The sequence below is a fragment of the Girardinichthys multiradiatus genome, chromosome 11, assembly GCF_021462225.1.
Source record: "Girardinichthys multiradiatus isolate DD_20200921_A chromosome 11, DD_fGirMul_XY1, whole genome shotgun sequence".
Taxonomy (NCBI): domain Eukaryota; kingdom Metazoa; phylum Chordata; class Actinopteri; order Cyprinodontiformes; family Goodeidae; genus Girardinichthys; species Girardinichthys multiradiatus.
Genome location: NC_061804.1, coordinates 9,558,654 through 9,670,192, shown reverse-complemented (window position 1 = coordinate 9,670,192; position 111,539 = coordinate 9,558,654). Strand labels below are relative to the sequence as shown.

At 40.9% G+C, this 111,539-nt stretch overlaps 1 protein-coding gene and 1 pseudogene across 1 annotated transcript; one reads left to right on the top strand and one right to left on the bottom strand.

Annotated features, from left to right (window-relative positions):
* Positions 1-2,579: 2,579 nt before the first annotated feature.
* Positions 2,580-78,317, top strand: LOC124876627 (unconventional myosin-VIIa-like). The gene is made up of 49 exons (XM_047379556.1): positions 2,580-2,790; positions 5,064-5,162; positions 13,876-13,946; positions 21,391-21,504; positions 21,849-22,001; positions 22,330-22,514; positions 23,313-23,434; positions 23,674-23,816; positions 24,909-25,022; positions 25,238-25,391; positions 25,463-25,539; positions 27,524-27,643; positions 30,571-30,713; positions 30,799-31,009; positions 31,136-31,271; positions 33,053-33,159; positions 35,310-35,447; positions 37,163-37,321; positions 37,671-37,763; positions 38,590-38,684; positions 38,956-39,040; positions 39,291-39,509; positions 42,876-43,193; positions 47,723-47,932; positions 49,611-49,787; positions 49,880-49,969; positions 50,277-50,407; positions 52,254-52,380; positions 56,210-56,329; positions 56,920-57,093; positions 57,170-57,397; positions 57,739-57,909; positions 57,978-58,095; positions 58,181-58,307; positions 58,415-58,584; positions 58,667-58,857; positions 59,787-59,908; positions 59,998-60,155; positions 61,571-61,724; positions 61,800-61,955; positions 62,032-62,137; positions 63,445-63,558; positions 64,077-64,155; positions 64,240-64,355; positions 66,330-66,515; positions 69,336-69,452; positions 69,548-69,631; positions 74,443-74,562; positions 76,740-78,317. Exons 3-49 carry the CDS (start codon positions 13,929-13,931, stop codon positions 76,830-76,832), a joined length of 6,543 nt encoding a protein of 2,180 aa, XP_047235512.1. The 5' UTR covers positions 2,580-2,790; positions 5,064-5,162; positions 13,876-13,928; the 3' UTR covers positions 76,833-78,317.
* A 5,972-nt stretch (positions 78,318-84,289) lies between these two features.
* Positions 84,290-111,063, bottom strand: LOC124876453 (annotated as a pseudogene).
* Between the last annotated feature and the right edge of the window lie 476 nt (positions 111,064-111,539).

Sequence of the window (111,539 nt, the reverse complement as noted above, 5' to 3'; positions counted from 1 at the left end):
GATCAAAGTCCCAGAGAGAAACTTGGTTTCTCAACTGGCGGCATCATATGGACTGCATCCAAATCAAATAAACTGAGATTTTTATTTCAAAAACTGATGTTGAGCCTTGTCCACTCAAGGAACGAGCTTGTGATTTATCTTGTATTTTTCTGACAATGTTAACTGACTGGAGGCTGGAATACCTACTGCATGGTGACTCTTCTAGGAGATGCTACCGTCTTTGTAATGAGTATCTTTTATCAGTATTTTATAAGCTTGTTGATTTTATACATCCACTTTAACTTGCGTTCCCAACTGATATGTTTACGGATATATATATCAGAGAGCTGTGCTGTATGTTCTGTACCGTGTACTTGTTAGTGCGTTATTTTCAGTGTGAGCTTTACTTTTAATTTTCTATTGCGTGTTAGTTGAATTGGTTCTCGGTTACACTGTGGTTATTTTATAGCTACAATCTGAAATATTTTTTTTTCTTTTGTATTTAATGTCAACTTGTGGCATGACTTTGAAATAAAACTGAACAATTTATACAGGAATTGTCATTTTTGTATGAGACAGAGCTGCTGAAAGCCCATTGGCTCATCTAAGGAAAGTCCAAAATTCAGTCTAACAAAATTAGACCATTATATAGACTCAGTAAAATAAAACGTTCATTTTAATAAATAAATGTTATGTTTTGACATGCTATACATTGCATTATAACGGAGAAGTCTGCTGACTTGACAGTTGTCCAGCGGACAGTCCCTGCACCCTCCACAAGAAGACTAAGTAAGCCACAAAAGGTAATTGCTAAAGAGGCTCCGGTCATGCTGTGTCGAAGCAAATTAATGGAAAGTTGAATGGACTCGTATCTGGGATATATTTGGTCAGGGCTCCAAATGGTCAGCGCTTTGTCAATGTCCTCCAAACACCTGATATAGCTTTGCTTCAAAATCCCCTTGTCCTGCTTCCTTGTGCACGTTTTTCACCCAGTTTTTTTCTTCCACTCAATTTTTCTTCAATATGCTTGCAATTTCAATCCAGGATGGTTGTAATCCAGTTCTTAAGTTGTTTCCAATGCAGTCTGATTTGGCACAATCCAGTTCTGTCCAATTATGGGACCTTTCAATTAACCCAATTTAATCTAACAATAATCCATTTGAACCCAGTTCATTCCAGAATAGTAAAATTTACCCCCAATTTAATCCAACTGGTAAAAAATTCAAATTAAAATCTAATTCAGTCAGCTTTACACTGGTTTAAATAGAAACAAACAATGTTGAAGTTCAGTCTGATTACTTTTAATTCAGTTAAATGGGTTCTTGCTACTAGTACCTCCATAAAGCCCTGATCTATGGAACGCAACAAATAATAGTTGTCCTGTTAGATTCTCCCACCTGATCTCTGGAGCTCTGCAGCTCCTCCAGAGATGCCCTGGACCTATTGGCCGCTCTTTGATTGTTTGCTTTCTCTGCCCAGCCTGTTGGCTTACGTGGACGTCCATGTCTTGGTAGGTTTGCTCCTGGTCCATCCATTCTCCATGTTCAGAGGATGGATTGAACAGAGCTCTGGGAGATGTTCAAAGCTTGGGATATTGTTTTAGAACCTAGCCCTCCTTTAAACTTCTCCACAGCTTTCACCTTCACCTGTCTGCTGAAGAAAAACACTATAAAATAATTGTATGCACACTATCAGTCATAGACAGAACTTAGCAGCATTAATGTGTTTGTTGGTCTTCATGATGATGTTTGTTTTCTAATGTTCTCCAACAAACCTTGGAAGACTTCACAGGACAGCTGCAATTGTACTGAAATTAAATTACACGCAGGTGGATTACACACTGGATTTTATTTAAAGGTACAAGAGTAAAGTGGAATGAATGCAAATGCACGCCACATTTTTGTTTGAAACCGTTGTATTATTTCCTTCCATTATAAGTTTGCGTCTGTAACGTAAGAAAATGTTGGAAAGTTCAAGGGGGACGTTGTGGATAAACGTAGCATTCTTTGACATATAAATGCTGTGAAAAGCTTTTATTTTAACCAAAACCTTAACTAACCTTTACTAAGATTTTCCTTAAACCTATAAAGAAATTGAATAAAATAACTACTTGCATCACCTGTTTGCAGCACTCAAGGTTATAATTAAGTACTATAAATCCTTATCAACTTTTCACAAATTCTCTTCACTGGTTGATCTGACCATCTCAATGTGGTGAGGGCAGACATATCTAAGGTATAACCTTGGGAATGTCTTAACATGTTATATTACTTTATGATTTATGCATCTTTTGATCACTTACTACTGAATGCCTTAAATCTAGTTGTATGGAATGAAGGTGTCCTCATTGCACTATTTTGAAAATTAAGCATTTTGTTACACAACTAAGAAATCATAACCTCAGCCGCCTCCCTCCGCACTGCCTGGCTGGTCTCTTTTTGTGCCACCGGCAGGCTCCACCTCCAAGCTAATCAGGATCAGCGGCCATGAATGAGACCCAGCAAAGAGACTCCTAAGATCTCCGTCACTGACCCAGACATCAAACTGTAATTGGGCAACAAATGCTGAACCGCCCCCAGGAGCCTGGAACCACAGTAACCTTCTAAAGAGAAGGCTGTTAGGAAGATTTTTAAAAACAGAAGAGGACTGACGCGCAAGAGACTGGAGAAAAACACGTCAAGCTTGTTGTTTTTGTTTTTTGTTAAATCATCCTATGAACTCTTGAGCATTTACCGGAAGATAACACACAGCTGAAAATACAGGACAGATACCTGGAGGAAGGGGCAGAGTCCTTACATAGATTGCTGTGAGGTAAGTGTGGCAGGTGAATGTGGGTTAAGAATTAGTCTGTAGCCAGGCCACAGTGCGGCTGCTCTCCTGTAGATTTAGACTAAAGCTGCTTATTGCTCACTTTGTCCTTGGCCAGCATTTAACCAGCTGCTATGTACCCTTAAAGTAACACTCTGTGAAGTGTACCTGCTGTAGGTTCTAGCAAACAATTGAATTTATTTACGACTGTTTTAAATAAATAATGCTTTGGGCAAGTTTATTTAATTGTCAGTCCAAGGATTCATTCTGTGAACCAATAAGAAGCAGGTTAAACTGCTTTCAACTAAAATAATTCTTTGAATCCAAATAAATTTTGAATAATTGCTGAAAATATCTTATCCAGTTACGTTTTTGGGTTGTCTGAGTACTCACTAAGTAAAGATACTTCTGTTATAACCCTGTTCACTTTAACACATTTGAAACTGTAACATACACAATTTGATCACCAAGTGAGCCAGGCTGCCACAGATTTTTGGATATTAAGTAATCCTGCGATCTGACTGTCAGAATGCTGAGGCACTATTTATACAGCACATATTCATCACTGCCACAGAAATTGGCGCAAGTGCTACTTAAATATCACACTAATGACATAGTCATAACATAACTTGATCTCATACTACACTATGCACTTGCTCTGTTGGTGCTGACAAAGATTTACTGACTTCTGGATTCCAATTTATTGGGCTGACTAGAACATCTTGACTTAGTATCTTATTAACTCAGCTAAAACTTATTTGACCACATGGGGGCAATGACCTTTCAGCCCGAGCTGAACAAGCAGTCATGAAGTGTAGAAATAAATAAATACAAAAGATGGTGACATCCTGGCAAAAGTAACCTACCCCATCCTGATACAGCAGAACACTGGGTTCTACACCCTTCATCTCGATACACATGCACTATTCAGAATGGGAGTGCATATAAAATGATACACATACCTCCAAGACGTGACAGGACTTGATGTTCCTAAAATAGCTCTTCATATTTAAACTACTTCAACATCAGTTTTGATTAAAGGGCCGTTGGTAAACACAATTTTATAGATGAAATTATTGCAGCTTTTTTAGAAGCTACCTGAGTTTTAAGCTTGGAAACTGTTGTAGCCTTCGTTATAATCATAATTAGGCAAATTTATAAATAAGTGCTTTCCCTAAACGTCACACTTAAAACAGAATAGTAATTGATCTTATGTCATCTTTCACATCATGCACTTAAAATTAACTCAGTGGTTTTATAAGCTCAAAATGTTACTGTATAATGAAAACATTAAATTCAGTAGGCTGGCTTTTCTGCCATTAAAAGCAGTCAGTCCTTCCTTTACCACTTGAACCTGTTCAAAGGGTGCTGGTGATCATATCCAGTGATCTATGGGGTGTTGTACAACCTGATTTTTAAAATATGTCCCTGCTCAAGCACAGCTGATTCAAAAGGTAAACTTTCTCAGTATGTTACCAAATTCTGCAGAGGCCTGATACAGAGCCATTTATCCAAATCAGCTGTTTTGAATGAAGAGAAACTTCAAACTAGGAGTGTCAAACTCCAGTCCTCGATAGCTGGTGTCCTGCAAACCTTTAGATTTGCCCCTGGTCCAGAGCACCTTCGTCAAATGATCGACTCCTTACCAGGCTGCTGCAGAGCTTAATGACCTGCTGATGAGGCAATTCGATTAGGTGTGTTGGAGCCGGGTTGCATCTAAAAGTTGCAGGATAGTAGCTCCTAAAGACTGGAGAGCACCCCTACCTTATTCGAACAGTTAAATAGCATCTTCAGTGTGTAGTCAATTTGTTTAGAGTCCGGCTAATTAACCAATTATTTGATTATTTGGTGTGTTAAAGCAGAGAAACATCTAAAAGTTGTAGTAGACACAAGTCCTCAAGAATTGGTGTTTGACAGTTGTGCTCTAAACCATGCAGGATATCAGCCCTGGAAGTCTTAGTCTTGATGAGATGTTTTTTAGAAATGTAACTGTGAATAAGAGCACCTGTTAAACACAGCTTACATCATCATGGAAAGTAGAGGTGTAGATGTACAGTATGTAAGCCTCCTCCGAGGTCATGTAAAGCTCTTTAACCCTAAGAGCTGCAGCTGTTCAAAGAGTAGTTAAGGGGAACTGCTTTGTTTAATGTTGGATAATTTTCCTCTTCACCGTCTCCTGTTTGCAGTTTGTAAAATTTAGATTTGTTTTTTGTGCACCAGAGAAAGAAGAACCTAAAATGCTGGGTGCTTTTTTCCAACTTGTCCCGTTTTTTCAGACAGTGAACCTCTGCCGTCTTCATGGAGGCGAGTATCCTAGAGGTTCTTGGCCGATGATGACAGTGTCACACCCAACAGTGCCTCTGAATCCCTGCCATGTGAGTGATACATGTGAAGTGCACATACTTGTTAGAATAACAATGCAGACCACACGCAGCTTAGCAGCCAGGAGATTTAACAAGCCGCCTGGCCTCTGTGTGAAAATTTTCCAACAGGTTAACTTTGGGTCTTGTGAGCTGTGATGATTAAGTGATTTGTAGGTTGTTTCAAAAGCCTTAAAATTCATGTTTGCATGTAACGGTAACAATCAGATGCATCCTCTGACCAAATATTAATTGATTATTGAAACAATATGTTAAAAGCAATAGCTGAATCATAGAATGCATCTCTGCAACAACATCAAGGAAGATGATAAAAAGCTTGTTGAAAAATGTGGAGAGAAAATCTTCAGAGACGTTGAACCAGGTTAAGGTGTAAATATGACGAGATTCATGAAATTTTAGAACTAGTGAACACAAATATAATACAACATCCAATGTGAATGAACGTTGGCAGAGATATTGTGCAGGAAAACACAGAGGCTACGACGTCCTGCAAAATAACATTGATCGGATTTGTGTCATTTAGAAAAAAAAGTTGATAAAATGGTTTTAAAAAATAGTCTTTATGACATTTCTCTAACATTAAAATAAATTTTAGAATGATTTTTTAATAAGTGGATTTTATGGTTTGTTGGATTATTGTCAAAGACTATGAATATTCCTAATGTGCCGGTGTAGTGCACACGAAAGCCCAGAACTGACCTGACCTCCCCTACAAGAGGTTTGCTTTTCCTCCCTGTACTCCCAGTAAAAATAACCTCTTATTCCTCAGAGGGACCAACCTGAGATCTCCAAAAGATGAGACGCATATGACCTTGTTAGCTGGTAACTATTCATTGCAGGTTTTGACATGTGATCACCAGTATAATTCAGATCTGTTATGTTATCAAACATAAACAACATAGAAGCAGAACAGATTAATTGTATCTCTTTTTTTTCTGAATTTAATTTTAGCATTTTGTCCACAGCTGTCTTTTAAAAGCTGTTCTGTACAGAGCAAAACCTCCTTACCATGAGGTTTATTTTTGTAGCTTTGATAAAAATATCTTCACAACATTGGGCCTAAGTGTCAGTGAATTGCTCCCTTCATTCTGGACTAAGCTCACAATACAGGGTCAAAAATCCACCAGATCTCAGAAGAGTCTTCTGGGGGCATTTTAAGAGTGTAGTACACCCACGACTGTTCTCAATAACACATGAAGGTTCCACAAAACGGGTTCCTTACCATGTTGGCAGGCAGCATATCTGGGTGCTGGGTGTGGCATAAAAGAGCCTGCTAATAGATGTTACAAATCAAAGATGTCTGTGATGTCTAGTGGTGGGAAAATTCAGTTTGTTTGGGGGAACTCATTGGTTTTGCCTGTCAATTGCATGGAGGTAGACTAAAACCTCTTTTTGCATCCCATTCTGCTTTGCTGCTTGCAGGTTTATTTCATTCTCTACCTTTTCAGTTTGCTCTACTTTGACTTTTTTTTTGCTTTGACTTCTAAGAATTTTCCTGCACTGTTATGTTTGTGTGTTATGTGAAGAAAAACTTTCTATTAAGCTAAGGACATGTAGGAGTAATGAAGTTCTCCCACTTCAGGATCTCACCAAGGAGTAAGAATGAATATTACGTGTTCTACACTACAATACAATTATCCCTTTTTAGTTAGCCCCTATGAACATAGATATCTGTATATGCTGGGTTCCCTGTGGAATAGTGGTCCCAGCTGAAGTGAAGCACACACACCTCCAAATTGCACCCAAACTTATCGGTGTTGATTGATGGGAGACTGAAAGAAGTTCAGCAACGAAGAGTAAGAAGAAGAAAAAGCAGCTCACAGGGATTTTATCCTACTGACATCACCTCTCAATGGATGTTTTCACACCTGAGTTGTTTAGTCCGTTAAAAACAAACACTGGTTTGTTTCCCTGATTTTTGTGATTTGTTTGTGTGATGTGAACACAGCAATCGCACAAGCGTGCAGACCAAAACAATTCCTAACAAACTCTAAAGCGATTCATTTATGGTGTGCACGTGATCTGACCTCGATCCGGCACAGCTACCAGGTGTTTCCTGCAAGCTTGATGCAGCCTTCCTGTAGCGAGGTTTGCGTTGCATTGTTGGATGCGATTGAGTAAACAAACGAAGAAAGAAGGCACTGTGTCTTTTTTGTAAAGAATAAAGCCCCATGCAATCATTCTTCTCAGATACTTCACAGATAATTTTGCCTGAAATAGTACCCAGAGACACACTAATGAGAGGTTTACATTCTTCATGTTTTTTATTAACTCAGAGCACAACATCTGTTTCCTGTATTTATATTTGGTTCTCCCGCACTGGGCACATCTGACCACATTCTTGTGCGGTTTGCAGTGAAAGGTTCTGGATCACTTGGAGTTATCTCTGTGTGAAAAGAAACCGAACCTTCCAAAAGCGTTACCAGTTAACAAACTCATCAACTGATTCAGGCCAAAAGAAATGAACTACAGGTGTATTAAAAACGTCAGGTTTAAGAGTCCTCCTCCACAACAATGCTGAAACCGGTGGTGGAGGTACAGTCACCTCCCTTATGTAGATGTATACAAATTTGTCAGATTGAGACACTGTCAATATCACAGAGCAGACGTGCTACCCGTGGCAGTAGCTGTCTGGTAGGATGACGGGGGAAAACCTAACTGATGAGTACTAAGAGCTGAGCAGTAGAGGTTGTGGATGTCTTGAAGGGGGCCTTCGATGTTCATGCATCTCCTGACAATTTCTAAATCGAGTTTCCTTATTTTACCTGAACTTAATCAGAATATGTTTTAGTTCACAACCTCTTCAGCAAGGAAACCTGGTCATATTAATCTGCATAAGTATATTTCCAGGCTGTACAGAAAGTTAAAAAATTTTTATGGAAACTGAAAAACTAGAGGACCAGAGAGGAAATGCAAACCTAAAGAAATGCTGGATGAGGCATGAGACTTTAATATCAAAGAATCTATCAATATGTTTTGAATGTGTATGAAGTAATAACTAAATGATGAGAAATTGTTGACATCGTTCTTTAATTGCATCAAACTGTTGTTGAATAACTACTTTATAGAGGTGGGTTTATGAATTTAAAAGCATCAACAAATATAGAAACAAAAGCATTTTATGAACAGTAGAGATGTGCATGTTTGCCTAAAATAACTTCCCTGAGGACATAATAAGGCTTTACAAAGAAACGAAAACCCTGATGCAGTTTCTTTTCTACAGACTGCAGAACAAAATTAGAGAAAGTCATACAGGAAGCAACGGGGGAAAATGTGAACGTTACCTTCAGAAAAATCAGTATAAAGATTTTGAAAACCATTTAACATTTACTTCCACTTTGCTGTAATGTGTCAACCGCATACATTCTCAATGAAAAACATTGAAGTTTGTAGTTATTATGTAACAGGATGTGGAAGACTCCCAAGGATATCAAAAATATGGCTAAATCTCAATTTTTAAGTCTTTGGATGAAAAACTTTCCAAATGTAATTTTTTCTCGGTTGATTTGAGAAAAGCTCTCAGTTTGACCTGGCTGCGCTACGCTGAGGCATTATAGGTTAATCTAGAAGATGCTTTGCTGTTGGGTTGTAATGGTTCTAATTTGAGGTTTGATAGTAAATCAGATCCACACGTCTGTGCTGGAGATTTAGGCTAATTTGGCTCCCTGCAGCTCGGGATAAGAGGCTCTGCCTTAACGTCCACAAAATCTTCATTATGGGTAAGCAGAAGGAGCCAAGGTCAACTTTAAAACTTGCATCTCTGTACTTCTGATTAAAAAAAAAAAAACTTTAAAAATGCCCAATCCAAACTGTTTGCATTTTGTCATAACTAATTAAGACTTAGTCTACCTACTACACATTAAAGCCTAATTAATACATGTAGTCCCTCCCTCAACATGAGCTGTATCCTCAACACTTAATATTTAATGAAAATGTATTTATCAGATTAATTTCACCATTTATTCCACATACATTTTGATTTCAGAGATTCTTAAAATTATTAGAGTTTATTTTATTCCAGCTCTAAACTTGAATTTACAGTACTTAGCCTGCAGACTAGTGTCAGAAACACAGAAACAGAAACACAAAATGTTTTAAAGTCCATACCATGCAGAATGTGACAGGATAAATCCCTAAAATGCTTCTATCAATCTGGTTATTAAGGTTTGCTGTGGGGCCTTTTGGCTGCATACCACTTCAGGGTCATTGCAAAGGAAACAGAGGAAGGAAGACTCAGCGGGGCATTAAGTGATTCAGCAGTCATAACTGCAACAACTGTGGCTGGTACTTAAATCATAGGATTAGCCCCAGGAATCTGAATAAGCCTTTAACAGCCTCAACCAGCAGAAACCCCCCCATCTCCCATACTGGTTTGCCACTTCCAGTTGACTCCTGCAGCTGGTAGTGACCATGTGGACATCTACAGCAATATTTCTGCTAGTAAAAAACATTTTCTGAATAACTAGCTGCTTTTTACTCCTTTTCAGGTTGATCCATTTTCAGAGGAATGTTTTATTGTTTAGCCATTTCAATCTGACCTATTATTCACCCAGGCATTAAAAGGCTCCAAAACCTAAAGCCCTAATCTCACCACTATGCAAGTCTGTTCAATATATTCTGCATATTAGGCTATTGAATGTGATTCTGACAGTTGTTAAGTTAGTGCTGTGCTTTCTTGAAAATAAATGTAAAACACTGATGTGGAGATTGTGAAAGAGACACTTCAGTTGTTGAAGGTTCATTAGGTGACAAGGTGAGGAGCAGAGTATGGAAGTGATGAGGTGTTTAAAATTACTTTTATTCCCACTGAAATGTATAAATAAGGTTAAAAATGAGAATATAAAGCATTGCAAAACTTGCACAACTAGTCCACTTAAAAATTCAACTGAAATGTTACAACATAAAGTAAAATATCTAATAAGCCAGAAGTGGGAAAATATAATTAAAATAATAATTACTAAAGAATTTGACACCTAGAGCTTCTCAACAAGATACAGCTGACACCTCGCAGTTTAAATACACAAAGTTACTCATACCTCTAGGAGATTTAGGTTAAATGCAGTCCTTTAATTTGACCAAACATGTTACTTCTGGCTGGAAGTAATAATATGTTTTGGACTGGCCCAGTCTGTCCTAGTTTGAATCTAATAGATAACCTGTGGAGGGTGAAAAGATTAGGGTGATGGCAGCACTGAGATACCATTAAGAATATGAAATCTTTTTATGCACAGATGATGTGTTTTAGAAAAGCAATTTAAAAAGCAACTCATCCTCTAGTAAAGGTTTTATACCTTTTGTCATGGTATGACATCCTTGGACTTGGTTTGTGTTTTTGTATTAACTGTTCTTAGGTCTATGTTTTCCTTTATTGTTAATTAGTTCAACCTGTCCCTTATGTCTCCATGTCTCCTTGCCACACCTGTTCTTAGTTCCTGTGATTACCTGCCTTTGTTTTCTCCCTGTATATTAGTTGGTCTGTGTTCTTTGTTCCCCGCTGGTTCCTCCGTCACTATTCCTCCTTCACTACCCTTGTTTATGCTCAGTTTTGTTACGTTACAGAACTATGTACACATGTAAGTTTTTGGCTCGACTCATGTTTGTACTTGTTGGATTATGTTACGTTTCGGAGACCTTTAATTAAAGAAAAGTCTTCCTCTCATCATGCGGCTGCCAGGCTCTTATCTGCACTTTGGTCCGATCCAAACCAAGAACGTGATACCTTTACTAGAGGATGAGAATCGGAGAGTCATGAGTTTAAGAAAAGATTAGGGTGATGGGAAAGAGGCTTTCCACACTCAAAGACTCATCACCAAATTGTTGAAATACCAGAAGTACCGCCGCAGCGCATGCTGTAGTTCTTGGCTAGAGGGGGCCAGCAGGACCACGTCATCTGCAAACAAAAGAGACGAAATCCACTGGTCCCCAAACCAGACCCCCTCCGGCCCTTGGCTGCACCTACAAATCCTGTCCATAAAAGTTATGAACAGGACCGGTGACAAAGGGCAGCCCTGCCGGAGTCCAACATGCACCGGGAACAGGTCCGACTTAGTGCCGGCAATGCGGACCAAACTCCTGCTCCGCTCGTACGGAGACTGGATGGCCCCTAATAAATGGCTCCCAATTCCATACTTCTGGAGCACCCCCCACAGGGCACCACGTTGGACACAGTCGAATCCCTTTTCCAGGTCCACAAAACACATGTGGACCGGATGGGCAAACCCCCATGAACTCTAGAGTATCCTGTAGAGGGTATAGAGCTGGTCCAGTGTTCCACGGCCGGGACAAAAACCCCACTGCTCCTCCTGAAGCCAAGGTTTGACTATCGGCCGGACTCTTCTCTCCAATACCCTGGCGTAGGCCTTACCAGGGAGGCTGAGGAGTGTGATCCCTCTGTAGGAACACACCCTCCGGTCACCCTTCTGATGAAGGGGGACCACCACCCCAGTCTGTGACTTCAGCCTGGGTGATGAAAGAGTCTAACCCCGAGTCCCCAGCCTCTACTTCCACCAAGGAATGCGTGATGGCAGGATCGAGGAGATCCTCGAAGTACTCCTTCCACCGCCCAATAATGTCCCCAGTCGAGTCCAACCCCTCTCAAGGAGATGGGTTCCAGAGCTCACTCTGTGGGTGGAGGTTAGCCCAACTGTTTCTTGTCGATATCTCTTAACCTCCCACACAAGCTTAGGCTCCTTCCTCCGCAGCAAGGTGACATTCCACCTCCCTAGAGCCAGCCTAAGCATCTGGGCATCGGGCCGCCGAGGTCTCCACCTTTGTCTGCCAAGCGAGATCTGGTGACTGTGGAGGACATGTGAGGACAGTGAACTCAATGTCATGTTCAAGAAGCCAGTCTGAGATGATTCGTGCTTTATGACATGGTGCGTTATCCTGCTGGAAGTAACCATGAGAAGCCAGAGTACACTCTGGTCATAAAGGGATGGACATGGTCAGCAACAATACTCAGGTAGGCTGTGGCATTGACACGATGCTCAATTGGTACTAAGGGGCCCAAAGTGTGCCAAGAAAATATCCCCCACAGCATTACACCACCACCATCAGCCTGAACCGTTGATACAAGGCAGGATGGATCCATGCTTTCATGTTGTTGACGCCAAATTTTGACCCTACCATCCGAATGTTGCAGCAGAAATCGAGACTCATCAGACCAGACGTTTTTCAAATCTTCTATTGTCCAATTTTGGTGAGCCTAGATTATCTGCAGCTCTAATCAGCATGGAACCTGTTGCATTTACATTGACTCGCTGACGTTAGATTTATGACTTGAAGCCCCGCCTCCAGACGTCAGTGTCTTCTTCCTCCTGCAGACGCTGGTTCGCTTACAGACCGTCAGTAAATTTTTGATCCAAACACGCTGTTTCAAGGTGGTATTGTTTGTGTGTTTTGGGGGAAATGATCAGCTGATTTTATGTGTAATTAGTTGGTTTAGGATGTTATTAAATACAGCGCTCCACCTTCAGTTCAGAAAGCAGATGTGTCCTTTTTCCTTCAGCCTTCAGGGATGGTTTATGATTTGTAAATAGAAAACTTATATTTTGGTTTGACCTGCTCCTGCCATTGTAATATTATTGTAGTCATTCCAGAGTTTTATTAACTTTTCCCTGCAACATCTCTTGGAAAACCTTCTCATTTCTCCTGGTTCCATGACCAATCAGTGGACAGCAGTCTGTTCACGTCACATGTAGTTCCGTCTCAGCCCCGATCAGACCTGCTCAGGAGCAGGGACCAATAAACTAGGTACGGGTACAGGAAAAACAGTAATGGAAACGCTCGCAATGGGAGCCGAGTGGAGCCAAGTAGGGCCAAATCGAGCCAGTGGAAAAGGGGCATTAGACTCCATAGAAATGGGGCATATTTGTTCCTCTTTCTTTGGTTAAATCTATGAAAATACCAAAAGAAAACCAGAGTTTGGCGTAAACAAAAATTTTAGCACCGGCCAAGTGATTCCTGAAGAGCTGAAAACTCAACATATTGTAGTTTTCTGTTTTCTTTCCTGTTTTCTTAAACTTATGACTTTCAGATCCTCATCCTCTAGATGAGGTATAAAAAGTTACTTTTTATATTGCTTTTCTAAAACACATCTGTGCATTAAAAGCTTCATATTTTTGATGGGATCTCAGTGCTGTTCACTTGTTTCTAAAGCTTTTATGAGTTTTGGTTATTTTTTCAGGTTTTCTGAACTTACTTCAAATTGTTTTAGGCTTTGGGTACCTTTTCAGTCATTATTAGCTGAGAACTTGGCATAAAGTAGATTATGAATTGAAGGATCATTCATCACTGTTCCTGTTGTACTTTTATATCCTGCTTCTAAAAGAAAACATTTTCAGATTATGTCTGTTTGCTGCAGATTGTTGCTCTGATCCTTCTTCCTTAGCCCTCTGTGTGTCCATTTTCCTCAGTTCTAAAGCCCACACGGCCCAACACATTGTTCTGTCATGTTGAGGTACAAGGACTGGACTGAAACTGAGAGAAAAATAAGACAAAGCCCACAGAAAAGGTTTCTGAGATCCTGAATAACTCTGAAGACTTGTTAACCAAGACCTTTTTAAAGGATTATAGGAAAGTTAGTCAACTTGTTGGGGGATATATGGAAGCAGTCCAAGCAGTGTAGTAATGGTGTTTTTATGATGCCAGTATTTGTTTAAATATATTGCCTCACTTATCTGATATCTTTCATTGCTCGTCTTTGCAGGTGTCCTTCACACGGTGACCTCTGATGTCCTCGGTTAAACTCAGAACTGAACCATGGTCATTCTGCAGCAGGTAGGTGCTGTTTGGCAGGCGATGCTTCACCTGTTTCACAGTTGCATGTTTTTTTTCTTCGCTCTGTTGTTCTATTCCTTTGTTTGTAGTTGTTTTGATGTTTTCTCTGTTCAGTTAAACAAACTTTTCAATCATTTTCCACATTTAATAGATTAAAATTAGAGTAAGTCACTTTTAGAGATCATATTATGGAAGGAACTGTTACTCTGAGTTACGTATACATGGTTTCTGCTGTTTATAAGAGTTTGTCACTAGCCAGTGACACAGTCCTTAACGAGGCCTGTTTAAACCTCAGATTACCAGAAAGTAATCAGACCATCAGTTAACGATTAGATAGGAAAAAGAGATGGTGCCAGCGGCTAAATTAACTTTAAAATGCTTTGACTAGGGTAAGGGTTTTATCCCCCCATCACAGAGAAATATTCTGCTTGTTTTTACTTCATGCAAATCCAGTGAACTATTCTGGTGCATGAGGAAAATAAGTTTGGTAGGATTCAGTGGGTTAAATTGAAACTGAATGCAGTAAACTGAAACAAGAGTGCAAAAAAATGACATAAATGCAACTGGGTGAAAAAGAAAAGGTACTTTTCCTTACTGTGTTGCCAAGTCTCAGAACGGCTGATGCAGCAGCTGGATTTTATGTATTACTGAGAATCTGGCCATCAGTTTTCTTTATAACGAGGATTTGTGCAGCTCTAATGGTGATAACTAACCCTTTATTTCTATAAAATAAAGTATTTTACCTTTAGATTATAGAAAATTGTGTGGCCTATCTTCATGCATAGCTCCAACATTGAATCTTAAGTAATTCTTAGACTACTTCTGAAATTAATGACTTGTTGCACTTTGTAACATTGATTTAAATACCCTTTAAAAATCCCACAATCCCTCCTTGACTAGTTGTTAGGGAGATATCATGACTGTGGGCTGGAGAACCTGGTTTCCTCCCTTTGTTGTCATGGAAATATTCAGATTTTTGCTAATTGAACGTTGACTATTAAAGCACAGGTAATAATACCCCGATAACACTATAAGGAATGAACTGTAATCTGCTTAAACTAATCAGGCAGAACTTATATTGGACTCAAACACCTTTCTAAGTCGACTTTAACAGACCCAGCCAACATTACAGACTTGAGTTATTCCATAGTTAATATTTGTGCAGGTTTGACTCCTGCTCAACATAATTGCCACTCATATTGACTCTATATGATTCCATATATGTTAATTTAGGAAAATGTAATAATACAAAATTATCCCCTATAAATCCTGGAATATTTCTGTCGTGCTGGATATTAACTTCTGGGCCAAATGCTGGTTGGCATGATAAAGGTTAAAGGTCATGGCATGACAATTAAAAATGTTCTGAACAAGTGTGGTTTTTTTGGAGGGGTTGAAGGAGAGAGAACAAGGACCAGAGCAGAGATGTTTTGTATGATTCTCAGCACCTTGTTTGGATTAAAACCAACCACAGCATTTGAGCACAAACCCCTCATATCAACTTTCAGCTACGGGGTGAAGGAACAAGGATTTGGGCTTGTTTTGTTTACACGGGACCTTGGCATCTTGCAGTCATTGAGTCGAACATAAACTCTTTTGTTTTGCCAATGTATTCTAGACATAAACGTGAGTTGTTTGTGTTTGTTGGTGTTCTTGAGCAGAACTGGGATGAGAAGCGAGCCCATAAAGGGACTAAATCAGGATGCTTCACTATCAGAATCAGCTTTACTGCCAAGTTTGTACAGGCAAACAAGGAATTTGACTCCGATACACTTTGCTCTCAGTAAGGAAATTGTTTTATTTTTTATTTTTATTTTATTTGTATATATAATAGTGGAAATTAAGAATATCTTTTCAAATGGACATATTTACACAATTGACTTTACAATAGAATATAATGTGGGATCAGTCCCAGTATGCATTGTGTTTTTCTGGAACTCTGTCTGTCAAGGGTTCATCAGAGAAACAGCCTGGGGCAAGAAACTGTCTCTGTGGCAGCTGGTTTTAGCAGACGGTACTTTGTAGCGCCACCTGAAGGTAAAAGCCTAAACAGTTTGTGTTCAGGGTGTGTGGGGTCTGCAGAGATTTTAGCTGCCCTTTTCCTGAACCTAAACCTGTACAAGTCCTGGATAGTGGAAAGGTCAGCCCTGATGATCCTCTCTACAAACCTATTGGAACCACACAAGGCTCATGATAGCTCACACGTTTTCTTTTTCAATCAACTGATTTCACAGACATCTCAAATAATTGGAGGGATTCATCATAGGAAAAGACTCTTCCCCAGTCTTCTATTGTCAATCCTTGTGTTTCCTGCTGACTTTCAGTCTGCACTTGGTGTTTTCCTTGGACAGAAGTGTTTTTTATTTGGGGCCTTAATTTGTCTTCCCCTCACTGTGGTGCAGGTGCACTAGCACACACCTGCTGCCAATGTTGAGCAAGCACTGGTGTTAACATGGTTCTGTAGCATCCTTCTCAGGAGGAGACATCCTGAAGCTTTCTGGACCCTATTGAACATACTGCATTCTTCCTCACTGCAGCTGAATCTCTTAGCTTGATGTGATCAATGATCCAGAAACTGTTTCAGCTGTAATATACACAGCAGCATGTGAGGCCGTTTTAATGTAAAGTGATGTGTGGACGGTTTTATCTTAACTAGCAGTAACAAAAGAAGTGTAGCTGGTTTTGTATCTTAGATCCTGTTTCCATCCTAATGAAAGTAAGATTAAAAAGGGAAAACATGTTAACAAGCTCTGGCTGTTTCAACAATGTCAAAATATCCCAATGTTTGGCTGTGAAGCCCTAAAATCTGTGTAAACTTCACAATCTGCAGCTGATTCACAAGTTTTCCTTCTACTTTAAAGCCACTCTTAGGTAAAAGTTGTGGTATTTGATTTAAATAAATTAAATATGTGCTGAAGAGCCACAAACTTTGGTTTCACCCTCTGCATTAATTTTAATTAATTACTTTAATACCATAAAACTGTATTTTCTGTTTTAGCCGTACTAACAAATGTGCATCAAATACAATAATAGGATTTCTTCTTTTAAAACGTACCCAGGTTCTGAAGGATACTGTGACCTAATTAGGCTTAATTACCTGCAGAACGGAGCAGATGGCTTTTTCTTTCTGCATTTCATTAGAATTTGATTAAATCCACCGTGTTTGTTCTAAAATTAAACTTTACTCTGTGTTACATGCCTTCCTAATGTTACATCATGGTCCATTTGGCTTGATGTTGTCCAGTTTTAAGCCTTTTTCAGACTAAATCCTCCAATTCAGTCAGCTGGCTGCTGAAAAAGTAGGTAACTCTGATACTTTCTGGTTATTCAACATTCAGATCCAGACAGACGTGGGCACAAAACAACAAGATCAGGTTACATGACAACAAATTCACACCAGGCTGTTTTTAAGTGTGCTTTTTATTGGCTTCAGCTCCATCTTTATGCTTTCAGTTTGCCAGGTTCAGACATTAGATGTCCACAGTGATCCTCTTCGGGCTTTAGATTGAACTTTTAAAGTTGTTGGGTTCTAGATGGTGTTCATGCAGTCATTGAGTGAGTGATGGGATCCTACCAGGACAGGTCACCAGTCCATCACATCCTCAATAAGAACTTATGATTCTATTATTAGATGCAGGTAACTGATTATCTGGATTTTTTTCTGTCACTGTTAGACTGTTGCATTAATATGATTGACAACAGTATTTTATTAACATTAAAATTGTTCTTTAATAAAGATGTTTTATTTGATCAAATCCAAAGTCACCACAGCTACCTCCCAGGATATTTAGAGCACTTATTGCTTAAAATCTGCTTGTTTTGCTTTTTTTGTTGTAAATCACTATTGAATAAAGATCAGATCTACCACTCACTAAACAAGCTTCAGCAGGCTCATGTCTCTGATAACATCATAAAAAGCATGAGGCAACTGATCAGATTTCTTTTAAGGTTTGTATTTTCTTCCTGTTTTATTTGTAGGTTTTTAGTAAAGTTCCTCCTTCAAAGATGTTTATCTGTGTTCTATACATCTGTAGAGAAACCTTTGACCTGTGTGAGAGAACTCTGCAGGGATTCTGGGAAACTGGTCAACAGTCAAACTCCTGGAGGCAGGTTGTGAGGAAGACCGGGCAGAGTGGAGCGGCCTGATTTTGATATCAAAGATCTTCAGGGATCATTTTGAGCCATGTTATTATAAAGACTACGTCGCCTGGTCGGTGCAGTCTTTATCAGGTCCCAAAGATGTTTCCTGCAGAACTGCTGCATCACCTGCATCCAGGGCACCAGACCTATAATGAGCCCAATCCTGCCAGTTAGGCCCACCATGCCTCCATCTGCAGTACAGACTACACCATCACCATGATTACTATCAGATTCAGAGGGAAGGCGTAAGAAAAAATTCCCGTCCTTCATCAGTCAGCAGAGGAGTGTTGTGGTAAACTAAGCTAGCATGAGTTCAGACTGTGTGCCGTTCCACCGTAGTTGTAAAGCATGTCACCGGCCACTTTATTAGGTACAACTTGCTAGTACCGGGTTGGACCCCCTTTTGCCTTCAGAACTGTCTTAATCCTTGGTGGCATAGATTCAACAAGGTACTGGAAACATTCCTCAGAGAGTTTGGTCCATATTGACATGATAGCATCACACAGATGCTGCAGATTTATCGGCTGCATCCATGATGCGAATCTCCCGTTCCACCACATCCCAAAGATGCTCTATTGGATTGAGATCTGGTGACTTTGGAGACCATATGAGTCCAGTGAACTCATTGTCATGTTCAAGAAACCAGTCTGAGATGATTCGTGCTTTATGACATGGTGCGTTATCCTGCTGGAAGTAACCATCAGAAGATGGGTACAGTGTGGTCATAAAGTGATGGACATGGTCAGCAACAATACTCAGGTAGGCTGTGGCGTTGACACCATGCTCAATTGGTACTAAGGGGCCCAAAGTGTGCCAAGAAAATATCCCCCACACCATTACACCACCACCACCAGCCTGAACCATTGATACAAGGCAGGATGGATCCATGCTTTCATGTTGTTGACGTCAAATTCTGACCCTACCACCTGAATGTTGCAGCAGAAATCGAGACTCATCAGACCAGGCAACGTTTTTCAAATCATCTGTTGTCCAATTTTGGTGAGCCTGTGTGAATTGTAGCCTCAGTTTCCTGTTCTTAGCTGACAGCTGGCACCAGGTGTGGTCTTCTGCTGCTGCAGCCCATCTGCCTCAAGGTTCGACGTGTTGTGTGTTCAGAGATGCTTTTCTGCATGCCTTGGTTGTAACGAGTGGTTATTTGACTTACTGTTGCCTTTCTATCAGCTCAAACCAGTCTGGCCATTTTCCTCTGACCTCTAACATCAACAAGGCATTTGCGCCCACAGAACCGCCGCTCACTGGATATTTTCTCTTTTTCCGACCATTCTTTGTAAACCCTAGAGATGGTAGTGCGTGAAAATCCCAGTAGATCAGCAGTTTCTGAAATATTCAGACCAGCCCGTCTGGCACCAACAACCATGCCACGTTCAAAGTCACTTAAATCACTTTTCTTCCCCATTCTGATGCTCGGTTTGAACTGCAGCAGATCGTCTTGACCATGTCTACACGCCTACATGCATTGAGTTGCTGCCATGTGATTGGCTGATTAGAAATTTGCGTTAATGAGCAGTTGGACATGTGTACCTAATAAAGTTGTCGGTGAGTGTATATAAGGTGGTACAAGGAGAATGCTGCAATTACTCATTTAGCGAGGGACAAATGCGCACAGCATCCAGTCAGACGGAAAATGTATGCCAGAACATAAACGGATTTCTACCAGTAACATCTCTGAAGATGAACGTGGTCATTGTTATTGTTTACTCCGTCCACAGGAATGTTTTTGGGTCACTAGATTCAGACTCGGGCTCAAACACGTGAAGTTGAAGCCCTGTGCTACTCAAGTTCATCAGAATCTGTGGAAATCTGTCAAAACTCCGTCATCCACAATAATGTTTACCACTTCCAGCTGATCAACTCCGTTGTTTTGCCTCTTGTGATGTCATCAACCCAAATATACACAAAGCAGTTTGGTGGTTTTTGTCTTCAGTGAACTTATTTAAATGTTAGTATTTTTTTAAATCCTCCAGTGAAAATCTGCTGTCAGTGTAAATGTGTTACTTAAAGAAATACACTTCTGGATTCTGTCCAGTGCCTATTTTTTATATTTTTTCTGATGCAGCATTGAGGTTAATTCAAATGTTTCTAAATAAAAATATATGTATGTAAAATGTGATATAACATAGAATTAGTGTTTATCTATTTATAGACCTGTTCTTATAGACTCATCTGTTTAAAACTTGAACTCCTTGAAATGCCACCTTTGCTTTGTTTGAGGGTTTTGTATTTAATGCAGCTGATTGATTCTGTGCTAGTTTTTCTATTCTTTTGTTCAGCATCTTGTTTTTATCTCTGTCAAAGCCTGAAATTTAATTTAACTCAACAAATTAAAGCTCCTCTAATATTCCTGCATATTAACTGGATGTGTTTTGTTTATTTTTTATTGAAATCATGCAAATATTAAATAATTTCATTATTAAAGTCAACCGTTTTTTAGTTGTATGACCTCCAATTTAAAAACAGACTATTAACTCTGAAAACTGGTGTTAGCGGCAACAAAAAAAATGTTTTGGGTTACAGTCGCGTTTTTTTTTATTGTAAAAGAAAGTAACTTTACCAAAACATGAAGTTAAAACAGTTTTATGAATTTTATCTGCATTAATTCTTTACAGAATCATCCAGCTTGGCAGCGTTTGGCTCCAACTGGAAGAAATCTAACTTTCTTAAATGTAAATGTGAATTTCTATCATGTAACAGGTCATATAGGTATACGTTTATAAAGTAACTACACTATATTGCCAGACGTATTGGTTCCCACCACTGTATCAATGAATTCTGGTGTTCCAGTCACTTCCATGGCTGCAGGTGTGGAGAAACTTGACTGACCTGCGCAGAGTCCGGACCTCAACTTTCTTGAACACCTTTGGGATGAATTAGTGGAAGCTGCTGTTCTGGTTTTCTCATCTAACTATGAACACACTCCTAAACCTTGTGGAAGATGTTTACAGAATACTTAAAGTTGCTGTTGCTGGCAACGGTGGGTCCATCAACAAATTGGACCTCATAGATTAAGGACAGGATGTCAATATAGTGTATTTTTGCATATATACTGCCCCCTTCTGCTTTTTTTTATTATTTCTGCAGATCTTCTGGTGTGGGTGGGGTATTGTGGCTCTTGGACAGTTCGACAAAAACAATGCCAGTTTTTATTATAATTGAATTTTCAAATAAGATAATTCCTGATAATTAAAGTTTTGTTTAGTTTTAGTAATAGTGATTCTTTTTGTTGTGTTATTAGTTTTTTTTCTCCTGAACCTTAAAATCTAAACATACTTTTTTTCCGCTGCAGGGGGACTATGTGTGGTTGGACCTTAAGACAGGTCGGGAGTTTGACGTCCCAGTCGGAGCTGTGGTGAAACTGTGCGACTCTGGACAGATCCAGGTTCTGGATGACGAAGGCCAGGTAAGTCCTCGACCCAGCAGGAGCAAAAATCTGTGAGGCCTACTCAGCTTAGTCTTCTAGTTCACGAAAACAGCACAGATGAAAACAGTTAATTCAGGGTTGAACCTGATGTAAAACTGAAGAAATAAAAGGCAGTCAGGTGTAATGTAGATAAATTAAGACTTCAAAACTGAGAAATACTTTTTAACAAAAAAATTAATAGAAATACTTATAAAAAATAATCAATAATAATTCAAACTATGAATACAAATAACATAAACAAAAAGTACAGTCAGTATAACCTGTAATCTAATTCCAATTGTTCTTCTCTACTAATTTTTCCCTCTTTTCCTTTACCTGCACAGGAACACTGGATTTTTCCTCAGAATGCCACCAACATCAAGCCTATGCACCCGACCTCCGTCCATGGCGTGGAGGACATGATCCGACTGGGCGACCTCAATGAAGCTGGCATCCTCCGCAACCTTCTCATCCGCTACAACGAACACGTCATCTATGTTAGTTAGACATGAAACTTCAAATTCCCTGCTAAAACATTTAGTGTCCTGCAGTTTAGTAGCTTTCTGCAACATCGAGGGTTTTTTAAATGTTTCTTTGTCATCTTTTTGATGTGGGAATTATTTGTCAGTGTAAACTAAGATCCTGACGTCAGAGTGTCAGGATCTTAAAAAGGAATAAAAAGATGTTAAGGCAGGATAAAATAAATAATAATGAAAACAGAGTTAATTAGAATTAGTCTCCAATTATATTTTTCTGCAGATATTAATTTTGTGACAAAGTATTTTTATTTTTAGCTTTTTCTTTCTGCACCCCCACCCCTTGCAGACGTACACGGGATCTATCCTGGTCGCGGTAAATCCTTATCAGCTGCTTCCCATTTACACTCCGGACCAGATCCGTCTCTACACCAACAGGAAGATCGGAGAGATGCCACCGCACATATTCGCCATTGCAGACAACTGCTACTTCAACATGCAAAGGAACAACAAGGATCAGTGCTGCATCATAAGGTGTGCTTTTGTTGCTTCCTGCAGTACTGTGCAGAAGTTTTAGACCACCTCCCATTTCTTTGCATTTTGACTTTATTGAGCTGCGTTTTTTTATATTCGTTTAATCTTTGCGGTTCATTAGCCCTTCTAAAGGACAAATTAAGTGTTTCTTGTGATGTTCTTTAAAAATAGCAAACTAATTCAGTCTCCTGAATGTATCTGCTCTCTTTTGCACCCCATGTTTCTTTAAAAGGGAAGAGTTTTTTGTTTCTAGTTGTCCGTTAACTGCTCTTGGGAGCAATCATCTCTTATTGAAGTTTATGGAGTAACTTAAACCTCAGCCTTATTGAAAATGCATGACAGCCATTCTAAACGGGCTCAAGTAATTCTTACCCTAAAAGTAATCAAATATCGAGCCAGAATTATTCCAGAAGCTTCTCGAGGGCTAATATAAGATTGTGGCTGAGGCGCAACTTGCTAAGAGATATTTCTCCTAATATTAGCTGGTGTGTATGTATATATTTGAGGCTGTATGTGAACTTTCAGACCCTGTGTGGATTAAATTAAAAAATTAAAATCGACATGTGGACCCAATTCTTGTTTTAAAAATCCTTAAAGTTATATGCAGTGTAATCATTTAACCCTAGAAAAAGTAACTGTTAAACAAATCGTTTAAAGTCCAAAATTAATATAAAATTCCAGCCCATGATGAGCGAAGTGTAACGTCTGACTAGACTGTGTCAGGATAAGTTTCTGAAGCTCAGATTAATCCTGTCTGTGTAAAACAATGTGACAGTTCTCAGTTTGTGTGTTTGATAGTGGCGAATCTGGAGCCGGGAAAACCGAGAGCACGAAGCTGATTCTCCAGTTCCTGGCGGCCATCAGCGGTCAGCATTCCTGGATAGAGCAACAGGTCCTGGAGGCCACGCCCATCCTCGAAGGTCAGGATTAATCTGCTCGGTTTTCTGTTTCCAGTACACTTTGTCTAAATATCAAAATTCCTGACAATCACATTTTAGATCTCAAAGTTTATGTTTGACCACTTTATAGACTTTCTTATTAACAGGTCGCTTTAAGAGCAAGAAAAGATTAAATACACACTTTCCTCGCTATTTTGAGTTTAAAGTCAGACTTTGTGCTTTCTTCATCATCACTCTGTGTGATTTGTTTAATCCTTTAGCTTTCGGTAACGCCAAGACAATCCGTAACGACAACTCCAGTCGCTTTGGGAAGTACATAGATATACACTTCAACAAACGAGGAGCCATCGAAGGGGCCAAAATAGAGCAGTACCTGCTGGAGAAGTCTCGTGTCTGTCGACAGGTGAGAAGTCAGATGTTCGCCCTGTTCTGTTCAAATTTACACAACATTGTTTTACTTGAAAAGAACTCGTATTCTGCTCTGATATGTGTTTCTGTGCTGCTGTACTGTTCAATCAAAAATAGAAAATATTTCCATAAAAGTATATTTTTATACATTATCTGATGGTAAAGTTTTTAAATTTAAGTCTAACATGAACAGCACAGAAAGCTCAATACATTTTAATTAGTTTTTAGCTTTTTATTATGTTGCAAACATATTTTGTAACCTTAAGGAAAAAAGCATCCTTAAAAAAAAAAAAAAATGTTGCTTCAGTAATTAGCAAATGTAGTCAAAAAGTATTAAAAGTTAGTTTTATCATATAAATTAAGGATGAGCATAAAAGAGCATATTTCAGGATTTCTACAAGGTTTCCATGATGTTCGGGCTTGTATTAATTTCCTTGTACAAAGTGTGAAAATATGTTTTTTTTAAAAGTGTTTCCAGCAGAAAAACAGTTTTTAGTGGGTGAGAATAAAAAGCAACTCTAATTTTCACCTGTTTCTGAATCTCATCCATGTCTGTGGAGAAAGTAAGAGTGCTCACTCCGCTCTTTTTTCTGTTGCCAATATGTAGCGACCCCTCCATAAAACCCATCCGGTCGTGATGATTCCTCTTTACATAAAACCTCCAAAGGCTCTTAGTCTGAAAAACTGTTTGAAATGAATGAAAATGAATAAGCTCTGAAAAACTGTGGAAAGGCAGATTGTATTATGACAAAATACAGTCTGAAAAATGCTTTGAGAGGCAAGTCTTGGTTTCTCCATCGACAAATAAGCTACAATCATAAATTTTCATAACTTTGTCATTGAATTAAATAAGAGTCAAATAACATTGTTTATATAACTGTCTCAATGATGGAAGCTCAGCTGCTTCAGGCTGAATTAAAGATTTTTGAGTATCAATGTTAAAAAAGGTAATTTTAGTGTAAACGTTTATGTCTGCTTGGATACAAAATGCACTGAGAATACTATTTCCAACAGAACAGAGAGAGCACACAAATCATGCTGATTTCATCATGAACATTTAGTGTTGATTTGTTTCTGTCTCCTAAAGGCTCTGGATGAGAGGAACTACCACATTTTTTACTGCATGTTGAAGGGCATGGCTCCGGAGATGAAGGCTAAACTGGGTCTGGGCCTGGCCAGAGACTACGCCTACCTCACCACGGTCAGACCAACTATAGCCCTGAGCTCAACAGACACAGTTCAAACCAGATATTTACATGCGCTGTATAAAGCAACATATAATAATTTTATTTACATTGTCTGATATTAAACTAGACTAAACTTTTCCGTATTCGGGTTTCTCCATAATTTAACTTATAATGCTGGTCTGAGCAAGAACTCTAAAAGCCTTAAGTTCTCCGTCTTCCCTGTTTGCAGGGTAACTGTACTGAATGTGACGGCCGTGACGACCTTGCTGATTATTCCAGCATCCTTTCAGCCATGAAGGTCCTCATGTTTAGCGAGACGGAGAACTTGGAGATTTCGAAGCTGCTGGCTGCCATCCTGCATATGGGCAACCTGCGATTTGAGGGTATGTAAACACTCAGAGTCATTACTTGTAGAGGCGTGGAGGTTTTTAAACCACATTCTCCTTTCTTGCAGCTCGTACATATGACAACCTGGACGCCTGTGTGGTTGTGAGATCTCCTGACCTGGTGACTGCTGCTTCACTCATGGAGGTGTGTACCACTCTAGGAATACTGCCTATATAAAAGATCTGTACTTGGACACACGTCACACTTCTGTTCGACATCAAAAGGAACAAGTTTCTCTTGTGTTAAAAATGCTCTCAAATACAGACTATGAGGAGTAGGTTAACAGAGAGGTTTTGTACAGCAAGGTAAAATATGTCTCTAGATAATTTTATTCTATTTAACCTAAACCGTGCCCCATCAGAAAAGATTAATGAACTGAAAGGTATCTCTTATGTTAAAAAACGTCATGCAAAATGTAAAGGAATACAGAAACAAACTTTATTCCTTAAGAATAAAATGTAAACGCCTTTTATTCACCTGCAGGGGGGGCTTCATTAGGTGCCTGCTGACATTTGTTTACTTTCTGTTGGGAAATATTTAATGTATCAGTAGACTATCAAGCTTTTTTAAAGCCAAGAATACGTCACACAATGGCTTGCCTTATGTCAGCCACTCACTGCATTGCATTGAGAGCTACGATTTAAAATAAGTCACTTTGTAAAGCTGGTTTTAACAACAAAAGCAATAACAGCTGCTTATGATAGAATCCACAAGGTTAAAGACACACCAGCTTATTGAGGGTTTTCACTGACGTCATTCAAGAAGTCCTGGAAGCACGGCCATATTGACGTTCCTCTCTGTGATCAGTAAAGCCATTTTTGGCTAACTGCTCTTTCACCGAAAACTGAAAAGGTTTTTGATGGCCAAAAAACAACAAATTTGAGAAAAACACCGGATCTACCACAGCGCATTGAGACACCTAGGGGAAACGGAGAAGATGAGTGGTTTGTGAGAAATCTGGGGCTTGAGGATCAGGTTTGGAGACATTGGTGCTACAGTACAGATAGCAGTGCATGCAGACCAACCAACTCTTTTCTGACAGCTTGTGTCACTCTTCAGCTTCCTTTTTTGATCTCAAACATTAAAATGTTTTTCACTGTCAGGGTGATGTGAAGCACAGCAGTAATGAAGCATTTTCTCTGTATTTGTTGAGCTTTGGATTAAAGAATTTAGTAAACAACTTAAATGCTTGTTTAGTGGCTTTTGATGCGCTGACTCCAGCCTCAGTCCACTCCTTGTGAATCTCCCCCAAACTCTCGGAACAGATTTTGCTTGACAATCATCTCATGGCTGCGGTTACCTCTGTTGCAGGAGTACATTTTCCTACCACACTTTTTCCTTCCACTCAACTTTCTATGATTATGCTTGGATACATCACTCTGTGAACAATAAGCTTCTTGAGCAATGACCTTTTGTGGTTTACTGTCCATGTGGCGGGTGTCCTTGACTGTCTTCTGGACATCTGTCCAGTCAGCAGTCTTCTCAACAATTGTTTCTCCTACTGACCCAGACTGAGAGACCATTTAGAGGCTCAGGAAACCTTTGCAGGTGTTTTAAGTTAATTAGCTGATTAGGGTGTGGCACCAGGAGTTTTCAATATTGACCTTTTTCACAATATTCTATTTTTCTGAGAAATTTGGGATTTTCATTCTCTGTAATCCAAAAAATCATCATCAAATCAAAATTACAAATACAAGGCTTGATAATAAAGGCTTGAAATATTTCACTCTTTGTGTAAAGAATCAAACTTTTGAGATGTGCCTGTAGTGTTCTTCACATAATAATGAGATCCTTTCAACTGTTGAAACATTTTGTTTGGGTTTTAACCTGCAGGGCACTGTTTAGTTCAAACTGGATAGAAATTAATACAAATAGAACCGAACAGAATACAATACAAAACAATAGAAATATCCTTTATTCACCCACAGTGGGGAAATTCAGGTGTACCAGCAGCAAAGTGAAAGGCAACTGGAAGCATGCAGACACACACAATGTATACTGGATTGTGTGATCTGACAACAAAAGTTTCCTTATCTGACATTGTGCAACTGAATCTTAGGAAAGACTAAGAGTTTTCATACAATATAAAGTAAATAAAGAACCTATCCGTTATCATTTTGTACTGTAGGTGGAGCCAAAGGACGTGATGGTGTGTTTGACCACTCGAACCCTCATCACTCGGGGTGAAAGTGTCACCACGCCCCTAAGTGTGGAACAAGGCCTGGATGTCAGAGATGCCTTCGTCAAGGTATTTATTATTTACTGCTTTAAAGAGCAGCCTAACAAATCCAAATGTAGAGTTGTGCTGCTGTGAGCCCCTTTCTTGAGGTTACAGTTAAAGGTTTATTCTGAGGTTGACTGCATTCAACCCTCACAGTGCTTTCTGATTACCTGACCCAATGGTAGGGGTGTAATGGTACACAAAAATCACAGGTCAGTATGTATTTGGGTTTTAAAGTCAGGCTTCAGTACACTTTCAGCACTCTTTAGTCAATAAAAATAAATAAAAATGTGGCTTTTTTTACTTCAATCAGAAGTAAACAAAGAAAATTTTTCAATTTCTAAAATTTGATTTTATAATGTTCTAAAACTTAAACTAGAAAGTTTTAAACTGAATTGAGGTTTAGTTGGATTTTTTTCAATAAAGTAGTTTAAGCGGGCATAACCAAGGTCTGCTTAAACTAGACATAAGCTAGACATTGTCTAAACATCAACACTGATTGTTTTCAAGTGATTATATTGTATAATTTATCTATCAGAATCAGAATCAGAATCAGAATCAGAAAAGCTTTATTGCCAAGTACGTTTTTGGACATACAAGGAATATCTATCTATATGTGTCCATATTTAAGAATAAAACATGTTCGAATCACTTTGGAGTAGTTTTAATATTTAGACAGCGTAATGTCCTAGCTGTACCTGAATGCAGCATGGCAGCTGTTTTGAAAATCTCCTCTTCTCAACGGAGGTGATGGGGATGCGCAGAGTTTGGGCTGATTGGATGCTACAGGTAAATATTTGGACATCAGCTGATTTTTCTCTAGTATCAGTGATGTTTACCTTCAGTTTGACATTATTTCAGGTGAGGCATTCAGTTTAGTGCAGTTTGAGCTATTTACCGTATTGCTGTTGAAAAATGCTGAGATAAAGTTCTGGTTCGGTCCGCCTTTCTTTCTCCACTGTAGCTGCATGAGACACCCTAATGTTCCCACATAGCAGAGTTCGGTGATAGGTGGGAGTCCTCTGTTGGTTGTGGTGGTTTTTTAAAGCTGCCCTTCAGAACGATGCTTTGCTCACTTAACTCTGCACATAAACTTTCTGCATGTGTTCAGGTATAACAAAGGCTGTACTATTGTTGTTTTGTACATGTGGTACCGAACCGACAGGGCTGTACCGGATTTTTTCAGTACAAATACTCATACTGTTACACCCCTACCCCATGTTATATATTCCTGTTGTGTCCCCTTCAGCCTGGTATTAGCAAAGCATTTTGCTAATACCAGCTTGAATACCACAGCTTTAAACTCGGGCATTCACTCTTGGAAACCTGCTTTAAATGCAAATAGAAAACACGGGCTTTCTGCTGAACAGTGCTTTTAAAAAATCACAATGGATCCAGTGTGTAATTCAATTTTAGTATAAATGTAGCTGTTTAGTGAAGGCCTCAGAGGTTTCATTGGGGTGTTTTTACACCTGAGGTGTTTAGTTTATTTAAAACAGACTGTGGTTCGTTGCCCCCATCCCCCATTAGTGCGGTTTTTGCCGAAACCATTGGGAGGAGGTGGTGTCAGTATGGTTCTAAACGAATTAGAGGGGTTTATTTATGGTGTGAAGGTGTTGATTTTTTGGTTTTGTCATGTACCACTATATGGTTCTCTCTGTTTTGAGTCTTCTGTTTTTACTTGTGCTCTGTTGTTCATGTATTGGTTTAGATTCTTATTTTAGTGGTTATTGCTTTTCATCAAATAGACCGTTTTGTGTTCTGTTTAGACCTTTTTTTGAATCCACTATACCTTGCTGTTTTTCCATAAGATCTGATGGGGATACAGCAAACATGCTGAAGAAGATGAGAACTAGTTGGCCTACATGAAAAACACTAAAACTAACACTGCACACCATCCTCTGTTTGAAACATGGTGGTGGCAGCATCATGCTGTGGGGGAGGGTTTTTTGCACCAATGACAGGGAAGCTGGTCAGAGTTGTTGGGAAGTTGGATGAAGCTAAATCCAGCAGAGTCTTGGAAGATAACCCGTTAGAGGCTGCAGAAGACTTGAGAATGGGGCAGAGGTTCACCTTCCAAGTATGTCCATGTGTTAGAATGGCCTAGTCAAAGTCGAGACCTAAATCAACAATCAGGAATCTGTGACTTGGAAACTATTGGTCACAGACTCTCCAAGTCCAACCTGGCTGAGCTTTAGCTATTTTTCAGGGAATGGGTAAAGATGTTCAAAGGTAGTGGAGAACCACCCCACATGTTCTTAGATTTCTATCTGTGAAAACCTTTATAACACATGTAGTTGTCCTTCCGCTTCACAATTAAACAGTGTTGTGATACAAAATGCCAATAAATGACAGAATGTGAAACGTGGGTAAACATTTTACACACAGCTGTACAACCTGCATTTGTTCTTCGGTGAGACCCACAACAGTAGCTCATCAAGCATAATGATAATAAATTGATACATTTTATTAGAAGACACTAATCTTGAGTCCTACAAAGAGGTCCCCTCAAAGGATTTTAAATATGACAGCTGGGGCTGATTTTAACAAAACTGTTTGCAGGATGAGTATTTGTTTAATTGAGAAATGTCCAAATAGTGACACTGATGATGGAGGGGAGTCCCCTCCGGTAATTGGGTGGTCCTTCAGTCTTTCTTTAGACAGGTGGTGTTCACACTGCTAAACTAATGCAGATAAAAGTGTCCATTTGGACTGCGTTTCCCCAATTATTCAGCTCTGTCCAAGTTTATCAGAGGAAGGTTGGTAGCGCCAGATCTGATGGGTCTTCGGAGCATTAAAAGGCATCCTCTGAATTACAAGTACCTTGTACAAATGTAGAGGCAGTTTCCTGTTCTTAAAATTATAATAATATTTAGTCAGTTTAAGGAAATATTGTAATTAAATTGTGAATACGTTATTTTGTATGTTTGCTGACATTGTGCTTTATCATCCAGGGGATCTACGGCAGGCTGTTTGTCTGGATTGTAGATAAAATTAACGCAGCCATTTACCGACCTCCTTCCTGCGAGAGCAGTGTTATAAGAAGGTCAATCGGACTGCTGGACATCTTTGGCTTTGAGAACTTCGTTGTCAACAGGTGATTAATCCATTTTTCTGGGTTGAAACTCTTTGTGAGGTAGTTTCTCTTGAAGTCTCAGTGGAACATCTTGTCTGCTTCTTAGCTTTGAGCAGCTGTGCATCAACTTCGCCAACGAGAACCTGCAGCAGTTCTTCGTTCGCCACGTCTTCAAGCTGGAGCAGGAGGAGTACAACCTGGAGGACATCAACTGGCAGCATATTGAGTTCACAGATAACCAGGATGCTCTGGACATGATCGCCAACAAACCCATGAACATCATCTCCCTCATTGATGAAGAGAGCAAGTTCCCAAAGGTATGACACAAAGAACAGTTTTTTTTTGTATAAAAATATCTAATACAGTTTTATTCAGTAAAGAAATCCAGGAATGTCTGGCATTAAGACCCTGAAAACCACTTGTTATCCTTCATCCTTTGTCAGGGGACCGATGCGACGATGTTGTATAAACTCAACTCACAGCACAAGCTCAATCACAACTACATCCCTCCTAAAAACAGCTACGGAACCCAGTTTGGCATCCAACACTTTGCTGGAGTGGTGCATTACGAGTCCAGAGGTACTGTCTCACCTATCAGGGATTAATGCTTCATTTTATGCTCTTTAACTGGTTTAAGATCAATGCATTATGGTCTCTTGTGTTTGTAAACCAATAAGTGTCACAATCCATCAAAAAATCATCATGACTGTTCAAACCGTTTCCTTCCTGATGAACACTCTCCGTATTGAAAGAAGAATCAGAAGATCGTTTTATATTTCTCAAGATTTAAAATATGTATTTAGAATCAATCAAAGATCATTTATACTTTAACTGAAGATTACAGGAATCAAGAAGAACTAATCATCACTGTAATCAAGAATTAATTTAGCAGCTCATATCTGTTCAATTTAGAGTAACTGAAGCAAAACAGACCTCAATCATTCTGATCTGCTTGTACAGATAAAAAAAAAATTCATAACACTGGGAACAAAGTCTAACCCGAATGAAAACCTAGCAATAAATGATACAAAGCCTAAAATGTACCAAGAGTTTGTCATTCTCTCAGAAGTCTACAGCAAGACGTTTTGAGGCCCGTTTCTTAGTTCTATCAGCATCTAATTCAGTGCAAAGAGCCATTTCCAGCCTCGCTTCTAGCAAATAATTTATCTAGAGCCGTAAAAGCCTTCAGAAAATGATCAATCTTAATATACAATTGATATATAAAATGTTTGCTTTTTACAGTTAAAGCAAAGAACAGAGTTGTATTTGATTTTAAGGGTTAATATCAGTGAAAATTTATTAAATTGTATTTACATTCACTTAAATCCAAGATCCAAGTGAAACATCAAAATCTCAATCAACTGATTTGATTGAAACAAAATAAATCCATGCATTTTACTGAATGGTATTTTCCATGTTTATGGAAAATGAAGAAAAACATGTATTTTGCAGCCTAATGAAAATAAAATATTGTCCGATTTTCTTATTTTGATCTGGACTTTCTATGCATATATTCTATGCAGAACCGAGCTACATAGTAAAACTGCTACAAGTCTGTTTTTATTCAAATTTATATTTAAAAACCCTCCTCGGTTCAACATAATCTTTAATCAAAATTATTATAAGCCACTGTAGGGGGCCCAAAGAGCCACATGCAGCTCTGGAGCCGCAGGCTGCAGACCCCTGGGCTGGACCTACTGTGCAGTGAGAAAAATATTTGTCCTCTTAGAGATTCTTTCTGTATGGGACAAATAAGATGTTTGCATTTCTAATCATTAAAGGTTTAAATAGCTTCCTGGAGAAGATGAAATAACTCAGATAAACAGGTTTATATAGACTTGATTATTTATGACTGGAGGAAAATGGTTCTTTGTGTTCAGTGAATGACTTCAGTTGATGTTTTTGGTAAAAAGGCAACCAGTCAGCTGGACTGAGATCCAAAATGGTTAGCTTTAGTTGGTGATGGGCAGGTAAAACATCTGATCAAAACGAGTTTCTATAAATGCATCACAAATCACTTTAATGCATTTTTCTGAATTCAATACAAGTCAAATGGAGGTTTGAGACATGAGCTTCAATGCAAAATGAAGATAATCATGTAATTACTTGGATTATAACCTGTGACCTCCATCTATGAACCTGCTTAGAATAAAACTGAATGATTGACTGAATTGGTCAATATTGGAATCAGCAAATCAAACCTCAGAGGAAACCGGGAATCTTTCAGAGCAGATTTACCAGAAAATCTGCACAAAGTTTAATCTCAATCTTTGTCCAGATTGTCCTTGTGTGAAGCTTCTGTCCGGTCCAAATGAGTCAACCGGACCCTCACAGGATTTCCCCTTTGATTCATCTCTCAGGATTTCTGGAGAAAAACCGCGACAGCCTTCACACCGACATCATCCAGCTCGTCCACTCGTCCAAGAACAAGTTTATCAAGCAGATCTTCCAGGCTGATGTTGCTATGGTGAGGCCAACAAACACAGAAACACATTTCTATGTTTCTTCTCTGTTGTTGTGCAGTTTAAGGTGATGACGGGTGGCTTCACCACCTCAGAACCTCCACTCACTCTTGTGTTTCCTCTGTGTTTTTACTTTAAACATCAGTTTCTCTGTGGCTATCAGCAGCCCAGCACCCCCACTCCCAAGGTAAAACAGAAAAACGTTGGTGTCTGTGTTTGCTTAACTGTAGCCAAAGTTTGCCAACGTGACTAGCAGCCTCCCCATCCATTCGTCAGCCTTTTTTCTCCACAGGAGAACAGTTTATTGTTGCAGGAAACAGCCAGCATGTAGAGAAGTGAGAAAAACCTCAAACATGGTGGATCGCTAAACTGTAGCAATTGTTGACTTATCTAAATTCTCTTTTTAAGGAAAAACTTAATGAAAAGGAAAGGAGAGGATTATGTTAGATAAATATGTTTATACTCATATTACCAAGTTATTTAGAAATTGAATCTTGTTATTAGAAGAATTAATTTTTATTTTATGAATATTCACACTGATATATCTCAAAAATGTATTACACGAAATAAGAAACATGAACATAAACAAATATAAATTGAACTAGTTAAAGAGGAATTATGAATGAAATATTAATGATTATTCAGAATATCATTAGCTGAATAAAGATTTAACTTTATCAAAAGTCTCTCTGTTTTTACACATAATTTGGATTCTAAGTACCTGAATTAAATCTGAGAGAATTCGAAGGAGGAAGGAATACGAGGTCCGGCAAGTTCTGACGCCAGAAAACAGAATACCTACAGCTGGGTAAGACAGCAACCTGTTTTCTCAGAACCAATATGGCTTTCTGACCCGGCCTCCATCTGGTCTGGGCCCTCTCTCACTCAGCCGGAGGGAATGCCAGCCCAAGTCTGTGGGTTCTGGGATACAGTCTGGATGTCTTGGTGGTTCCTCTCTCTGGGATTCGTACACAAATTATGACCCCTTCAAAAATATTAACTTGGTAGATTGTCTCTATGCCAGGTGCATGAAGATAAAACAAAAACAAAGCTGGCTGAAGGTTTGGACTCTAACTATTATTGTCCCTGTCGGCGCACAATGCCAAACCAGTCATGTCTGTAAATGGACATCTGCAAAGACTCCTAGGGGACCTTGGTGGGCGAGTATCAGAGAAAAGCACATCCAGATGAGATTCAGAGTTTTCCACTTAGCCTTGGATAGTTTCATAGACATTGCATTTTGACCATTGCAGGTGGAATAAAAGATAATTTCAGCTCAGTGTAAGACATGATGAATGCCTTTTGTACAGTTTTGGTCATTTGTGTGAGCTGTATATGCATTACTATGCAAACTAACACATTTCTGAGCATCTACAATTCTACACTGATAAATGGAAATGTAACTGGGGCAGCATAGGAACACCTGTAGGGTTTGAAGAAATCGTAGCTTTAAAAAAAGTACCAGATGTGTTGTGAATTTTTCTTGTCTCCTGATTTTCTTTGTGTCACAGTAACGTGTGCACCCTGCCTTGTGTAGTGTATTGTACACAATGTGTGTTAAAGTAGTGAATCACCTGAGAAATGTGTGAAAACTAATAATTTCATGCAAAAAATTGTTAAAACAGTAGCAGAAACATGGTTTCAGTTAAGTGTTATGTTGGTAAGCTGAATCATTTACAGCATCCTCACACTCATTGGCTTGCCACTCTTTAAAAGGTGTAAAAGATCTGGTTGATATAAGGGGACGTTTTCACTGCACTGAATGTTTTATTGAGAAGGGTATAAGGGCAAAGAGTGATAAACTTTCTCCATGAATGTATTCAGTGTTTCTAAGCCCTGGCAGTGATAACAACTATGTGTATTTTTATTTTTTGTTGTACACTGCCTGAACATCCAAGCTTCTCAGCTTCTTTTTCACTTTGACCCAATTAAATTGGCTTTACATTATGACAAATCCTTCTACATTTTTTGTCAGATTCAGTCTTTTTAGATAGATATAAATCAGTTTCATTTTGGTATTTTATTTTGATTTTCTTTAAAACATAAAACTTTTATGTTCTTTCTTGCATTAATCTACAGTGTATTTTGTAATAAAGTAGTATGAAATATTTATTTAAAATGGTCTTTATAGCAATTTGTTTGACTGTATTTTTAGGGTGTGGAAACAAGAAAGCGTTCTCCAACTCTGAGCAGCCAGTTCAAACGTTCCCTGGAGATGCTGATGAGGACGCTCAGCGTGTGCCAGCCGTTCTTCGTTCGCTGCATAAAACCCAACAAGTCCAAGAAACCCATGGTGAGAGTCTTTTGAGTGTCCAACTGGTGACTAGTGGCCATGCTGATGGCGTTTTTGATTAAATGCAGGCTCATTATATCTATTCTGTATGATTGATGAGTTAATTTCCTATCTAAAGTGCTGATTGACTCAAAATGTAAAATTCTGACATACAGAAGTATAATCACTGAAAGATATAATCGCATATTACATGAACTTAGAATGAAATAGCATTTGACCTTGAATAAACTGCCAGTTTGAGCAAACATGGTAAAACAGTGACCACAGAGGCAGGTACTACAGACAGAGAGGTCTCTGATATTAGGCTAAACTAAGTAAGGATCAAACTCTCAGTATAGTAGCCCCTTAAATGTCATTGGTTATCTGTTTCGAGACTTCTAAGTGTAAAAAGGCAAATGTATCTTGAAAGGAAAATTTAGATTATCATAGTTGTTAGGAATTTGCAAATAAATGATGCCTGTATCAGATTAAAACTCAGTTTTATCCTACAAAAAGCAATTGCTCTGTCATTTGCATGCTGGTGTAATAAACATCCTATCTGAACCAAATTCTGCTTTAACATCTGATTTCTTTTTTTCTTCCCCTGCAAGTGGAACATTTTTCTTAGACTTGTGCCTCCAAGGATGTTTTACCACTTCACTGTCTGTTATTTTACAATATTTCCAATAACAATTAATCTGAACTGTCGCTATGTAACGCTCTCTAGCTCCTTCTAAATTTTTTATGTTAATTAATTTTTAGGAGTTCACAAAGTACATCCATTTTCATTCTTTCCAAAAGTTTTTGGCTCAATTAATAAATCTAGGTTTAATCTTTTAAAATGCTGCTTGTTAGCCTAGCTTAGATCTAACGGCTAGCCTCGCTCTAACAAAATTAATCTGAAAACATTAAAAATAACTTAATTAAAACTATAGCCTGAAAATTTGAAGCTCTGATGTTACACGTCTTTCTGTTCAAAACATTGGCACAATAAATATTCAAATCTTGTTTTATATAAATGCAATGTTTGAAAATTCAGCTTTTTAGCCTAGCGTAGCTCTAATGGTGGGCCTCACTCTATCAGTTCTTAAACAGAATTTATCTGAAAGTTTTAAAGATAACAGAACTAAAACAACTAAATAATAATTTTAAAATGTTGTGTTACACTTATTTTCATAACTTTGGCACATTAAATTAAAATCTTGTTTTTACAAATGCTATGTTTGAAAATGCAACTTGTTAGCTAAGCTTTACTTTAACTGCTAACCTCGCGCAATCAGTTCCTAAACAAAATCTATCTATAAGCTTTAAAGGTGGCTGAATCAAAGCAATAGACTGAAAATTGTACGCTGTGATGTTATAAACAAAAATAACAAAAAGCTGCCGGTAAAACTGTTTATGGCTAATCCCATCATTATTTTCATCTGCCTAAAAAGATCTCATGTATTCATCATACAACTGTTATTATTAGTTGAACTGTAGAAAATGTGTTAATTTATTTATTGTTGCAGAGAATCAGGGAAAATATCAATCTTTGCATTTTCCAGGGGTTGTAGTATTTTTGTGCTGCATTTTGAGTCTTCATATTTGCCGTAATGCAAACAAATATTTCCAGGAATAAATCATTAATGAAAAAATAAACAATAAAAATCAGACATGGCAACATTCGTAGTTTAGTATTAGTAATTATTTAGTTGCTAATGATGAGTCATTTGTTTCTGTGTTATTTTTCTTAGTTATTTGACAGAGAGCTGTGTATCCGCCAGCTGCGCTACTCCGGGATGATGGAGACCATCCGGATTAGGAGAGCAGGTTATCCCATCAGATACACCTTTGGCGAATTCGTGGATCGATATCGAGTCCTGATGCCTGGAATCAAACCTGCTCACCTACAGGTAAACAGTATAATCTTTTTTGTTTCTTTTCTTTTTTTATCATTTCTTTGTGCACACTGTTGAATGGATACATCAGTGTTCGCCGGACCTAAAAATATTCCTGATAGATTTTATTTTGATATTGACCTTTAGATTCAATGTTGGGATGAAATGTTTTGGTTTTGGTTTTTTTTTTTTCAGTGAAACAGAACCAGGGTTTTACTAGTTTTACTAACCTGTGACATATTCTGATTTTATTAAAACATTTTCCTAATGCAGACTTTATTAAATTTTCCCGACCTTGATTACTTTATTTATCTTCTAGTCCTTACTTTCACCGACTATTTAATTATTATTTTTTCCCATTCAGGAGGACCTGAAGGGAACCTGTCAGCAGATAGTCTCAGTCCGGCTGGGAAAACAGGAAGACTGGCAGATTGGAAAAACAAAGATTTTCTTAAAGGTTTGTTTTCCCATGTTAACAGTTTTAATTAAAGAAATAAGATGTTAGGTACAAACAGTTCAGCAAGTTACAGCATTGAAAATGTTAATAAAGATTAATGTGATTTGCAATGTCTCTTTCTCAGGAAATGTTGTACTTGGTCCATCATAAATTCATCTATATTGTTTCATTAGTTGCTTAACTGTAAACAAAAGAAAAATTACCTTGTGTTGATTATCTTGATTTGTTTTTGATGGTTTTAGAACCCTGAATTTTTGGGAACATAAAACCTTCCTGAAATGCTGATTATAAGTTTGTTTAACAGGAGAGAAGTTTGAATGAAATTTGACTTTAATAGTTTATCTATTTGGAGTTTCGCACGTGACTTTGTGCCCTGAAAATGGTTTTTATAGGGGAGAAACCTTATTTCAACAAAACAAACACTTCATACACATTGGATGTTACATAATTTCTAATCTGAATTCTGTTCTGTGGGCCTTTATTTTGTAACATTTTCTTATTCATTTTGCAGTTTACACAGAAAATGGGAAAATATTTATTCTAAAGTCATCTTAAACGGATATTAGTTGAAAATCTGTAGTAGTTTTTTTCTCAGCAGGTTAGGTACATTTTACCTAAAAGGTACAGATTTGTTTGTTCCCACATTTGGAGAAAAAATGATGGATTCAGAATAACTTCCCAGATCCTTTAGACAGTCAGTAAACATTAATAAACACATCCTATTATCTTCATTATATTATTTTAATTGTACTTTTTATTATACTTTTTCTGTGAAGTCCTGGTAATGTTTTGTTCTTCCTCACTTCCCACTCTGTTTTCCCATCAGGACCACCATGACATGCAGCTGGAGATTGAGAGAGATAAAGCCATCACTGATAAAGTTATCCTCATCCAGAAATCTGTGCGTGGACTGAAAGCGAGGTATGTAAATGAATCATGGAAGCTGTGTGTTCTAACACATGTTTTTAATTTCTCTTCACAACATTTCAAGATTTGGGGCATAAGACATATGTTCAAAAAACAGATATCTGAGTTTATCCTTTATTATTAAAACATTTACCTGGAACTCTGCCAAAAGTCTGATTTAAAAAAAAGTTTGATACAAGTTATTAAAAGTCCTCCTTCAGCTTTAAAGAAGTGTTTTTAGATTCTGGAGTTGTGGTTTAATGTGTGGATTCTGTTTCTTTCACAGGACAAACTTTATCCGACTCAGGAGCGCTGTGGTTTTTATTCAGAAGGTTTGGAGGGGTTATATGAGCAGGAAGAATTACCATATTGTGAGTGATTTTAATTCTTGGACAGTTACTTTTGTTTGTCTGGATTGAAATGTTCTCAAATTCAGTCAGACTAAGCATGATTTATTTTAAAAGTTTGGAGAACAATGAGAATAAAGTGGCAATTCCTAAATTATCACGTGTTGAATCTGAAAACTTTCATCAGTCCATATGAAATAATCAGCTATAAACCTGATTAATTAAATAAACAAGGTTCAACAACTGAGTTTTGGAATAAATTTTTCTCCTTCAGATGAAGTCGGGCTTCATTCGCCTTCAGGCGGTCTGCAGGTCCAGGAAGTACTACCGAAGTTACCGGATCACTCGCCGCCGCATCACTCTCATCCAAGCCCGCTGCAGAGGCTTCCTGATCCGGCTGGCCTTCTGGAGACGTCTCCAAGCCGTGTTGACCATCCAGGCCTACACCAGAGGCATGATAGCCAGACGCCTCTGCCAGAGGCTCAGGGCCGAGGTAAATGGTTACTATGTTTACTACTGCTACCTGCATCTCATTGACGTGCCAGAAAGAGAGAGAGACTGGTTGTGAGGGCAAACTGGGAGGCACAGATATGAAAGATGGTGGTGTGAGGGAGTGCCTGTTAAGAGTGTATTTATGCTGGGCCATTATTAGATGCAACTTTGATTCAGGTTATATTTATATACATTTATCCCAGCATTAAAGCAGAAATATTCAGAGGCCTATGTGAACGCTACCCTTGCCTAAACATATCAGCCATTTTGTTTGGATTTAACCTTCCTTGTTTCCTGGAGTTTTTTCATTTTGGACCAATGCTGCTGCTGTTGCTGCCAACACACCAGGCTTTCTGCAGCAAGAAAGTCCAGAACAGGTGCTTCAATAGAGCCATTCATGCTGTGTTTATATATATTTGCCAAATATTTTATTTCAGTTTTAACTGCTGAAGCTATGTCTTGATAAATTGAATAAAAGATCACCTAATCCCTGTAAGACTTACAGGTTTTATTTCTATAGTAACTACTGCTTCATATGTAATGTTATTAAAGTGAGATTAATTCATATCTGGAGAAACATAAAAAAAACAGTTATTAAAAAGACAAAAGTTTCTTTGATTGTTTGTTTGGTCCAATTTACTTAATAATCGCTCTTTCTGGTTAACTCTGACTGTGTCCACTAAGTGCATTAATCATGTTTTATTCACCTACTAATTCATTAACATGTTGTTTAGATGGACCAAGTAGTAGAAATTATTCAAGATCAAGTGCCACTAAGGAGAAAAGAGTATTATGCATGTGCAGAGCATGTCTAAATCCCTGCTTAAAACTGTCTTTCCAGCTACAACTGATGTTTTGTATGAGGGGTCAAGGTTACAAAAATTAACTTAAAATGAATTGAAGGTGTGAAATACTGAACAAGGTAAAAGTGAGTGCTGTAAAAACCAACATGTGATTAATTTCACCTCTGTGAAAATTAGAATCTTTGAATTTGGAGGTTATTAAAATGATAACATGGTAAATATTAATGTTATAAATATTAAGGTTATCAAATATAGCGTTGCCTGTTTTCATTCACAGCCTTGATTTTAGCCCCTCCATTTTTACCACTTCAGTTTTATCGTTCACAGTGTAATTTTTGTTACTTCCGGTAGATCTGAATACGGCAGCAGCCCCGGCGCGACACTTTTACCATATTCAGTATTTCACACCTTCAATTCATTTCAAGTTTATTTTTGTTACTTTGACCCCTCATAGTTTTGAAGGGAAAAGGTTGGAGCTACATATTGTTTCATTTTTAGTGTTCACATTTGTTTTATGTTTTTTTTGTATTTACGTTGATTCATTTTGTTTTATTCTTATTTGCTTCCTCATCCTCATGTGTTGCCCTTGGAAACGTGATGTCAGAAAGCAGACCTAATATCACTTACGGGCCTTAAATGATTCTGCTCTGTTCTGTTTGTGAAACAAATAAAAGTTTTTTTTGAAAAAGAAAAGGTAAACAATTTACCACATTGGTGTTTATTTACTGTTAATCTAGAATAAGATTCAACTGCTGAGGTTTGTAGGCAGAATAGGTTAATATCAGAGTTGATTCCCTCCAGATTATAACAAAATAAAAGCCATGAGTTGAATCAGCTACACTGGGACTTCACAAGGTTGAATTAACTCCATTGATTCTGCTGCAAAACTCAAGAGTGGCTCCTAATAAACTTATAAAGAGGTCAGAAATTATTCCTACATCGTTTTCTTCTAGGAAAAATAGGAAAATGTCTTCTCTTGTTTAATCTTTTACTATAAATATTGTAGATGTGTAGTTTTTGTTTATTTGAACTTCATAATTAAAACAAATTTTTTAATAATTAAAAGTAAAACTAGGCTAAAAATCTTCCAAAAATTGCATTGAATATTTTGTTGGAAATATTTCAAAACAATTTGATATTATTATACATAAAATAAGCAACAAGCTTTGAATAAATCATGAAACACCTGAATTATTTTTTATCATAATTGTAGAAGTTTAGCTCTGCTCTGCAGTTGAATTCTTCCTAAACCTCAGCAACAGTTGTACTGACTCTCTCCTCATACAACAGTATTATTTTCTTGATCTTTAGCTGTAAAGTTTCCTCTTATCTGCACAGCTGTAGTTTTAAGCAGAATGTCCATCTTCTTCCCTCCCTGTTGGTTGGAGTAAGGGGGAGTCAGGTTTAGCCTAAACCGGCTCAGTTATGGTTGAGGTGCAAACACACCCTCCATTTCTGCTACCTGTATGACCCCTTCTCTTTTCCAATGGTTATAATCAGTTTGACAGAGGGAGGTATTCCAATCATTGTGGTTTTTAGTATAACAAAGACCATCAGTGGGACCCTTTGTGGGGTTCCTTGAGACGACATTGTTGTAAATAAGCGCTGTTTAACTAAATAATCTGAACTGAAACTATCTGTGTAGTTATGCTGCTATAGGCTTAGGCTGCTGGAGGACATAACGACCACTTTCACCCTCTTCGCTACATTCTCACACTACTCTCCAATTTTGCATTGTTTGCTGTTATTTCAGCTTTTAACCTTGTTCTCTCTTTTCTCTTCCTAGAAGCTACACCTGGCCTGGCTCTGTGTCTACCTGTGACACCTTTCTGGAGAGGGGAATCGTCCGAGCTTCTGCTGGCAACAACTTAATGCTCACCTTCTACCACATAGCCCTGTCTTTTAGTGTTTAACCCTTTCTCTCTCCTAGACATGGAAATTGACTGAGCTTTTACTGTGACTAACTCTATGTGCTCCCTTTCAGACTCTAACCTTGAAAACTGGCTCAGAGTTTATCTGTTCTTTCTTTCTAGGTGAAACGACTAAAGGAGCTACATCCATTAACATTTACTTTTCCTTCCCATAGAAAGTACTCCTGGATCAGTGCTTCTTTGTTCTCTTTGTGTCTCTGTTCTGTTCTCTCAAACCCCCAGTCAGTCGTGGCAGATGGCCGCTCACACTGACACTGGTTCTGCTGGAGGTTTCTTCCTGTTAAAATGGAGTTTTTTCTCTCCACTGTCGCTACATGCATGCTCAGTATGAGGGATTGCTGCAAAGTCAACACCAGTGACTGTCCACTGTCTCTACATGCTCATCCAGGAGGAGTGAATGCTGCAAGTCACTGACTGGATGCAATCTGCTGGGTTTCCTTAGATAGAAAAACTTTTTATCCAATTTGAATAAATAACTGAATCTGACTGAACTGTTCAATGATTAGGATTAATTGGAATGCATGAACCTGACTGTTGTGAAGTGCCTTGAGACAACATGTGTTGTGAATTGGCTCTATATAAATAAACTGAATTGAACTGAATTGAATTGAATTCTGTTTTCCCACCTTAAAGCGGCAGCGGCGCCTAGAAGCCGAACGGCAACGCCTTGCCGAGGAGGAGCAGCTGCGGAACCAGATGACGGTTCGGCGGGCCAAGGTCGAGGCCGAGAGGAAACATCAGGAGCGTCTCTTCCAGCTGGTCCAGCAGCAGGAGGAGCAGGAGAGGGAGGAGAAGGAGGAGGCGAGGAGGAAGAAGGAGCTGCTGGAGCAGATGGAACGGGAGAAGGAGCAGCCCGTCGACCACTCCGACATGGTGGACCGAATGTTTGGTTTCCTCGGGGACTCGGGATCTTTACCAAACCAGGATGGGCAGGCACCAGCTGGGTTTGAAGTATGTGTTTATGGTTTTTTATAAAGTAACTGAATTTGAAGAAAGTAACAGCCAAATTAAAACATTGAAATACAAAGAAATGTAACATCACAGCTTCTTCTTAAGCAGGAGAGAGAAGGTTTCTTCCTTTAATTCACATGTGATGCCGCCTCCATAAAACATCGTAAACATACATAAAGCAAACACAAAACTTTGCTTTATGTTTCCTTGAACTTGCTGACCCTGGCAAAAAACACAGTCTGATGCATTGTACCAGATTATAGCGTTTTGCTAGTTCACATCTGCGGTCTCTTGGCAGGTCAAGATGAGAAAAGAAAGCTGGAAAACAGTAAAGAATAAAGATAAGTTTTGTTTTTTTTTAATTACAGAAGAACCATAATCCAGCAAGAGCATTACATTCATGTATTGTCCTACCAAACTGTGAGACCCACAACACCAAACATGGTCAGTGCTTTATAAACAAATCAGATCATTTAAAAGTCCACCTAATGTCTAACAGGAATAAAGTGAAGGGACGCTAAAAAACCGGACCGGTTCCTGGAACCAGTATAAGGTCAGAGAGCAGAGTTCTACACAAGCTGTAGACATAAGAAAAGAGAATTACTGATTCATGTTTCAGCTTTTTTAAGCTATCCCGTATCTGCTGAGTTCAGACAGTCTTGCAGCAATTTTGCCGTAAACACCCTCAATCCAGACCAGGACCTTTTTATCCAGGAAAAGGTAGACCCGGAAAATTGAAATTACTCAAGTGAAACTGTGTTGAAACACAGAGAGGGCTTTCAAAATTAACTGTCCTCATGCCCTCAATAGATGGGGTGGATTTAAGTTTAGAGATGTTTTGGAGTTGTAAGAAACTTTTTATGCTTTTCACCGCGGAAGGGGTTCTCAAATTTGGGATGCAAGAGTTACATGGTGTCCAGAGGGTCTAAAAATTACCATATCAGACTTAGTATGACCTGTGCAGAAGTTGATGACATGCTGAGGCAGTAATTTAGGTATTTGATTCAGCCATGTTGGAGCCTTGAAGCATTTTGAAGTTGGCCCCAACATGGATTCCTGAGGAACTCCACAAATAATAAGGGCTTTTCCCTTTTCAACAGAGAAGGATCTGTCAAATAAATATGTAAACAGCGGCAAGACAACATTCTGAATCTGGACCAATTCCTGGAGACCACATAGGAGCAAAGCGTGATCAACCGCATCAAGGTCAACGCTGAGCGCTAATAAAATTTTAAAAATACATTTATCACGGTCTGACAAAAGCAGCTAAACAAGATGTGCTAAAAGTTTTAGAAGGGATTGGCCATTAATTTAAAATATTTGTATTCAAAACCATGTTACATCAACCATGTTTCTGAAGTAAAGCTGCTGTTCAGAACAGAACCTGTGTGCATGAAAGTCTTGCAGCTTAGTGGAAACACAATCATTTTCATTATTTAAGATAACCAGCATACAAAGATCAAAGTTCATTTAAAATGGTTGGGAAAATAAACATTAAAGCAGGATTTAAAAAAATAATTATATACAGAGAGGATCTTATCAAGGAGCCAGACTGGACTGAGGCTGATTAGTTAAGTGAAAGCAGGTGTTCAAACTGAGGCTCAGGTGAGTGGACAGGACTTAAAATACAACATTTTTGTCTGGTAAGTTGTAGAAATAATTTTCCAAAGTTGCTTCTTAATTGATTTCAGCGCTTAAGTTGAAAATGTTGATGTAAAGATATAAAAGTAAATAGGACTTTGTTTTATTATTACATTTTATTTGGATTTGAAATACCTTCATATATGATATCAGTTGTATTTGTTTTAATCCATATTATATGCATTTGCTTTGTTACACAGTAAATGTTTAAAGTTTTCTTTTTATTTGTTTTCATGGGGTTTGTCCAGAAGAAATTTTGCTTGTAATGTTTTTTATTTTTAGTATGATTAAATGCTTAAAACCTTAAAAGAACAATGCTGCAGAAAAATTAAGTGTATCAATATTTAAATGATATATGACTGGAAAAAGCAGAAAAAGTCATCATATGGCACAAAAACTAAACTTATAAAGTATCATAGAAGTATTTGGAGTGAAAATATTAGATATTTACTTAAATGTAATAGAATCATTTCTTACAAGTTTTAAAGATATTTTATGGCCTATTTTGTGTCTACTTTTTAGACAAAAAGTCAAACTATCATTGAGGAGATTATTAAATAAAAAGATATACCTGTCATGGTATGTAAGAGGTAGTGAGTTTATAAATAAAGTTATGCTCCCCCATCCAGCCAATTAACGCTTCTGGGTGAAAATCAATATTATTCATTATGAGAAACTTTAATTGTTTTAAGATGACTTGGATTTGGTGTATAATGGTTTTCTACCAGGGGCTGGCCCAGGACATGCTGGAGGGACTATGTCTCTCGGCTGGCCCGGGAACGCCTTGGGTGACCCGGTCCTGGATAAAGCGGAAGACGACGAGTACGAGTGTTTTTCTACTTAATCTATTAAGTTTTAATGCTTTTTACACTATCAATACTTAACCAAATTGAGCTGTAAAATGGGGACATTTTCTTAAACTTCACAAAGTTCTGTGTGATTCTGCAGAAACCAGGAAAAACATACAGTACATTTAGTGGCTGGTTCTGAACACACTCAGCAATCCGGTACGAGTAAAGTGCTCAACGTTTTAAAATGTCTTCACTCAACTACAGGGGTTGGACAATGAAAGTGAAACACCTGTCATTTTAGTGTGGAAGGTTTCATGGCTAAATTGGACCAGCCTGGTAGCCAGTCTTCATTGATTGCACATTGCACCAGTAAGAGCAGAGTTTGAAGGTTCAATTAGCAGGGTAAGAGCACAGTTTTGCTCAAAATATTGAAATGCACACAACATTATGGGTGACATACCAGAGTTCAAAAGAGGACAAATTGTTGGTGCACGTCTTGCTGGCGCATCTGTGACCAAGACAGCAAGTCTTTGTGATGTATCAAGAGCCACGGTATCCAGGGTAATGTCAGCATACCACCAAGAAGGACGTACCACATCCAACAGGATTAACTGTGGACGCAAGAGGAAGCTGTCTGAAAGGGATGTTCAGGTGCTAACCCGGATTGTATACAAAAAACATAAAACCACGGCTGCCCAAATCACGGCAGAATTAAATGTGCACCTCAACTCTCCTGTTTCCACCAGAACTGTCCGTCGGGAGCTCCACAGGGTCAATATACACGGCCGGGCTGCTATAGCCAAACCTTTGGTCACTCATGCCAAAGCCAAACGTCGGTTTCAATGGTGCAAGGAGCGCAAATCTTGGGCTGTGGACAATGTGAAACATGTATTGTTCTCTGATTAGTCCACCTTTACTGTTTTCCCCACATCCAATAGAGTTATGGTGTGGAGAAGCCCCAAAGAAGCGTACCACCCAGACTGTTGCATGCCCAGAGTGAAGCATGGGGGTGGATCAGTGATGGTTTGGGCTGCCATATCATGGCATTCCCTTGGCCCAATACTTGTGCTAGATGGGCGCGTCACTGCCAAGGACTACCGAACCATTCTTGAGGACCATGTGCATCCAATGGTTCAAACATTGTATCCTGAAGGCGGTGCCGTGTATCAGGATGACAATGCACCAATACACACAGTAAGACTGGTGAAAGATTGGTTTGATGAACATGAAAGTGAAGTTGAACAACTCCCATGGCCTGCACAGTCACCAGATCTAAATATTATTGAGTCACTTTGGGGTGTTTCGGAGGAGCGAGTCAGGAAACGTTTTCCTCCACCAGTATCACGTAGTGACCAGACCACTATCCTGCAAGAAGAATGGCTTAAAATCCCTCTGACCACTGTGCAGGACTTGTATATGTCATTCCCAAGATGAATTGATGCTGTATTGGCTGCAAAAGGAGGCCCTACACCATACTAATAAATTATTGTGGTCTAAAACCAGGTGTTTCAGTTTCATTGTCCAACCCCTGTAAGTTCATTAACACTTTATATGTTAGCAGATTGTTCTAAATAGTTTAATGTAAAAACAAACATTTAAATACAATCTTTCAAATGATGCCCAGATCCTGTATCGAGGTTAGAAGTAAATGTTACAGCCTTCTGAAGTCACGCACACCGAATCTTATAAGGGCCTAAAAGGAGCAAGTGCTAACATACCATGTAAGATTTTTGTTATTATAGATATACTTGCATGTCTTGGTTAGTTGAAAACAATCATAAAATACCAAATAGAATAAAACTGTAATAAAAATAAATAAAACAGAGACGAGTTTAGATTTCTAAGAACGGTTTAGCGTCTCATAATCAGCCAAAGACCAGGGAGCAGAGATGAGTTTTTAACAGATGCTTAAATGATTCTTTGCTCTGATTGGTGCTGACATGTGGAGGTAAAGGTGTTCCAGATCCAGGTTGTTCCTTCATTGGACCAAAAAATCAATGTTCTGCCATAGTAGCATACATATCTAAGTATTAAAGTCGTGTTTCCGATCTCCTGATCACTCTGAATGTAATCTCCCGATTTGTTGTGTTCCTTCAGGATTTGGAACAAACTCCTTGCGGCGAGGAAGTAGAAGAAGAGATGCTGAATGAAGCTCCACCGTTACCCGAGGAGGAGGACGAAGACTTGTCCGAGTACAAGTTCTCCAAGTTCGCTGCCACCTACTTCCAGGGTCTTTCCACTCACACCTACATCAGACGGCCGCTGAAACAACCTCTGCTGTTTCACGAGGATGAAGGAGACCAGCTGGTGAGGTCCAAACATCACGTTTAATTTTAAGTTCTGCTGGCATCCGTGTTTGGATCCAGGATAGGTTGGAACAGTATGGGTACTTCTGGTATGCATTAAACATTTATTCAGATAAAGACTTGCTCTTCAGTGTCCTTGGTTTTACCCGTTTAAGTTCACATTTCACTTATTGTTGATCATACCCATTAGTTCTTTTATTGTTTTAATTTTTTTTTGTTATCTGTTTATTAGGACACTTATTTCTTCTCAGTTTATTTTGCAAAACATTTTTTGTGAATTTTGCACCTCTTATAAAACACGGTTTTAGGCAAGATCTGTGTGAACAGAATAACCGGAGACTAGAAACCATGATAAAATGGTGCCTTTTTAAATTAGCACCGCTCTAGCTATGCACAGGTGGGAATCCTTTTAAATTTAGGTGTTTTATTGTCTCCTACAGACTCTAAATTGGTTTTCAAGTCTTTTTCAATCTAGGATTTAATACAAAAAATGTTTGAATATCAGAAATGCTGGTGCATCTCAATAAAGAAGCTGTAAAATATGGTGATTTAATTTCTTATTATTTCTGATGATTGTGGGTTACAGCTGGAAAAAAAAATTCAGAGTCTCAGAAAATGTTACATAAGACCAAAAGGTCTTATGTAAAAAGGTTTATTATTAAAAAACCTAATTGGAAAGAAATCATGTGGTAGAGAAGGGTGCAGAAGCAACAGGAGCATGGCTTCTATAACCACGGGGAAGAACACTGACTGACAGCTCCCCAACAGACAGCCACTGACACCTTCCACAAAAGCTCATTGCTGAAGGAGCTGGCTGTTCACAGTGCTTTATTCAAGCATTTAAAAGGAAAGTTTGGTGAAAGGAAAAAGTGTGATTAGAAAATTTGACATAGTAGAGTAGCTGTAAGCTGTTATCAAAATTAACACTTGAACTACAGTACCGACCAAAGGTTTGGACACACCTTCTCATTCAAAGAGTTTTCTTTATTTTCATGACTATGAATATTGTAGCTTCACACTGAAGGCATCAAAACTATGAATTAACACATGTGGAATTATATACTGAACAAAAAAGTGTGAAAGTGTGATTACTGCGGAGCAGTAATCAAAGCAAAAGGTGGCTACTTTGAAGAACCTAGAATATAAGACATATTTTCAGTTGTTTCACACTTTTTTGTTCAGTATATAATTCCACATGTTTTAATTCATAGTTTTGATGCCTTCAGTGTGAAGCTACAATATTCATAGTCATGAAAATAAAGAAAACTCTTTGAATGAGAAGGTGTGTCCAAACCTTTGGTCTGTACTGTATATGTCAGAAGGCTCTAGAGAAAATGATCTGAACTGTTCCTTAGTGATCCAAAGTGTATTTTCAGGCTGGCTACCTCCATGTGTCACTGCATTGATGCAGTAGTTCATGCACAAGGAACCTCAACATAGTATCGAGTGTACACTGTAAAATACTTCTCAGTATTGCTGCTGGAGTACCACACTGAGATCCAGAGCATCAACACACTCTCCATCAAAGCTCTGCTGAATGTTGTGAGGATGCTGGTAGGGAGTGATATTTGTTTCAGTTCAGTGTAGTCTCTGTTGGGTCTGTGTCACTATCCCTGTGGTGTTCTCAGACCAACAAGTCATCAGAGATCTAACTAAAACCTCTTTTCCGTGTTTTCCAGGCTGCCTTGGCGGTGTGGATCACCGTGTTGAGATTCATGGGCGACCTGGTGGAGCCAAAATGCCAAATGGTCCTCATTGACGGCACCGAGAAGATTCCCGTCATGACCAAGATCTACGAAACCCTCGGCAAGAGGACCTACAAGAGGGAGCTGCAGGAACTGCAGGTGGAAGGAGAGGTGAGATGATGCTGGTCAGGGCATCCAACATTTTAATTAATGTCTGGTTTCTGAGGATATGGAAGAGACTTCATCCATGTTTGTCTCTACAGAACAGCTCCATAGATTCTCAGAAGAGGAACAGTGTCAGACATAAACTGGTGTCTCTAACTCTGAAGAGGAAATCAAAGATAACAGAAGAGGTGAGGCTCAAATTATAGTGAGAGCAGCTGATAAAATACCTAACATTTAAACATCTTGTTCACACTTACAGACTTTATTAGTCAATTCAGAAGTAAAATCTGCAGAAACCTTAATAGAATGTCTTTGTTTTATAGTTATCCATTTCTTTTATATAATAATTCTCTGTAAATACTTTATATTCACCTTTTTTCCTCCAGTAAAAGTCTTTAGCAACTTTATTTGCAGCATCTCAAAGCTTTTAAGCTTTACGTTTTTCCTGCACAAAACACGTCATAGTATATAAAATCCTTTTATCATCTGTGGTAGGTCACCAGGCGGCTCACAGAGGGTGCGGACTACAGCCTTCAGGGGAACAGCATGCTAGAGGATCGACCCACCTCCAACCTGGAGAAACTTCACTTCATCATTGGAAACGGCATCTTAAGACCAGCCCTCAGGTTCGCAGCTCTGATTCAAAGCCTTGGTGGTGTCAATATGTAGCTGCTGTTTGATTTTGTTGGGAAAACCAAACAACTGCCGTCTTTATTTGGAGAATGAGGTCTGGAAAGGTCATCAGATTATTAAAATCTGTTCCTGGATTATTTAGTTTTAACTGTGGGTTTCCCTCCTGGACCTGTTACCTCTGAGACATGATCACGGGGAGAGAGGGAGGGAGGGATGCATCCATCCATCCATCCATCCAGTGTATAATGGGTGGAGATATTAGGATGTTTACTTTCTGTCTGTTTGATCTGATTATGTTCAAACAGGACACATTTGAGAATTTCACTGTTTTGTATGTGAAAACTTTTTTCTTCATATTTCTCACATATATATATATATATATACAGGGGTTGGACAATAAAACTGAAACACTTGGTTTTAGACCACAATAACTTATTAGTATGGTGTAGGGCCTCCTTTTGCGGCCAATACAGCGTCAATTCGTCTTGGGAATGACATATACAAGTCCTGCACAGTGGTCAGAGGGATTTTAAGCCATTCTTCTTGCAGGATAGTGGCCAGGTCACTACGTGATACTGGTGGAGGAAAACGTTTCCTGACTCGCTCCTCCAAACCACCCCGAAGTGGGTCAATAATATTTAGATCTGGTGACTGTGCAGGCCATGGGAGATGTTCAACTTCACTTTCATGTTCATCAAACCAATCTTTCACCAGTCTTGCTGTGTGTATTGGTGCATTGTCATCCTGATACATGGCACCGCCTTCAGGATACAATGTTTGAATCATTGGATGCACATGGTCCAAAAGAATGGTTCGGTAGCCCTTGGCAGTGACGCACCCATCTAGCACAAGTATTGGGCCAAGGGAATGCCATGATATGGCAGCCCAAACCATCACTGATCCACCCCCATGCTTCACTCTGGGCATGCAACAGTCTGGGTGGTATGCTTCTTTGGGGCTTCTCCACACCGTAACTCCCGGATGTGGGGAAAACAGTAAAGGTGGACTCATCAGAGAACAATACATGTTTCACATTGTCCACAGCCCAAGATTTGCACGCCTTGCACCATTGAAACCGACGTTTGGCATTGCCATGAGTGACCAAAGGTTTGGCTATAGCAGTCCGGCCGTGTATATTGACCCTGTGGAGCTCCTGACGGACAGTTCTGGTGGAAACAGGAGAGTTGAGGTGCACATTTAATTCTGCCGTGATTTGGGCAGCCGTGGTTTTATGTTTTTTGGATACAATCCAGGTTAGCACCCGAATATCCCTTTCAGACAGCTTCCTCTTGCGTCCACAGTTAATCCTGTTGGATGTGGTTCGTCCTTCTTGGTGGTATGCTGACATTACTCTGGATACCGTGGCTCTTGATACATCACAAAGACTTGCTGTCTTGGTCACAGATGCGCCAGCAAGACGTGCACCAACAATTTGTCCTCTTTTGAACTCTGGTATGTCACCCATAATGTTGTGTGCATTTCAATATTTTGAGCAAAACTGTGCTCTCACCCTGCTAATTGAACCTTCACACTCTGCTCTTACTGGTGCAATGTGCAATCAATGAAGACTGGCTACCAGGCTGGTCCAATTTAGCCATGAAACCTCCCACAATAAAATGACAGGTGTTTCAGTTTCATTGTCCAACCCCTGTATATCTATATATATATATATATAAATTAAACATATTTTTTCTTTACATTTTTTTCTTTTATTTTTTTGTGGTGATCTAGATTTGTTTAAACAGAAAATGATATTTATTGGACAACTGAAATCTTTCAATTAACGTTGGGTTCTCTGTGTTTGGGTGTATTCATTGTTAACCTGCTCCTCTGTTTCAGGGATGAGATCTACTGTCAGATCTGCAAACAGCTCACCCAGAACCCGTCCAAGAGCAGTCACGCCCGAGGATGGATCCTGCTATCTCTTTGTGTCGGCTGCTTCGCTCCCTCAGAGAAGTTTCTCAAAGTATGAAGTACAAAATGCAGTTTTCAAATGATGATTTTATTTATTAAGGGATAAAATCTATCCAAACCAACCTGAACCTAAGTGATAAATAAGTGCCCATAAGACCGGTTGTTCTATCCTTGCCATAATCCATTTATAATAACTGACATAATCATTTAAATTACTGTGGAGGAATAATGACCCACTCTTCTTTGCAGAATTGCTTACATTCAGCAACACTGGAGGGCTGTGTAGGATAAACAGCCTGTTTATGGTCACACCACAGCATCTACATTGGTTTTACATTCACCGGCCACTTTATTAGGTACACCTTGCTAGTACCGGGTTGGACCCCCTTTTGCCTTCAGAACTGTCTTAATCCTTGGTGGCATAGATTCAACAAGGTAATGGAAACATTCCTCAAGAGAGTTTGGTCCATATTAACATGATAGCATCACACAGATGCTGCAGATTTATCGGCTGCATCCATGATGAGAATCTCCCGTTCCACCACATCCCAAAGATGCTCTATTGGATTGAGATCTGGTGACTATGGAGACCATATGACCACAGTGAACTCATTGTCATGTTCAAGAAACCAGTCTGAGATGATTCGTGCTTTATGACATGGCGCGTCATCCTGCTGGAAGTAACCATCAGAAGATGGGTACACTGTGGTCATAAAGTGATGGACATGGTCAGCAACAATACTCAGGTAGGCTGTGGCGTTGATATGATGCTCAATTGGTACTAAGGGGCCCAAAGTGTGCCAAGAAAATATCTCCCACACCATTACACCACCACCACCAGCCTGAACCATTGATACAAGGCAGGATGGATCCATGCTTTCATGTTGTTGACGTCAAATTCTGATCCTGCCGTCTGAATGTTGCAGCAGAAATCGAGACTCATCAGACCAGGCAACGTTGTTGCATTCTTCTATTGTCCAATTTTAGTGAGCCTGTGTGAATTGTAGCCTCAGTTTCCTGTTCTTAGCTGACAGCTGGCACCAGGTGTGGTCTTCTGCTGCTGTAGCCCATCCGCCTCAAGGTTTCAACGTGTTGTGCGTTCAGAGATGCTCTTCTGCATGCATTGGTTGTAACAATTGGTTATTTGAGGTACTGTTGCCTTTCTATCAGCTTGAACCAGTCTGGCCATTCTCCTCTGACCTCTGACATCAACAAGGCATTTACGCCCACAGAACTGCCGCTCACTGGATATTTTCGCTTTTTCGGACCATTCTCTGTAAACCCTAGAGATGGTAGTGCGTGAAAATCCCAGTAGATCAGCAGTTTCTGAAATACTCAGACCAGCCCGTCTGGCACCAACAACCATGCCTCGTTCAAAGTCACTTAAATCACTTTTCTCCCCCATTCTGATGCTCGGTTTGAACTGCAGCAGATCGTCTTGACCATGTTTACACGCCTACATGCATTGAGTTGCTGCCATGTGATTGGCTGATTAGAAATTTGCGTTAATGAGCAGTTGGATAGGTGTACCTAATAAAGTGGCCGGTGAGTATATGTCAGGACTTTGACTAGACCACTCCAAAACAGCAGAGCTTTAGATGTTCCGGGCTCTTCTGTGACCTCTTTTATGAGTCATTCAGGAACTCTTGGAGTAATTTTGGTGGGCCGGCCCCTCTTGGAAAGGTCCACCACGTTTTCACAATGTTTTCTCCATTTGTGGATAATGGCTGAAACATGTCGGTGAATGCGTATATCATCGGTTCTTGATTTTCTTTAGATACAGCGGTGATGTATTGCTTTCTGCAATGTTTTAGCTTACTTCATGCTGTAAGACAGCTCCTATTTAAGGAATTTCCTCATTCTATAAGTCTGATAGTAATCAAAACTGGTTGTGGTTTGTAAAATTTTACCAAAAATGTTGCAAATCAGTTAATTCATAATTTAACAAGTGGGTCAATTATATTTTCAACTTGTTCCTGGTTAGTTTGGAGCTTTTTCCCCTTAATAAATTAATTTATCATTTAAAAAATATATATTTAGGTGTGGGACTCCTGAGGTGGCTGCCGGTTGGCCTCGAAGCGACTCTGGCAAACCGTCCAGCGCCTCAGGAGGGGGAAGCAGAACTTCGCCAACACTGTTTATAGTGGGGGTGGGAGGCTGCTGACCTCAACTGGGGACATTGTAGGGCGGTGGAAGGAGTACTTCGAGGATCTTCTCAATCCTGCCATCACGCATTCCCTGGTGGAAACAGAGGCTGGGGACTCGGGGTTGGACTCTTTCATCGCCCAGGCTGAAGTCACCGAGGTGGTTAAAAAGCTCCGCGGTGGCAAGGCTTCGGGGGTGGATGAGATCCGCCCTGAGTACCTCAAGTCTCTGGATGTTGTGAGGCTGTCAAGGTTGATACGCCTCTTCAACATTGCGTGGCGGTCGGGGACAGTACCTCTGGATTAGCAGACCTACATGAGAAGGGTGACCGAAGGTGTGTTCCAACTACAGGGGGATCACACTCCTCAGCCTCCCTGGTAAGGCCTACGCCAGGGTATTGGAGAGGAGAGTCCGACCGATAGTCGAACCTCGGCTTCAGGAGGAGCAGTGTGGTTTTCGTCCCTGCCGTGGAAAACTGGACCAGCTCTATACTCTCTACAGGGTGCTCGAGGGTTCATGGGAGTTTGCCCAACCGGTTCACATGTGTTTTGTGGACCTGAAGAAAGCATTCGACTGTGTCCCTTGTGATGCCCTGTGGGGGGTGCTCCAGGAGTATGGAATCGGGGGCCCTTTATTAGGGGCCATCCGGTCCCTGTACGAGCGGAGCAGGAGTTTGGTTCGTATTGCTGGCACTAAGTTGGACCTGTTCCCGATGCATGTTGGACTCTGGCAGGGCTGCCCTTTGTCACCGGTCCTGTTCATAACTTTTATGGACAGGATTTCTAGGCGCAGCCAAGGGCCGGAGGGGGTCTGGTTTGGGGACCAGAAGATTTCGTCTCTTCATTTTGCGGATGACGTGGTCCTGCTGGCCCCCTCTAGCCAAGACCTACAGCATGCGTTGTGGCGGTTTGCAGCCGAGTGTGAAGTGGCTGGGATGAGGATCAGCTCCTCCAAGTCCGAGGCCATGGTACTCGACCGGAAAAGGGTGGCTTGTCCTCTTCAGGTTGGAGGGGAGTTCTTGCCTCAAGTGGAGGAGTTTAAGTATCTCTGGGTCTTGTTCACGAGTGAGGGAAAAATGGAGCGGGAGATCGACAGACGGTTCGGTGCGGCTGCCATAGTAATGGGGGCGCTGTGCTGGTCCATTGTGGTGAAGAGAGAGCTGAGCCGAAAAGCGAAGCTCTCGATTTACCGGTCGGTCTACGTTCCTACCCTCACCTATAGCCATGAACTTTGGGTCATGAGCAAAAGAACAAGATCCAGGATACAAGCGGCTGAAATGAGCTTCCTCCGTAGGGTGGCCGGGCACTCCCTTAGAGATAGGGTGAGGGGCTCAGAGTAGAGCCGTTGCTCCTCCACATCGAGAGGAGCCAGTTGAGGTGGCTCGGGCATCTATACCGGATGCCTCCTGGACGCCTTCCTTGGGAGGTGTTCCAGGCACGTCCCACCGGGAGGAGGCCCAGGCGACGGCCCAGGACACGCAGGAGGGAATATGTCTCTCGGCTGGCCTGGGAACGCCTTGGACTCCCCCCGGAGGAGCTGGAGGAGGTGTCTGGGGAGAGGGACGTCTGGGTGTCTCTGCTGAGTCTGCTGCCCCCGCGACCCGGTCCTGGATAAACAGAAGACGACAAGTACGATATTTAGGTGTGACAAAAAGAAATTTCTGCAAGGGGGCAGATTTATTTGCTAAAAATAAAAAGTAAAAACATTGTTTCCTGCTCTTTGTGCTGTGTTGTCAGTATTTACGAACGTTTTTGAAAAGCGGACCTCCTGGTTATGCTCCATACTGTGAAGAGAGGCTGAGGAGGACGTTTGTGAACCGGACACGAACACAGCCGCCATCCTGGCTGGAGCTGCAGGTACGGGCCATCATGTTCACAGCTGTAGGTGTCTCCCTGAACAGGGTTCAACTCGGCCCAATCTGTTTCTGTAATGTTTGGTTTATTTATTACTAGAAGCTGATTTTATCATTTATATTTTTTCACAAAAAGGTTAAATGTAAATCTGAACTAAACGGATGTATCATCTAAGTATTTGTGATTTGAAGTCACAGTGAGCTGAATCCAATATTGTTAGGGTTATGATATTAAGATACATAAGATAAATGTGAAAATGTTGGCGATATGACTTGTGATGCATAAATAATTAAGCAGTATTAATGTCTTTTTACTTTAGTTTCATAAGAAAGTGAGAAGTTTATCCAGCTACTAAAATAAAATAAAATACATTTTCTACATTTCAAGGATTTATTAAAAAAGTTTCTTAAAGTTTTATAGACTGCAATAAACATAAAGTGTCACCATATGTACTTGAGAGCCTGAAAGCTTGGTAGCTGAATAAATAGCTAATAGTTACTGCAGTCCAAGTCGTTCTTTGTGATATTAACAATAAAAGGTATAAATTAACAGGTGGTATAGTTAGTGTTAATGTTTTTATTCGTTTCCTTCAGGCCACAAAGTCTAAGAAGCCCATCATGCTGCCGGTCACCTTCATGGACGGGACGACCAAGACTCTCCTGGCGGACTCGGCCACCACGGCCAGCGAGCTCTGCAACGCTCTGGCGGACAAAATCAACCTGAGGGACCGCTTCGGCTTCTCTCTGTACATCGCCCTGTTTGATAAGGTAAGGAGCTCAGAAAGTTATTCCCTCTGGCATCCTGCAGTCAGCTCCTTCACTGATGGACACGTGTCTCCGTCAGGTGTCTTCGCTAGGCAGCGGCAGCGACCACGTCATGGACGCCGTCTCGCAGTGCGAGCAGTATGCCAAGGAGCAGGGCGCCCAGGAGAGGAACGCCCCCTGGAGGCTGTTCTTCAGGAAGGAGATCTTCAGCCCCTGGCATGACCCCACTGAGGACTACGTCGCCACAAACCTCATTTACCAGCAGATCGTCAGAGGGGTGAAGTTTGGAGAGTACCGCTGTGAGAGGGTGAGCTGCCTGCAGCAGACTGATGTTTGACAGATCTTCTGCTGGTTTACAGAAACATTTAACTTTGAGGCACAGTTTGGGAGCCTGCAAATGGTACTTTTAGACAAGTGATAAACTAATGCATTATATAAATTTAGTTCAGCAGGAAATGACATCACAGACCAAAAGTAACATGATTTTTAATACAGAGGTCTTATGACGGGGAAGACTGCTGACTTGGGAGTTGTCTAGTAGACAGTCATAGACGTAAATAAAACTCTTTGATTTTCTGGTTGATGGAGCTGTAAAAGAACTGATTCTCAGATCATATTGCATGTTTAAACCGCGTTGATCCTTTGCAGGAGGAAGATCTGGCCGAGCTGGCCTCTCAGCAGTACTTTGTGGATTACGGCTCAGAGATTCTCCAGGAACGCCTGCTCAGCCTCATCCCGTCCTACATCCCCGACAGAGAAATCACAGCAACTAAGACTGCAGAGAAGTGGGCTCAGCTCATCATCAACTCCCACAAAAAGGTACCGGCTGCGACTCAAAAACAAGTGTTTCTTTTTCGCAGCTGAGACTAACAGTGTCTCCCCTGCAGGGATTACACCACAAAAAAAGGCTGAACACTCAGAAGGTGAAGGAGGATGTTGTGGATTTTGCTCGATTAAAGTGGCCTTTGCTCTTCTCACGCTTCTACGAGGCCTTTAAGTTCTCAGGTCGGGAGGTTACGTTCATTCTCAACTATGCTTTATAAACGCATGAGTGTTGATCATTTTTAATGGAAATGATTTTCTGTTTCAGGGCCCAGTCTGCCAAAGAATGACGTCATTGTGGCAGTGAACTGGACTGGGGTTTACTTTGTGGATGAACAGGAGCAGGTCCTTCTGGAGCTGTCGTTCCCAGAGATCACAGCCATGTCCAGCAGCAGGTAGGAGAACAGCTGGGAATTTACAGCAGAATGAAACAGAAATGTGGTTTATGTTTCCATCTTTCTATGAAAATTATTTTGTTAAAGTTTAAACCTTAACTCTCCAGAGGGGGTAAGCTGCAGGGTCAGAGTTTCACGTTGGCCACCATCAAAGGAGACGAGTACACGTTCACCTCCAACAACGCAGAGGACATCCGGGACCTGGTTGTCATCTTTCTCGAAGGTCTGAGGAAGAGGTCCAAATACGTGGTGGGACTGCGGGACTGTCCGATCCCTGGTGAGCTTCATTGATGGTCTGAGAAGAAAATTCTGCTGTCCTGAACCAAGCTGTGACCCTTGCTGTGACCTCCATCCTGCAGCCGGGGTGGACTCCACCTTTCTGAGTTTCTGTAAGGGGGATCTGATCATCCTGGACGAACACGACGGAGAGCACGTGATGAACTCCGGCTGGGTTCATGGGATCAACGACCGGAGCAAACAGAGAGGACATTTCCCTGCTGACGCCGTCTATGTGCTGCCCTCCCTCAGCAGGCCACAGTATGACATCGTGGTAAGAGCAAGTCATCAGAAACATAATACACACTGTCTTATGGTTCTGTAGCAATGATTGGTTTGATCCGGTTAAGTTTATTGCTGCTGTTTAATTACTCCAGTATTTTTTGTACATTTACACAACTTGGAAAAATGTTAAAAGAATGATCTTAATTTAAAATATTTTAAACAGAAAAAAGTTGGACAAGAAACACTTTGGATTCCAGCTTTTCCAGAACAACGAATCATCATTTCATGGTTTAGTCTTTTAGCCATAAAACTCTGCCTCTAACCTATTTTCAGTGGTTTAAAATGCCAAAGGCTGAATGTGGCTTTGCTCTTGGGGTTTGGGGCAGTTCATCATCGCCACCTTGTGGTTAAAGCTTGTTTCTGTGGTCTGAGAACCTTCTGAAGTATGTGAAGGATGGAAACTGTGTCCTTGGAAATTAGTCTCTGGTTCCACCTTGCATTTCCTTAGCGTTGTCGTCTGGACTCAGCTTTTCTTCTCCAGACGTCCCAAACAATCAGAAGGATTCCTCAAAGAGAATAACTCTGCTGTCCATCGTTCTTTCTGCAGAGTCTCCGCTTGTATTTGATGGCTTTTATTGGACAGATGTGGATTCTTACTACCCTTTTTGTCCAAACGTTGTTGCCTCACTGTGTGTACAGACGCCTGCATCACACCCTCCTGAGACCGATGTTTAACAAGCTCTACGCTGGTGGCAACATGATAATGTGGCACACTTCTCAGGAGGAGACAGTCCTGCAGCTTGCTGGACAATTTGAGCGATCTTTCTAATAGGTTTCTCTCTGCAGCAGATGATCACACGGTGCTAAATAAATTACACACCGAGTAATAATTACCTTCTTCTGTTGGACGCTGCATAAATCAGTGTAGATCTTGTCGTTTTATTCTTGCTCATTCTAACTCAGATGTTCTGGTCTCAGGCTCTGGTGACAATGACTCCTGATCAGAGGAGAGAGTCTCTCAGTTTGTCTCAGATGAGTCTTTCTGAGATGGACAAATCCAAAGCCTACACACTGGAGGAGTTCTCCTACGACCACTTCAGGTGCCAAATCCTTATCATGGACAAAGAGTTAGAGAAGAGGAACATGATGGACGTTTGCTTAAACTTTAAACCCCCTCTGTGTTTTCCAGGACTCCTCCAAAGAGCACCCTGAGCCGAGTGATGATGTCCAAAGCTCGAGGGAAGGAGCGTCTGTGGAGCTGCATCAGAGAGCCTCTCAAACAGCCTCTACTGAAGAAAGTCCTGGGTCATGATGAGCTCTCCCAGGAGGCCCTTCTGGCCTTCATTGATATCCTTTTACTTCTGATATTTAACCACATTGCAGCTCATTATGTTTTACTGTATCAAGGTTTTTAGAGCAAGAAATTTGACTTGGCTTCTAGATCAGAGTAAACAAGACAATAAAATGCAAAAGTTTTATTATGAAGTAAATGAATAAGTATTAAAACGTTCTTTGCTTTTAGTGTTCAAACTATTATTTTGTTTACTCCACAAAGACTGAAGGAAATTATTAAATGTGAAACTAGAATGAGTTTATTTCTGTCAGGTTTACACATCCCTGCTAAAATAATACTGATTTCTACCACATAAAAAACGGCAGCATGAGAAATAGTGAAATGAATTAATATGTGAAATGAATCTAGTAATATCAATGTCTTTCAGTGGAAATGATGGCCCAAATCCTCCGTCATAACACCTTTAACCCCAGGTACTCCGGCTTCCTCCCACAGTTCAAAAACATGACCAGTTAGGTTAACTGGACTCTCTAAATTACCCTCAGGTATGAATGAGTGTGTGCATGGTCGTTTGTCCTGTATGTCTCTGTGTTGCCCTGCGATGGACTGGCGACCTGTCCAGGGTGTACCTGGACAGGTCGCCTCTCGCCCATAGACTGCTGGAGAAGGGCACCAGCTCCCCTGTGACCCACTATGGAATAAGCGGTACCGAAGATGAATGAATGACACCTTAAACTAAAACTTTGTTGAGGCACATTTTCCATGAAATTTCAGCATTCAGTCATCTTTGAATTAGGGCTGTACGATATTAGAAAATCGTGCGATGGCGATATTATTGGTAAATATCGTCATGACGATATGAGTTGTGAAAAATGGCAATTTTTTTCTCTTTCCTCTCTTTTTTATCTGGGCTTCCGACCCTCTGTGACCTTTAGCAATTCGAGAAATGTCGTTAGTGTCTGGTGTGAACATCTGCTGCCGTGAAAAAATATTACAACGCCACATTTCACACCAAGTATGGTGTTCTGGAGATGCTTGCCAAAACATTTGTACTCTTCCCCTGACTGATACCTTTGAACAGTGAGATCCTTTGAAACCTCTTTGCAAACTAACTGTCAGGAACGTGGTACGAGGACAGCTGGAGTTTATTTCAGATGCACCAGATTCTCTAATAGGTGGCAGATGTGAGGAATTGATGCTAAAACTGAATCAGAAGGTGTTTAAGTCAACATTTTAGTTTAAGGCAACCAGGTCATTGCAGTTTTTATGTTTTTACATTTCTCTAACAGTTGAGTTTGGGAGGATATCTGTCACATTAAATCTGGACAAAGTTCTGAAAAGATTCTAAATTTATTACAGCCACAGTAAAACTGGCGTTTTATCAGGTGTGTTCAGTTTTTAGATCCCATATGGTTTCCCTGCACCTGGCTGGGGTGTTAGCGAAAGATTTCCTTGACCGTCCCCGTACCTGTGATGAAATATATGGGCGACTACCCGTCCAAACGAGTGCGATCCGTCAACGAGCTCACGGATCAGATATTTGAAGGAGCGCTGAAGGCGGAGCCACTCAAAGATGAAATCTACTGTCAGATTCTCAAACAGCTCACAGAAAACCACATCAAGTAAGTCTGCTGGATGGTGAAACGTCCCAACCAGGACGGCCAGTTTAATGTTCATACTCGGCCATCTCTGTGAAGGTACAGTGAAGATAAGGGCTGGGAGCTGCTGTGGCTCTGCACTGGTTTGTTTCCTCCCAGTAACATCCTGCTGCCTCATGTCCAGAAGTTCCTCCAGGCCAAGAAACACCACCCACTGGCTCCGGACTGCATGCAGCGGCTGCAGAAAGCCTTACGGTACCATGTGGCTGCTCTTTCACCCTTCATTTGTTTATGGTTTATTTATCCCTCCTCTACTTATCCATTTGTGCAGAAATGGATCAAGAAAATACCCTCCTCACCTGGTGGAGGTGGAGGCCATCCAGCACAAGACCACTCAGATTTTCCACAAGGTTTACTTCCCTGACGACTCGGATGAGGTCAGAGACGACTCGGATTCAAAATGTTTGTGGGACAGTAGGGAAAACCCGACTGTTCAGGAGTTTCCACAACAGTCTGAACTGTTGAAGATAAAGGATCTAATCTTTGCTCAGAAAATTCCCTTATTAAAAATAATCACAAAACTTTTCCAAAAGCTCCAAAAATTGTCAAAGTGTTGCTTTTACAAGTCAAAGATAAAGTTGAGATATTCTTCCAAAAAAACAAATTTTATTTTAAGACAGATTTTGACAAATGACATTTTAAAGATTATCTCTATAATAATAATAATCATCATCTTTATTGGTCATTGCACATGTACATTACAACGAAATGTGTCCTCTGCATTTAACCCATCCCTATTAGGGAGCAGTGAGCTGCCATTGTGCAGCGCCCGGGGAGCATTCTGGGGCTAAGGGTCTTGCTCAGGGACCCAGAGTGGTAATCTGTGGGATACGAACCTGGCCCCTTGTGTCCCCTCTGGAACGCAAACCTCCTGTTCTAACCTGTAACTGCATAAGTATTTTAGATCTTAATTTATTAACCCTTCAAAGGTCATTTTAAAATTTTAAACACATTTACACCCAAGGACAAAAAATGTCTGCTTCACAAAAAATATATATAGATATTTCTTCCTTTTTAAACATGTCTATTAAAACTACTTGAGATAGAGATCATATCAAATATTATGTTTTGGATACACTAGCCTTTAAATTACAGAGTTTTGAAATACTTTTGAAGATGTATTTTCCTTTATTATTACTAACCTTGAGATGGGTAAATGATTGGCATCATTGGCTTCAATGTATCATGTTTTCACATCAGATTTAAAATCTTTCTAAACGAGTCTTTTAAAACTTAGAAATGTCAAATAATCTATTTTGTGATTTAAACCCTGGGTCCGATATGTTCAGATATCTCCACTCACTTCAGTACCATTCAAGAAAACAGTCAAATTTAGCTGTATTGTTGAACTGGGGGGGGGACTATAAAACCATCGACAGACATAAGAACAGATAAACGGACAACTAGCCGTCCGAAATAAACTCATGAAATAAAGCATCAGTTTGTTGGAGTAAATGTGAGTTCAGAAAGAACGTTTTCTATTGCTTTCAGTGGGACTTGTTTTGTCCCAGTTTTGCCATTTTAAACAACTGAAACAATTATGTATAAAATATCCCTCTGATCTCTTAATTAACTTTAATAAATACACATGCAGGAAGATCTGTGTTAGAGTAACATTAATCTCCTACTACAATAACATGACATGGCATATTCTAACAGTGCATAGTTTGTCTTGTGCTCACAGGTGTTTGAAGTGGAGTCGAGCACCAAGGCTAAAGATTTCTGCCACAACATCTCCGGACGACTGATGCTCAAATCCTCTGAGGGCTTCAGTCTGTTTGTAAAGATCACCGACAAGGTGGGAAAGCAGTTTATGATCTAATTAAATATTGAAGAAATCAACTCACAGCTGTTAGATGTGGACTAAATGAGCGGTGTAGTGATCAGGCTTTTATAGTGAGCTAACAAACACCTAACACGAGTGGAAAAACACGGTGGCTCTCTTGTCTAATTCAGTATTTATGAGAGCCACTGTCCACTTTTCCCTCTGAAGAAGCACACCTGCATCTAATGCCGCTCCAGCTATCAGCTTTTAACTTTAACACGGTTATGCAATAGCTGTTGGTCTCTTGTCAGATGCAGCTTCTGATCCTTGTTCGCAGTGATCAACATATAAAGACAGATGCTTAGAAAATCTGAAACCTTTCAGTCTCTTCAGTCCTTCGCCTTTAATTCCTGACTGAACCTTGTTCATAAAATATTTAATATATTCTGTTTCTGTGTAGAATTTCTGGATTGCAGTAGGGAAATTATAGAGTTTTCCAACTTTAGAGCTGAATTAACTCTACTGATTTTCTCTTATATTCTGTTTTTTAGGTCATAAGTGTGCCAGATGGCGACTTTTTCTTCGACTTTGTGAGGCACCTGACTGACTGGATCAAAAAAGCGAGACATGGTAAAGATGGTAAAATGCTGCTGTCCTCTTTAAAGCTCAGACTGTTTGTGCATCATTGACTCTTCTCTCTGCTGCTGTTTGCAGGCACTACAGGAGTGGTGCCTTCACTGACCTATCAGGTGTTCTTCATGAAGAAACTGTGGACAAACACGGTACCGGGCAGAGACTCTATCGCCGACTCCATCTTCCACTATTACCAGGTGATTCTTACCAGCCTCAAGAAATGTTTAAACCGGACATTAAACATAATTAGTGTATCTACTCAACAGTTTTTAATAAAACTTGGTGTTAGGACAAAAAAATATGCATCTGTCCTGGCATCCTCTGGTGTATTTATCATTTATTTACTTAGGTTTTTGTGCTAATTAATTGGACCAACCTGGTTTTAAAGTGACTGCTTTCAAAGCAGAACATCTCAGGCAGAAGGTGATGGATCAAGTGAAGGATGAAACCTCTGAGTCTTCGTTTTAAAGAGAACTTTAGATGCTGTACATCACAAGTTTTATTCCAGTGTTTTCCAACAAGTATGGAAAAAGATTTGCATTTCTGACTTTATTCCCTATCCCATTTTTTCAATGTTGTCCTTTCCTCTTCTTCAGTCTCTCCTTTGTACCCTACCTTCCTTGTTTATCTCCTGCCCTTTTTCATTCCCCCTTTCTTTGAGTCCACACATCTATGAATTCATACTGAACTTTAATATTTTATAAATGTATACAAAATAATTTTTACTTGGAAGATGTGTTTCCACCCCCAAGAATTGAGTATAAAGTGTCATTGTGACAGGTTGTTGTTTACAAAGCGTTAAAAAGCCCAGAATTGAGTTTTCATTTGAGTTTAGGTCCCATTTCTATCCCAGGAGGATTTATCGGTTTGGGGTTAGTGGGAGTACCTCCAGAATAAGTCAGACCGTGGATCTTTACACCTTTTAAAATGTCCAGGTAACTTATGTTCAAGGCCAGCTTGATGGGGCAGCAGGCTGCATCACTGGAGAGAGATTTTGAGTGTGAGGTCATAGGGTGACCCTGCAGGTCAGGGATCACAGAGCAGCAGGACATGGATAAACTAATTAGGTGCTGGTCTGTAGTAGCAGAACCTCTTCTTTGTCACATGGTACAGGTACATCTCAGAAATATTCTGTCCCTCTTTTCAGAAAGAAAACTTGTATATTATATAGATTTATCACAGTGGGAAATATTTCAAGCCCTTATTTCTTGTAACTCTGAGTATGGCTTACAGATAACAAAAACCCAAACTTCAGTGTCTCAGAAAATTCTAACATTGTGAAAAAGTTAAACTCATGGTGTCACACCCTAATTAGCTAAATAACTCCAAACACTTGACACGATCATGGGGAAGACTGCTGACTGGACAGACGTCTAGAAGACGATCATCGACACCCTCCACTAGGAAGGTAAGCCACAATGTTCCAAGACACTGAATTAATTTTGGGTTTTTTTATCTGTAAGCCATAATCATCAGAATTACAAGAAATATTCCACTCTGTCTTTATCTTTCTGAAATAAGGGACAAAAATTAAATCATTTTCTAATTTTTCTAATGTAAAGCAGGTCCAGTTTAGGAACCACGGGTCCAGTTTAGAACACCAGTATAAGAGGGTCTAGAAGCTGAAGAGATACATTTCAGGACTGCAAAGGAACCTTGATTGGAGGTTTTCCAGACATGTCTCACTTCTAGGTGATTACTGGGCAAACAAATATACCTTCTGGTCTGGTAACGCTTTGAGACCCCCTAGAATGAACGTTACTGGGGAGAGGGTGTCCAGGTTTCTGTCCTGGACCTTATCTCTGCAGTTCGAGCTCTGATAAGCAGGACATGAATGGAGAACCTAAATATTTCTCCACATCACTGAACAAAACAATCCATAAATCATGTTTTGTTTTTGCTATAGAGCCTCAATCAGCTCTAAGTTGTTTATAACAAAACAATCAACAAATAAAACCTGCTTTTGCTCACTGTAACAAAACCAGTGAGCCTTAGCAGCAAAGCTAATGCTGCCAGGCCCTCATTAGGTCTTTTTCCTGCTAAAGATTCTTTTAAACCGTAGATGTTTCCAAAGTGTTTAATAATAAAACAACCACAGAGAACAGATGAACATATATAGTCTTCAGTATTGTTCCCCTGATTGCATTTAAAGACAAAGTGACTGTTTGCAGGAACTGCCCAAGTATCTTCGTGGTTACCACAAGTGTTCGAGGGAGGAGGTGCACCAGCTGGCGGCTCTGATCTACAGGGTGAAGTTTGAGGAGGATAAATCCCATTTCCAGAATATTCCCAAGATCCTGAAGGACTTTGTCCCTCAGGACCAGATGCGACTTCTGTCCCCAGATGACTGGAAGAGGGTGAGCAGAGCTGGGACACTAAATGAAACCAGGTTCACTTTCAACAGCAGTGATGGTATACATGGAAGAAAATAAAGTCACGTTTCATTCTATTTAACTAACATTACGGTTTGAAATCCTTCAGATGTGGGGTCATTTTTGTCAATGTTTTATTGCGAGAAATATAAGATCTGGATTCATCTTCTATGTTTCTACAAGCCAAGACCTATTAAACTGAAGCTTTTGCTTTTTGTAGCCTAAAATGTTCCAGATCCAAGTTAACCTGCGTGAAAACAAAAAGCACTCGAGGGGAAAAAAGGACCTGAACCAACCAGGTCCCATGAGAAAATAAAATCGACCCCTCTCGTTAAATGAGTAATTCACCAACTTTTTTTTTTTGTTATGCTTCGTTGAGTTTCACTAGCCTAAAAAACATTTAAACAGAACCTATCTGACAACACGAAGCAGGCAAACAAAATCTCAAGGCAACGCGTCATGCCCCGATCGAAAGAAACTTAGATGATGAACAAAGTGTTAGCATCTCTGTCTGGAAAGGGTTAAAACTCCAGGGAACCACAGTGGGAACCATCATCCACAGATGGAGAATACATGAAACAGTGGAGAACCTTCCCAGCAGTGGCTGTCCCACCAAAATTACTCCAAGAGGGCATCAGAGATTGAACCAGGAGGCCATAGAAGAACCCAGAACATCTAAACATCTACAGACCTCACGGCCTCAGTTAAGGTCAGAGGTCATGATTGAACATTAGGAAAGAGAAACTGGGCAAAAATGGTCTCCGGGAGAGAGTTCTAAGGGCATAACCCAAAACACCACAAAGGCCCGTCTCACATTTAGCCAAAAACATCTTGATGAACCCCAGGAGTTTTGGAAAATATTTTCTGGACTGAGACAAAACGGGAACTTATTGGAAGATGCGTGTCTCGTTACATCTGGTGTAAAACTAACAGTCAAATATGGCAGTGTGATGGTTTTTGGGGGGCTGGTTTGCTGCTTCAGAATCCGGACTGTTTGATGTAAATTAATGGAACCAAGAATTCTGCTCTCTAGCAGAAAATCCTGAAGGTGCATGTCTGGCCATCTGCTTGTAAGCTCAACCACCCTTGGGTTCGGAAGCTGAATAACTAACCAGCGAGATCACCTGTGGATACCTCAAAAAAAGGTTTAGAAGTGGCCTAGTCAAAGTCTGGACTAAAATCTGATTGAAATGCTGGAAAACCCTCCAATTTCAATTCAATTCAGTTTTTATTTATATAGAGCCAATTCACAACACATGTTGTCTCAAGGCACTTCACAACAGTCAGGTACATATATTCCAATTAATCCTAACCATTGAACAGTGCGGTCAGAGTTAGTTATTTATTCAAATTGGATAAAAAGTTTTTCTATCTAAGGAAACCCAGCAGATTGCATCCAGTCAGTGACTTGCAGCATTCCCTCCTCCCGGATGAGCATGTAGAGACAGTGGACAGTCACTGGCGTTGACTTTGCAGCAATCCCTCATACTGAGCATGCATGTAGCGACAGTAGAGAGGAAAAACTCCCTTTTAAAAGGAAGAAACCTCCAGCAGAACCAGAAACAGGCTCAGTGAGCGGCCATCTGCCACGACCGACTGCGGGTTTGAGAGTATTTGAATTATTTAAAATAATTGCAGTGATGTAGAAGACTGTGTGGCGCCGCACAACCAGTTTATAGGTTTATTTGACAGTTTTTGTTTACATAAGACTTTTAAAAAGTGCCTTTTGTCTTTAAATGATTTTAATCTGTAACAGATGTGAATGTTTTTAACTGTTATAAATCAGCTCCAAGCAGAAATAACGAAACTGTTTACTCATCACTCACCGAGGGTTAAACGACTTAAAGGTTGTGATTGATTTGTAACGTCTTTCCAGTCAAGTTTATTTATTTAGCTATTTTCAGCAACAAGGCACTCAAGGCGCTGTACATGAGGAAAAACATTACAATGATACAGAAAATCAAACGACAGAGGTAATTTTAAAAAAATAAAATAAAGAGAATAGAATGATGGATAAGAAAATGAAAGGAAAGTTGGACTGAAAACGTAACTAATAATGTTTAGATGGCCCAGTCAAAGGCCACTCTAAACAAATAGGTTTTTAATCTTGATTTAAAGCAACTTAGGGTTTCAGCGCCTTTACAGTTTTCTGGCAGTTTATTCCAGATTAGTGGAGCATAAGAACTAAAAGCTGCTTCTCCATGTTTGGTTCTGGTTCTGCAGAGTAGATTTGAGCCAGAAGCCCTGAGAGGTCTGGGTGGTTGATATACTGACAACAAGTCTGTAATGTATTTTGGTGCTAAGCCATTCAGTGATTTATAGACTAACAGAAGTATTTTAAACTCTATTCTCTGAGCTACAGGGAGCCAGTATCTGGACTTTAGAACCGGGGTGATGTGCTCCACTTTCTTAGTTCTAGTGAGGATGCGGGCAGCAGCGTTCTGGATCAACTGCAGCTGTCTGATCGACTTTTTAGGCAGACCTGTAAAGACATCGTTGCAGTAATCAATTCTACTAAAGATGAACGCATGAATTAGTTTTTCAAGGTCCTGCTGAGACATTAGTCCTTTAATCCTGGAGATGGATTAAATCCTGGAGATGTTCTTTAGGTGATAGAAAGCTGACCTTGTTACTGTCTTTATGTTCCTCTGAAGGTTCAGGTCTGAGTCCATCACTACATCCAGGTTTTGAGCCTGACTGGTGGTTTCTAGCTGTACTAACTGAAGCTGTGTGCTAACTTTTAGGTAAAACCTTGGTGACCAATGATGAGTCCATGTCACTGATTTTTGGTTTTTTTCCCCTCAGTCGATCATGACGCTGTTTAACAAACTGTCTGGGAAAACACCCGAAGACGCCAAACTATCCTTCTTGAAAATCATTTACAAGTGGCCGACGTTTGGCTCCGCCTTCTTTGAGGTCAAGGTAAAGATGCCAGAAAAAATGGTTTGATAAAAGCCCAAAAATAATTGCAGATGACATAAGTAAAGGATTTGTTGATGAGTTTTGGTTTTCTGCAGCAAACAACAGATCCAAATTACCCAGAAATTCTCCTGATTGCAATCAACAAACATGGAGTCAGCCTTATTGATCCAAAGACTAAGGTGAGAACTAACCTTAAATTCAATTCAGCTTATTCATATACAGGTCCTTCTCAAAATATTAGCATATTGTGATAAAGTTAATTATTTTCCATAATGTCATGATGAAAATTTAACATTCATATATTTTAGATTCATTGCACACTAACTGAAATATTTCAGGTCTTTTATTGTCTTAATACAGATGATTTTGGCATACAGCTCATGAAAACCCAAAATTCCTATCTCACAAAATTAGCATATTTCATCCGACCAATAAAAGAAAAGTGTTTTTAATACAAAAAACGTCAACCTTCAAATAATCATGTACAGTTATGCACTCAATACTTGGTCGGGAATCCTTTGGCAGAAATGACTGCTTCAATGCGGCGTGGCATGGAGGCAATCAGCCTGTGGCACTGCTGAGGTCTTATGGAGGCCCAGGATGCTTCGATAGCAGCCTTTAGCTCATCCAGAGTGTTGGGTCTTGAGTCTCTCAACGTTCTCTTCACAATATCCCACAGATTCTCTATGGGGTTCAGGTCAGGAGAGTTGGCAGGCCAATTGAGCACAGTGATACCATGGTCAGTAAACCATTTACCAGTGGTTTTGGCACTGTGAGCAGGTGCCAGGTCGTGCTGAAAAATGAAATCTTCATCTCCATAAAGCTTTTCAGCAGATGGAAGCATGAAGTGCTCCAAAATCTCCTGATAGCTAGCTGCATTGACCCTGCCCTTGATAAAACACAGTGGACCAACACCAGCAGCTGACACAGCACCCCAGACCATCACTGACTGTGGGTACTTGACACTGGACTTCTGGCATTTTGGCATTTCCTTCTCCCCAGTCTTCCTCCAGACTCTGGTACCTTGATTTCCGAATGACATGCAGAATTTGCTTTCATCCAAAAAAAGTACTTTGGACCACTGAGCAACAGTCCAGTGCTGCTTCTCTGTAGCCCAGGTCAGGCGCTTCTGCCGCTGTTTCTGGTTCAAAAGTGGCTTGACCTGGGGAATGTGGCACCTGTAGCCCATTTCCTGCACACGCCTGTGCACGGTGGCTCTGGATGTTTCTATTCCAGACTCAGTCCACTGCTTCCGCAGGTCCCCCAAGGTCTGGAATCGGCCCTTCTCCACAATCTTCCTCAGGGTCCGGTCACCTCTTCTCGTTGTGCAGCGTTTTCTGCCACACTTTTTCCTTCCTACAGACTTCCCACTGAGGTGCCTTGATACAGCACTCTGGGAACAGCCTATTCGTTCAGAAATTTCTTTCTGTGTCTTACCCTCTTGCTTGAGGGTGTCAATAGTGGCCTTCTGGACAGCAGTCAGGTCGGCAGTCTTACCCATGATTGGGGTTTTGAGTGATGAACCAGGCTGGGAGTTTTAAAGGCCTCAGGAATCTTTTGCAGGTGTTTAGAGTTAACTCGTTGATTCAGATGATTAGGTTCATAGCTCGTTTAGAGACCCTTTTAATGATATGCTAATTTTGTGAGATAGGAATTTTGGGTTTTCATGAGCTGTATGCCAAAATCATCCGTATTAAGACAATAAAAGACCTGAAATATTTCAGTTAGTGTGCAATGAATCTAAAATATATGAATGTTACATTTTCATCATGACATTATGGAAAATGATGAACTTTATCACAATATGCTAATATTTTGAGAAGGACCTGTAGTGCCAATTCACAACACGTCGTCTCAAGGCACTTCACAACAGTCAGGTTCATGCTTTCCAATTAATCCTAACCATTGAACAGTCAGATTCAGTTATTTATTCAAATTGGATAAAAAGTTTTTCTATCTAAGGAAACCCAGCAGATTGCATCCAGTCAGTGACTTGCAGCATTCACTCCTCCTGGATGAGCATGTATAGACAGTGGACAGTCACTGGCGTTGACTTTGCAGCAATCCCTCATACTGAGCATGCATGTAGCGACAGTGGAGAGGAAAACTCCCTTTTAACAGGAAGAAACCTCCAGCAGAACCAGGCTCAGTGTGACCGGCCATCTGCCACGACCGACTGGGGGTTTGAGAGAACAGAGCAGAGACACAAAGAGAACAAAGAAGCACTGATCCAAGAGTACTTTCTATGGGAAGGAAAAGTGAATGTTAATGGATGTAGCTCCTTTAGTCGTTCACCTAGAAAGAAAGAACAGAAACTCTGAGCCAGTTTTCAATTCAGTTTTATTTATATGGCGCCAATTCACAACACATATCGTCTCAAGACACTTCACAAAGGGTCTGGAATGGTCGTTGGGGAGGTTAGATTAAACTACTGAGTGTTAGTTTGGCCATTTTAAAACGTAGTAGGGGGTAGTAGGGGTACTAAGTAAAATAATAAACTGATAACGTTTGTCCATCTAGAGCCCACTGGTGGCCATTGTTATACTAAAAACCACAACGATTGAGGGTACCCGTCTGTCAGACTGATTATAACCATCGGAAAAGAGAAGGGGTCATACAGGGAGCAGAAATGGAGGGTGTGTTTGCATCTCAACCATAACTGAGCCGGTTTAGGCTAAACCTGACTCCCCCTTACTCCATCCAACAGGGAGGGAACTCTAACCTTGAAAACTGGCTCAGAGTCTGAAAGAGAGCACATATAATTAGTTACAGTAAAAGCTCAGTCAGTAGCTATGTCTAGGACAGAGACAGGGCCATGTGGATCATAGGTAGAAGGTGAGCATTAAGTTGTTGAGAGAGGGTGAAAATGGTCATTATGTCCTCCAGCAGCCTAAGCCTATAGCAGCATAACTACAGAGATAGCTCAGCATAACCTAAGTCACTCTAACTATAAGCTTTATCAAAAAGGAAAGTTTTAAGCCTAGCCTTAAAAGTAGACAGGGTGTCTGCCTCATGGACTAAAACTGGGAGCTGGTTCCACAGGAGAGGAGCCTGATAACTAAAGGATCTGCCTCCCATTCTACTTCTAGAGACTCTAGGAACCACCAGTAAACCTGCAGTCTGAGAACAAAGTGCTCTGTTAGGAATATATGGAACAATCAGATCTCTGATGTATGATGGAGCTAGATCATTAAGGGCTTTATATGTGAGGAGGAGAATTTTAAATTTTATTCTGGATTTAACAGGGAGCCAATGAAGGGAAGCTAAAACAGGAGAAATATGATCTCTCTTTCTAATTTTCATCAGAACTCTTGCTGCAGCATTTTGAATCAGCTGAAGGCTTTTAACTGCCTTTTGTGGACATCCTGATAGTAAATAATTACAATAGTCCAGCCTTGAAGTAACAAATGCATGGACTAGTTTTTCAGCGTCACTCCTAGACAGGATATTTCTAATTTTGACAATGTTCCGGAGATGAAAGAAGGAAATCCTAGAAACCTGTTTAATATGGGATTTAAATGACATGTCCTGGTCAAAAATAACACCAAGGTTTTTTACTTTATTACCAGAGGTCAATTTAATGCCATCCAGGTTAAGTGATTGACTAAGCAGTTTCTTTTTTAAAGACTCCGGTCCAAAGACGACAACTTCTGTCTCCTCTGAATTTAGAAGCAAAAGATTTAACGTCATCCAAGTTTTTATATCTTCAAGACATGCTTGTAGTCTATCTAACTGGTTGGGTTCATCAGGATTTATGGATAAGTAAAGCTGAGTATCATCAGCGTAACAGTGACAATTTATCCCATGCTACCTGATAATTTGACCTATTGGAAGCATATATATAGTAAAGAGAATTGGCCCAAGTACTGAACCCTGTGGTACTCCACAATTAACCCTGGAGTTTAAAGATGATTTATCATTTACATGAACAAACTGGAATCTGTCAGACAGATAAGATTTAAACCAGCCTAGCGCTGTTCCCCTGATCCCTACAGAATATTCCAGCCTTTTTAAGAGAATATTATGGTCGACTGTATCAAATGCAGCACTGAGATCTAACAGAACCAGAACAGACACAAGTCCATTATCTGAGGCCATAAGAATATCATTAGTGACTTTCAGCAGAGCTGTTTCAGTGCTATGATGAGCTCTGAAACCTGACTGAAACTCTTCAAACAGATCATTGCTGTGTAAATGCTCACACATTTGATTAGCAACTACTTTCTCAAGAATTTTAGATAAGAATGGAAGATTGGATATAGGTCTGTAATTTTTCAAGTCATCTCGATCAAGCAAAGGTTTCTTAAGTAAAGGTTTAATTACAGCTAACTTAAAAGCCTGTGGTTCTGATCCATTTACTAAAGATAGATTAATCATATCTAAAATGGGGCTGGTAATCAGAGGGAACACTTCCTTAAATCAATTCAGTTTATTTATATAGCGCCAATTCACAACACATGTCGTCTCAAGGCACTTCACAACAGTCAGGTTCATACATTCCAATTAATCCTAATCATTGAACAGTTCAGTCAGATTCAATTTTTTATTCAAATTGGATAAAAAGTTTTTCTGTCTAAGGAAACCCAGCAGATTGCATCCAGTCAGTGACTTGCAGCATTCACTCCTCCCTTAAATAATTTGGTTGGGATTGGGTCTAACATAGAAGTTGAAGGTTTAGATGAAGCTAATATTTCTGATAACTCAGGAAGCTTCACAGGATCAAAACAGTCCAAACACAAATCATCCTCTGCAAGTGAGACAACATTGGAAGTAACTGACATACTCCCGAAGAAGATTACTTCAGGTTCTGCAAAGAATTTATTTTTAATAGAATCAATTTGATTTAAAAAGAATCCCATAAAGTCATGACTGCTGAGAGATCTTAAAGATCTTTACAACTTTATTAAGATGTTATGTTTTACTGTTTTTAACCGTTGTCCCTGTATGTAGAGTGAGAACTGAGTATCTGAGCTAATCTACCTTCCTGTAGGACATCCTGACCACACATCCCTTCACAAAGATCTCCAACTGGAGCAGCGGCAACACGTACTTCCACATCACTATCGGAAACCTGGTTCGAGGCAGCAAGCTGCTCTGTGAGACATCACTGGTAAGCGCCTGAATTTACAGCAGTTGCTGCCAACATTTGGCACGTAAAGTTCTGACAGTCAACATAAGAACATGACGGGACAGCTGTGTCGAAACCTGCTTGCAGACGGCTCGTAAATTACAGGTAATTTTCAAGCTGACATCAGTGATTCTGCAACTCAGCTTGGAGGTTATTTCCAGTGTAAATCAGAAGCACTGGTTCTGATTCGACTGCATCGAAGTTCAGATTCAGCCCAAAGAACAAAAAACTGAGGCCCTGTTCACACGACAGTGATCCATTGCTGTAAACATGAAAACATTTTAATTATGATCTATGTGCACGCGACACTAATAGAAACGTAAAAACTGTGTAATTTCCCTGCTGCACCACTAGTAGGCGGTAAACATGCACAAGCATAGAAACACTCGTCGCCGTCTTCTGCTTTATCCGGGACCGGGTCGAGAGGAAGCCCAGGCGCTCCCAGGCCAGCCGAGAGACCCTGTCCCAATTCCCACACTACACCCTACGCCCCTCTATGAAGTGTTTACTTTGTACAAGTGCATGTAGGGGTTGAAGTGCGCAGGTTACAAGCTGCAAAATTGGAGAATTGGGACAGTAGAAGTTACGTCATCGACTTGCACCTCTGCACCGCAACATCAAAAAGGGCGGGAACCGGCGCTGTTTCCACAGTCTGGCTGCTAAAATAAACTATTTAAAACTGCAACAAGCAATTGTTTTGAGGAGAAGAAAGTGCAGGAAGCAAAGGAGGCTTATACACCAGACTCTCGCTGCACCAGTGTTTGTTTGAAAGGTAACTTCAGTGTTATGACCTAATGACTGCCCAGAGTCACCCTGAACCCAGTGGTTTCCTACAATGTTGAGCCTGGAAACCAGTCAAAAAATATGTCGGCTTGCTGTCTAAAGTTTACGCAATTCTTATTATTCTGATTTGACGGTTGTGATTGGTTTTTGCTCAGAACGTCATCTGCAGCAGTGAATTGTGGGTAATATACTTGGCCGAAGGGCGGATGTGGGGCACAAAGGGGGCGGGGCTAAGGACCACTCTGGAGAATTGGGTCAGGCACTCGAACCCATCAACGGGAACGCGCAATTCAGGGACACAAGGGTGGAAGTGCGGGTATTGGGACAGCGCCCTCCAGCGTGTTCTGGGCCTCCTTCCGGGGGAGGCTTCCAGGAGGCATCCGAAACAGGTGCCTGAGCCACCTCAGACTCCTCTTAATGTGGAGGAGCAGCGGCTCTAGTCTGAGCTCCTCACCCTATATCTAAGGGAGTGCCCGGCCATCCCTGCGGAGGAAGCTCATTTCAGCCACTTGTATCCAGGATCTCGTTCTTCCAGTCATGACCCAAAGTTCATGCAACTAGGAGGGGGTAGGAACATAGACCGACAGGGAAATTAAGAGCTTTGCCTTTCAGCTTAGCTCTCTTCACCACAATGTCCGCGTAACTGCGGCAGTCTGCTCCATTCTCCCCTCACATGTGAATAAGACCCGAGATACTTAAACTCCACTTGAGGCAGGAGCTGCTCCAACCCGAAGAGGGCAAGCCACCAGTCTCCCTGCTTAAAAAAAAAAAAAAAATGGAGAAAATGAGCAGTTTGTTGGAGAACTGTCGATCCATTCAAAAGAGTCAGCAGCACAAGTAAGTTCTCTGCAATTCGCCATCGTTAATATCTTCTATTGGATTTGAACTAATAGGCAGCCATTATTTTGTGTGCGTGTGCATTTATTTCTGCCTAAGCAAGGGTTTACCCCTTTCCCCTCTACACGACAACGGAGACCCGGACATTGTCAAATCGGGTCATTTTCAGAGAAAACGAGCAGTTATGTAAACGAACAGTAGCAACGCAACTAAACTTTTCAGTCTTCACCGAAAAAACGCCATGTAAACAGCGCCTAAGATGCTGACAAAATAACATCCAATAACTTATAAAATCTTATTTTTCCTCAGTTCTAATAAACTTTGACAGTGAGCCAAAGCTGCCAAAATTCAAATAGACTCACATCATGGAAAAAAAAACTCCAACTGTGATAACAGTAAACTGGACCGATTCTTTGCCATTTATATTCAAAATGACTGAAGGTGAGATCTGTACAGACCCAGGAATAAACTAGAAGGTCTCACCTATATCAGTTAACTCCAAGTTTAACAATCCTGTAAACATTGTCTACCCACACCAGGGCTACAAGATGGATGACCTCCTGACCTCTTACATCAGCCAGATGCTGACAACAATGACCAAACAGCGAACCTCCAGAGGCAACAGCAAGTGATCGGATCTCAATCGGTCCGGCCTGAACTCAAAGACACTCCTGATGTAAAACCTACCTTTCATTCATCTGTCCTGTCTTAAAAACTCACCTTTTGCCTTTAAAAAAAAAAAATAAATCACCTCTTCAGAACAGTCACTACCCACACATTTCACTGTGTTGAACTATTACAGTTTGTGGATAACTAAACAGCCTCCCAAAAATATTCATACCCCAGGAAAATTGTCACATTACAACTGCAAACCTCAGTGTCTTTGTTGGTGGGTTTTATGTTACAGACCAACAGTACTGCATAGTTATGATGTGGAGATAGTTTTCCAGCAGGGACACAGTTGATGTGAAGATGGATGGAGCTAAATTCAGGACAATCCTGCTAGAGGCTGCAGAAGACTCGAGACTGGGGAGGAGGTTCACCTTCCAGCTGGACAACCACCCCAAACATACAGCCACAGGTACAATGGGATGGTTTAGATCAAAGGTGATATGTTAGAATGGCCTAGTCAAAGTTCAAACCTTACTCCCACTGAGAATCTGTAGCCACACTTGATAATTCATGTTTACGGAGGCTCTCCATCCAGTCTGACTGACTGAGCTTGAGCCGTTTTTAAATGATGAGAAAGTTTCAGTCTCCAGCTGTGCAAAGCTGCTAAAGACGGACCCCAAAAAGCTCAAAGCTGTAAGTGCAGTGAAAGTATTCATACATTTTAGTTTGTAAAACCACACATCATTTTCCTTCTTCTTCAGTTATACACTACTTTGTCTTCGTCTGCATGAGAGTCCAGTGAAATACACAGAAGTTTGTAATAGTAGCTTCCAAGGCACTGTAAATCGCTGAAGTTCATAGAAAGGTCAAACCTATTAAAAATTACTTTTAATCCCGGTGCATCTTACCTGAAATAGAAACAAAATAGATCAGAGGCCCGATGAGGAAACATGTCATCCAAGACTGCTGCATTTTATCATCCAACCATTTCCAACTTCTAATTTGGATGATTTTTTTTTATTTACTTCAATGACTTATTACTGCAATAAAATCTGGACGACTGTGCACCAGAGAATCTAATTATTTTGTGTTCACTCCAATGAGTTTAACATGTTTAATTTTATCCACCATTAACCGATACAGGATTAAATTACTGCATCACATTGTGAAATTAAAAATACCAGACATCTCCCACAAAAACATCTAATAGATGCCTTTTTTCTTGTTGGATTTAAATATGGTTTCAGATTAAATGTGATTTGTTTTGTTGTGCTACAAAGTTCAGACGCCATCTTTGTTTCAGTCGCTCAACAGTAGGATTGGTTTTTGTGTTCTATGGCTAAAAGGACACTACTGTTTCTAACCTTATGTTTAATTAGCAATAATTTGAGAGTGAGGTCATAATCTCACTTTTTTTTTAACCATATCCCTGTACAAAGTACTTTTATTGAAAAATGTGACATGAACTTTATGTAGCCATGAATAAATTACATTGTGCAAAGAAAGTTGAGGTTCACTTCTCATTTAAATGCAGTTTCTTCACTTTTACCTGCTAAAAAAAAAGTTAATGAACATTTTTTACATTTTTTTGATGCCCACAACATAAAGCCCATCACTCTGAAGTTTTGGTGTTTTAAAAAGAATAAATGGTGCCTTCACGCCAGCATCAGATCCCAATGAAGCGTTAAAGGCCAACCTTTATTGCCATCTTTCCAGCAGGTTTCCTGTTCTGTTTAATAAAGCAAGAAAGGCTGTTTTACGCATGCAGGAGTCACCAAACTGGGATGATGACCACAACATGCAGCCATGCTTTCCACACCAATAAATGCTGTGCTGGTTGCTGGGAGACTGTGGGGGAAGACAGGACAGATTACCGGACATCTGCAGAAGCATTACTGGTTTGGAATAGAGCAGTTTTGAAAAGGATTTCTAGGGGCTGAGCCTTGGATCCTCAGCTGTTGACCACACAAGCCTGATATTAAACTGGGCTCAGCATGCTGGATTGTTCATTTGTTGATATTGCAGAACTCCTCAAACCTAAACTGAAACTGATGGTGGAGGAACAGAAACCTCTCCTCCACCATCTAAGGAAACTCCACATGTGGAAACATCTTGGTGCAGAAGTGACACGTGTAGCATATGATCCATCCAGATTTGGGTCCGGATTGGCAGCGGATATACGTGGTTTATTCTTTAGAGTACATTGCTAATGTACGGAGTATGTAGGCACTACAGAAAACGTAAAGTTATGCATATAACTACTGTTCCCTGAAGGAGAGTAACGAAGTACAACACATGGGATATCACGCTCTGCGTGTCCTGGCTGAAGCCACCTCTAATCACGCCTCCTAGGCAAATGATGTGATGACGACAGGTGACAGGCCCCGCCTGCACCTGTCGTCATCATCGTCATTACTCAGTTCGATAGCCGCTATTCACCGAGCCCAGCTGAGCAGCGGGGCAGCCATGTGTTGTACTTCGTTACTCTCCTTCAGGGAACAGTAGTTATTTGCATAACTTTACGTTCCCTTTCAGTCGATTCACTCAGTACAACACATGAGTATGGGACATATATAAACGCCCTGCAGAACAGCCATCAAACCTGGATCATGCACTGCATACTAGTGCAGCACTTCAGACCCAGCAGAAAGAACAGAGTGAGCCACTGAAGGGGTTGTCACATCCAAACGATAAAACTTTACAAATGTGTGCGGCAAAGACCAGCTGGCTGCAGCACAAATGTCACTCATGGTCACCCCTCTAAATAGGGCCCAGGAGGTCGCTATGCCCCTGGTGGAGTGAGCCCTCACACCACGTGGCATTGGGAGACCCCTGTTGCTGTAAGCTAGAGAAATAGCCTCCACAATCCAGTGGGAGAGTCTTTGTCTGGACAGAGCTTTCCCCCTTGCTGGGTTAGCAATACACACAAACAGTTGATCACACAACCTCACAGACTGAGTACGGTCAATGTAACTACGCAGTGCACGTAAAGGGCACAGGAAGTGTAACCTCCTTTGTTCCTCAGATGCAAAAGGAGGTGGACAAAAACTAGAAAGCTCCATAGTCATGGAGCTGTAGTCCGAAGGTATAACCTTAGGAAGATAAGCTGCATTGGGTCGCAAGGTGACCTTGGAACCATCAGGTGAAAAGTGTATGCAGGTAGGATTTACAGACAAAGCATGGAGGTCTCCAACCCGCTTTGCAGTTGTCAGAGCAAGAAGCAGAGCAACCTTATATGAAAGGAACGTCACATCTACTGACTCCAAAGGTTCAAATGGAGGGTCACAAAGAGCTTCTAGTACCAATGTGAGATCCCAGGAAGGTTTAATCACAGGTCTGAGTCTACGAACCCCCTTTAAGAAGCGTACAACCAGAGGATGAGCACCTGGTGTGACTCCATTAAAACCAATATGGCAGGCAGAAATGGCAGCCAAGTAGACCTTAATTGTGGAAAAGGAAAGATCTTTATCGAGCAGATTCTGCAAAAACATTAAAACTTCCACCATTGAGCACTGAAAAGGAACAATGTGCTTGTCCTCACACCACTGCTCAAAAGCTCTCCATTTATAAGCCTCTAGTGGAGGATGCTCTTGCATTCTGGATTGTTGCCACCACATCAGGGGGGAGGCCTTTGGCTAACAAGCTGGACTTCTCAGCAGGTAAGCATGCAGCTTCCACATCTCTGGGTGTGGATGAAATATCTCCCCCCCTGCCTGATTGAGGAGATCCCGGCAAACGGGGAGTTGCCACGGCTCTGCTGCCAGCAGGCTAATTATATCGGAATACCATGACTTTGCAGGCCAACGGGGTGCTACCAAAATTAGGGACAGACCCTGTTTGCGCACCCTCTCTAGTACAGGTAGTATCATTTCCACTGGGGGGAATGCATACAAGAGTACATTGGGCCATGGATGGGCCAGGGCATCCACTCCCAGCGGAGCATCCTGATCTGTTATGGAAAAGAACAGAGGACAGTGGGTGTTGGCTCTGGTGGCAAAAAGATCTACTGCTGCTGTCCCAAACAGACACCATATCTGTCCCACCACGGAAGGGTGAAGCCTCCACTCTCTCACCCGAGGTCCGCCTCTGGAGAGCAAATCTGCAGCCAGATTCAGTGGTCCTGGGACATGAGTAGCTCTGATAGACAGAAAGCGTATGTTGCACCACTGTAAGAGGGTGTGTGATAGCTTCAGGAGAGGAAGTGAACGAGACCCTCCCTGTCTGTTTATGTATGAAATCACAGTGGTGCTGTCTGTCCTGACCAGAACATGTTGGTTTAACAGAACCTGGCAGAAATGTTGCAGAGCCAACAGAACCGCTAAGAGCTCCAGGTAGTTTATGTGGAGTTTGGATTGTACTAGTGTCCAAACCCCCTTCACGGCCACGCCATCGCACAAAGCCCCCCACCCCCTCAGGGAGGCATCCGTGGATACCACCTTGCGAAAGGTTACTCTCCCTATTGGCGAACCTCGACACAACAGTCCTGGTTCCCGCCAAGGGCTGAGAGCCGACATACAGGCAGTGGTTATTGTTAGCTTTCTGCTGCGGTGACGCCATGCACACAACCGGTGAGAGCGGGTCCACCGCTGGAATGGGCGCATCTTCAGTAGACCGAGTGGTACTACTGCAATCATAGATGCCATCATACCCATCAGTTGTAAGATGGTCTGGAAACGCAGTTTGTGTCCCAACTGAAACTGAGCGAGGCAGCGGTGAAACGCGGCCACTCTGTGGTCGGAAAGACGTGTCCTGCTTGTAAGGGAGCATATTTCCAGACCGAGAAATGAAAATTGCTGACTTGGGATCAGCGAGCTTTTCTGAGAGTTTACCAAAAATCCCAGGGCTTGAATGTGCGACAGAACCCGAGACAGCTGCACTGTCGCCTGTTCTCTGGAACTGGCTATTAAAGCCCAGTCGTCCAGATAAGTTAAAATGCGGACGCCTGCTTCTCTGAGAGGTGCTAGCGCTGCCTCTACACATTTTGTAAAGGTGCGTGGCGCTAGAGACAGACCGAAAGGCAGTACGAGGTACTCGTACGCTTTGCCCTCGAAGGCGAATCTCAGAAACTGTCTGTGGTCCGGATGTATCGCTACGTGAAAGTAAGCGATCGTGGCGAACCAATCGCCCGGGCTGATCGCACTCAGAAGCTGCTTGAGTGTTAACATCTTGAACTTGTATGTTCGGAGGTATTTGTTCAGAACTCTCAAGTCCAGAATTGGACGAAGCCCGCCCCCTTTTTTCGGAACAACAAAATAACGGCTGTACCGACCTCTGTTCATGTCCGACTCGGGAACCGCGCGAATAGCTCCTTTTACCAACAGTGTATTTATTTCCTCTCTCAGAACCTCTGCTGCTTGGGCCATTACTGCCGTGTTTACCACGCCAACAAAGTGGGGTGGTCTCCGGCGAAACTGTAAACGGTAACCCATAGCAACGGTCCTCTCCACCCAAGGTTGGAGTGCGCATGCGCGCCACATATGGAGATGTGCAGCCAGGCGACTGGCCTGCAGCGCTGTTGGTGGAACGGTGCTGCCCTCTCCCAACATGCGAGAGAGGTGCAGCCTCATTTGGCTGTCGCCTGGAGCTCTTTGATTTTGACTTTTTTTAATAGAAAAAACTGTCTTTATTGAAACATTTGGAGCATCCATACAAACATTTGGAACAACTGCAGTGCTCAGAAACACATTCAACGCACCCAAACTGGGGGCTTTTAGTGCAAATATATTTGTGGGGAGATTGTGCTTGGGAGACTGTGTGGGGGAAACGCAGCGCCTCTTGGGACTGGGATCCCGAACAACACCAGCAAAACATCTTTTGGACGGCAGCCGCCGACAACTGGCAAACATGTCTCCCTGCTCCCGAAACTCCTTAGTCCCGAGTCCCACAGCTAGGAGGACTGTGTCTTTTTCTTCCGGGACGTCGGGTCCCGCTGGAGCCCCAGAGGAGGACCCCTGCTCCAGGCCGTCTTTCGGGGAGCTTGGCCGTGGTTCTGTGGCTGTGCCGTCTGAGGGCTCAAGCTCACGGGCCGCGTCATCCTCTTCGGACGGGGCCAGATATGCTGCCAAAGACGGTTCCGTAGGCGGAATATTCACCAGTCCGGCTTTTTCGGCGCCTTCCAGATCCAGATACTGTCCATAACCCAGTACCGTGACGCGGGTGGACAGTGGTTTGTTCCATGAAGACGTCAACTCAGAGACAAAGTCTGGGAACATGGGTAGATGATGCTTGACTGCGACCGGCTCCGAGGGGAGATAAAACCCCGCCAATCGCAATGGCCTCTCCGCAGGAGGTGGGGAGGGCCATTCCACGTCCAGGGTGTCAGCTGCACGGCGGCAAAGAGAGAAAAAAAGACGTGTCGCCCGGGTCTGCTGGCGCAGCAGCGGCAGCCTGACCCGGCAGAGACTCATCCTCATCATCGGACAGACCATGAACATCCAAACCGATGTCCAGTATGTCCTCCTCTTGAAGGGGTTCTAGCTGAAGCTGAGACCGAGCACCTGCATTATTGGCTAACCAAGCAACATTCTCCATATGGTCCGCCCAGCTGGAAGCGGGGACTTCGACCGAAAAGCCGTCCTCGTCAGAATCGGACGAAACTGGGTTTCCCGCCTCGGAGAGCAGTGGGTCTTGCCGTGAGACAGCAGCCTCTCCCAGCACCTTCTCGAGGAATTTAACCCGCCTCTCCAGGGTCAAGCGACGAAGCTGGCGACAGAACGCACATGCTTCGGGCTCCACCAACGCTCTTCGAGCGTGAACGATCCCGAGACAGACGGGCCAAGCCTCATGCTGGTCCTTCTCATGAAGCGAGAAGCCGCACCCCTGAGGACAGGGACGAATAGACGACTTCTGCTTCGCTTGTGTTGGCTTTGTGCTCATCCCGAACCACAAAGCCAGACCAAACTGCTTGAAATTAGCGCTTCGCGGGCAGACACGCTTACCAGCAGGCAGCAGTGACTAACTCCAACAAAAGCAGTTGAACTAGTTCCAAGTAGCCTTTAGAAAGAGACACAGACCTAACCAGCAGCAGCTAGCTAGCCTGACTCAAAGAGGTGTTCTTAGCGAGGTGAAGAGCGTAAGAACTGAGTAATGACGATGATGACGGACAGGTATATAGTGCAGGCGGTGCCTGTCACCTGTCGTCATCACATCATTTGCCTAGGAGGCGTGATTAGAGGTGGCTTCAGCCAGGACACGCAGAGCGTGATATCCCATACTCGTGTGTTGTACTGAGTGAATCGACTGAAAGGGAACTGCAGGGAAAAACCTTTTAGCTGGTTGCAAAGAATGTAGAAGGATTATTAGGTTCCAACCTGAAAGAAGTTTCAGGACCAGAACACCTATAAAACTTACATTTCCTTAGAAACAATAATCCATATAATGTCTCAAGTAGATAAGTTATTCTTATTTACTGGTGAAAATATCTTAACCTGCTTCATGTGTTGTAGGAACATGAATCCAGTCAAAAAGGCCCAGTTGCTACAGATATAAATTGTTTATTGATCTTTACTCAGACTAGTGTATCAGTTACATTTTTACTTGATCAGTTTTAAAAAGGTAAAAATCTAAAAGGAATTTAACCTGAGAATATTTTATGTTTGTGCAGAAATGTTCTGTCATTGAAGTGATTTGGCTGCAGTATGTGGCAGAAACCTTGCAGGCTGGTGGTGTCTGGAGGGTTGCCAGATCAGCTTTGTCAAGAGGAAACATTCAGGGCTGAGTCACCGTTGCCAGGTTGACCATCTTCTCTGTTTGACGGTTTGAACTGGAGACCGAGCAGATGTTGCCCATCTCTGTAAGGTGATCCGAGAGAAATATGATGAGAACATGCAAACTCCATGCAAAAGGCTGGGATTTGAACCCAGGACCCTCTTGCTGAAAGCTGACAGTGCTACCAACTGCACCACCGTGCAGCCAGCCACCATCATACATGCAAATCTAGTAAACTTAACAGTTTGTTCTTCTGGGCACATTCAACTAATAGATGTGAAGTTTTTTTTCCAAGAAATATTCCCCCACAAACCCGATAAATTTTACTTTTTGCAGCAGGTTACCCGTTTTGATTTGGCTGTAGCTGCTGTTGCTCAGCTTTATTTCTCTGTCGGAGCAGAAAGCGAGTCCCCGTTCCCGCCATCTGCAATTAAAAACACATTTTTTTTATCTGCATGGGTTTTAAAATTCTGGCTCATCAGGATGCAGATGGAAACCACTCTTATGTACAGATAACCGTAGTTGTGCATGGTTCACCTATGAAAGTAGAAGATACTGATGACCAGCACGAAGGAGATGACGTCAGTGAGAATCCACATCAGGTTGTATTCTTCTGGACTCTGACACACAGAAAAAAACAAAACAATCACTTAAAAATTTAAACTTTGGTTTTTACAGAAGAATCTAGAACATGGAACAGCAGCAAGATTATAACAGAATGGATGAAAAGGAGAAGCATCAAGGTGTTGAAATGGTCTAGTCAAAGTGCTGACCTCCATGTGAAAAGCAGTAGTGGAACTTCTGCAAACCTCAATGATCTGAAGCAACATTGGAAAGAAGAGTCAGCAAAACGTCTACAGCGAGGCTGGTACAGTTGCTCTACAGCAGGGAGGTCAGAGACTAAATGTACATCCTTCAATCAAACGAGGTGTGAAAATTTTGACAGGTGGGCGGGACTTCCGGTAGCTGGGACATCCTAGGGCGGGCCTTCCGGTGACGTAACCAGATATCATCATTAATCGGATGTTGTCATTACAAGGAAGCGAATCTTTCTAATTGTATGTTTTTTTACATCTAAAAACAAAACATGTAGTTTATCCACTTTAAAAGGTCACTCAGGTTAATGCAGGCACATCACACAAAATTCTGATAAAAAGAGAGAACCTGACAGAATTATAAATTCATTTTGTTTTAACGCAGGGGTTATTTAGATGTTTTTACATCTAAAAAACAAGACAAAAAGTAGATACAGAACCTTTCTTCCTCTGCTCAAATGTTTGAGTAATCTAATCTGCACCAGTAACTTGTAGAGATGATCTAAAAACAGAGAAACAAATGAACTGAAAAAAAAACAATAGTTATAAAATTTGAGATAATTCCATGTTTGGCTTACTTTATGAGTGCTTAGTATGATGTTTCCAAATTAGAAATGGATTCTACAGCTAAAAGTCGTTGTTTGAAACTGAAAAAATAAAGGTTATAAAATCCTCAGTCACTGTTTATTGAATTAAGGCATCCGCAGCTATTTCGTGCGTATTGTCTCAGACAGATTTAACTTCACCATCAACAATGGATGAAAAACAGGCCTCAGGTCAGCTGTGAAACCCCAGTAACCGTCTACAGGCATACGCGCCGTGAATTGGATGCCCCGAAGAAATCAACATATTACCTATGCAAGGTACAAAGGCCTCCGTTCGACACTCTGCAGGAAGAGTGGTCTTTGGAACCATATGGACTGAGCGGTAGCTGGGGGTATATTTTCATGTACGAAATAGGAAAGCTCTGCCTGTATCAATTGGATCAAGACGAGGTATCGGCAACATTTAATATTAATTCAATAAACGGGATGGGAATTGTCAGAGACGATGCTTGAGACTTATGGCCAGGAAAAGAGCACATTCCTCTTAATTACTTTGACTACAGTTGGTGTGAAGACTGTCTGAGACAATATGCACGAAATAGCTGCGGATGTCTGAGGTCTGGTCACCTATTCAATAAACAGTGACTGAGGATTTTATAACCTTTATTTTTTATTTTTTCAGTTTCAAACAAAGACTTTTAGCTGTAGAATCCATTTCTAATTTGGAAACATCATACTAAGCACTCATAAAATTTGAGATAATTCCATGTTTGGCTTACTTTTTAACTTTTTTTTTTCAGTTCATTTGTTTCTGTTTTTAGATCATCTCTACAAGTTACTGGTGCAGATTAGATTACTCAAACATTTGAGCAGAGGAAGAAAGGTTCTGTATCTACTTTTTGTCTTGTTTTTAGATGTAAAAACATCTAAATAACCCCTGCGTTAAAACAAAATGAATTTACAATTCTGTCAGGTTCTCTCTTTTTATCAGAATTTTGTGTGATGTGCCTGCATTAACCTGAGTGACCTTTTAAAGTGGATAAACTACATGTTTTGTTTTTAGATGTAAAAAAACATACAATTAGAAAGATTCGCTTCCTTGTAATGACAACATCCGATTAATGATGATATCTGGTTACGTCACCGGAAGGCCCGCCCTAGGATGTCCCAGCTACCGGAAGTCCCGCCCACCTGTCAAAATTTTCACACCTCGTTTGATTGAAGGATGTACATTTAGTCTCTCTGAGGTCAAACTACAGCCCTCGTGGGCCGTTGTCCTCAAACGTTTAGATGCGTTCCTGGTCCAACACACCTGAATCTATGGCCGAATTACATCCTCAGTATGCAGTAAAGTTCTCCAGAATCCTGCTAATGACCTAATCATTAGATTTAGGTGTGTTGAAGCAGAGGCACATCTAAAGATTGCAGGACACTGGCCTTCGAGGACTGGAGTTTGACATCTGTGCTCTACAGGCTCCTGAGTCATGGGGTGTACTTAGTTTTTCCACACACACCTTTTTCATTTGCTTTATTCCTGAAGTATAAAACCCAAGCACTAAAACGGGGTGAACTTTTTTTAGTTTTTTTAAGCGTGATGTTTACTTTCTGTACTGAAATCGGTCCACTTCCAAAACAAGTCTTTCTACAATGACTTACTTCATAACATTGCATTTTTTTAAATCACTGTGAAAAACATCAATATGGTGAAGATGTTTTTCCCATTTTGAAAGAATAATGAGTTTCTCAGGAAAAACCTCTGAATCAAAAAGATAAATCTCATCAAACCCTGTACATGTTTCAGAGAAATGATCATGAACTTTAGATGAGCTGCTGCAAAGAAGCTGAGAAGTTACAGTCAGACCCACCATGAGGAGAAGCGGGGACTTCAGGGTCTGGAGCAGCTGGGGGGCATTGGTGGTGACCGAGTGGACCCCAGAGCACCAGGCCAGAGAGTAGAGCCACGGCTGGCTGATCACGTACAGGTTGGTGCTGATGTTTACTGCTGCATACTCACTGCAGGTGACAATAGCAGCAGTGTTGGGACAAACGTAGCTAAATCTCCCCAGGTTTATGGGACTCTCTCTTCTGGTCTGTTAACAAACACACACCGACCTGATGAGGTCAGCTGACATGGAGCTGTAGGGCAGGTTGAGTTTGACGATGTTGTTGCGCTGCAGCTCCTCTAGAGGGAGCCGACTCCCTGACGTCTGTTGGAGGTCGGGATCCATTTGATGGACCAGAGACCTCAGATCAGAGGGCAGCCACAGAACCTAAACGTCCAACAACAGATATTAGTGATATTAGTCAGAGTAACAGCATAACGTCATTCATCAAGCAGGATCTTCACAACAATGAAGGTACGATGAGACTGATGTTTATTCACTTTCAGCTCTTTTTACATATTTATCGTTATGAGCCTGAATAAATTGGTGCAAGTGAATCTAATCAGCCCTATCCTGCAGTTTAATATGAGTGATCTCACTTTTTGTTGGCTTTGAGCTAAACTAAAATCAACTTGTAGCTTTCTGCTGGTCTGGACACTATTTAATATTTTTAGGCCACTGGAAAAAAAAAAAGAATAAATTCAAGTATTAGTGGTCATATAAACTAAACTAGAGACGCATCTCACTAAATTTACATCTAAATTACAATTTTAATTATTTTAGCGATTCAATTAAAGGAGTGAAACTAACCCATTACAGGGTCATTTAATTCAAGCATTAATTTCTGTCAGCTTTGATGATTATAATTTACAGCTTATTAAAACCCAAAATTCAGTTTTTCAGAAAATATAAATATTATACAAGACAAAATAAAAACATTACTTTTTTACCAGAGATAACAGCATCGTCAAGTTTAGTGGAGATTTACATGATGTGAACTGCTGCTGGAATCAGAGTCTGGTTTCATTTTCCAGCAGAACTTATAGCACCAGGCCACATTACCAAAGGTACCAATAGCTGATCCAACAACCATGGTGTTGCTGTGCTTGACTGGCCAGCAAACGGGCCTGACCAGAACCCTATAGAGAATCAATGGAGTATTGTCAAGACGAAGATGAGATAAACCAGAACCAACAATGAAAATGACCTGAAGGCCGCTATCAAAGCAACCTGAGCTTCCTGAACACCTCAGCAGAACCACAGGCTGATCTCCTCCATGTCATCCTGCATTGATGCAGTAATTCATACAAAAGGAGCCCCAACCAAGTACTGAGTGCAGATACTAGACAGGACATGAACAAACTGTTCAGTGGGTCCACATTACTGTATTGAACGTCATTTTTATTGGTCTGATTTGATACTTTAATTTTGAAACAGAATTGTGTTTTTTTTTTATCATCTGTAAGCCAGAATAATGAAAATCGATAAACATTTGAAATGAATCACTTTGTATAACTTTTTGGACTGAACTACTAAGAAATAAATGAATGTTTAATAAACTTCTAATGTATCATGATTGGTGTCCTGTCCTTTCATATTACAGAAAATAAAATAAAATTCTGACTTAAATTTAAATTCTGATTTTAGAGCTCATATATATTAACCTTTTTTTTATTTTTTGTTTTACCTTTTTTTTTTATATAAAATTTGCTGGTAACAGGTAGACACCACAGTTTGACCCTAAAGACAGAGACTGTTTTACCTGTGATGACTGAATGGACGACACATTGTAGAGGACATCCAGTGTGCGTTGGATCCAGCTGTTACTGTACGGATGCCCGTAGGGTGGACGGTAGAGGTCAAAGATCACCAGTTTGTGAGTCTGACCTGCGAGCTGCAGGAAGTCCTGCAGGCTACAGACAGACTGGTTTCCTGCTCGCTGTCGCTCCTCCTGTCCCAGGGAACCAGCTGTTCCAAATGGATTTTGCTGGAAGGGATACAATAAAATAAATTCCCAATTACAACTGTGACAACACGGATCAATGTGTTTTCCATTTGCTGGCAGACTGCAATGTTGCCCTAGATTCAGTCATGAGGAAAATCCTGTTGACATGTTCCAGTTAAACTTTAAATTACAGCTGCTTCCATCACTGCCTCCATTTTATGTCAGAGAGACATTTTAATAATTCTTCCAAAGATGTTTTTCCCAAAATATGAAGAAATACTAAGAAAACCACAGCAGCTTCCTCGCTCATTGGCACTGCTGGTAAAGATGTGCAAAAAGCCTTAAAGTAAAGGAATCTTTAACTGCAGCAACATAACTGCGCATTACAAATTAGACAAAAATCCAGTGGGGGGAATAAATACAATGGATAAGAAATAAAAATCACTGCTATCATGATTATAAATATAAATGTAACATGTTTAATTCCTTAGAGGCCATTAGACACCATCTATAAGCTAAATGGTTGCTTGGAAGGCACCAGGACAACTTTGGCTCTATTGGGTCTTTAACTGGAGCGATTAGAATAAAATTGTGCTTTTCAGAAACCAGGTGAACCTGATGTGAAACAGAAGGAGGAATATGTGGAGAAGCACCTCATACCCACTGTCAAATAAGGTTGAGGATCTGTGATGCTGTGGGCCTGATGCTCACAGGGCCTGGGAATATTGAGTGAATGGCATCATGAAGGCCTTAAAATGTTCTGGATTTTCAACACTAATTCGGCAAGTACTACCAGAAAACTGAAAATGGGTTGTCTTTGTGTCTTTCATCAGGAAATGATCTAAAACATACGGCCAACTAAGTTCTGTTCTAATGGAGAAACGGTGTCTAACTGGATCATTTTCTGAGGACGTTTTTCCCATTAAATTCTTTATCCTGAGGTGTTTCTATTGCTTCTAATGCTACTAAAGTATTTCATTATGTTGCCTAAATGCTATGAGATGATTCTCCAGAGGCTCAATACATAATTTTCAAGTACATGACCAGATCCCTTTTAGTTCCTCCTGATTTTAAAACAAGTACATCTTGGCTCTTAAAGGGACATAATATTAGCACATCTAGAACTAGGCTGTACAGTATGTCTGCACAATCCAGAGGTGTTCCGACTAAAAAGAAAAAGAGCCAGAAGCAACTTTCAATTATCTTCAGACACGGAAAAAACTTGAACTTTGAAACCATGATGTATAAAAAAAACAACAAAGTTTGTCTACATGTCCATTCGGGTCCTTTAAATTTGTAAAATAAGGTCACATAATGTTTATCATGTGGAAACCAAAATATTTTTTTAATAATGATCACAGTAATTGGAAAAAAAAATAACCTGGTCCATAGCTACTCAACCTCAGCCAGTTCTCTCTACCTGCCTCTGTCTCATTCGTCCCTCATTCAACTCTTCAAACCAGCCAGTGATGCATGATGTCCTTTTTGATGGAAAGAATTATTAATTACAAATGTCTTTCTAAATAAAATCCATGCTTCCAAATTATACTATTCATTCTAGTAATTAGTTGTTAATGGATTTTATGAATATGTCTTTTTTGTTCATGCCACGCAAGGACTGGCGAGAGATTCTGGTTCTGGTGCTCTTCACTTACACTGGATGGCCAGTAGCAGGCAGTGTATGAAGTAGCACACGAGTCCAATTGAGTGGATTCTATGCAGGTATACCATCAGCACCTGCACATGGTTCTGTATGCTGTAGTGACCATTATGCAAGGTTACTGGAGCGTTACTGGAGGTGATGTTCGTATAAATGATGGCACTACTGCAGCCAGTCATATTTGCATGCTGGCCGATTATTTCCTAAGGTTCTAGGATGTTTCTCCTAGGCTGGAACCATCGGGTAGAACTTTCTCACTGCACCAGGAGCTTTTGAGTGTTTGAAATGAGCTGAGACTCACAGAGAGGAACCAGGACCCAGCGTTCAGGCCCTCCAGCTCACTCCAGGTGAACATAGCAGCAGGGGTGTTGGTCCGGTTTGGGAAAACTTCATGGACATTGGTGGTTCGTTGGAGGTTTTGGTCATGCATGAGGAAGGGGACGCCATCATAACTGCAACCACAAGAAGACATGGAAAGCCTTAGTGAACCCTGAAGAAAGCTGGTGATTTTTAAATGAAATAACTTTATTTCACAGCTTTGGATATTATATAATTATTAATAGATATTAGTTAACTCTAAGGCATGTTTTTACAGCGGCGTGCGGATGTTTTTACTCAGGAAAGCTACAACATGTTTAGCTTTCAGCGCCACACAAACAGACCTTATGGTGACATCAGTCTCCAGACCGTCACTTCCAGCTTCCACCGCCTTCTCAAACGACATCAGTGTGTTTTCCGGAGCGAGCTGCACAGCCAGGACCAACAGCATCAGAACCTTCACATCCAGCAGGCTACAGTAGCTCAGTGTAAATATTTGGATTAGTCAGGGTATAAACAGAGGTGTTGTCTCGGATCTAAACATTTCTGTCAGGATGGGTTCAGGACCACAGTTTAACTGGAACATTTCCCGAGTACATCCTAAAAAACTAGAATATGGTGAAAAAGTTTTTTTTACTCATTTCAGAAAGTGAAACTCATGTTGTATCTATTAATTAAACACAGTGTAAAATATTTCAAGACCTTATTTCTTATAATTTTGATGATTATGGCCTACAGATCATGAAAACCCAAAATTCTGAAATTAATATTACATAAGATCAATTTTAAAAAAGAATTTTTTATGTATAACTTATGTAATTGCCATATGTCCAACACAATCATAAGGAAGATCTCCAGAAGTCATTGACACCCTCTACAAGAAGGGGAAGCCATGAAAGGGTCATTGCTAAAGAAGATGGTTGTTCACAGAGTGATCTATCCAAGCACAGCCACAGAAAGTTGTGTGGAAGGAAAATGTGCACCAGCAACAGGCATAGCTGCAGCCTTGAGAGGATTGTGAACCAAGATCAGTTCAAGTATTTGGGAGAACTTCACAATGAGTGGACTGAGGCTGGAGTCAGGGCATCTAGAGCCACTATTTACAAACGTAGGTTACAAGCATCTTACTAGGGCTAACGAGAAGAACTGGACTGATGCTCAGTGGTGCAAAGTCCTCTTTTCAGATGAAAGTTTGCATTTCATTTGGAAATCAATTACCCAGAGCCTGGAGATGCACAGAATCCATGTTGCCCATTTTGCCAAATGTACCAAATGTTGGTTCAGTGACCATGGTGTCACTGTGAATCATTGACCAGCAAACTGGCCTGACCTGAACCCCATATAGAATCTATGGAGGAAAACGAGGGACACCAGAAACAATGCAGATGACCAGAAGGCTGCTATCAAAAGCAACCTGGGTGTCCTGATCTCCATGCCACGCCACATTGATGCAGTAATTCATGCAAAAGGAGCCCCAACCAAAGAGCGCGTAGAAATGAACACACTTTTCCAAAGCTTGACGTTTCTGTTTAAAATATTTTTTTTGATCTTATGTAATATTCTAATTTTCAAGACACTTAACTTTTCCTTCTCTGTAAGCCATAATTATCAGAATTAAAAAAAAGGTTGGAAATATTTCACTTTGTGTAATGAATCTATGTAATAGAGTTTCACTTTCTGAAATGAGTGACAATATAAACTTTTTTCACAATATCACTTTTTTTGTTTGTTTGTTTGTTTTTTGATGTAGCTGTATGATACAAAGTTTTATAGAATAATTTCAGGAACCATTTCTATTGTGTTTGGACCAAGAAGAGCTGCTTATTTTTCTGTTGATGAAAGAAAAAAAAAATGCCCCCAAGGGACATATGTTGAGTCCTTTCTCGTCTTTTCCTTTATTTTGACTGCATTAAAAACTCTTTAATCATGATTCATTCAATTCATCTGATTTATTTAACCTTTTAAAATTTAAGTGAAACTGGTATTTTTAACAACTAATAAGTAAGCAACCAGTTTGTTGTGACTGAGCTCACCATCGGCGCCCCCCTGTGGCCAATCAGGGCCGGCGCGGGGCCCAGGGTCCCTTTCTCCTTTATGCAGGGAGAGTACAAACCAAGAGGCAACAGGTAGAGGGTCAACAGGATGATCAGGTACACCCCCACAATCACCCCCCTCCTCACTGAAACAGAAACAATCATACATTCAGATTCTTTAAATGCTAAAGGATAATGGAAAGAAACCTGTGCCATCAGAAACTGAATTTGAATTGCTCAAATTTATTATATATGTGCATATTTACATTGTAAATATGTATATTCTGTAATGCAAAAACAAAACCAAAGAGCAAACTGTACCGGAGTCAAATTCCTTGTTTGTATGTATGTATGGTTCTTTAGGTTAGCCACAGATTAATCAAACACAGATTAATCGATTTACGTCTCACATCAGGTTAAACCTCCTTTACGGCAGGTTGAGCTGGACCAGTGCAGCTACATGAGCATCTATAAGAAACGTCATGTAAACAAATGATGGTCAAACATTAACACTTATGCTACCTGTAGCTATTAGCTAAACATGCCAGATTAGCATAGTGTGCCGCCGATGTTACGTCACTCTGTTTTCCCTGCCTTGACAGCGTAACTTCTGTTGCCTAGCAACCGCGATAGCGTGAAGCACAGAGCTGTGAAGCCGTCTACACTTTAAATAACTACATGGTTTTTATTTAACCTTTTACATATTGATGATGGCTTTTAATGCTGCTTTGTTTTAAAATGTTATTGTTTTATGATCTTGTTCATTATTTAGCTATTTAAAATGTTGAACATATTTTTTGTGTTCCTAGATATAAAAATCTAACTGTAGATAAAATACATTGATGACAAATACCATTTGTTTAATTTCTCTGTAAAGCTTTCAACAACTTAAACACTAACATATTAACTTTAGGAACAAAGTTTAAATCAGTTTATTTGCGGAGCATAATAATAATAATTATTGTTATAAACAAACCAAACATTAATATTGGATTTCATCGGACTGAATTATATCTGTTTAACTTCCTCCCATTGGGGAAACCCAGCGGAATTTTGAAAACAATGAGCCGGGAGTCAGATGTTCTCTCGGGGTTTAGCGCACCTCAACCACCCGGTAAGCTGACTGACGAGGCGAGGCGAGCGGCTGCTGGGGCAGCGGACGAACACATCGGCGCATTTGTACAATTAAGCGATATTTTGATAAACTGATCAGATATTTTAGGTTTACACAACTACATTCTCGTCTAAAAACATTGTAAAAGTTATTTTTGTTTCACAGAATGTGCAATATATCAAACTTTGTTCAAACGGAAGTAGCAAAGGCTGGAGGAGAAAGAGAAGCTGTGAATAATCTATTTCGACCTGCAATGAATCATGGGATAGGGTGGGACACGGAGGATACACCGGACCCGTCCTTCAAATCTGGGTAAACGAAGGACGCTTTTGGAGGAGCCTCACCATGACGTTATCGGTCTACACATGCGACCTTCACAGGATGCAGCCCCTGCATTTGGACCCAGCAATAGTGAATGACATCCGTGAATCGGTACATCTGTGTTCGATTAGTCTGTGGCTTCAAGGACCCGGATGTGTGACAAAAAGCCCCTGAATTTTCGACCTGAAGGTGAAAATAATCAAACTAAATTTTTAATACAACGAAATACATTTTAAAAGCAAATGAATTCAGTTTCAAACCATTAAATCCAGTTTCACTTTGGTGAAATAAATTTTCAAACCAATCAATTCAATTTAAACTTACGCTAATACAGATTCAGTCTGAGCAATTCAAATTTAGTTTATGATGGCACAAGTTTCTTCCCATACAGGGTGAAACCGAAAAGTGGTTAATTCAAACCTGGGGCTTAAATGTTTTTTTTTAAATGACCAGAAAATATTTTTGTAGGGTCCCATTTATTGCCTTGTTAAAGAGGTGTCCCGTTTCATTGTGTAATACTTAACAGCTACTTGTTGTGACACTATGATGGATCTTCTGTGTGCCACTGAAATTCCCTGTCCAATTTGAACAAAGAGTTTCTGACACAAAAAAAAAAAAAGAAAAAGTACCTAAAGATCCACTTTAAACGATTAGAAGACCGTGTAACAGCTTGGATTAAGAAAAGCCTCAAGAATTATGCACAGTACTGTTTGTGCAGATGAGAATGCAAAGTAAAGCTGGTTATATTAATAAATGCTTTAAAAACATCAGTACATTTTACAAATTCTGCATAAATGGAAGCCATAAGTTAGGCCACATGTCTGTCTGTTTACACCAATAAACATTTACTATTAATTCATGGTAGATATTTCTACAGCGGACACGCTTTAAATATGGAACCAAAAACTGGATGGAAGGAAAAACAGAAAGTAAGGAGGAAGGACACAGGGGAGTTAGGACAGAAGGTAAGGTGGTAGGACACAGGGGAGGGAGGACAGAAAGGGAAAAAGGAAAAACAAGGAAAGAACAGCCAAAAAAAAGTGTTGATAGGAAACAAGAGAGGGAGGATATAATGGAAGGAAGAAGCAAAGGTAGAAGGATGGACACAACAAAGGGCATATGTGAGGGAGGGAGAAAGGTGGGACACGAGGTAGAAATAAAAAGGACAATATTTAGACAATTCAAAATAAAAAATACTTTATTCATCCCAAAGGGAAATTAAATGTAGCTCATGTTCTGCAGGTTTCTTCAAAGGGCCGTTGTAGATGCTGATGGCTGTGGGCAGGAAGGATCTCCTGTAGTGCTCCGTCTTACAGCAGATCTGAAGAAGCCTCTGACTGAAGACACTCTGCTGTTGTAGGACAGTCTGATGAAGAGGATGCTCAGGGTTCTCCATAATGTTCTTCGTCTTTTCACAATGATATCCAGAGGAGTCTCCAGAACACACCCAGCCTTTATGAGCTTGTTGAGCTTTTTAAGTCCCTGGCTCTGATGCTGTTACCCCAACAGATGATGGCTGAAGAGATCACACTTTCCACAACAGAGTTATAGAAGATATGCAGCATCTTGCTGCAAACAACAAAGGACCTAAGCTTCTGCTCTGTCCCTTCTTGTAGATGGTTTCACAGTTGCATCTCCACTCCAGTCTGTTGTCCAGGTGAACTCCAAGGTATTTATACTCCTCCACCTCCACTTTTTCCTCACATGATGGAAATAGTATTTGACCCATCCCTGTTTCTCATAAAATCTACAATCATCTCCTTTTTTTTATTCACATTCAAGATGAGAGGATTGTTTCTACACCATGCTACAAAGCGGTTCACCAGCTCCTTGTCCATCTCTGATCTACCCTACAACTGCAGAGTCATCCGAGTATTTCTGCAGATGACAGGAGTCTGTCTTGTACTGGAAGTCTGAGGTGTACACAGTGAAATGGTGAGAGCACAGTCCCCTGTGGTGCTCCTGTGCTGCTGACTACCTGGTTAGACACTTGTGATCTAGAGTTTGTTACTGGGGAAGCATCTTACCGTTCTGGTTTATATAGTCGGTTACACACTCAGTCATGGCATTGATGTCCTCTCCATGTGGCTGGCACAGTGCGCCCCAGTCTGTAGCCTCAAAACAACCTCGCAGGGCTTCTTCAGCTTCTGTGACCATTTTCTCACAGTCCTCTTTATTACAGGTTGCCTCTGAACAAAGGGCTTATATTTCGAGCAGAGAAAAACAAGATTGTGATCTGATTTGCCTAGAGGAGGTCTTGCTGTAGAGATGTATGAGTCATTGACATTTGCATAAAACAAATCCAACGTTTTGTTTTCTCTGGTAGAGCAGCTGACAAACTGTTGAAACGTTGGAAGTGTAGCAGAGAGTGAAGCGTGGTTAAAGTCACCAGAAATTTCCACAAAAGCATTGGGGTGTTGTGTCTGTAGCTTGGCAACAACTGAGCTGATGGCATCGCATGCAGTGTCGGCAACAGCTAAAGGTGGAACGTAAGCCGTTGCCAAAATAACACTGGTGAACTCTGGGTAAATAATACGGATGAAAACTTGCTGCTAACAGTTGAATATCTGGACTGCAGAGATGGCACTTCACAGTAACATGTCTTGGATGACATCATCTATTGTTCACAAGTACTGCCAGTCCACCTTCTTTGCGTTTGCTGCTCCTCTTTAAATCTCTGTCTGCTAGTATGGTCAGAAAGCCTGGCAGAGAGCCACTGGGGTCAGGGATATGATCCTGCAGCCATGTCTCAGTGAAACACATAATACTGCATTCCCGGTACTCTGGCTGGGTCCTTTGTAGGGCTTTGTAGAGTTCATTCAATTTGTTTCCCCAACGATCTCACATTGTCCATCATAATAGACGGGAGAGATGGTTTGAACTTCCTCCTTCTCTCTCCCTTTGCTCCTGCTCTGCATTCATGGTGCCTACCTTTTCAACTCATCAGGGATTTGGGGTTGTAGTTGGAGTATTATTTGAGCTTTTGAGATATTAATCAGCTGCTCCCGGTTTAAAAAAAACAACAACAAAAAACACCTATGCTATGGTTATACATCATAACAAATGTCCATAGTAAAAATGTATTCTATTTTTATCCACAACAAGAGAAAGTTCTTAAAAAATATAAATTGGAATCAAAGATACATATATGCTGCCACCTTTAGCAGTGCAATTCTAGAGATGGGATAAGGAATCAAGTCTAGGGCTGCAACTAACAATTATTTTGTGAATCTATTAATCTGTCGATTATCTTTTTGATTAATCAATTAATAATCAGATAGCAAAAGGTGCTTAATAGGAGACATGTAAATATGAGGCAACCACATGTTTTGTGTGTGCAATAGAAACTGGACAACTCACCGCAACTCTTCATGCGAAAGATGTGCAGAGCAATGGGCCAGGCCAGTGATGTCATCAGCAAAACACCACCAAGGTGCAAATATGGTGCAGTCACCTGGTCAGGTTAGAAAACATTCCCCCCCATCAGTGGTAGAAATCACAATGATAAAGACAGAGCTGCTAGAGGAGAGAGGATGGTGGTCACCTGGAAGGAAAGCAGCAGCGTCGTCCATTCTTCTCCCCACAGGTCAGACAAGACAGCAGTGGCTCCGATGGAGAATACCAGGCTGATCAGGATCCCGACCTGACCACAAACATGTGGGGAAACGCATCTTTATATGTGATGTTTTACATACAACTTGCTAGCTGCAATATTTTCTGTTTCACAAAGCAGAAGAAGAGTTTAGAATAGGGATCAGCAACCTTGACCTTCGAATTAGCTATTTTTGCCCTCGTACTCCTACTCGTCGTCTTCTGCTTATCCGGGACCGGGTCGCGGGGGCAGCAGACTCAGCAGAGACACCCAGACACTTCCTCCAGCTCCTCCGGGGGGAGCCCAAGGCATTCCCAGGCCAGCCGAGAGACATAGTTCCTCCAGCGTGTCCTGGGCCGTCCCATGGGACTCCTCCCGGTGGGACGTGCCTGGAACACCTCCCGAGGAAGGCATCCAGGAGGCATCCAGCAGAGATGCCCGAGCCACCTCAGCTGGCTCCTCTAGATGTGGAGGAGCAGCGGCTCTACTCTGAGGCCCTCCCGAATGGCCGAGCTCCTCACCCCATCTCAAAGGGAGTGCCCGGCCACCCTACGGAGGAAGCTCATTTCAACCGCTTGTATCCGGGATCTCGTTCTTTCGGTCATGACCCAAAGTTCATGGCCATAGGTGAGGGTAGGAACATAGGCCAACCGGTAAATCGAGAGCCTCGCTTTTCGGCTCAGCTCTCTCTTCACCACAACGGACCGGCACAGCGCCCCCATTACTGCGGCAGCCGCACCGATCCATCTGTCGATTTCCTGCTCCATTCTTCCCTCACTCGTGAACAAGACCCCTAGATACTTAAACTCCTCCACTTGAGACAGGAACTCCCCTCCAACCTGAAGAGGACAAGCCACACTTTTCCGGTCGAGAACCATGGCCTCGGACTTGGAGGAGCTGATCTTCATCCCAGCTGCTTCACACTCGGCTGCGAACCGCCCCAGCGCATGCTGTAGGTCTTCGCTAGAGGGGGCCAGCAGGACCACGTCATCTGCAAAAAGAAGAGACGAAATCCTCTGGTCCCCAAACCAGACCCCCTCCGGCCCTTGGCTGGGCCTAGAAATCCTGTCCATAAAAGTTATGAACAGGGCCCGTGACAAAGGCCAGCCCTGCCGGAGTCCAACATGCACCGGGAACAGGTCTGACTTAGTGCCGGCAATGTGAACCAAACTCCTGCTCCGCTTGTACAGAGACCGGATGGCCCCTACTAAAGGGCCTCCAACTCCATACTCCTGGAGCACCCCCCACAGGGCATCACGAGGGACACAGTCGAATGCTTTCTCCAGGTCCACAAAACGCATGTAGACCGGTTGGGCAAACTCCCATGAACCCTCGAGTACCCTGTAGAGGGTATAGAGCTGGTCCAGTGTTCCACAGCCGGGACGAAAACCACACTGGTCCTCCTGAGGCTGAGGTTCGACTATCGGCCAGATTCTCCTCTCCAATACCCTGCCGTAGGCCTTACCAGGGAGGCTGAGGAGTGTGATCCCACTGTAGTTGGAACACACCCTCCGGTCACCCTTCTTATGAAGGGGGACCACCACCCCAGTCTGCCAGTCCAGAGGCACTGTCCCCAACCGCCACGCAATGTTGAAGAGGCGTGTCAACCATGACAGCCCCACAACATCCAGAGACTTGAGGTACTCAGGGCGGATCTCATCTACCCCCGACGCCCTGCCACCACGGAGCTTTTTAACCACCTCGGTGACTTCAGCCTGGGTAATGAAAGAGTCCAACCCAGAGTCCCCAGCCTCTGATTCCACCAGGGAATGCATGATGGCAGGATTGAGGAGATCCTCTAAGTACTCCTTCCACCGCCCGACAATGTCCCCAGTCGAGGTCAGCAGCTCCCAACCCCCACTGTAAACAGTGTTGGCGAAGCACTGCTTCCCCCTCCTGAGGCGGCGGACGGTTTGCCAGAGTCGCTTTGAGGCCAACCAGTAGTCCTTCTCCATGGCCTCACCGAACTCCTCCCAGGCCCGAGTTTTTGCCTCTGCCACGGGCCACGGCATGCTTGGCCTCACGGTATCCGTCACCCACCTCAGGAGTCCCACAAGCCAACCACAGCTGATAGGACTCCTTCAGCTTGACAGCGTCCCTTACTGTCGGTGTCCACCACCGGGAACGGGGATTGCCGCCACGACAGGCACCGCAAACCTTACGGCCGCAGCTACGGGCAGCAGCACCGACAATAGATGCAGAGAACATGGTCCACTCGGAATCTGTCTTTCCAACATCCCCCGGAATCTGGTCAAAGCTCTCCCGGAGGTGGGAGTTGAATACATCCCTGGCCAAGGGCTCCGCCAGATGTTCCCAGGCTTTGTCCTCTTCCAGCGGATCCAACTCACAACCAGGTGGTGATCAGTGGACAGCTCAGTCCCTTGCTTCACCCAAGTGTCCAAAACATGCGGTCGAAGGTCTGAAGACAACACAACAAAGTCCATCATCGACCTCCTGCCCAAGGTGTCCTGGTACCAAGTGCACTGATGAACACCCTTAAGCTTGAACATGGTGTTAATTATGGACAATCCGTGACTAGCACAGAAGTCCAGTAACAAAACACCGCTCGGATTCAGATCGGGGAGGCCATTCCTCCCGATCACGCCTCTCCAGGTGTCACTGTCATTTCCCACGTGGGCGTTGAAGTCCCCCAGCAGAATAATGGAGTCCCCAGGAGGGGCACTATCCAGCACCCCTGACAGGGACGCCAAGAAGGCCGGGTACTCCGCACTACCACTCGGCCCGTAGGCCAAACCGACAGTCAGAGACCTGTCCCCAACCCAAAGGCGCAGGGATGCGACCCTCTCATCCACCGGGGTAAACCACAACACGAGACGGCTGAGCTGAGGGGCAACAAGCAAACCCACCCCAGCCCGCCGCCTCTCCCCATGGGCCACTCCAGAGTAGAAGAGAGTCCAGCCCCTCTCAAGGAGATGGGTTCCAGAGCCCACGCTGTTCGTGGAGGCGAGCCTGACTATTTCTAGTCGATATCTCTCGACCTCCCGCACAAGCTCAGGCTCCTTTCCCCCCCCAGCGAGGTGGCATTCCACGTCCCTAGAGCCAGCCTAAGCATCCGGGGATCAGGCCACCAATGTCTCCACCTTCGTCCGGCGTTCCTAAAATTTGTCTAGAGCCGTAAAACCGACAACCTTTATCAGCAAACTTATGAATTTTTATGAACACCGACTGTATGAAATGTTTATGTTTTATAGTAAAGTGACAAATGTATACCTAATTTTAGGTTTTAGAAAAAACAAAAAAAATCTACTTTCTACAAAAAGACAACAAAACCATTTTCTTCAATGAAATGTTCCAAATTTATGGAAAATGAAGAACGAACATCATTCTTAGTGGTTTGCAGCCTAATGACAAAACAGAACTAAACAAAAAAGAACACCTCGTTTTCACAGAAAATCCCAGAACTAGACATTTTTTACCATTACATTTAAAAACATTTCTCAGGTCTCTAACATTCTTGGCCTAACTTAAAAAGTCCCCTGTTGGGGGCATGCAGAGCCACACGTGGCCCCGGAGCTGCAGGTTAAAGACCCCTGGTTTAGAAAGACAAAATATGCACTGATGCTAATCTTAAACTGAAGTTAATACAATCTTAGATGAACATTCACATGATGTATCACAGCATCTCATGTATTTAACAAAAACTGAAAAGGAAAGCTTAAGCATTTTTGAAAGAAGAAAAAGTCCTATTAAAAAGGTCCCACCAGCTGAAGGTCTGCAGGACTTTGGCCTGCATTTCTCAGCTGCCCTGTTGTAGATCTAAAGATGTTAGCTACAGATGACCTGTACTAGAATCTAGAATAGTTTGATGTTTTTTGATGTATCGTTTTTCAAAAACTGCCAGCGGGGAGCCCGTATCATCACCCTTCCATCACCGTGCTTGAAAGTTATGAGGTGTCTGTTTGGTTTTCCTCAAAACTCTGTGCTGAGGACCACAACCATCTGATTTGGTATGAACTGTTCGATGGACATTGTTCCAGACGTCATGCTGCCTAAGTGCTGCTGCCAAGCTCTTAAGGGGAAAGAGCCTTTCTCCTACAACCCTTCCAACCAAGCCGTAACTGTTCAGTCTTTATCAAACTGTCCTCTCAGGAAATTCAACATGCTAACTGAGGACTGTAGAGATCAAGATGGAGCTTCTGGATATTTTTTTTTTTTATTTCTCCGAATATGGCACGCTCTGGTCTCAAAGTGAATTTGCTCGGGCATCTTTTTCCTGGGACTTTACAGGTTTCCTATGTGGGAATATTTCCGTCTCTCTGTATAATGGTGGACTTCAGAGTTTCGGAAATAGCTCTATGACCCTTCGACAACCAAGAGCAGCAACAGTTGTTTCTCTACGGTCATTGCTGATGTGTTTGCATCTTGGCATTGCTTTAAGACACATCCCTCTCTGCTCCATAGCATCAAACTGATGCTTAATTTATAAGATGCAAACACTTTTGAATTTAATTTAATTTTGCTAGCAACATCTGGCTGCTACGTATCCTCCTACTCGTGAGGAAGTTGTAAAACATTTGCTTTCACATTCGGACTCAGATTTAAGTTAAAGATAGTGTAATGTATAATAACCTCAAATAAAGAATGTATAATAAACTGATGGATGAAATACAGGTTTAAGCTCTATTTCACAGAAGATAGTGCAGTTACCTTGTGGCTCCAGTGTAAATGAAGCTTCTGGCCTTCAGACAGTAAACACACAGCCAGGAGCTGCGGAGAAAAAGCAAACAGCAGCTTGTTAAACCTGAAGCTACAGTTAACCATGTGTTTTTTTTTTATCCAGAACTGTACTTTAGACCAAATTTCTTTAAAGCGTTGCATCTTTCCAGACCTCTGCAATCAATTGACCTCGAAGGAGCCTCATCATTCTTGGGAGGTTAAGAATCTGCGCGTGTAGGAAACGGGAAGAGAAGCTCTGCTGATTCTAAAATGTCAAAAAGCTCTTTTGCTGCCATTTAAAAATGTTCCCATGAACAAAAAGATGTGGGGTGGAAGCTAAAGTAGCCCCACCCATCAGTCTCATTAAGGTAAAACTACAGCTGGGAAGCTAAGAGCAGCAGGTCTGTTACGCAGCTGACTGAATCTTCTCTGCAACAATTTTCCTGACCTGTATGAATACTTTTACCAGCCACTGTATGTCAGGGCACTGACCAAACAATCTGGCCCAGGAACCTTCTGCCGATACTTCAACTAAGAATAAAAGTACAAAAACTGGTTATTTTCCAAAAGCTTAAGTTGAAACAAATCTAGCTTTTATTGTGAAGCATTGGTGAGAAGACAGCCTGCTTAGAGTTTGTCTTGTAAAAGCAACCATATGTTTCACCTTCTTTCAGTCATATAAATTTAGAATCAAAGGTGTCTGATTAGGGGCAGAGTGAGTGAAGTAAAAGAAAAAACTTCACAGGAGAAAGAATCAGAGGAAATCAGTTTTATTTAAAATCCTGTTGGCTTCAACCAGTGCCTCTTATAATAAAACAGACTTCAGTCCGTTTTTATCTGAAGTAGTTTAATATGAAGTATACTTGCATATAAACCATTATAAACAGGTGAACTTTCTGCTGGTTTTGTAACAGTAATATTGTTTTAAAAGGCCAAGAGTCCAACACAGTGGTGAACTTTGCACATCAAACTGTGCCGTTTAAAGCTGATATGTTCCTTTCCTCATTTACACTTTGGCACTGGGATATTTCTGTAGGTGTCGTTGTGACTCAGCATTTTCTGCACTTTAATGCATCATTGTGAAGAATTGAGTTTCACATTCATTTCACAGTGAAACTTGTATTTGTCACTGTTAATGTTTGTATGAAATGCTGAAAGGTTGAGCTATTTTTCTGTAAAGTTGTTGTTTTTTGTCGGCTTTGCATGAAAACAATAATGTAAATTGGATTTTCAAACTTCAGCAAATGACACCAACGCTTTAGCTACATTTACCTTTTGGAATATTGATTTAAAAGTTGATCTATTTCAGTAATTCAATTTAAAAAGTGGAACTCGAATAGATTCATCACACAGTGATACATTTAAATTTTTATTATTGTAGTTTGCAGCTAATTAAAACCAAAAATTCTGTTTTTCAAAAAGCAAAAGTATTACATCCACCAGAAAAGTTTTTTTCATTTTTTTTTTTTATGCAGAACTGTTGGTCTACTGAACAGTATACCGATGTATTTCAAATGTTTATCGAATTTTATTATTCTCGCTTACAGATAATAAAAAAACACAATTCTGTTTCAAAAGTTAAGTATCAAATCAGATCAATAAAAATGACGTTCAATACAGTAATGTGGACCCACTGAACAGTTTGTTCATGTCCTGTCTAGTATCTGCACTTAGTACTTGGTTGGGGCTCCTTTTGCATGAATTGCTGCATCAATGCAGGATGACATGGAGGAGATCAGCCTGTGGTTCTGCTGAGGTGTTCAGGAAGCTCAGGTTGCTTTGATAGTGGCCTTCAGGTCATCTTCATTGTTGGTTTATCTCATCTTCCTCTTGACAGAACTCCATAGATTCTATATGGGGTTCTGGTCAGGTCAGTTTGCTGACCAATTATGCACAGTAACACTATGGTCAATGGACCAGCTTTTGGTACTTTTTGGCAGCGTGGGCTGGTACCAAGTACTGCTGGAAAATGAAATCGGCATCTCCATAAAGCTGGTCAGCCGAAGGAAGCATGAAGTGCTCTAAAAGCTCCTGGTAGATAACTGTATTGACTGTGGACTTCAGAAAACCCAGTGGACCAGAAGCTTGTTTTTATCCCAATGTTACCTTATAAAAGAGCAGAAGAGCTGAATAGTGCAATATTGTGCAACATAAGGTATTTATTGTAAAATAACATTTGTTTCACATATACATGTAATAGCATGTCAGGTTATTATGCTTTTCTGTTTTAAATAAAAACAATTAGATCATGCTATACATTTTTGTGTAAATACTGTTATACTATTTAACGGTGACGTCTACTCAACATTATAAAAAAACATGAGAATCTGGGAACAAACTAAAAGTCAAGTATAAGTTGGTATTTTAGGTTATTTTTTTTTTTCAACCTTTCTTCCCCCAAATGTTCATGATTTTATTTAATAGTTTCTAATGTTTTAAATCTTTCAGCATTTAAGTTAAGTGATTTATTGTTATAACATATTTGAAATCTGAACCATGTTTGGAAATGAATCACTTTCTTTTACTTCAAATTAGAATATTTTAATTCAGAAGAAATGTTAACATCATCTAGACGTTAAAAAAAATATCGCATTCAGAAATAAATATTACCTGATATTATGATGGACATTTATTTACAATCTGGTAAAACATTTAAATAAAAAGCTAATAATTATAAAGTTTTAGGCACAACATATCAGTGCTGGTGATGCTATAAAGCCACCTGGATGAAGCAGTTTGGTCTGTGCCTCACCATGAGCACGGTGACGTAGGTGAAGAAGCCTGCAGAGATGACCAGCAGCACCACAGACCAAGGAAACCAGAACCCCAAGTGACCAAAGTTAAACCTTCAAACCCACAAGTAAGGAAAGAAAGGGTCAGTGATCCACAGAGCTAGAAAGTATGAAACTATTTACTACACTCATAAATTTAAACATGGCACAATTTTTCCAAAACTAAAATCAGAATAAAGTTTGATGTAAATCTGTTGTGTTGCAGCAGGAGGAAACTGCCGTCTGTGACGTAAACATCCGTTTAACAAATAAAGGTTGACCCTGTTTAGATCAGCCTGAAGCACAGAACTGTTTACATGAGGTTCTTTAACTACAGGAAGCATCACTGACTACCAAACACCAAACATCTAGCCGTGTTTAGGCAACAACAGCGGACAATTTCCAGGTGCTCATAACCTGAAACATGCAGGATGTTGTCAAAGTGATGCAACAGACCAGAAGTGATCTGGCCCTGAACAAATATTCCCTTCTCACCATCATCAGGTCCATATGTAAACTACCTCTGGGTGTGTAATGTTACTGCACACAATGAAAAGTGTACATTCACCTAAGGTTGCAGGAAAGTTCACCTACCAGTCAAAGTCGTTGTAGTCGTTCTCTGCTTGTCCCCAGAAGTAGAGGAACAGCAGCGTCAGACAAAAAGCTACAACCAGCAGGGCAAAGGAGGCTCCTTCCAGCTGTTGGCATCAGAAAACAAACATGTTTCTCTTGTTGTTTGGACCTGTTGAGTCATTAACCGGTACGGACAGGAAAGAGCTCCAGCAAAACAAACCCTTAAAATGTTTTATATGTGAAAATAAAAACTTAGCACTGTGTGCTCCTTGCTGCAGTCACAGAAAGCGTTTTACTGCATTTTAAGCTGCTGTTTGAATCAGTTTTACCGAGATCTCCAAAACTAAACAGGAATGCATAAAAACACGAGTATATAGATTAGATCAAAAAGCTTAAAATGATTAATTTAAATAACTATTAAAAGATCAAATCAATATATAATCCATAACGGGTATCTCTGCATGTATATTGTGTTCAACTTGTACTCTGACACAGAAAAGTCCCTTAAAGGTTTGATGTTACTTGTCAACCTGGACCCTAAAATCCAATATGGCTGCTTAGTGTGCATGATCTGTATTGATGGTTGCAGTAAAACCTTCTGCTGGTTTATATCTCAATAAATCAGAGGTTCACAAACACTGTTCATTGGTTACTGGAAGGGTTACTACAGTGTTAAATTGTACAACAAGCGGAGAAATGTTTTCTAATTTAAATCAATTACTGGATTTGAGTTTTTATTCATGCATATTTGTATGTTGGTGACATCTACGTGTTTTATAGGTAAATGTATAGATGGGTATATTTATACATCTAGACTAAGGGTCAGCAACATTCACAATCCTTAGAGCCATTTTTCCCTCCAGTCCATACAAACAACATTTGTTTAGAGCCAGAAAAGCAACATGACACATAGTTTGCAACAACCTATTGACAAAAAATTACTTCATAAAAAGAAATATTCCTGACCCCATCAGTGTCAGTCTTTGTGGAAAGGCAGAGGAAAAACTGCTTAAGCTACCAGCTTTTAATTACTCTTTATATTTAAAAACTTACTCAGTTCTCTAGGAGGTTATTAAGTGCCGCAGTGAAACGTCTAGAGAGCCACATGTTGCAGACCTAATGGTCCAAGCTATGTTCTTTAGGATTCTTTTATGATCCCTCGTTGAATGCCAAACAGAAAATCCAAGGACCAATAATTCACAGTCATTGGCTTGTATTGCTAATAGTATTTAGTCTGGTTACTGAGGACAATAATTATCAGATCTCCCTGACCTGACCACAAACCAGAGCACAGGCTCAGTATAAAAATCACTCTCACATTTGGTTTCTGACAGTCATGGCAACTGGAATGCACAATTACAGTTTGTGTCTTAATTTCTGTCATTTTGCTGGTTGAGACAACAGGTCAGTAAACAGATGTGCAGATTTTTCTTCTCTGTCAAGCTGTAAAAAGCGAGTGTAAACAAATATAATCTTAGTGAATTTGGGTCATCGTTTTACAGGTTTTGCCATATTTTATCAATTTATGAAATTTTGTCTTTCAAAATTAATGAAATACCTAACAGGGAATGAAAACCAAAAACCCAACGTCTCAGAAAATTAGAATAATACACAAGATCAATTAAAAATTAAAGCTGCAAGCAGCATTGAAGGCCCTCGCACCACAGCGCAACTCGGCCTGTGCAGCGACCGCGGGAGCCTGGCATCGTCGGCTGCACGCCACAACGAGGCCGCAGTTCAGTTCCAAATGTCGCCTCTAGGTGGCGCTGTGATCGTTATGTCATGATCTTCACTCATGCAGAATTCTGGTCTAGCAAGAAGTATGGAAGCTGGACTCACTTGTTTGTTAGTGGGCGGGGTAAAACAACATCATAAATTGCATGTACCAAGATGTTCAGCATTGATCCATAATGATGATGTATACTACATTTCAAGTGGATTTGATGATGTATGAGGGAGATATAGCCTTTGAAGGGTCGTAGGGGGCGCTGTTGATCCAAATTCCAATGTAATCCAATAGAGGTGTTGACAAAGATCAACCATATTTAATTTGGAGTAAATCGGACCATGCATGTGTAATTTAGAGCCAAACGTATGGCCGTGGCGTGACATCAGAATTCACCACGCCATCATAGCCACACCCTCCAGCTAAACAGTCAGTACTGGCGAGTGTCTAAGACCATCATGTTATCTGTTACTTGGGACAGTTTCACATTGATTAGGTGAACAACATCCAAAATTGACTCTAAAGGAAAACATGACACTTCCTGTTCTCAGGGGGCGGGGCTTCGATGTCAGCATCTGATCAGTGAATATTGTTCAGGGCCAGAGGCAGATCAATCTCAGGTTTCATGTCTCTGTGACTTTCCTTGTAGGAGCTATATCAATTTCTTCTTTTATGCAATAAGTCATATTTTGAGGTGTGGCCACACCCACACGGTTTCATATATCAAAAAGATTTTGATAACTTTTAATCCCCCATGCCTTAAGTGCATATTGACCAAATATGAAGCCGATAGCTAGGAGGAGTTCGTTAAAGTTCAAGGTGAGTAAAAGTGAAAAACGGCCAAAAATTGGCCTTTGACCCAAAATGGCCGACTTCCTGTGCGTTTTAGGGCATACCCCCAGGATACTTTTTTTCTTGGTTTGAGGAGCTCTACCTGTGTGCCAAATTTCAGATCTCTACAACTTACGGTTTGGCTTATCTCACTTTAGGGGGCGCTGTAGAGCCATTTGGCCACGCCCACTGACGGCATTAAGGAACAAGAAAAAAGAAAGAAATAAAGAAGAAATCCTACGATTCCAATAGGCCCTTGCAGGGTTCCTGCTCAGGCCTAAAAATGATTCTTTAAACAGAAATATCAGGTTTCGGAAAAATATCTTCATTTCAATGCACTCAATACTTGGTTGAGGCTCCTTTTGCATGAATTACTGCATCAATACAGTGTGACATGGAGGAGATCAGCCTGTAGTTCTGCTGTGGTGTTCAGGAAACCCAGATTACTTTGATAGCAGTCTTCAGGTCATCTGCTTTGTTGGTTCTGGTGTCTCTCATCTTCCTATTGACTATATTCAATAGATTCTCTATGTGGTTTTGGTCAGCCCAGTTTGCTGACCAGTAAAGCACAGTACCACCATGGTCACTGGACCAGATTTTGGTACCTTTGGCAGTGTGGGCCAGTACCAAATCCTGCTGGAAAATGAAATCAGCATTTCTTTAAAGCTTGTTCAGTTCAGTTTTATTTATATGCGCCAGTCTATGTGTAGGGGTACTAAGTAAAATAATAAACTGATAAAGTTTGTCCATCTAGAGCCTACCAGTCGCCATTATTATACTAAAAACCACAAGGAGTGGGTTGCCTCTCGCTGTCAGACTGATTATAACCTTTGGAAAAGAGACAGGGTCGCACAGGTAGCAGAAGGAAGCATAAAGTGGTCTAAAAGCTCCTGGTAGATGACTCTCTGGATTTCAGAAAACCCTTTCCCAGAGTTCTTTCACTCCATGTGTAATAAATCTATATTATATACGAGTTTCATTTTCTGAAATGAGTGACAAAAAAAGTTGAACTTTTTCAGGAAATTCTAATTTGTGTGATGTACTTGGATGCTTTGATGCCCAATTGGTGACAATCTTTTAACTCGTTTTCTGTAGGTTTAAAACTGCATCCATCACTGAACCTGCAGAACATTTTTATACATCAAAATTAATCTGAACTGATGTATTAAACCTCAAAGAGAAATCTGTATTTTCCTGATAAAGCCTGATCCATGTCCCTCTAAAAGAAACTACATTACAATTTCCTTCATAACAGCACTGTCCAAAAGTCTTGAATCATCTCTCTTTTTTTTTTATATACATTATTGTTCCAAGCAGCCAGACTTTCTTGTAATCTTTTTACGTCATCTTGATCATTGAGTTCTTCAAGCTTTTTAAAGTCTAAAGATTTTCTTTGGACTTAGGCCATTTTTTCTCCCAGTCAGGTTACAGGACTGCCTGAAATGTGGTATAACACTTTTTCATTGTTCTGTAAATTAGTTCTGGACTCCAAAGTAACCAGCACATAAATGAGATCAGACTGCACCACAGTGACCAAGGATGATGTGACCTAGCCATCTGACCTTGCTACAGCAGCAGTCTCCTGGCTGACCTCCACTCCTCTCGTAGCGCCTCCATCGACAGCCGTACAGACCTGACAGAAACCTTACAAAGGGCCCGTGTTCGTAGCGTTGCAGCACTTTAGCACGAAGACCAAAGAGGCGCTGGGAGAACGTAGATGCCATCGCTCGGATACGTCATGACGCAGCCTCCGTCCCGCTGACACACACCTGAAAGACAAAGAACACATCCTGAAGCCCTTAATGATCTGGCTCTGTGTCTACCTGTGACACCTTTCTGGAGAGGGGAATCGTCCGAGCTTCTGCTGGCAAAAACTTAATGCTCACCCTCTACAGATGATCCACATAGCCCTGTCTTTTAGTGTTTAACCCTTTCTCTCTCCTAGACATGGAAATTGACTGAGCTTAACTGTAACTAATTATATGTGCTCTCTTTCAGACTCTAACCTTGAAAACTGGCTCAGAGTTTATCTGTTCTTTCTTTGTGTCTCTGCTCTGTTCTCTCAAACCCCCAGTCGGTCGTGGCAGATGGCCGCTCACATTGAGCCTGGTTCTGCTGGAGGTTTCTTCCTGTTAAAAGGGAGTTTTTCCTCTCCACTGTTGCTACATGCATGCTCAGTATGAGGGATTGCTGCAAAGTCAACACCAGTGACTGTC

Excerpts from the sequence above, each read along its gene's own strand:
- LOC124876627 (XM_047379556.1), top strand. Across the intron at positions 21,505-21,848 it reads TTCTGGATGACGAAGGCCAG|GAACACTGGATTTTTCCTCA; the intron begins GTAAGTCCTCGA and ends TTACCTGCACAG. Across the intron at positions 47,933-49,610 it reads AGGATGAAGGAGACCAGCTG|GCTGCCTTGGCGGTGTGGAT; the intron begins GTGAGGTCCAAA and ends CGTGTTTTCCAG.